This window comes from Archocentrus centrarchus, chromosome 14, assembly GCF_007364275.1.
Source record: "Archocentrus centrarchus isolate MPI-CPG fArcCen1 chromosome 14, fArcCen1, whole genome shotgun sequence".
NCBI classification, from domain to species: domain Eukaryota; kingdom Metazoa; phylum Chordata; class Actinopteri; order Cichliformes; family Cichlidae; genus Archocentrus; species Archocentrus centrarchus.
The window spans coordinates 2272666-2416844 of NC_044359.1; the positions used below are offsets into that span (position 1 = coordinate 2272666).

General features: G+C 42.7%; 7 protein-coding genes across 9 annotated transcripts; 2 read left to right on the plus strand and 5 right to left on the minus strand.

Moving 5' to 3' along the window:
- Window positions 1-9922: 9922 nt before the first annotated feature.
- LOC115791881 (olfactory receptor 2F1-like) lies at window positions 9923-10864 on the minus strand. Its single transcript, XM_030746167.1, has one exon. It carries the CDS (start codon window positions 10862-10864, stop codon window positions 9923-9925), a length of 942 nt encoding a protein of 313 aa, XP_030602027.1.
- Window positions 10865-18146: 7282 nt separating this feature from the next.
- LOC115791882 (olfactory receptor 2F1-like) lies at window positions 18147-19088 on the minus strand. Its single transcript, XM_030746168.1, has one exon. It carries the CDS (start codon window positions 19086-19088, stop codon window positions 18147-18149), a length of 942 nt encoding a protein of 313 aa, XP_030602028.1.
- A 3357-nt stretch (window positions 19089-22445) lies between these two features.
- or70b1 (olfactory receptor, family 70, subfamily B, member 1) lies at window positions 22446-23411 on the minus strand. Its single transcript, XM_030746169.1, has one exon. It carries the CDS (start codon window positions 23406-23408, stop codon window positions 22446-22448), a length of 963 nt encoding a protein of 320 aa, XP_030602029.1. The 5' UTR covers window positions 23409-23411.
- Window positions 23412-36494: 13083 nt separating this feature from the next.
- On the plus strand, window positions 36495-67238 carry slco2b1 (solute carrier organic anion transporter family, member 2B1). 2 transcript variants are annotated; one of them, XM_030746766.1, is made up of 15 exons: window positions 36495-36726; window positions 39711-39807; window positions 41201-41338; window positions 41796-41958; window positions 42434-42649; window positions 45731-45829; window positions 51229-51359; window positions 58077-58173; window positions 58607-58771; window positions 58850-59039; window positions 59384-59531; window positions 61524-61684; window positions 62008-62072; window positions 63035-63155; window positions 63864-67238. In XM_030746766.1, the coding sequence occupies exons 2-15, from the start codon at window positions 39742-39744 to the stop codon at window positions 64021-64023; spliced, it is 1920 nt and encodes a 639-aa protein (XP_030602626.1). In that variant the 5' UTR covers window positions 36495-36726; window positions 39711-39741; the 3' UTR covers window positions 64024-67238. The 2 variants fall into 2 exon arrangements, with proteins under 2 accessions (XP_030602626.1, XP_030602627.1); XM_030746767.1 differs by having other exon boundaries at window positions 36495-36722.
- Window positions 67239-95769: 28531 nt separating this feature from the next.
- Window positions 95770-101901, minus strand: serpinf1 (serpin peptidase inhibitor, clade F (alpha-2 antiplasmin, pigment epithelium derived factor), member 1). Its single transcript, XM_030747206.1, has 8 exons — window positions 101783-101901; window positions 99585-99645; window positions 98680-98875; window positions 98070-98225; window positions 97542-97745; window positions 97111-97250; window positions 96519-96729; window positions 95770-96387 (listed from the first exon to the last, which is right to left on the minus strand). The coding sequence occupies exons 2-8, from the start codon at window positions 99642-99644 to the stop codon at window positions 96140-96142; spliced, it is 1215 nt and encodes a 404-aa protein (XP_030603066.1). The 5' UTR covers window position 99645; window positions 101783-101901; the 3' UTR covers window positions 95770-96139.
- A 3879-nt stretch (window positions 101902-105780) lies between these two features.
- Window positions 105781-112060, minus strand: serpinf2a (serpin peptidase inhibitor, clade F (alpha-2 antiplasmin, pigment epithelium derived factor), member 2a). 2 transcript variants are annotated; one of them, XM_030747199.1, is made up of 9 exons: window positions 111946-112041; window positions 110403-110468; window positions 110079-110316; window positions 109786-109929; window positions 109650-109692; window positions 108755-108900; window positions 107857-107999; window positions 107475-107670; window positions 105781-106528 (listed from the first exon to the last, which is right to left on the minus strand). In XM_030747199.1, the coding sequence occupies exons 2-9, from the start codon at window positions 110451-110453 to the stop codon at window positions 106119-106121; spliced, it is 1371 nt and encodes a 456-aa protein (XP_030603059.1). In that variant the 5' UTR covers window positions 110454-110468; window positions 111946-112041; the 3' UTR covers window positions 105781-106118. The 2 variants fall into 2 exon arrangements, with proteins under 2 accessions (XP_030603059.1, XP_030603058.1); XM_030747198.1 differs by having other exon boundaries at window positions 105782-106528; window positions 111941-112060.
- Window positions 112061-139060: 27000 nt separating this feature from the next.
- LOC115792607 (GTPase IMAP family member 9-like) lies at window positions 139061-140731 on the plus strand. Its single transcript, XM_030747207.1, has 2 exons — window positions 139061-139117; window positions 139824-140731. Exons 1-2 carry the CDS (start codon window positions 139093-139095, stop codon window positions 140729-140731), a joined length of 933 nt encoding a protein of 310 aa, XP_030603067.1. The 5' UTR covers window positions 139061-139092.
- The last annotated feature ends 3448 nt before the right edge of the window (window positions 140732-144179 follow it).

The following is a 144179-nucleotide window of genomic DNA, read 5'->3' on the forward strand; positions in this document are numbered from 1 at the left end:
ATCAGTAAGATAAGATCTGAACCAAGTCAGAACCGTGCCTTTAATGCCAATTTCATGTTCTAGGCGGGATAGAAGGATCTCGTGGTCCACAGTGTCAAAGGCAGCTGACAGGTCTAGAAGTACTAAAACTGCAGGACTACCAGAGTCCACAGTTAAAAGCAGATCGTTAAAAACTCTTAAAAGAGCCGTCTCTGTGCTGTGACGCATTCTAAAACCTGACTGAAACTTTTCCCACATTCCATGTTCACTTAAAAATGCTTGAAGTTGCTTAAAAACAACTTTTTCAAGAACCTTGGATAAAAATGGTAATTTAGAAATTGGTCTGTAATTTGAAAGAACATCAGGGTCAAGGTTCTTCTTCTTGATTAGAGGCTGTACAACTGCATGTTTAAAGGCAGCTGGAACACAACCAGATGCAAGTGCACTGTTAATCAGAGCGAGGATAGTTGGTCCCACTGAATCAAAAGCCTCTTTAAAAAGGCGAGAGGGAACACAGTCTGTGGGAGAGTTTACAGGTCTCATATTGTGAATCACCTCCTTTAGTGTGGAGAGTGTGACAGGCTCAAACTGCTCAAAGACAGCTCTGCTGGGAGGAGGTGCAGATGAGTCTGTTTCAGCCTGAGGTGATGAAGGCCTGAGGGCAGAAATTTTTTCCACAAAAAATTTCTTAAAGTTTTCGCACAGTGCAGGACAGACCTTCGCTTGGTTCACATTACAGCGAGGATCAGCGAGTGAATTAAAAACACTAAAAAGAAAATGAGGCCTGTGACTGTTACTTGAAACAATGTTAGAGAAGTAAGCAGACTTTGCATATTTTACTGCTTTCTGGTATTTCAATAAACAGTTACGCAGGATCTCTAAGGAGACATGGAGCTTATCCTTTTTCCACCTTCTCTCAGCGCGTCTGCACTCACGTCTGAGAGCGCGGGTTGTCTCATCCAGCCAGGGCTGGGAGGAAGGTTTGGTGCGTTTGGTTGTAAAAGGGGCAATACAGTCCAGTACAGCAGTGCAAGCAGATATAAAAGAGTTAGTGAAGTCCTCGGTATTCAGGCTCAAGCAAAAATCCAAATTGCTTAAGTCAGAGTTTTTAAAAGCAGCTGCAAAATCAGCAGTGCATGAAGAGTTAACCAAGCGCACACGACGTGTAGAGGATACTCTATTTATCCCAGAGCTGGGGAGCGCTGCTGTAAATAAAACAGGAAAATGGTCCGATATACCACAGTCACGTATCCCTGTGATGCAGACTCTAAGTCCATAAGACAACACCAGATCCAGTGTGTGACCTTTTTCATGAGTGGGACCACACACGAGTTGTGTTAAGTTAAAAGAGTCAATAAGCGAGGCAAATTCTTTAACCAGTGGACCACTCTCACAACACACATGAATATTAAAGTCGCCAACAATTAAAATACGGTCATATTTTAGTATGAGACCCGTCAGCAAGTCAGCAAAGTCACCGATGAAGTCCTTCGTGCACTTCGGTGGTCGGTAAATCACCGCGCAGAGCACCGAGGGGGAAGAGTTTATCTCCAACAGCTGCAGTTCAAAGCTGGTGTACAGGTCTGCCGATACTTGACGACAGCGAAAACTGCATTTAAATATTGAAGCAAGTCCTCCACCTTTTCCAGAGATCCGCGGGGAGCTGAAGAAAGAACAGCCGGGAGGTAAAAGTTCGGAAAAAGGTGCAGACTCACCAGCATGAAGCCACGTCTCAGTCACAAACATAAAATCCAACTGCTGTGCGATGAAAAAGTCATTGAGAAGGAAAGTTTTGTTGGCTAACGATCTAGCATTTAGTAGGGCCATTCGGATGACCAGATGCTTGTTAGCTGAGGCCGGGGCCCGCTTCAACAGGCGAAGGTTAGCATGGTTTACGCCGCCTCCACGATCCCGCATCCTGCGCCAGGACGAGGGACGCCGAGTCTCCAGGATGACAGGTGGGACAATCGGCCTGATCCAGCGACGCCCGAAATCCACAGGCAGCCCAACAGCCTTGAGGCGGCAAAGACCACCATCCAGGGGGTAATGAACAGACAAACCTAGGAGTCTCAGGTAAGTTTTGACCCGCACCGCGATACCTCCCCGCTTTCCGCGTCTCCTCTGGCGTTTGTTGGGGACCGGAGCACTGGGCAGCCGGCGCAAATTCTCAGGTACATCCGATAGGTGTGGAGGAAAAATCGTTGAGTTTTTCTTTACAGTATATGCTGGTACCAAAACAAACTGGAGGTTTAGAAGTGTCAGACGATCGTAGGTGATCAAAAACTCCCTTTTAACAGGAAGAAACCTCCAGCAGAACCAGGCTCAGGGAGGGGGGGTCATCTGCTGCGACCGGTTGGGCTGAGGAGGGGAGAGAAAAGACTTGCTGTGGAAGAGAGCCAGAGATTAATATCAATTAATGATTAAATGCAGAGTGGAGTATAAACAAAGTAAATATTATTGGGCTAAAATCCATCGACTCGCTGTCACACCCTACACTGATGCAGTGGGTCCTGGGTTCCTCCTGGTGCACAACAATGCCCAACTTCATGTGAAGAGGGAATGCAGGCAGTTCCTGGAGGATGAAGGGCTTGATACCAATGACTGGGCCCCATGCACACCTGACCTAAATCCAACAAAACACCTCTGGGACATTATGTTTCCAACCATGCAATGCCGCCAGGTTGCACCTCAGACTGTCAAGGAGCTCCGTGATGCCCTGGTCCAGCTCTGGAAGGAAATCTTCCATCCATTGATGGCACCATCCATCATCTAATTAGGAGCATGCCCCGCCATTGTCAGGAATGTACACGAACATGTGGCGGCACATAGACTAGCCTGCTCCATTATGTTTTTGTACTTATTTATCAGGTGTCTTTGAATTGGGCCCTCTGTAAGTTGATCATTTTTATCTCATCATATAATGTGTCATCCTTCCATTCCTCACACATTAGCCAGTCCATATCAATATAGATATCCAGCATGATTTTTTCCTATCGAGATCTGACCACTCTGCTTGGCAGGATTGGTGGAATTCATTTAAACTGGTTTCCTGGAACAGACCCAGGATAAGTTTATCTATCTTTATCAATAGGCCACATGCCATAGGCCTTTAAGGTGGCAGCAGTTAAACCATTACTTAAAAACCCATCACTGTCTTAGCTAATTATAGGCCAATGTCCAACCTTCCTTTTCTTTCAAAAATTCTTGAAAGATTAGTTGTTAAACAGCCAACTGATCATCTCCTGCTCCTCCTGGGTGTGCGACCCTTTTGTGTGAAGTCTTGTGTGTCTGTCTCCCCATGTTGTGGCTAGTCAGTGTTCTCTGTGTGTGATCTCAAGTGCTTTTGTTTCCCTGTTTTTTCACTTTGCTTTAGTTCCCTGAGTCTCATTAGTGTCATTTTGTTCACCTGTTCTGCCCCAGCTGTTTCCACTCTCTGCTCGTTCCCTCTCTGTATTTATTGTCTCAGTATTGTCTCAGTCTTCCCAGTGTCATTTGTCAGATCCTTGTTGTTATTGTGGCTGTGTTTTTGCTCCTGTGCCCTTGATGCTCCTAGTGGTCCAATTTAGGGTTCCCAGTCTAGGTTTTTCTTTCTTTAATAACGTGCCTTTGTTTTGGTTTCAGCTGCAATAAATTCTTATTTTTGTTACTTTATGACTGCCTGCTCCTGTGTCCTGCATTTGGGTCCTCACCTCCACACACGCCACAGTCTGCTCACACACACATATCTCCAGAGGAATGGTTTGTTTGAAGAGATTGTCAGGTTTCAGAATTCATCACAGTACTCGAACGTCATAAGGAACTATGCAGTAGGTGTGGTTGGACCCAGAATGCAGGACTTGGCAAACAGACGACTGGTGGGGCGCACAGCTGTAGGTAATCATAATGGACAAGACCAGGAAGAAATCTAAACAGAGCACACAGGACAAAGACTGACCAAGTAAGACAGGAAACAAGTAAGCAGGAGCAGAGGCAGGTGCTCCGAAGAACATAAATACAGGTAACAAGACACACACACAAGAACACAGAGGCAGGAACTAAACTACGCATCAAAACTGGGACATGATTAAACATACTAAAATGGAAACAAAGGCAAGAAACCAAAAACCTGGGATCACAAAAGAAAAGAGGGACAAAACCCTCAAAAGTCTACAAAACATTGGCAAAGGCCCAGGACCATGACAAGAAACGGCATTAGTGAAGGTTACAAATGATCATCTTATAGCCTCTAACTGTTCAATTCAATTCAGTTTTATTTATAAAGTGCCAAATCACAGCAGTCGCCTCAAGGCAGACAGTGGACTCATATCTGTGCATGTCGCGCTAGACCTCAGCGAAGCGTTCGATAATGTTAACCATCATATTTTATTACAGATTATAAATACATCGAAGGATGCTTGACCTTCATTTACCTTAAGTGAATGTAGGTGATCAGCCATCAGATGGGAACCGTCATTCATTAGGTGTTTCAACCCTCAACCCCAACACTGCTGCCCCGGCAGCCGTGGCCAAATCACTGCCCGTAACCAGCAAGAGGCTCTTTCTGCTGCCTCCCCCGTCCTGTGAGCTGCTACCTTTCTCTCCCTCCCTGTCACTCTGATGGCTGTGAACAGTCTCCACAGTGACTGGGCGAGGAATACTCTACAGCCAACCTCGACTGGGAACAGCCACACCTGCCATCCTTTCCCCCTGCAGAAGGTCTGGTATTTGGCGCTCTTCCTTTCAAAGGCCTGTTCATACCCCTCTTCCCATGGGACTGTAAGTTGTATGAGGGCGATCTTTTTACCCTCTTCAGACCACAGTACCACATCCAGCCTCAGTGTTGTCTGGACAGCCTCGGGGAACTGCAACCTTCTTCCCAAGTCAACCTTAATTTCCAATGCTTGGACCTTTTGTAGCAGACTGTTCCTTGTTATTGATGCGGTTGGTGACCTTTCCCCCTCCCTTACAAATGGGATTAATGTTGTTTTCTGGAGCGGTTGGTGTTTTTTTTTCTGCTCTCCTGCTCCAAGATGTTAACGAGTGTCATAAGCACCTTGTCATGCCACCACTTGTACCTTCCTTGGGCGAGTGCTGTTTTTCACCCGGACAGGATGTGTGCCATGGTGCCCCTCTCCCGCACAGCTTGCACAATGGCTCTTCTCCCATGTCCCCCTTGTACAAGTTTACTGGAGTCTGTAGTGAGCACTGCTCTCAGCAAGAAGGAGATGCCAAATGGCTTCAGTTTACGTGGGTCCATGCTCTTTGGGAAGCTAACGTCACTGTCCTTGATCTTCTTTCTTCTTTCAAAAAGTTCCATACTTCCTCCTGGATCGTGGCCTTCCCCCATTGTTGGAAATGGGGAGTTCCAAGGTCCTGTCTTCCTGTGCATGATGCTCCAATAATGTCACGTAGCTTCAACATGCTTTAAGCTTGTGCAACAGATAAGTCAGCTGCCCGCTTGCATCCTGATCTTGAGATTAGAGCATGCCATGGCTATTAAAGGTATTGAGCTGCAGTGGTTTCAGTCCTATTTATATAAATGGGGAGTCTTCTTCAAGAATCAAGAATTTAGTGTCATTATACATCAAGACATACAATGAAATTGCGTTCCAGAACACTCATCCAAGAGTGTTCTGGAAGAGCATCATGCTCTGGAGCTGTTTTGCTGACAGTTGTACTGGTACATTTCAAAAAGTAGTTAGAAAAATAAAGAAGTACGCCTTCCTCCAAATTCTTCAACTTCACCTCAAATCAACAGTTGAAATGTGGACATAACTGGGTGTTCCAAAAAGACAATGATCCCAAACGCACATCAGGTGGTTTTGGAATAGATAACATTGACCTGAGTCTGGTTTAAAAGCAGCGTCCGAACCAGGAAACCAAACAATTTAAATGAATTCTGCCAGAGGTCAAATACTCCATCAGAGTTATAACAGAAGCTCGCTGATGGCTAGAAAAAGTGTCTTCTCTAGGTGCAACTTACTAAGGGACATTTGTCCAAATATTAGTGGTGGTGTATGTATACTTTTGACCCTAATTGAATAAGAGAAAATACAACATAACTTGAAATGTGTACACCCAATTCTTGTTTTTTTAAAGTCATTAAAGATGAATGCTGTACAATCCTTCAACCCTGGAACAGGAAAAAAGAAATCATTAAAAGTCCAAAGTTACCAACTTTCATGTCCATGATGAGTGTTTGTGAACGTTTGACCACAACTGTATGTGTGCTTGACCGTCTCTGATCTCAGCTGTCTTTGCCATGTTGGCTGTGCCGACGCTCTCTGGTTCATTTATAATTGATGATATGTGTTTTCCTTAAATTCATACACGTGGCTCTTGCAGAGTAACCATCACATCATCTAAGGAAAGTGTGTGTGTGTGTGTGTGTGTGTGTGTGTGTGTGTGTGTGTGTGTGTGTGTGTGTGTGTGTGTGTGTGTGTGTGTGTGCGTATGTTTATAATACCTTGTGGGGACAATTTTCCTGACATATACTACGTTGTGGGGACCAATTGCTCCTTGTGGGGACTGGAGCCTTGTCCCCACAAGGGGAAACCCTGTTTTTGGGTCAGGGGTCAGAGTTAGGGCTAAGGTATGAATTGAGTTTAGGTTAGGGTTAGGGTTAGGTATGTGATGGTTAGGGTTAGGAAAAGGGTAAAGGTAAGGTTTAGGCTGTAGAAATGAATGGAAGTCAATGGAAATTCCCCACAAAGATAGCAAAACACACTTGTGTGTGTGTGTGTGTGTGTGTGTGTGTGTGTGTGTGTGTGTGTGTGTGTGTGTGTGTGTGTGTGTGTGTGTGTGTGTGTGTGTGTGTGTGTGTGTGTGTCCACCACATCACCCTTAAAAAAAATTACTAAAATTTCTTCACTTCTCTTTTCTGTTTATTTCCAAACTGAATAAAGTTGTTCATACCTGCAAAAGCATTTTGTCAATCACATGTACACTTACACTCCTGTTTCTATCATTGTGCTCTCCTGTAACAGCGCCAGGGGCGGACTGGCATACATTACTACCGGGGATTTCCCCGGTGGGCCGATGGGTTAGTGGGCCGCCGGCTGTTTAACTCAGTCCGTGGAGGAGCCATTGCCGCGCACTGCGGCCCCGGCCCATAGTCACGCTGCTGTTTAACGGTGCCTATTACCTCTCCCCCGCTCCAGTCAGGCAAATCTGCTTAGCGCGCGGCCGCGGAATGAGCCTGTAAACACATGAACGAGCATGCCGGTGTTGTGCCAAAAAGTGATCGTTTGCCAGAAATTGATTTTTGATGTTTCTATGTGCTTTTATGTGTAATGTCTTTGCTTATATTGGTGAATAGAGTGTAGTCAATAGGATTTATGAAGGGCTTAAATATAAAATGAAGAAATGACCTGTTATTCAAGTATGTTTATGACTCTGCATTATTGCACGTACATTATAATAGATCCAGTCCTCTTTGGTCACTTAAAATATCTATATAGAGTGTAATGTCATATTTGTTCTGATTTGCGCTGCCCTCTTGTCCAGATATCTCTTTAAAATCTGGCCAATCACAGTTTTTACCCTGATAAATAAAGAATATATAAAAGTCGCTGCCAAAAACTGATTGCAGCTTCTACCTTGTGACAGAAATGTTGTTTCTTACTCAAAATGACTTGATATCATTCAGGAGAGATATGTTTGACATATTTTTCACAGATTATAGGTCAGCAAGTCATTTACAACAGTTTAAATATGGGCAATCATTTTCTGGCAATCACTTTTTGGCAGACGATCACTTTTTGGCACAACACCGGCCAGCTGATGCGGGCTGACGGCATGCAGCGGAGATCAGAAAAAAAAAAAAAAAAAAACTTGTCCCAGAAAATCCGGGCCGGACTACGAAAACATACAGCAGCTGTGTCACTTATTAATACAAGTAGTCACGAACTGGAAAAGCCTTGTCCATACTAATGCCACATTAATTACATCTCCCTGTTTGTATCCCATGAGTGACAAGTCAAGAGAGAGACGCCAGTTGCACACTGACACTGCTGAGGGGGTCTAACTCATCATGTGATCCCTCCGCGACACTGTTGACACTACTGAAACGTGAAAAAATAAGTCCGCATTGCCATAAAGATGCACTAATACCAGCTACTAATATCATTAATTATTGCTTTTGTATTAGTATTATTACTGGTTGTGTAGTTGTTTTTTAGGCCTATTAATTCAATTAACAATTACTAATTATTTATAGGCTGAAAGTGAATCTGATGATTCTACAGAGAGAGATGTGACTCAAGAGGAAGGCCTAGATGCCCATCAATCAGAGATTGAGTATTTCACCAGACCCAAACCAGAGACATTAGACCTTTTTCCTCTTTCACAACAGCACCCTGATGCTTTCATGCTCATGGCTACTCAGACAGATGTCCTAAAGATGCTGGAGAGTGATAAAATTATAGATGGTGTAGCAGAAAAGAGTCGGTTGCTGCAGAGGTTACTCACTGAGTGAACAAGATAAGATATAAGATAAGATAGTGTTTATTTGTCACATGCACAGTTATACACAGTACAATGCACAGTGAAATGTATTTTGTACCTGCAACCATATATACACACACATATAAATAAGAAGAATAAAAAAAAAAAAAAAAAAAAAAAGTAATTCACACTATACACTATACTCTATATACTATACACTATACACACTTTTTAAATTATAATATTTACATTGTGCAATAATGGTCCAGTTAGGGCTCAGAGTTGAGCAGATGGATGGCTTGTGGGTAAAAACTCTTCTTCAACCAATGTAGGTTTCAGTAGCTTTCCAGTTGTTTTTCCCCTGTATTTTGTCAGGGTCAAGTTGTTAAGTTTGTTAGTTATTTTGTTACGCCATATTATTGTATTATTGTAGTCATATTATTGCTGGAAGTAATATTGTCCATATGACAATAAAAGTCATATACACTACGTGCCATGTATAGATTCATATACAGTATATACACACACACACACACACACACACACACATACAGATATATATATATATATATATATATATATATATATATATATATATATATATATATATATATATATAGTGGGCCAGTCTGTCAGGAACTCCCGGGCCACTTTTTCTCCCCAGTCCGCCCCTGTAACAGCGCTGTGCCCGTATCCTGTTACTACTTCTCCAAATACGTTGGCTACCATAGAGGGATATTCAGGAAAGTATTCCCACTAATCAAATGAGAAACTTTTTGTTATTTATCAGAGAAGCAAAGTTAGTGTTGTGATAAAGTAACTTTATCTAAATGTCTGCTGTATGTTGAATTCAACCTTTCATTTAAATCCAGACTGAACTCACTGTTCACACTGTGATTTACACTCACTTACACTTTTTCACAGCTGCATGAAGCAGGTAATACTTGTTACACAGGTGATAATTTAAGAAAATGTGTTTTGACAAAATAAAAGTGTGCATTAAAACTTTAAGCAAGCTCTTCAGTTTATACGCAGTACAAATACATAAAACCAACTATACTGAAAGGCATTCATATTTTGATATAACATGACAGTGGCGTGAATTTTTGTAAAATAAAGTTCAACTTTATGTTAAAAAAATATGGAAATTTTGGCTTATGTAAAGTGTTCACCCAACTACAGGCAAAGGATAAGAATATGTATTTATCTAACAGACGTCAAACCATAAAAGTACACAGGTAAAGCTGAAGTAGAGTAGCTGATTATTTGGCCATCTGAGGTCTAAGCACCACTAATCATCACAGACACGCATAAATAATTTATAATTCCTCCTCAAAAAAGTCATAAAAGTCAGAATGAGATTTGGGGTTACTTTGGTGCTGGCTGAGACCTCAGAGGGTTTTAACAGGTGTTTCTTACACCGTTGGTTTGAGTACAAATATGTGGCCATCATTTCACTGATGTAATTAAAAACTGTTCAGATATCAATAAAGAGGCGTTCTGTATACATTTTGCTTGATTATCGTTGTAAATGTCCTTTCCTTTGAAACAAAGTCACAATCTTCTGTCTGATCTCTTTAATCTGCAGCCCATAGATGACAGCATTGAGGGCTGGCAGGGCCACCTCACCCACAGTGGTCACCACCTTCCTGTAGTCGGACAGATGAGGGAAACGGTGCAGGATGATGATGATGAAGGCTGAAAACATCAAGATGATGTACAGAGTGAGGTGGGTGGCACAGGTCTGCAGCGCTTTGCTATTCAGTGTCTTGTTTTTGCTTTGCAAACACACCGCAGCGATTTTCAGGTAGGTGAGAGTCACGCTGCCGATGGAGGAGCCCAGCAGGAGTACGCTGTAGCTGAGGCCAAACACGTGGTTGATGATGACGTCCTCACAGGAGAGTTTGAACAGGGACGCGTTGTCACAGTGTGCATTGTCTATGAATCTCCTGCAGCGTGACAGGCGGATTGTGATGCTCAGCATAATAGACACCATGACTAACACCACCACCCACGCTGCCACCGACAGCTTCACCACCATCCCGTTGGTCATGATGACGGTGTAGCGCAGCGGGTTGCAGATGGCCATGTATCGATCGAAAGTCATGGTCATGAGTATAGTGTGACAGGCGCCTCCATAGAGATTAACACAGAAGGCCTGGACAACACAGATGATGTAATGAATGTAGCGCTCCGAGTCTGCCACAAACAGATCTCTGAGGATATGAGGAACCACTATGGTGGCCCCAAACACTTCATTTATACTCATGTTGCAGAAGAGCAAATACATTGGCTGGTGGAGGCTCCTCTTCATGAAGATCAGCACCACCAAGCCAATGTTAGACACCATGATAAAAATGTACATGAGGAGGAGGAGGATGAAGGCAGGGATGGAGGACTGTGGCGTGACCTTTAAGCCCTCCAGGATCAGGATATCTGCATTTAAGGTCTGGTTGTCCATATTTTGTAATAAGTCCTATAATATCCTGTAAGTCCTGTAATAGTCAAAAATAAGCACAGAAAAACAACAGCAGTTTATCCAGCATCAGAGGACATTTGTCACATTTTAAAGTTTTACAGAGACTAGCACATTATGAAGCAGAAGGCTTTTCAAACATCACTCTAACAGTTCAGTGAGGACTCTTCTGAGAGCTGCTGGGACAAAGAAAGGGCACAGATGACATCCATGTTTCTCTCACATGAACCACTCTCCACCCCAAACACGAAGGAAGCTGCAGACGCTTTTATCTGTTTTATCAGTGGTCATCAGCTGCAGCTTCACATGTTGGCAGGTTAACTGTAACTTAGCAACCTGCTTCCCAACATCACATGTGTTGCGATGATGACGATGATGATGATGATGCAATGAATGCTGTGATTTGTGTGTGACACATACTGTTAGGACATTAAGTTTTTCTGCCTCTCTACACATCACAGTGGATTTTAAATTTGGATGATAAAGTGCAGACTTTCAACTTTAATTCAAGGAGTTTAACAAAATATGAACATTGGAACAGGAAATACAAAAAAGTTACAAAAATCATCTTACAGCCTCTGACAGTGGACTCATCTCTGTGCTTGTCCTGTTGGACCTCAGTGCAGCTTTGATAATGTTGACCATAACATTTTATTACAGAGATTAGAGCATACTATAGGTATTAATGGTACTGCACTGCAATGGTTTGAATCATATTTATCTATAGACTCCAGTTTGTTCATGTAAATGGGGAGTATTCATCATAATTAAGGTTAATTATGGGGAACCAGGACGACAGCAAATGGTGAAATTAAACCTCCCTAAAAACAATTGCCACTTTGCCTGCTGGGAGTTAAGCTTCTTTCCTGTTTGTAGGCAATTTAAGTTTTGGTGATCAGTCCGTACAATAAATGGTTGCTCAGTTCCTTCCAGCAGATGTCTCCATTGTTCCAGGGCTAGTTTAATGGCTAGGACTTCTCTTTTACCAACATCATAGTTCTTTTCAGCAGGTATCAAGCATTTAGAGAAGTATGCACAGGGATGCAGCTTACATCCAGGGTCTGACGTGTCTGCCTCAACAACAAACTGGCTGTGTAGGTCAGGGTGGATGAGTACCATGGCCGAGCAGAGATTCTCCGTTAATTTTTAGACTGGTTGGCCTAATTTGTCCATACCAAGGGCCTGGAAGTGGAGGTGAGACATGTTAGCAGAAGACTTGTCTGGCTGTAGTTACAAATAACCCTGCTATAGAAATTGGCAAACCCAAGAAAACATTGTCGTTCCTTCCTAGTCCTGGGATTGGTCCATTCTAACATGGCTTTGATTTTTTTTTGCATGGGTCCACTTTCACCCAACCCCTCTCAGTAATGTAACCAAGAAACAAAGTACTGGCAGAGTGGAACTCACATTTATCAGCTTTGACAAACAGTTTATTTTGAGGAGACGTTGAAGTACCTCAAGGCACCTAGAAAAACACAAATTTAGCTGTTGTGTCCCAACTTCCCCCAGGCTATGCATCTTAGGTGATGTTAGTGAATTAGTCATGGAGTCAAATATATCACACATTGTTCTTACAGCCTTGTGCATCGCTAAGAAAACTATCCTCATGAATTGGAAGTCAAAAAATAAACTATGTATTACTCAATACAGAAATGTATTAATAGATCATTTTAGTTTAGAGAGAATGTCTGCTTCTTCTAAAGATCAATTGGAGGAATTTGACTCTCTTTGGTTCCCATTGATCAGCTCCATTACTTAGTGGGGGTGGTTGGCTGTGGGTTCTGCTCCTGATGTGCTTTGTAGGCGGTCGGGTGAGGACTCTGGGGGCCTGTGTAGCTGGTAGCCTCCTGAGACTGGAGTCCTGGGGCGACCTTCTGATGATGTCTGTGTGCCTGTTCTGGTTGATGGTGGTGGGGCTTTGGATGGTGCTGCCTTACGGTCCTGGGGTGTGGGCCGGGGTGCTTGGGGTGGTGGGTGCCAGCCCTCGGACGGTTGGCTGGTCTTCCCTGTGTGGCTCGGGGGCTGGGGTCTGGGGCCCGGGGCCTGGGGCCGTGCCGGCTCCCGGTGGGTCCCCCCTGGCACTGGGGGGGGTCTCTGTTGTCCCGGGCGCGCCACCAGGTGGGGTGGGTTGACGTGGCCTGCGTCTGGATGTCCGGTCTGCGCTCTTGGGGCCCTGGGGTGCCTGCATTGCTGGGGGGTGGGGTGGGGGCCGCAGTGGGGTGGTTGGTGGGGACAGGGCACCGTATTTCCAAATCAGCCCAGTATGTCCTGTCGCTTGTTTGTATCTATTGTTGAGTGAATGGGCGTCTAGTGTGATTGTGCTACCCTCTGCGATGGGGGCGGTGGCACCAGTCTCAGGTGCTGCAGTGCTCTGGGATGCTGTCACCACGGCCCTGGGTTCAGCCCCCCTGCCCTGGGCTGGGGTGTGGGAGATCGGGGTGCCTATTGAGCCAGTGGACAGCTGGCTCTCTTCTTCCAGGTTTTTTTTTTTTTTTTCCCTTCCTGGCAAGTGGCCACACGTCTCTGCGTGTGGCCACTTGCCTCTCCTTTTTAATTGCACTATAGTCATTATAACACATACACGCATGGCCATCTCACACCCCGATTTCTTACACCTCGCCCGGGGTGGGGGCTGGGTGGTTCCTTGGGGACCGGGCTGGCGGCGTCTTGGGGTCACTGTTGGCCCTGGGGTGGTTTCCACTCACCCCATCTTCAGAGGGTGGGTAGCTATGAATGAATGTGTGTCTTTGTATTTGTCATAGTCTTCATGAGTATGGGTGGGTGAGTGGATGTATATGTATGGTGTATCTATGTTTATATATGTATGAGTGAGTGTGTATGTGCATGTATATGTATTTGTGCATAAATGTGTACATGGGTGTGCTTGTGGGTGTGCGTGGGGTTGTATGTTTGGCTGGACCTGGGTCTGGGCCTGTGCCTTGCCTCCTGGCCGCTCCTTGCTGGTTGCCTCTTCCCCCCTGCCCCCCTGCCCCCCTGGGGTGTGGGTACCTCCGGGTTCCTTGGTGGGGCTGGATGTTCTGGCGTGGGTGGTGACCTGCTCCCCTGGGGGCTGCGGCGCGGGGCTGCATTGGCCTCTTCTGCGTGGGGGGGGCTCTGCGGGGGCTCGGGCGGTCCTCGGGTGCCGGGGCCCTGGGGCCCTGCTGCCGGCCTGTGCGGGGGGCTGGCCGCTGGGGGGGGGGGGGGGGTTCTCGTTGCCTCGGATTCTCTGGTGCCCTTGCTCCTTGACTGGGGGGGCTCCGTCCGAGACCTCCCTCCGCTGTCTGCTGGGGTGGGTGTGCGGTTGTCTTTGGAATGAGTGGCCGCAGGTCTTCGTAGGTCTTGATGGGCTGCTGGCGGCCTCGGCTTCCTGGGGCTCTCTTTGTCTGCCTCTAGCTTCTGATGGGCAGAGCTGCGGCGTTCTGCCCTCATTGTAAGTACATTTCATGACACAAACACAAATACTCACGTAATCATAATACAAAAGGGTTGGTCTGTGTAATCAAGCAATTTTTGTTTTCCCCACACAATTTTTAATTTTGCAAGTATTGTCAGTATCTTTTATGTTTAAAGAGTGACTAATTATTTGGTTTATTCATCCTATTTTTTTTCTCTCTATTCTCTTCTTTCCCTTCTCTCTTACTCTCTCTCTTTCTCTCTCCCTTTTTCTTTTCTTCTTTTCTTTTTCCTAAGCCTGTCAGCTCTGGCAAAATTTTTCCCACAGTATGCTAAAAATAATTCAAATAAAATAAAGGGTCACACGCTAACAAGAGAAGCCTATAGAGAACCTATAGAGCTCACCTTGAAATAGCAAATATGTTTGGCACAACAACGCTTTCAGGTCACAGTTCTGCTTGCAAGATCTGCCAGACATGACAGGCTTAAAAAAAAAAAAAAAAAGAAAAAATCAAAATGTCATCCAGATAAACAAAGACAAAAGCATTCAAAAAATCCTGCAGAACATGATTAATGAGGGCCTAGAAGACTGCTGGTTCATCCATCCATCCATTTTCTTCCACTTATCTGGGGCCAAGTTGCAGGGGCAGCAGCTTAAGCAGAGAAGCCCAGGCGTCCCTCTTCCCTGCCACCTCCACCAGCTCATCCAGGGGGACCCCAAAGTGTTCCCAGGCCAGCCGAGGGATATAATCGCTCCAGTGTGTCCTGGGTCTGCGTGGGGCCTCCTCCCGATATGACATGCGCGGAAAACCTCCTCCACGAGGTGCCCAGGAGGCATTCTATTCAGATGCCCAAACTACCTCAAATGACTCCTTTCGATGTGGAGGAGCAGTTTCTCTACTCTGAGCCCCTCCCGAATGGCTGCACTCCTCACCCTATCTCTAAGGGAGAGGCCAGCCACCCTTCAAAGGAAGCTCATTTCTGCCACTTGTATTCACAATCTCATTCTTTTGGTCACCTAACCATAGGTCAGGGTAGATTGGCTGGTAACTCCACAGCTTTGCTTTCACGCTCAGCTCCATCTTCACCACAAAAGACCAGTGCAGGGTCCACATCACTGCAGACACAGCCCCAATCCATCTGTCAATCTTGTGCTTCCTTCTCCCATCACTCGTGAACTCGTGAACAAAACCCTGACATACTTAAACTCCTCCAACGCCTCCCTGAGCCGGAGTGAGCATTCCACCCTTTTCCAGCTGAGGACCATGGCCTCAGACTTAGAGGTACTAATTATCATGCCAGCTGCTTCACACTCGGCTGTGAACCATTCCACTGCATGTTGGAGGCCATCACCTGATGAAGCCAACCAGACCATATCATCTGCAAAGAGCAGAGCTTATGCAGATGCAACTTCTGAGGCCACCGAGTCGGAAGCCTTCTGCCATTTGGATACGCCTAGAAATTCTGTCCATAAAATTATGAACAGAATCGGTAACAAAGGGCAGCCTTGGCGAAGTCCAACACCCAGAGCAAACAAGTCCGGCTTATTGCCGGCAATATGGACCAAGCTCTCGCTGCGCTTGTACAGGGACTGAATGGCCCGGAATAACAGGCCAGACACCCCATACTCCCACAGCACACCTACAGCATACACCGAGGGATGAACCAGGATGAAAACCGCATTGTTCCTCTTGAATCCGACGTTCAGCTTACTGACGGACCCTCCTTTCCAGCACCCTGGCATAGACCTTACCAGGGAGGCTGAGGAGCATAATCCTCCAATAGTTGGAGCACACCCTCTGGTCTACTCTCTTAAAGATGGGGACCACCACCCTGGTCCAGATCTCCATGCAATGTTGCAGAGCAGTGTCAACCCAGACAGCCCTACAACATCCAGAGCCTTCAGGAACTCAGGGCAAATTTTGTCCACCCCAGGGGCCCTGCCATCAAGGAGTTATTTAACCACCTCAGTGACCTCACCCTCAGTGATGGGCAAGTCATTCCCCTCATCCTCAGACTCTGCTTCCACTACAGAAGGCCACAATAACAAAACACCATTTGGGTTCAGATCAGGTAGGCTATTCCTCCCAATCACGCCCCTCCAGGTCTCACTGTCATTGCCCACCTGAGTGTTGAAATCTCCCAGCAGGACAATGGAGTCACCAGATAGTGCACCCTAAATCACCCCACCCAGTGACTCCAAGAAGGATGAGTATTCTGAACTGGCACATAAGCACAAACAACAGTCAGGACCCATTCCCTGATCAAAGGCGCAGAGAAGAAACCCTCTCGTCTACCGGTGAAAACTCCAACTTACAGGCAGACAGCTGCGTGTATAAAAGAATACCCAGCCCAGATTTCCACCTCTCAACGAGGGCAACTCCAGACTGGAACAGAGTCCAGCCCCTCTCCAGGAGACTGGTTCCAGAGACCAGGCCATGCTATACCTAGCCGGTATCTCTCAACCTCATGAGCAACCTCAGGGAGAGAGGTGACATTTCATGTCCCGATAGCAAGCCTCGATATCCGGATTTCACACTGCCAGGGCCTCTGCCCTTGGTCGCTGCCCAACACACATTGCACCCAACCCCTACGATGCGTCCTGTGGGTGGTAGGCCTACAGGAGCATGAGCCCATGTCTCTTCTTTGGGCTGCGCCCAGCCAGTCAACACAGGTTAATGCCCGGCCACCAGACACTCCCTCCAGCTCCCTCCCCAGGCCTGGATTTAGGGTGGGGACCTGGTAACCCTATCCCGGGCAGGGTAAACAGTGTTTTCCATAAGGGTTTTTGGAATCACTCTTTGTCTGGACCCTCACCCAGGACCATGATAAGATGGCGATTCATGGAAGAGTGTTCTACTGTTACATCTTCTTAAATCTGTGATGTCATTTAGACGTGCCAGCATCATCAACTTCAGAGGGTTAAACCTTTTAACAAGGTCTTCAATTTAACCACCCGGACACTCTCTCTTCTCCCTGCTCCCATCAGGCCGGCGTTCCTGCTGCCTGAGGACTGAGACTGAAAGGCTGAAGAAGAGTTTTTACCCACAAGTCGTCTGTCTGCTCAACTCTGAGGCCTAAACTGGACTATTATACACAATGTAAATTATTATATTGCGTTATTATACTGTTCTATGTATAGTGTATAGTGAATCACTTATTTTTATTCTTCTTATTTATATATTTTTTTACTACTTATTTTTGGCTGCAGGTACAAAATATATTTCACTGTGCATTGTACTGTGTATAACTGTGCATATGATGAATAAACATTATCTTATCTTACTTGGCCCTCCGAGGTCTAAGTACCACTACTCATGACCTTTTAATATGAAAACATGTGATTTTTAAGTTTTGAAAGTTGTTCTCCCAGTGATACACATAAAAATGATAATGAAAGATGATCATTTACTCCAAAAAATGTAATCAAATATAGGATTAGCATGAGCTTTGGGGTTACTTTGGTGATGATTTAGACCTCAGAGGGTTTTAACAGATGTTTATGTGGAAATTTTGGCTTATGTAAAGTGTTCACCCAACTACAGGCAAAGGATAAGAATATCTAACAGACGTCAAACCATAAAAGTACACAGGTAAAGCTGAAGTAGAGTAGCTGATTATTTGGCCATCTGAGGTCTAAGCACCACTAATCATCACAGACACGCATAAATAATTTATAATTCCTCCTCAAAAAAGTCATAAAAGTCAGAATGAGATTTGGGGTTACTTTGGTGCTGGCTGAGACCTCAGAGGGTTTTAACAGGTGTTTCTTACACCGTTGGTTTGAGTACAAATATGTGGCCATCATTTCACTGATGTAATTAAAAACTGTTCAGATATCAATAAAGAGGCGTTCTGTATACATTTTGCTTGATTATCGTTGTAAATGTCCTTTCCTTTGAAACAAAGTCACAATCTTCTGTCTGATCTCTTTAATCTGCAGCCCATAGATGACAGCATTGAGGGCTGGCAGGGCCACCTCACCCACAGTGGTCACCACCTTCCTGTAGTCGGACAGATGAGGGAAACGGTGCAGGATGATGATGATGAAGGCAAACCAAACCAAGATGATGTACAGAGTGAGGTGGGTGGCACAGGTCTGCAGCGCTTTGCTATTCAGTGTCTTGTTTTTGCTTTGCAAACACACCGCAGCGATTTTCAGGTAGGTGAGAGTCACGCTGCCGATGGAGGAGCCCAGCAGGAGCAAGCTGTAGCTGAGGCCAAACACGTGGTTGATGATGACGTCCTCACAGGAGAGTTTGAACAGGGACGCGTTGTCACAGTGTGCATTGTCTATGAATCTCCTGCAGCGTGACAGGCGGATTGTGATGCTCAGCATAATAGACACCATGACTAACACCACCACCCACGCTGCCACCGACAGCTTCACCACCATCCCGTTGGTCATGATGACGGTGTAGCGCAGCGGGTTGCAGATGGCCATGTATCGATCGAAAGTCATGGTCATGAGTATAGTGTGACAGGCGCCTCCATAGAGATTAACACAGAAGGCCTGGACAACACAGACGATGTAATGAATGTAGCGCTCCGAGTCTGCCACAAACAGATCTCTGAGGATATGAGGAACCACTATGGTGGCCCCAAACACTTCATTTATACTCATGTTGCAGAAGAGCAAATACATTGGCTGGTGGAGGCTCCTCTTCATGAAGATCAGCACCACCAAGCCAATGTTAGACACCATGATAAAAATGTACATGAGGAGGAGGAGGATGAAGGCAGGGATGGAGGACTGTGGCGTGACCTTTAAGCCCTCCAGGATCAGGATATCTGCATTTAAGGTCTGGTTGTCCATATTTTGTAATAAGTCCTATAATATCCTGTAAGTCCTGTAATAGTCAAAAACAAGCACAGAAAAACAACAGCAGTTTATCCAGCATCAGAGAACATTTGTCACATTTTAAAGTTTTACAGAGACTAGCACATTATGAAGCAGAAGGCTTTTCAAACATCACTCTAACAGTTCAGTGAGGACTCTTCTGAGAGCTGCTGGGACAAAGAAAGGGCACAGATGACATCCATGTTTCTCTCACATGAACCACCCTCCACCCCAAACACGAAGGAAGCTGCAGACGCTTTTATCTGTTTTATCAGTGGTCATCAGCTGCAGCTTCACATGTTGGCAGGTTAACTGTAACTTAGCAACCTGCTTCCCAACATCACATGCATTGCGATGATGACGATGATGATGATGATGCAATGAATGCTGTGATTTGTGTGTGACACATACTGTTAAGTGCAGACTTTCAGCTTTAATTCACGCCCATTTTTTAAGAGGCTTTTCCTGTGGTTGAAAGTGGCCTCTGTGCGTTGTTGTTCCATAAAATAATCATAAAATTTAACTCCATTTTCCAAATAAACATAATGTATATGCATGATTTTATCAAAAATACATTAGTATAGATTCACTGTTGGAGGGAATGGTCAGCCATCTTCCCAATAAGTTCAGACGTATTTTTGTAAAAATCTGTGTATGCATGTGAGTTTCAGGAAGGTTTTAATCTAAATCGATGATGGTTTGATCCTTTGCTGTTGTTGATTTCAGATATGAAGTTACAATATGCAGTTTTAAGCTGTTTGTATGCACTACCACTAAAACGTTTGGATTCACTTTTTAATTTTTTTTTTTTTTTGTCCAACATATGATAAATTTAAAGAGTAATATAAAAGAGTCGTTAATGGACTGTGTAGTCCTGAGTTGTTATTGAGGACCTATTATACTAATGTTCTAATGTTTATTCTTGGACTCTATTACAGTAGCTTTAATAACGCTTATTTACTTAATGATGGCAAAACAACCCGCCTGAGATCTGCTGCCTGTCAGCGCGCCTTCCCTCAAAACCAACTTTCTTCTGATTGGCTGCCCTTTATTGACGAAAGGTTTGATCAACATGCGTTTGGGGTTTTGTGTTCACAATCAGAGCTATGTGCGTGAGATGATTAAATTAGGAAGCGCCCCTTTCTGTGACATCATACAAGTCAAAGAATAGTTTTTCTCCCATAGAATCATGGGAACAGTTATGTCCAAACCCCACGTCTTTGTAACGTGGGAGGAAACCAAAGTATCTGGAGAAAACCCACAAAAACACGGGGCGAACATACAAGCTCCACACAGAAGGGTCCTGGCCCAATGGTGGATCCAAAGATACATTGGTTTATCTAATGCATGTTAAAGTTAGGGTCAAATGGTCCATGCTAGCACAGTTGCTATTTATTATGCTGATTAAAGAAGCTAAAATTTGCTCAGCAGTGTCTAGAAGATATTGCTGTGACTTCAGTCCTTTTCTAAAAACCTTCATCAAGAAAAGAACATTATTATAAAGCTTAGATCGTTCCTTTTCTAAGAAATAAAGGCTAATGCAAAAAACTGACATAAAAAGAAAGTTTTTACACAATCAGATGTAATACTCCTTTAAAACTGATGCAATCTGGCTCTTCTACTATTTAATGAATCTTGAGGTCTAGTGAGTAGAGACTCTAGGCAGTGGGGGAAATAACTGTCTGATCCTCTGCTGGATTTCTAAGTTTGCTCACTTACAGAGAAATGAACAGGCTTGAATTTTTATGGTGTGGTTTAATTTTAAAGGAGAGAGATATCTCTCTAACCAAAAATCCATAAAAAACACTATATAGTTAAAGTTATAAATGGATTTGGATGGCCTTGAGTGAAATAAGTGGTTGATCCCCAAGCAAAACATGACTTAGTACTTGGTGGAGAAACCGTTGTTGGGAAGCACAGCGGTAAGATGTTTCTTGTCGTTGGTCCCCAGATTTTTACACATCTCAGCGGGGATGTGGCTCGCTCCTCTTTATACAAGCTCTCTTTCAGGTTTCTTGGCTGCTACTTGGCAACTAAAAGCTTCAGCTCCTTCTACAGATTTTTTTGAGGTCTGGAGACCAGCTAGGGTACTCAATAACCTTAATGTGCTTCTTCTTTAGCCATTCCTGTGTTAACTTGACAGTATTTTGGGGTCACTGTCATGCTAGAAGACAATCCACAACAAATCTTCAGTGTTCTGGCCGAGAGAAGAAGGTTCTCGTCCAAGATTTTACAGTTCATGACTACATCTAGCCAGTATCGCTCAACCTTGTGCATTAGCTCAGGCTCCTTTCCCACCACAGAAGTGATGTGCCAGTTGCCAGCCTCCATTGCCGGGAATAGGTGCAACAGGGCCTCTGCCCTCAGCTGCCACACAATGCTCCTCATCCAGGACAAGTTTTCCTCAGGACACCCAACCAGGGAATAAAAGTCCACTGACAACATAGTCCCTGGGACACACAAACCCCTCCACCACAGTAAGGTGGCAATTTGCAAGGAGTGATTCTTATAATAGGTGTGCTTTATACACTTAATGAGTTGAGATCAGGAATATCTGTAAAGGATTGATTGATTGATTGATTGATTGATTGATTGATTGATTGATTGATTGATTGATTGATTGATTGATTGTGATCTGTGTGCAACATGGACACACAGCCAATCTGTGGGATGACTTGAATGCTGTGTACTGTATATGAATGCTATATATATGTGTACATACAACAACAAATGATGATTCTCCTGATTTTATTGCTTTGTTCATCAGTGCAACAGTTTTTGGCACCCGCTCAATGCGGCATGTATGTCTATGGTTAATATCCTTTGAGTTAAAGTATGTTACAGTCACTGCGTTATAACCTAACAACATTGTTGGAGCCTGTTTGCAGCCTCAGATAATATGCTGAAGCGGTCTACCAAAAAGCAGGTTTCTGAGCAGATGAAGGTGTGTATTTTCTGTGATTTTTTTTTAATTGCTATAATGTAGGGGGACCCCCCCCCCCACCCCCCCACCCCCCCACCCCCCCGGACTGCCCCTTTTTTGATTTTTTTTTTCCTCCCATCCTCTCAAGTCTCTTGTAACTCACCAAAGTTAACGTGTCAGTAACACTGAGTTAAGTCTTATATTTTACTAGCTTGCCCTTCTTTTACGAACACATTTTTAAAAAATGCAAAATATCGTTTATTATTATTATCAACAAAATTACAGAAAATATCAGTGGGCCCTAAAAAACTGTAAAAGTTTTATTATTGCAGTAAATCCATTGTGGCAAAAGGAAAATGAGCATAAAGAAAATTAAAATATATATATATATATATTTGAAGAAGCACATTTCATCCTAAATGTTTGCTTGACAATGACGGTAAAACCTTTTTGAAGCGGAACACCGTCAACAGGAATTTTCGTATCTCTTTTGACTGCACACCATAAATGATGGGGTTCAGACTTCCTGGGATGATATGAAACAAAATGGCACACAGTTTCCTGTAGTCGGCGAACTGAGGAAAGCGATGCAGCGTTATGACGAGAACCCCAGAAAATAACATAATCATGTAGACAAAGAGGTGAGTGCTGCAGGTCTTTAAGGCCTTACTGTTCAAAGACTTGTTCTTCCTGCTCGCACAGACCACTGTAATCTGACTATAGGTGAGAACCATGCAGCCTATAGAACCTGTGAACAGGACCACAGTGAAAGCGAGGCCATAGACATTATTAATGTCCACGTTCTCACAGGAGAGCTTAAATAATGAGGCATTGTCACAGAAAGGATTTGTGATCATAGTCCTGCATCTACTCAGCCGTATGGTCAGACCGAGCAGAATCCCGACCAAAACAAAGGCCACCCCCCAGGCAGAAACTGTCAGCTTGATCACCATTGTGTTGGTCATTATGGAAGCATATCGCAGAGGATTACAGATGGCCACATATCTGTCAAAGGCCATAATCATGAGCACAGTGTGGGAAGTGGTGCCATACATATGTGTGGTGAAAGCCTGAACAAGACACTCATAATAACTGATGAGGCGCTCAGAAGTAGGCAGAAGAATATCTGAAAGTAAACGAGGTATCATGATCGAGTTTCCAACAATGTCATTAAAGGGCAGGTTACAGAACAGGAGATACATTGGCTGGTGAAGGCTTTTGTCAATGAAAACCAGGACAATGATGCTGATGTTGGTTGTCATTATCAGTATGTAGGAGAAAAGGAAAGAGAAAAAGACGGGATATTTGGAAACCTCTGTGACCTTCAATCCCTCCAGCTGGAGGGTAAAGCTGTTGAATGTGTGGTTTTCCATCAGTCTGAAACACAACAAAGAAAAACAGTATATTTGTGACATGCATGACTTTTTCCAGAGGAGATAAGACATGTCAAAACTAATAATGCATATAAATGTAAACTAACGTGTGTCAGCTTTAAAGAACTGAAACAAATATTAAAAGCTGAGACCTAGTGGTGTCCTCTGCACAACACACACCCTTTGGGCCTTTTCTGAGATGGGCTCCAGCTCTCCCACGACCCTCAACTAGGTAAATGGTTCAGAAAATTGATCAATGGACTCTGAAAGAGTTGGATGATTAAATAAATATTAAATATTACCTGTTATTTCTCTTGTCCTTTCTCTTCTTCTCATTCAGATACTCACCAACCAGCCATGTGGCAGGGCTGCAACCTCTGTCTCGCTTTTGTAGAGATGTATTCATCTGGGAAGGAAGTGCATAATGTAATATCCAGCTAGTTGCCATAGAAATGGCCAATAGAAATGATTAGGCCACACGGCTCAACTCTGTGGACTTTGTTTTAATATGAAATCAACTAGTATGAACTCAGTTAAGGTCATCTTTGCATAATACAGACATATGCAGCTGTGCATTGCTGAAAAGGTGAACAAAACCTCATTATGTGGATGGCACTTAGGTACATTACATTCACTGAGGGATTCTTCTGCACTAAGAAGGATGTCTGACTCAGTGATTCTGCTTGTATAAACTTTCTGTTTTAATGGCCAATGTGTCAGTGGATTACAACTTCAGAAAGTCTTGAGTTGCCAACAGGTGGTGGACAGAAAATGTGAACAACTAAATGTAAAGATCCAAAGTGTGACTCTTGTCAGGATTGGTAGAGTTCATTTAAATTGGTTGGTTTCACAGACCTGGTTTTAAGCATAGTGTGCAAATTTTCAACAGGATTGGAGTTGGGCTTACGACTGGCCGGATTTACTGGCTCCAAAACTAACTTCTGATTTGAAGTGAGCTTGAAGAGTTTGGAGGTAGCCCTCCTCATTCATTATTCCATCCACTTTGTGAAATGTACCAGTACTCAGCTCCAGAGAATGATGCTAGCACCACCACCATGCTTGACGGTTGCTACAGTGTTCTTAGCTTTGAAAGGCTCACCTCCAGGAGACGTTTTCAGCTTGAGTAAATCCACAATTCTCCTTGTTGGGTCATCACCGAGTTTCTTGGACTTTCCCATTGTTCCGAGTATCGGTCACTCCGGTCAGTGCTGTCAAACAAATCCTTTTTATGCTGGCAAAGACAAACTACCAGTTGTAGTCCATCATGATCACTGACAAGAAGTTAATAGGTCTTGGTTTTGTCGAGACACTGTAGAACCTTTAGCACCACTTATTAAAAGATCTGAGTAAATTTATGGGAATATTTAAGCCTGTGTGTAAAAATTTGACCTCATGTGAATCAGAGAAAATCCAAAATAAACTTAAACTTTTGCACCCAGTTCTTGTTTTTGAAAGTCATTACAGATATTTGCTGTACAATTTTTCCATCCTGGAAAAAGGACAGTTCAAAGAAACCATTAAAACCCCCCAATATTACCACGACGATTATGCCCATAATAAGTGGATGGAAACTATAAGTCACAGTCACTGTCTCCTCTGTGAGTCTCTGCATTTGGGTCCTCGCTCCTCGCACGCCATTTCATGACATAATTTGAAACAAAGTCACCAAAGATTTGAAGTAGCCTTTATCAGATTTGAGTAGTGATTCTGACAGGCTTTCTGTCCTGCTAACAGGTTATTTTGTCGTCCGAGGTTGTTGTAGCGCTCCTTATTGTAGGAGGTCTTTTCAGCAGAACTAACCACCTGAAGGCTGCTGAATGGCAGCTATCTTCACAAGAACTGTAACAGGAAGGGTTTGTGATCAAAGTCCTGCATCAGTTCGGCTACACAGTCATAGTAATCAGACCAAACCACCAAAGCAGAGGTGCCCAGGCCAAAACAGTGGATGTCACCATGTGGTTGGTCACTATGACAGCATAGCACAGAGGACTGCAGATCACCACATATCTGTCAAAGGTCACAATCATGAGAGTGATGCCTGAACAAGGGAGGCAGCAGATGAACTGAAAGTAAACTGTGTAACATGATAGTTTCCAAGAACGTCATTAAAGGTGCTGTGGGTTCATTTTTCCTTCCTTCTGTCTGCCACTAATTTTCTGAGTCAGCAGCTGAACAGAACGATTTCTCATCCAGTCGTGCCTAAAATATCCTTTTGCCATCTATCTGGAATACTCCAATCCTCTTCATTTGGCTGTTACTCTTTTCCAGGCAATTTCAACATCAGCGCTTTGCTGGGACCTTAACACTGATCAGTGCAAGTTCTGCAGATTTACAGGAGACCTTAAAATACAGGGCTGTGTGTTGACTCATATTGTCCTTTCTGAATGGTCAGCAGGCTCATACAGAGATCTGAGGACTGTATGACTCAAAGCTAAGAACTGTTTTGACTGGAAATAAGATTAAAGGCCATAAACCTTTAAACAACAGGTGGGTTAGATTGTGTTATTACCTGCTCATGTACCATGTTACAGAATGAAAACAGAAACTAATTGACTTGAGGCTAATTAAAGATCACAAACAGCAAAGACTTCCAGTGTCTGCATTACACCCATGAGGTCATCTGCTGAGTAATCTAATGTAAATATGACCTCAGTGCTTCATGTGTTTTTGCTGTTGTTGTTACAGCAACAATTTGTTAATTAGTACCATGAGACAGAAAACTCTCCAGAGAGACCCCCCCCCCCCCGCCTCACCAGCTGAACTGAATCATCCTGCTTGTTTGTTGCAGAAAGTTTCTGTTAAACTTCTGATGCAAACTCAAAGCCTCAGTTTCCTCCCAAAGTTTTGGTCAGCCTTGAAACTTTTCTGCCCTCAAACCTTTGTAAGATCTAATAACTTACATATTCTGGGTCTAGTTTGAACAGTATGCACCTCTGGAGTGAATTTGAGCATCTTTGGTCAAATCGATCTCTAGTTCTGGCCAACATTATTGTGCAACAGATGCTGATGCCAAGGCTATGACAACAGCTCAACTTTATTTTTTCCTTCAAAGCTAAAAATGAATAAACAGACTTCCATTCCTGTCATTGGAGCACCTGTAAGTAAACAATGAGCTCATGGAGTGCAGTGAGCAGTAGATGGTCATGTAACAATGCAGCAATGATTTAAAAAAAAAACAAACTTTATTGTTAAACATAATTCCAGTGATTTGCAGGTAAAACGCTGATGAAGAGAATGCACCAGCAAAGACTCACACAGCAAACTTTCTGTTTGTATACGTGACGCTCCAGCTTCAGGTGAGCTGAGCAGAAACAGCAAATATAAATGTGTGACCTCATTTTACCTAAACACGAGCAAACAAAACCACTAATCCTTGTTGAAGACAGCCCCATCAGGACGTGAGGGATTTTCAGGCTAAAGGACACGTGTTTGGATTTTAGGGCTGAATATTCTGTCAGAATAATTCAGATTACAGCACTGGATGAGCTTCATCTTTGTGGTGTTAAAGCTATTCTTTTTTCTATGTTGTAATAAATTTTTGAAGCTGGCTTGTTCCTGCAGTCAGCCTGATTGTCTGCTCTTATCTAGATGTTATTTATGGGGGTGTAATGAGGGGACTGAGACCTCAGAGCTCCCAGCTCGCTCAGTGACCAGCAGGTTAATTTAATTAAAGGCTGCAGGAGGCATTCAGGGAGCAAAGCACCAAAGGTTTCTCTCTGGAGAGCCGGCAGACTGGCCCTTTGTTTTTATGCTCACTTTCTTTGGACCTGAAAGTGAGCATCTGTACATTTGTGACTAGTTCAGCTGCTCAGACTCATCTTTTTAATGAGAATGGCTCCAAGTTTGACATCTGGGGTTCCCCAAGGATCAAGTTTTGGGTCCTACCTTTTCAACTATCAATATGTTAGCCCTTCAGGGAGTCATCAGGAAACATTGTCACCTGTTTCCACACCTGCACAGATGACACTCAGCTTTATGTAGCCATGTCTCATGCTGACTCTGAAAATCAACTGGGATAGAAAATATTTGCTTTTACTGCCTGCTTTAAAGCAATTGTGGCAATTTAGGTATCATTTGTATTTCAGAGGGAAGCAGTTCTCTGACAGTGGATATCTGTGGCTTGCAAAGTGGTTCATAAACACTCCACCAACTGCATTAAGCACCACAAGGAAAAACGTTGCTTGACATTTGGTCTTTAGCTGGTTTTTAAATTTGAGCTTCAGTCATGAAATGATGAGATAATCTATATAAAGAGCTTTAAATCTGTAAATCTCTCATCTTAGCTTTGGCTGTGAATTAAGTGCACCTTTTTTCGCTCGTGGTGCTTTTTCATCCCTCCTTCAATCTCAGTCTCACTTCCTGTTCCTTTCATCTCAAACCAGGATTGCCAAAATACTTTATTTGGTCAACAAGATCTACATCCTGTGAATAACTAAGTACACCTTTACTGCCTTCCATAAGAGTTAAAAGTAAGTAGCAGCTAGATGCTGCTATTCAAATAGCAGCATAGCCCTGTCAGCACGGTGGTGGAGGGCTGAGGATCTGGGCTGCTTGCAGTCACTGAGTGGACCATGAACTCCTCTGTAGACCAAAGTATTCAGAGGCACATGTGAGGCCGTCTGTCCCACAGATGAAGCTGGGACCACACAGTCCGGAGCTCAGCCTGACTGAATGCTGTGGGGGGGGGCCTTCAGAGGGCTGTGCAGGAATGAATGCTGCAACCCTCACTGAGCTGAAGCTACGCTGTGAAGGAGAGTGGACCAAACTCCCCCCACAGTGATGCGGGACACTCATAAAGTTGGGCAGGAAACCACGATCGTAACTTATTGCTCAGTTTCCACAGAGGCCGATGAAAACTTTCTTTTATAAATGGCTTCATGTAAAGAAAGGTCATCAGGTTTTTCGTAGGTCATCCTGGGGAAGAATCATTTACACTTGCAGCTGCCTTTGGCCCTTAGTCTCTCACCTGGTCTGCTTTCAGTGCCATGTGACTAAGGTGCTGTAGACTGAGAGGGCTGCCTGGACCCAGAGTTATCTGACAGTGAAAGCTGGGTGTTATGGTTAAAAACTCTCAGGGCCTCCCTGCACACTAGACTCTGTGTCCGCCACTCCTTCACCTCCTTTTTTAGTTTAAGTTTATTCAAATCACATGTTTAAAAATACACATTTTAAACAGGACATTACAACAAGTGACCAAACTCATTAATATTTCTGATTGTGGTCAAACTTAAGCAGCATGATGATACAGTTCACCAGTGAGTTCTCACTGCTCCCAAACTTCATATTTTAATAATCATTTTTTAGGTCAGTTTGCCTGAGTGCAGTCTACAGGCAGCATGCAGAGGTTGGTTATTAGTCCCTGTAGATCCCGGAGCTTCATTACCTCCTGCTGTAATCAGCGCTGTCCTCTGAGCTCTGTTAGCGGCGCTCTCGGTCTCCCGGAGGACTAATTACAATCTGAAACTGTTTTGTTAGGATGCAGCTCACAGCGGGCCTCGTTAATGATCAGCTTTGTCTCAAAAACACTGGAACTCATTAACTTTGCAGCAACTGGCAGCAAATGCTATGATGAAACACAGCAACCACCAAGGGGCAGCATCGCCCCTCGAGCTCCCGAAGGAAAGAGTGGAGCTCGCCCCCCCCCCCCTCTGAAGAAACACAAAGAGGTCACAAAGTTTTCACATCTCACAGGAAGTTCAACTGTTTCAACTTCTTCAGCTGTGTGAGAAACACAGAGAGCAACAGTTTAAACATGAGGACACTAAAATAAATGATTAAGAAGCAGAAACAACCATTAAAGATGATAATAAAAAGCCAAACATCAGTTCATCAATACATTTAACCCCCTTCAGTCCTCCTGTCAGCTCCTGTCAGGAATGAATGAGGCTCTACGAAGCAGGAGAAATCTGGAGAAACATTTATCTTGTGTTGAAAAGCAGTGAGTGAAGGTGGCTGCAGTAACACTTTATTGAAACCCTTCAAACTAAAGCTGAAAGTCTGAACTTCAATCACATGTTAATTGTCTGATTTACAGTCCGCTGTGGAGCTGCACAGACACAAAACTACACAAGTCGTGTCTTTGTCCCAAACATCATGAAGCGCACTGTAGTTCCTTTATCAGACAATTTACCAGCTTCTGTCTTATTGTGACTTTACCACACAGTCATGTTCCATTACCCATCTTATTCATGTGCTTATTTTTTTATTGTCACAGAAAAAATCGATTTTCAAAAGCTGCAGATTCACTTTGACGTTCGCTGTTCGAACTCGACTGTGGACCGAGCTGAAGCGTCAGTGACAAAAACACAAGTAAAGTCTAAATGTTGTTTAAACAGCATCAGCTGATCAACAAATGCACTGACGAGCTTCGAGATGCATCTGCATCAGCACCAAGGGGACAACAGAAGGAGGAGCTACACCACAAACTGCATTCATCATTACAACACACAACTTTAAAATATTAATATTAAAAAAAAACACTGTTAACCAATTTTATGAAAGAGAAGAATAAGGTTAAAACGATCATGTTTGCAAAAAGCTAGAAGGATATGAAATGAAAAGTTCATCTTCAGATCTGTCAAGGCTCAAACAACCAGGTGGAGGCAGAACAGCTGGCTGAACATCTGAACATCATTTCTGGGAGTTTTGGGTTTTATTCAGCAGATGTGGCAAAACTAGCTCAGCAGTAAAACCTCCAGTTTGGTGTTTTTGGTAGGAAACTCATGACAATGCTACAAACAGAAGAACCACAATCAGAGTTGTTCTTGAACTCCCACGTAAAGGTCTGGTTTCTTTTCAGGGCTCCGTGTTGAACATCGTTGGTGTTTTGGGGGAAGTAAACAGAGGGACACACTAACACAGAAACCCAGTAAATTTTCTGCATCCTCCAACAAAAAGATGTTTCACAGCTTGTCACTCTCACCGCTGCAGAAAGAAGGTTTACACATGTGAGGATCTGACTCGTGTTACAGAGAGAAGCTTTATTCTTCCTGCACCAGTGAAGCAGGACAGTTTCACCTTTTTGATGAAAACCATTACAGTTTGCTCAGATCTGATTTCACAGATATGAAATAAGTGCTTTTCTGCCATATTTAAACTGTTAAACTGCAAAAACAGAAAAATCCTTTTATTATACGCCCACACAGTCCTGAGGTCTGTTAAGGTATACTGTGGAAATATGACGCAGTATCTCCTAAGAATTACCACTGAAGCTTCCTGGAGAGCAGACGTCTCTGCAGTGCTCTGAAAATATGTGCCCTGATTTTTCTTCTTCTTTTTCTTTTTTGGCAGATTTGTCACGTTTCAAATTATCAAATAAATTTTAATATTAGACAAGGATAACCCAAGTAAATGCAAAATGGTGATTTTTTTCCACCTCAAGGCATTTTATATTGTAGGTAAAGACCTGCAACCCAACAGTCAAAATGACCCCCTGTAAGAAAGCACTTGGTAACAGTGAGAAGGACACCCCACCCCACCCCCACCCCCACTCCTGGCAGAACCAGGCTCAGGGAGGGGCAGTCATCTGCTGTGACCGGTTGGGGCTGAGGGGAGAGAGACAGGACAAAAGACATGCTGTGGAAGAGAGACAGAGATTAATAATAACTAATGATTAAATACGGAGGGGGGTATAAACAGAGTGAAAATGAGTCAATGAAAAGAAACACTCAGTGCATCATGGGAACCCCCCAGCGAACAATGGCGGAGGAGAGCAACCAAAAAATTTGAAATATGACTGTTTCTGTGACACAAAATAAAAATTTAAGATGTTTTCATGCAAGAATGTAAATGTGTAAACCTCAAATCTCAGGTTGTTTTATCGCTTAATTTCAAAAAGTGCTCTGCATTGGACGCAGCTCAAGTGACAGCGCCACCGAGGTTCCCATCATCACTGCTGATGATTCTTTGTTTTTTATGAAGAAAGAATTTAGATGTAAAGCTCAAACATGTTTTTGTACCTATAAGCATGAAGCTGGGCATTGTGGAGTCTGCCTCGTGTGGCCAAAGGAGGAACTGCTCGGCTTCACTTTTCAGCCCCAGAAGTTTCTGTTCGGTTAGAGTTTCTCTTTTTGTGCTTGAAGGCTGAAATTAGTTCTTGTAAAACATAATGAAGGAGGGATTGTACTGTTGCATGTCTTTTCACATAATCTGACATGTGAAACCCAAGGCTAAAGGTCAAAGGTCACAAGACAAAAAGGTCAAGGGTCATTCATTTCATCTTTAACATTTTTCACTTATTTTGTCGCGTGTGTTAGAAATACAAAGACATTACTGTGCTCTGAGTCTCTCTAAAGGCCTGTACAAATAATGAACTCATTCAGTGTATATACAGTACTGTACATTACATGATCATATAGCAATGTGAAAATATCCTGTTTGCAGTAGTTTTTGGACTCATTTGAAGCCACATCAACTCTTGAATGATGTCACATGTCATCTGCTGCTGGTCAGATGATTGATTTCCTGGATCTGTTAGATCATAAATCAATATTACCCAGATCGAGTTTGACTGAATATTAATGAAAATTTTGTTTGAAAATTGTGAGTATCAGTTGATGAAAAAAACAAATAAATTTGAATGTTTTTTTTCTGATAATTACTGACTTTGTCCACACGTGTTTTATTATCTTATTTATTTATTATCATGTGCAGTTATTTTATAGTTTCTGTCCAATACTACTGTGGGTTTTATTGGGTTTTATTTTTGATTTATGAACAAAATGATAATGCTTAAGGGTAAACTGCAGGAAACAAGTATTAAATAATAAGTAGTAGCTGAAGCAATAATTAAATCAGACAGAAGTAGCGAGCAGATCGGAGGCCAGCAGTCACCAGGCTGACTTTCACGGCCTTTGAGGAATATGTTTATCTTATTATAATATAATGTGTTTGTTATGTGTTTCTTTGACAGTTTTGCCAAAACATGTAAAGTTAAGTATGTGAAAGGTGGTGAGTCACTGCGCCCTGTCACTAAGCAGGATAAAACTGTGTCATGATCAGGGAAACGTCACGGCTAATAAGTGTTTCCTTTTTCAGGGCGCTCTCATCGCTGATTGGAAGAAGTTTGTGAATAGAATAGAATAGAATAGAATAGAATAGAATAGGCTGGGTCCAGCCACTGGACCAATGAGGGAAGGCCAAGTCTAAACCCTGGCCCCCTCCCCATCTGTGTTGAACCCACAGGGCTTGTAGATAGAGGTGGTCTAAAGTGTTGAGTGGAGCCTAGAAAATCCACTGCTCTCAGGGAGGGGTCACAGCTGACTGCTTTTATGGGCTTTCTGAACCGAGGGAGTCGATGTGCATGTAAAAATCTTATATTAATGTTTTAAATGTGAACTAGAGTGATTTAAATTTCTTCCTTCACAAAAACAAGAAGGCCTAACATTTCGTGTATTTCCTGAATCTTGCTTTGGGACTTTTTCTTCCTTAGAGACTGAAGTTTAATGAAAGTAATCAGTTGTTGAGAAAATGTCAGGAAACATTTCAGTGAAGAAACAAAGGACTCATTGAAGCTCTTTTATTTTTGTGGTGCATTTCGAGGAAGTCTGACAACAATGGCATTCCCACACAAAAACAGGGGGAGAGCATTTCCATCAGAGTTACAGACACTTCAGCTTCTGCATTTAAAAATCTTGTGACAGCTAATTATTATTTCTGTTGGTAGTTATATTTCAAAAAAGTAATGTATTTATTGAAGTTAGCGGTTCTCTGTCTGATAGGCCACATTCAGCAGGGTTATTAAAGCTTTAGAGCTCACTGGAGAGCAGATGTTTCTCCTCAGGGAGGATGCAGGGAGCAGGTTTTACACTTTGTTCCATTTCTTTCATTTAAATCAGTTTAAGTGTATTGAAAGCTTTGAGCAGGTGCTGAGAAGCAGTGATTACATGGAAAAAGCCCCAAAGTGATATTCAGGAACTTTATTGTTGTTGTAAATGAGTTTTTATGAAGTTTCATGAGGCTTGTGGTAATGTTTGTCTTTACTAAATGTACATTTATTTCCCTGAGAAATTTGTCTGGAAAATAACATAACTGATTAAAATACATAAGTACATAATGTTTTAGGTCAGATTGTTCCTGCTCTGTCACCACTGTATCAATAACAGAAGCAAGGATCCTGAGTGGAGCGGTCAACGAGACTAAACATGATAAAGGAACCCTTGGAGGGAGAAGCAGCTGTGGATCCTTTCTCTCTGTCTTGCACATTTGTTGTTTTGAATAATGATGTAACCAAGACTGATAAGCTGTGACTGTGTGAAACTGTAAACTGAATTAGAATCGGCCAGTACTGCATGCCATCTCAGGGACATGGCATGCAGTCTGACCCAGATTCATCTGTAAACTGTTTGAAATGGTTTGATTAAATTTAATAATTGGACTCCTTATTCTGTTGTTTTGGTCTCATTCCTGTTTCATAAACGAACATGCTGGAACCTGGGGGGGGGTAGGCTGGTTTTTCAGGCTCCTTCCTGTGCAGTAAATACACTAAATCTTAGGTGTTCTTTTTTTTGTGAAGGAAGACATTTAAATCACTTTGGTTCACATTTAAACATTAAAATAATATTGTTGTCAGACTTCCTCGAAATGCACCACAAAAATAAAAGAGCTTCAATAAGTCCTTTGTTTCTTCACTGAAATGTTTCCTGACATTTTCTCAACAACTGATTACTTTCATTAAACTTCAGTCTCTAAGGAAGAAAAAGTCCCAAAGCAAGATTCAGGAAATACACGAAATGTTAGGCCTTCTTGTTTTTGTGAAGGAAGAAATTTAAATCACTCTAGTTCACATTTAAAACATTAATATAATATTTTTACATGCACATCGGCTCCCTCCATCCATAAAACCCCTAAAAGCAGTCAGCTGTGACCCCTCCCTGAGAGCAGCGGATTTTCTAGGCTCCACTCAACACTTTAGACCACCTCTATCTACAAGCCCTGTGGGTTCAACACAGATGGGGAGGGGGGGGGTGTGCTTTAGACTTGGCCTTCCCTCATTGGTCCAGTGGCTACATGGTATTTGCCTCTGCCCCTCAGGCTAGGCTAATCCTCCCTGTGCTAATGTGAAGATGGTATCTGGAGCATTTTTCGTGCTCAGCAGGGACGCAGTGTTTGTTTGCTTTTGGGAACTTAAGTAGGATTAAACCTGGAAATGTTAATGATGTTATACTTAACGGGCAAATACAGCTTCTCCAGAACTGTGTCTGTCTGGGGAATTTGGCTCATTAAGTTTAAGTAGTTAAACTGGACTGTCAGTAAACTCTGTTCCTGATGAGTTTGTGGTCCCAGTCACTACTTTCAAGTCTTATAAAACATGTTCATTTTTGAAACTATTGCCCCTTTAATCAAGAAGAACCCTAAACCACATGCTCAGTCAATCAAAAGTTCTCAGCCAATAAGAGTGCGGGGTGGCTCAGTTTCAGACTTGATGTGTTATTAAACACCTCTGACTGCATGCTGATAGGCTTGAAATCTGTTTATGAGCAGCGGCTGTAATTTTAGGTTTCTGTTCCTCACTAACGTCTCCATCAGCAGACTGACAGGAGCCACTTATCACTGAGCTCCATCAGTGACTGCAGACATCTGAACCTGCAGACACTTCTTTTCATCCTAAAGATGTTAGCTGTTGTTTGAATATCTACTCTTTTGTTACTGCTGTAACAAGAATATAAAAGTTTTATGAATATAAGAAGCAGCCTGGACATGACCACTGAAACACAACCTGACGAACAAAAACAGGAAAGAGAAAAATCCACAGCAGCAAATCCAGCAGCTCTTTACTCACAGTCTGTCTCAACACAAAGAAAGAAATCAAAGGTATCAGTGATGAAATGTCAGAAAACTCTGAAACATAATCTCAGAAATATGATTTATCGCCTTCAGAGAATACGTGACACTAAACTGAAATAAGAAAGTCACATATTCAAGGAAAACATTTTTAAAACTTCTGTTGACTCTGAGTTAATATAGAAACTCAAACTTCCTGTTAATGTTTCTTCTCATGCTTTTAATCTTTATTTCAATATTGACTCAGGCTGCCTGTGCAAAGATGAGTGTTTGGACCCCAGGGTTACTTCAAACTCTTTCTGACTGCAAACAAGAAGCTGTTTTTACCTTCAGTGTGGACCGAAGGTAAAACTTAGACACATTTAAATTAAAGATGGTTTCATGAACTTCCTCCTCTGAGAAATTTGTGTTTGTTTCCTCCTTTTTAATCAGACGTGTGATGCTGGACTGCAGAACTTTGTCTTAGTGAGATTTAATAATTAGTCAAGCAGCTACAGCACAATGAGTATATGTCATGTAGAATTATGTGTAATATAATTCAGCTGGAGGAGCCACAGAGTCAGTGTTATATTTATGCTCCCACCACTTTCACAGTTAAACTCCACTCTGGTTGAGCTTAAGAAGTCAAATATTTAATTTGCCAAATGTTGAAAAACCTTATAAATCTTCTTTAGTTTTAATTGAGTTACATCAGGTGTTCATACAGTGGGCCTCAGGCACAGAACCTGGAAAGGTAGGGACAGCATACTCCTTCCAGGTGACATGTTGATGTCATTTCCTGTTTCTGCATGACCCCCAGGAGTGCACAGACACATTAGGACTCCACAAACTGCAGAAAAATGATTTCCACTGTCACTCCCTATGAAGTTCTGAGTGTGTTCAGCTCTGCCAGCTCCACTCTCTTTTTACCAGTGTCACCATCCCCAAACCATACAAAATCAGCTCATATAGTTGCATTAAAAATGCACTAAAAACAGCATTAAAAACAGCACAAACAGTCCAGAGGACAGTTGAGGAACTCCAGTTAGCTGAGGTGAAGCCTTCCGGACAGCTAGCACCTACAGCCGCCTGTGTCACCATCCACCTGTCATTCAAAGAGGCCACACCCCTAATAATGCAGATAATCGAATTTAAACAGCTGTTATGAATGTGGAATTATCCACAGAGACCAAAGCAGTTTCTGTATCATCGATAAACATGTTTGTTTCTGTGGGTCTGTGGGGCTGACTGACTGCTGCAGCCTCTGCTGGACATCAGTGGAACTGCAGCTGTTCAGAGTTCATTTTCAGTCTTGGAGGAAACAGTGAACAACTCCAACCTTCCTTAATCCACAATCCAGTTTTTTGGGTCTTGTTTTGGTTTTAGACTACATTTTCAAGCAGAAGAGAAAGGAAAACAGGAGGGTTCAAATTGCTGTTCTCCTTCCTCCTCCTGTCTCCTCCTTCACAGCAGAGAGTTGGAGGTGTCGGCAGTTTTCCCAGCAGAAAGTCAGAGCTGCAGCAAAGTGAAAGGAGGACAGACAGCAGCTTCACAGTGAGTGAGTGGGTCTTTGTTTTCTCTCTGGGAGGCTTTTTACTGGGACAGATGAGAGACAGAGAGTGTGTGTGTGTGTGTGTGTGTGTGTGTGTGTGTGTGTGTGTGTGTGTGTGTGTGTGTGTGTGTGTGTGTGTGTGTGTGTGTGTGTGTGTGTGTGTGTGTGTGGTGGGGTGGATTATTGAAGCTTCATTCTGCATATCTGAAAAATGCTGCTTTCAAACACTTTGTGCTGTTGAGTTTGGATGAATAAAATGAGGCTCTGAGGTGGATTTCAGGAGTTTTGTGGCTGCTGTTAGTGCTGGAGGGTTACAGCTCAAAGTGCAGTCAGTGTTCTTGACTAACTGAAGCTTTGAGCTCTTCAGTGTGACTCTGGGAAGCAGAACAGGACCACGAGGAGCTAAATGTTAGCAGATGTGCTGCACGATGACAGCTGAGCTGAGCTCAGGGTGATGCTGCAGCCTGACTCAGAGTTTTATATTAATATGAAATTCATATTAGTATGAATTATTAAATATTAATTTTCAGATATTTAAATCTTATTATTAATTTTTATTTGATTTATATTAATGTAAGTCTGATATTGACTTGTATGGCCTCCCATATTTGCAGGTTCAGCTCGTGGCCTGCTCATTCTTGCCGTGAGGAACGTGATAAAGATTTCAGGACCAGCCTGTGCATGTCACACAGAGACACGGCTGTGCCTGATTGTCCCTCATTATGTGATAAGGGTATCCTGGTTACTGATTACTCCGCACTGTTAGTGAACACACCCACAGGTTTCCAACCACAGGAACGTCTCTGATAATCATTTCTGATTTTTGGGAGCAGAAGCTTCGTGGTCTCCTCCTGAAGTCCAACATAGATCAACCAATCCCATTTTAGCAGGCTCTGGTTGGATGAAGGTCTGCACTGGGGAAACCATTGGCTACCTTCTGACAACAGTTTAGCTTTTTGTATAGTTTATAGTGATCAGGGAGCTGGCTGCACCAAAGACCTGAAAAACTGGCTGAAGAAGACAAAAGCAAAGACCGACTGCAGCTTTCTTTCATTGTAAACATTCAGCACGACGCACCAGGAAATGTGAAATGTTGCTAGTCAGAGTGACGTTGATGATGATGTTTGTCTCACGCCGTGTTTGAGCCCGTTGACTGAAGCCTGAGTGGTGATGGTGGTGATGGTGGTTGCTTTTATCTTCAGTCTGCTCGTTCTGTTTGTGGCTCTGAGATTAAGCTGGGATACAGAATCCTGGAGTCTACAGATAAGACGCTGCTTCCTGTCACACTTTGTTTCCTGCTGCTGTCTAACTTTGCTGTTATTTCTGTCTCAAAGTGTTTCAAGCCTGAATGTAGAAATAAAATAAAACAGCTTTTGAGCTTTTGGGTAAAATAAACACTTCTTTATGTTCTGCTCCCCAAACAGACTCCTGATGTTCTCAACCATCACAGCAGCGAGTCCATCGCTTTGGTGCAAATCAAATACTTTAACTACTTCTCTTGAGCACAGAGATGCATGGTACCCAGAGGATGAGTCCTAAGTGTGTTTTATGTTCAGGTACCAATTTATGGGAGCAGAAACTGCAGTTTCTCCACTTAAGACTACCTCCAAAATACTGACAGTGACAGTTTAAGAGTCAGGGTCTCCAGTTCGCTGAGGTGAAGCCTAGCACACAGCTAGCAGCTACAGCTGCCAGGCTCACCATCCACCTGTCAGTCAAAGAGGCCACGCCCCTAATAATGCAAACTTTAACTTTTAATTCAATTTAAGCCGCTGTTATGAAGGAGTAACGAGCCACAGAGACCAAAGCAGTTTTTGTATCAGGCTGTTAACATGTTTGTTTCTGCTGTAAAGTTGCCCTTTTAAAATGGGACTCAACAGGAACTGTCTCACTGCTGGAGCCTCTGCTGGACGGCAGAGGAACCGCAGCTTTATGCCTCACCCGGAGGCTGATGCTTGGTTCTCCTAATGGTTTATGAAGCAGCTGCATGGACAGAGCGAGCTGGAGGCAGCGCACATGACAACCACACAACTGGTGTTAAATTCACTTCAGTATTTGGGCAAAATCACCACAGGGACACAGAGACACACAGACACAGGAACACAGGGACACAGGAACACAGGGACACAGGAACACAGGGACACACAGACACAGGGACACACAGACACAGGGACACAGGAACACAGGGACACACAGACACGGGGACACACAGACACAGGGACACACAGACACAGGGACACAGGAACACAGGGACACACAGACACGGGGACACACAGACACAGGGACACACAGACACGGGGACACAGGGACACAGGGACACAGGGACACACAGACACGGGGACACACAGACACAGGGACACACAGACACAGGGACACAGGAACACAGGGACACACAGACACAGGGACACAGGGACACAGGGACACACAGACATGGGGACACAGGGACACAGGGACACAGGGACACAGGGACACGGGGACACACAGACATGGGCACACAGGGACACACAGACACAGGCACACAGGGACACACAGACACAGGGACACACAGACATGGGCACACGGGGACACACAGACACAGGGACACAGGAAATGGGGAGTGGGCACTGACAGTAACAGATGTTCTCTGTGGCTCTGGTTGGGGATGTAGGACAGAACTCATTTTGGCTTTGAGTAAGATTCCTTCCAACAGCTTTAACTGTTGCATGTCTGTGTGTCCAAACACAGAGCACATGTACACTCCCTCTGTGTGTGTGTGTCTGTGTTTGTGTGCACTCAGCGCTTCTAGAAACTCGTGTTCGTTCAGCGTGAGTGTGATTGAGCTGACCACACTGTGTCCAGGCCTGTTTGTGTTACTGTTACAACACAAGTATTGACAAAGTGTTACAACAGTACGAGCTGGGCAGTCAGAGTCTCTGCTAAATAAATGAGATAGATGCCCTCTGTGCTGCTGCATGTGTGATCAGCAGCTCGTGCATGTTTGTGTTTTACAGGAGTCTACGTGTGACAGTCAACGACTTCAGCATGACCTCTGACCCCACAGGGCTACGAGCGCCTGCTCGATCCCAGAGTCTCTTCAACAGCATCAAGGTAGGAAGGTCGTTTTGACTGTTGGGTTTTCTCTGTATTATTGTAGGGTCTTTACCCACAATACAAAGCGCCTTGAGGCGACAGTTTGTTGTGATTTGGCGCTATATAAATAAAATTGAATTGAATTGAATTGAAAAGGAAAGGGGAAGGCTACAAGGAAAGAAGAAATAAAGGAAGGAAGCATGAATGTGATCAAGGAAAAAAGGAATGAAGGAAAGGAAGGTAGGAGAGAAGGAAATAAATAAAGGATAGTATGAAGGAAAGGAGGGAAGAAGGAATACAAGGAAAGGAGAAAAGTGAAAAGGAAGGGGATGAAAGACGAAGGGGAAGAAGTAGTGAAGGAAAGGAAGAAGAAAAAAAGGTAGAACAATGAAAGGAAAGAGGAGTAATCAAAGGAGGGAAGTAAAGAAATTTAGAAATTTGAAATAAAGAAATGAAAATGTCAGCTTTGTAAATTAAATGCAAACTTAATAATATGTAATTCATTTGAAACTTTTCAAAGCTGAAAAAGTGCAGCTGCTCCATGCTGGGATGTGTCAGAGTGAGGCCTGCAGGGCTGATGCTCAGGTGTTCCAGTAGGTCTGACAAAGACCTTTAAATCACTAATTTTAAAGTGATGCAAGAAGAAAGTTTGTTGATTTTCAGGAATCTTAGCTGTTGTGTGACTGCTTTCATTATCCTGCTGCTCGAGAACATCATAAAAAACAAAAGGAACACAAAGACTTTGTTTGGGGGGGGTCACACGGCTCTGTAACAGCGCCTGTGACAGTTCAGGGGTTCAGGGGTCAGATCCCTTCAAGCGGAGGAGCGCTTTGAAAGCTGGCCTCAGACGTGCTCCTGTCCAAACACTGGAGCCTGTGGGACTCACTGAGGCTTTGTTTTCACAGAAACTCCACATCCTGAAGTTCATCCTGGAATTGTTCTCATCCTCTGACCCTGATGAGCTCAGCATGTTGTAAAATACTTGTGCTTTTGTTTGTACCTTTCACTTTGTGCTGAAATTGCCGTCTGACTCAATGCACTTTAAACACTGAGTGGAAACGGACTCGACTGTCTCATGGCCATAACCGCCGTCAGGCCATCCACTGGTGTCAGACACACTGAAGCCTCAGCATTAGCTGCACTGTGGGTGCCATGTTGGTTTTTGTGGAGCCAGAAGCTGCCACATTTGGATGAGAGGGTCAAATGCTATTGGTAACAAGCCTCATATTTAGTGCCAAATGAATCCAAATAAAATTCCAGAATTTCATCACAAAAACTGGAGATTGGACAGTTTAAATGGGAGTCTATGGGGACCAACTCACTGTTGGAGCCTCATGTGGGCGTAGATGAACCGCTGCTTGTTTTCATCTAATTGTTCTGACTTTTCTTCTTCTTCTTCTTCTCCTTGCAGTTCTTTGTGTTTTGCCACAGTTTGCTGCAGCTGGCACAGCTGTTGGTGTCGGGCTACATGAAGAGCTCCATCTCCACCATCGAGAGGCGCTACGGCCTGTCCAGCCAGAAGTCCGGACTCCTGGCCTCCTTCAATGAGGTCAGTTCAGCTCAGACTCTGGAGCCTTAAATCAACAAATCTATGTGAATCCTCCTCAAGGAGTCCTTCACAAGCACCCACAGGTGCTGAGTTGGGAGTCAAAGATCTGTTGTCTAAATCTGGTCCATCACAGCAAAGAACACCTTCTACTTTACTAGATAGCAGAAAATGAATGAGAATGAGAACAAATGCTATACTTTATGTTTCAGTTGTTTTAGTTGTCGTAAAGAACTTCCTGTCAGAACCAAATAAGGAACCTGAATATGACTGGACAGTAAATCTCTCTGGAAATCATTCAAATATTTTAATATGCTCTTGTTGAAGTTACGTCCATAAACTTATCCAAATTTTCCAAAGTTTAAATATCGATTGCTTGAATGAGTCTGGATGAAACACGTTCTTCATTGTGGTTCTTTTTATTTTACCCCTAAAATAAGATGTGTGTGTGTGTGTCCAGGTGGGAAACACCGTGCTGATCATCTTTGTGAGCTTCTTTGGGAGTCGAGTCCACCGGCCGAGGTACATCGGAGGCGGAGCTCTGCTGGCTTGCCTGGCCTCTCTGCTGATGGGGATAACGCACTTTCTGAGTGAACCGTATGACTTCACCAAGACTGTCATCTGTGAGACACACACACACACACACACACACACACACACACAAAATCATAGGACCTTAAAGCAACCTAAATCTAACCTCCTTCTGAATTTTTTGAAACTTTTTATTAGGATAAGTGGGCGGAGCACTAATCCTGCCTAGCTTGGTCAACATGTTCAATCCACAAATACAGATACTTGTTACTTAGTGCTCAGTACTACCCAAAAGAATCATAGAACTGGATCTCAGCATTGGGCAATCAGCACAATAAACCAAACAGTAGCCATATTACTGGTCAGATCATTAGGCATTATCAGCCGTTAAAAATGTTCCAAAAATCTCCAACAGCACATTCCAGAGGTCCAGTTCAGGGACCCCGGTTAGCTGAGGTATCAGCACAAAAATAGCTTCAAACTCAGACTGAAACTTCTCATCACTTTCAGAATGAAGTCTCTGTTGAATAAGAAAACCTTGAAAGTTTTCCTCTGTTTCCCAAACAGCCTCCAATGAAAACAGCTCTGACCTCTGCCAGCCAGTGACCACCTCATCCAACAATCAGACCTGCCAGCAGCAGGTGACCCCCAACCAGCAGGGCATCTACCCTATGCTGCTCCTGGGTCAGCTGCTGCTGGGCATCGGAGCTGTCCCCATCCAGCCCTTTGGCATCTCATACATCGACGACTATGCCAGCAAAAAGAACTCTCCTCTCTACCTCGGTACGAAGCACTGAGCAATATTTTAACCACACACTTCAGCTCTGATGAGTAAAGTCTTGTGATAGCAGATTAAGTCATTTAGAGGTTAAAAAAACCTGAGATGATGGCGCTCACTCATGTCAAGAGCATGGCTGTAAGACTGATAGAAAAATGTGTACTGTGTATACTAATTTGAGCAGACTAGTGTTGCTGATTGTTGCATGAGCAGCTAGCTGCTGCATATTTTTGCATTTCTCATTGCTGAGCCTCTGACCACACAAAATACTTTATGGTTCCACGCTCGATAGCACAAGTGCACTCAAAATTGGTTATCTAAGTATAGAAATATGCAATTTGAGACACAGCACACGCACACTTGGTGAAAAGGATCAGCAGTCTGTCATCAATCAGGGAACCAGATTTCTCGGGGCTGTGGTGGACTCGTGGTAGAAGGAATTACAGTTTCCTGTAATTCTCTGCAACAGAGGCAGAGAGCAAAGTCAGAATGACCTAAAGAGACCCAACAGTTGTTATTGCTCTTCAGTGGCACGGCATTTCTTACACCACCCGCTGTTATATCACAGCTGTGTAACAAATACTTAAGTTCCTCACAACTCAGCCAGCCATTGGCACGAACTGTCTTTAACAAGTAGAAGACAATCACTTTAGGTTATGTGAGATTTTCTGCTCAGGTGAACTCCCATTACAGAAGTTTAACTGGGCATTATAAAGAGATAAGAGGAGCAGGTAACAAGAGACACTACGCCAGGTCATGTTATGAAAAATCAAAAAGCCTGACTGGCTTATTACAGGACTGATACTCACTGTGACAACAGACATGATTGTAGTGCTGCAGCCTCCGTGCAGGGTAATATTAGCCCGTGGCCCTGCTCGTATAACAAACCTGTTTTAATTGGTTTCCTGAAACCTGAAGCACAAAGGAAGTCTGGAATAATGATGTGAGATCACGGTTCACCTACTGTGGCTGTATTTATGTCCTAACTTCAGCACAGATGCTGCTTTTACTGCACATTTTGTAGAATCTGATTGCTTCTCATGGATTTTCTGTCAGTCATACATTTGCTAGTAGCTACAGCCGAGTTGGATGCTGTAGATAAAGTTGGTATGCACAGATGTTAAAAATGTTTCTTTAAATGTTAGGGACGGATAAATGCTGAGGTATCTGTGGTCTGAAATGAGATGTTCTGCTGATAGAGATGATGTGTAATTATGTGAGGCAGAACAGAAAATGTACTGACAGCCGCCTGTATTGTGTTGCTTCATCTGTTGACAATCAACTTTTTATGCAGCAGCAAACACAACCTCCCAGACACGGTTCAGAGTGCTGTGCTGTTTGCCTTCACTGTAAATCTCCCATTTAAGAATTGCTTACAAGTTCTCAATTGGGTTCATGTCCGGTGAGGAAGGGGGCCATGTCATCAGTTTTTCATCTTTAACGCCTTTACTGGCTCGCCATGCATGAAAATCATTGTGTTTTTGAAAGATGCTGACTTCTTCCTGAACCACTGCTTAAAGAAAGTGTCTTCTAAAACCTGGCAGTAGGCTTGGGAGTTGAGTTTGAGCCCATCTTCAACCCAAAATGGTCCAACCAGCTCATCTTTAATAATACCAGCCCATACCAGTACCTCACCTCCATCTTGCTGGCGTCTGACTTGAAGTGGAGCTCTGTGTTCGTTACTGATCCAGCCATGGGCTCATCCATCTGATTCATGAAGAGTCACTCTCATTCATCAGTCCATAAAACCTCTGAAAAACCTGTCTTCAAATATTTCTTGGACCAGTCTCAATGCTTCAGCTTATGTGTCTTGATCAGTGGGGGTCAGGTTTCAGCCTTCCTTACCTTGGCCATGTCTCTGAGAACTGAACATCTTGTACTTCTAGGTACTCCAGGTAGGTTTCAGTTCTGGAATATGACAGAACTGGAAGATAACTGGTTCCTGGCAGCTTCACACTTGATTTTTCTCGAATCCTTGGAGGTTAATTTGTGTCTTTATTCTGCTTGGAGTTAGAAAATATGCCTAAAAAATGTTAATATGGCCAAAATGCTCACTTGCCTAATAATTGTGCACACAGTGTAGTTTATTGAGAGCTGTTTTTCCAACATCTTCAGTAAGTGTAAAGGAAACTGGTATCACGGTAAGCTGGATGCTGGACTTTAATAAAATAGATGGAAATGTGAGGCAGTGGTCACCTCACAGCAGGCTGGAGCCTTTCAGTGTTTTCCCTGCGTCAGCAGTGAGAACAGTCCGAAGACACACATTTTAGGTTGTATGTGAGCATGAATGGTTGATCTGGCCAGGATGCACCCCAACTTTCACCCAATAACAGACAGGATAGGCTCCAGCCATGCAACCCTAAAGTGGATAGCGAGATAAGAAAATCAATGGAAGGTTTAACAAAATCCAAAAACACAAGGCGAAAGAGGCAGTTCACACATGAGGAGACATAAACAGGACACCTTCATAAAGGTGATAACTAATTGTGAATGCTTTTAATCAACACAAGCTGGAGACTAGAGAAAACACAGTAATCAGACTTCAGTAATTCTACAAGAATCCAAACTCAACGTTTCTCTGGTAATAATGATAGACGCTGAAGCCAAAATTCAGCATTAGAACAAGGAGTGAACTTAATTTATAACAGCACAAGATGGTAAAAAATAAAGCAAAAAAGGTCAGTGTTTAACCCACTGATCTCGTTTTCAAGATCATCATGACCTCTGACCCTGTCCTTCATTTCTTCTTGTGCTAAAATCAGCCACATCCAACTCTTTGTTTAACAGTCCACACAGATCCTGCTGCTGTTCCATACTCATCATATTTCCTGTGGTAGCTTATGCGAAATCATTTGATGTGATGCTGGAGCATTGGGTTTGGTTAACAGTATTAAGTTTCCAATACTGCAAATGTACCATATTAAAATATAGTCATTGTTGAGCTATGGGCTTTGGGTGTTGGACTGAGGCCATAGGAAATAAGGTGTTTGAGGTGAAAGGTCGGGTTCCAGCAGTCTGACCCTCGGGACTTTGGACAGCAGGCATCTGTTTCATGTTCTCAGCTTTGTCTTAATTGTCTCTTTCAGGCATCCTCCTCGCTGTGACCTCGATCGGCCCGGCTTTCGGATTCATCACCGGGTCCCTCATGCTGCGCATCTATGTTGACTTTGACAAGCTATTGCCAGGTGAGGAGACAACGTGCTAATGCTAAACAGCTGGACTGTTTAGAGAACATTTATCTCACTTATTTCAAAAGGAAAGGGAGGACTTCCTGTATGTGACAGAAAGCACTCAGATAAAGTGTGAAAAGAAACAGTGAAAAGTTGATTAATGTAGGTCATTTCGTCTAAAAGCTTCTGCAGAGGATAAACAACCATGATGGCGCTAAATGAATAACATTTAAATGATGCAGCTCAGAAACGATGGCTGTGAGTTCTCTGGTGTAAAGTTATTTAAGCTGATTTATTGGCTGACTGTTCCTTTTGCCCCACATACCAAAGACATTAAACAGCCTCATGATCATCAGGCTGCAGACTGGTTTTCATAATGAACACTTTCCCGTGCTACTTTTTTCCTTTGTGTTATATGGACGTGTTACAGCAACTCTCGATCCTGTTTGCGCAGTTCCAACATCTCCACAAAAGGCGGCACTTTTTTAATCCTGTTTATCCCATAAGAAAACAATGCTGGAAAGAGACTGACGTTAACAGATTTATAAATGGGCTCAGTTTGCCCAGGGCTTTCTTCACAACAAGTTTGCTCTGAGCAGTAGCTAATGGTGGCTACTGTTAGCTAATGTTTGCACACTTCATACAGTTCGTGTTGTGTGGATACCGAAGCTGTCTCTGCTGGAGGTTAACAATTAGCTTGTCTCCTCGCTGTCATCAAATGCTGTTCTTAGAGCCTCACTGGACTCTTGTAGAGTTTTTAGCTTACTGCATAAAGAACCTTTTAAAACTCTGACATCCTACTAATAATTCAAGCTGTGAAGTTTTTCTTTGGCTATCTCAACAACTTTTTATTCTAATTTATCAAACATACACCTAGTTGTCGGTGTATGTCCCCAGATATACACCCACAGTGGGTGGATAAGTTAAGTTCGAGTTCTGATGAATGAGCAGTTTTTACATTTTAGCTGAAAGTTGTTCCCCTTACAGTGACCTGCTCCACTGTGTGTGGAGGCACCAAGTACAGACATATGAAGGCATGTGTATAAACCTGTTTGTCTCTGAGGGACTGACATTTTCCTGTCCCTCAGCTAGACTTCGTTGGAGGCGTATGTTGATATTTTGTTGCTAAAGTAGTAAATTTATTTATTTGCAGTTGTGGTGGTTTGACAGTGAGCATGTAGTTTGAGTCTGAGAAATTTGTTCAGAGAAGACTCTGAAACCTTCTGGATGCTGAGCGTGTAAATCCCAGCATTATTTTCTGCATATCATATTTCAGATTTAGCGTCTGAACACAACCGTGAGAGAGTTTTGACATTCAGTCTGGTGTCGCAGTTTGTTTGACATCTTCAAGATTAACGACAGTTTCTTTCTTCACGTGTTCAAACAAAAACCGTGTTGCCTTCAGTGCCACAGTGGTATTTATAGGTGTGCCCATGGAAGCATGTGGTGATTATTAATGTGTATGTGTCTTTGCTTAAAGTTGTTTACAATTGTGTTTATATATTTAGGAGAGCATGTATAAATTTACATGACTTTTGTGTTTCTGAGGAGATTGTGTGTGTGTGTGTGTGTGTGTGTGTGTGTGTGTGTGTGTGTGTGTGTGTGTGTGTGTGTGTGTGTGTGTGTGTGTGTGTGTGTGTGTGTGTGTGTGTGTAAATCCCATTTTGTGGGGACGCTGACTTGGAAAGTGAGGACATGTGGAATTTTCTAAATTAATACTTAATGAAATTTATGTTTGAGGCTTAATTTGTAGTGTTAAGGTTGGAAATTCATGTTAGATTAGGTATATTAAAGTTTTATGTTTATTTTCTTAAAAAAAAGTTAAGTTGGCACTTGGGTCCTTGTAATTCATATGCTAGCATAGCCCCACATCTATACATGTATAAACACATGTGTGTGAGCCTCTGTGTCTCAGGGCTTTCTTCTAATCACTCAGACATTGTGAATGGGGTGAACAGGTATTGTGTTGCTGAACTAGAAATGTAAAAGCTTTTTGTGTGCTCTGACTCACAGGACAGTTGGCATGTAGTGTTACTGGCTTACACTGAGCCGTTAGGCAGATGTCCCACTTAGCATGAGCTGAAGTATGTTCAGAGGAGAATCTGCGTAACTGAATGAAATGATATTTATTCCTTAAAATTTTACTGCACACACTAAAAATGTTCCCTTTTCTCTGTCATCACCGATGAGAGGTTTAAACTAGCAGTCATGCTCTAAACTGTGAACCAAGCATGAATTCTCATCCATATTATCTTCATAGCTGAAGTTTAAATGTCTAACATGAACATATAAATTGTGTTTTGGTACTTTTGATCATTTTCTTCAGCTTACCCAGTTCAGGATCACAGGAATTATATATGTTTAATATATCCATCCATCCATCCATTCGCTTCCGCACATCCTGTTAAGGGTCGCGGGGGGGCTGGAGCCTATCCCAGCTGTCATAGGGCGAGAGGCAGGGTACACCCTGAACAGGTCGCCAGCCTGTTGCAGGGCCAACACAGAGGGACAGACGACCTTTCACACTCACATTCATGCTCTCATTCACACCTATGGGCAATTTAGATTAGCCAATTAACCTAACCCCAGTAAGTGCATGTCTTTGGAATGTGGAAGGAAACCGGAGTACCCGGAGGAAACCCACGCAAGCACGGGGAGAACATGCAAACTCCACACAGAGAGAGGGAGAGGCCTGGGCCAAGGTGGAATCGAACCCAGGCCTTCCAGATGGTATTCTAACTGTGAGGCAGCAGTGCTAACCACTGCGCCACCGTGCTGCCATGTTTAATATAAAAAAATATATTGGTTAATAAATTTAACATATATGTTTAATATATGTTAAATTTATTAACCAATATATTTTTTTCTATTTGAAATGCTCTTTTCGGTTGCTGTTACATAAAACTTGTCGATAGCTGTGTCAGGAAGGGCAACTGGCATAAAACAAATGAAACACCACAGCTATCTGCTGTGGTGACACCTTGTGCTAAGAGAGAGGTCGAAAGCAGCTCGGAGAAAATTTTGAAAACTCCAACTGAAGGCAGGCAGCAATAAATCTTTTAATTACATAAACAAAGCTGTATTGAAAACACGATGCAGTGAAACCTGTTGGTTGCAGAATGCCTGTGGCAACGCACTGTGCTGTAAAAATGATATAAATACATATAATTCATCCAGTGATGTGGTTTTAGAGCTGAATGTGTGTGTTTAGAACCCAACATTTTGGCCAACAGCAATTATTTGTACATACATGCACCTCATTATGTGAAACTGTGGCCATGTTTGATATGAACATTCACCACTGGATGTGCAGGAGCTAATGACAGGGAGTCCGTCAAAGCAGAGCAGGTCCACATTAATTACTGCACTCACCCATTATGAATATGATGGAACTTAATCATATGTTGTTAAACAGGTGAAGTCCTATTTTAACAGGATCTATTGTTTGATTGTTTGATTTTTAAGCCATGCACATTGTGTAGTGTACAGTAGGTGTCCATGGCATGCTTTTACAGAGGGTTTTGTTGTTTTTGGAGGCATTTATGTCACTCATTCCTGTTTTTCAGTAATTACAGCCTTTCATGCTAACTTTGAAAACCATCCGTCATTATTTGGAGCTCCAACCATGACTGTCTGTCACAATAAGACTTGAAACTCATATGAGTCATCTCAATAGCAGCTGAGGCACCTGCTTTCTCACATGTAATGTGTTCAAACATGTCTTCTTGAGGCAACAGAACCAAAAGCATCAATAAAAACTGTTTTCTGAACAGGAACTTAAGATGGAACTATTACACTGGTTCTCTATTGGGTTCCTACCAATAACAAAGCAGTAATTGGTTTACAAATTAAACAAAAATAGTAATTATACTATAACGTGTAGACGGGCGATGAGAGCAGGTTTTTTCAGATAAACAGCATGTCTTTTGTGCCCAGTTAAATCAGTAGAAACTGCAAATTGTGTTCACAGATTACAGATACTGAGACACAAACAGGGTAGATTTTAAGGCATAGATACAATGATGCCATTCTTGATTCTGCATTTTAGCTGATGTCATGTTGGATTTCAGAGCCAGAAGTGAATATCTAGATTTGGGTGGAGTGCAAAGTTCAGTTGCTGCAATCACATATTACACAAGTGTAATCAATTATACACAGATCAATTATATACTGTTAATTATTGCAAAGTAACATAGAAAAAAAAGTTAAAACTGGGGCTCCGCCTTCTTGGATGGTCTGTTAGTCCAGTGAAGCCACAGCAGCCATATGATTGGTCAGATAGTTGCATTAAAAATCCAAAAGGCTCCAGAGGTCCATTTCAGGGACTCCAGTTAGCTGAGGTGAAGCCGAGCAGACAGCTAGCAGCTACTTCCACCTGTGTCACCATCTACCTGTCAGTCAAATAGGCCACGCCCCTAATCATGCAAACTTTAAGTTTCCATGTAGTTTAAACAAGTGAGTTATAAAAACATTCTCCACCTGTGCAGCTGTTATGAACAGGCAAATTATCCACAGAGACCAAAACAGGAGGTCTGCTGTAAACATGTGTGTTTCTGCTTTAAAGTTTTAACATGGGAGTCTGTGTTGACTGACTCACTGTGGAGCCTCTGGGGGATGTTAGAAGAACCACAGCATCTCACCACTTTGCCCAACGGCAGTCTAAGTGGAGGCTAAAACCGCTCCGACGGTAGTACAAATGTTTGAATGTGAGAGTCGAAGGCCTAAAATTAGAGGACTCCATGTGCTGAAACAATGTACCTGCCAAGTAATATGTGCAGGTGTTCTGGGAAGACCTGGTGCCATTTTAAACCAACATTAGTCAGATTTTGCCTGGAACACTCACACACTGAATGTCTAGTTACACACTGTGAAAACACTAGAACCAAGTCAGTGCAGGTTCTTAGGCTCAAGTTATGGGAAGCTTACTTTACCCTGGTTAAAGAGAGTCATTTGATTTTCATGAAGGACTCGGCCACCCAGAACAATCTCTGACACACTACAAGATTTCAGCTTGTAATTAAAACCATTCAGTTTTAGTTCTTTGTTGGAACAACAGGATGTCAAACCCTGACTATAAATAACAGCATTCTCCAAACAGGGAACTCCACCAGTGTTTGCCTAATCTGGACTTCTGGTTTTTGTGCAAATGCATACATCTTTCAAAGAAAGACGCAATAATGAATGATGCTGTTATGCAGTGCAGTGTACAGTATGTAGGCAGATTAAAGCAGCTTAAATAGTGCATCCTGTGACATTTACTGAGGTGGGTGTGTACTAGGATGAGTTATCAGCTGACATGGGCTGGCAGTGAATGCTCAGTTCTCTGTATTTACATTTTATTGTATGATTTACCAGAATAAACACTACAAACAAAATGCATGTGTTTCAAGACTTGTACTCGCTCTTGTTTCCAGAGGACATCCAGTTGGACCTTAAAGATCTGCGCTGGGTGGGAGCATGGTGGCTCGGCTTCCTGGTTGCCTCCTGCCTCCTCTTCCTCACCGCGCTGCCATACCTCTTCTTCCCCAGAAACATGCCCAAAGAGGTGAGTCAGTCCAATCTAATAAAAAGTCTGGAGGGAATATTGGTGTGGGTATAACTGATGCTCCTTGTTCAGAAAAGCCTCGTTTATGGGTGTTGTCAGCATCCTTTACGGGCCTGATGTCCCAGATCACCTCACTCACCACATTTAATCCAGCATCATTCAGTGGTTAATGTTTGACACACATCACATGCATTTTTAAAAAATTTTTTACCTTTACACACCTACAATCACCTCACCCTAGCTTAGTGATTCATCCAAACAGATCCAAATTGTGCTTGACTAATCAATGGTGTGCATGTTTAGCAGGTTTAACTGCGGATAATTACAGGTGATTCACACTGACTCCTGTTCTCTGACTTGTGTGAACAGAGACTGACATGCTCCTCCACCAGGTTATGTCATGGTCCTAGGTCTGTAGCCTAATGTTTTGTTTTTATGGCACTTAGTTAGTTTTATGATTCATATTCTGTTCTGTTCTATTCTGTTCGCCTGTTCAGCAGTTTCCGCTCTCCCCTTGTTCTCCCTGTATTGTCCCAGTATTCCCCTTGTCTCATGTTGGAGTCTTGTTGTAGTCACTCTTGTATTCCTGTGTTCCCTAGATCCCCCTCCCAGTTTAGCTTTTCTTCAGTTATCTTCCTTGGTTCGTTTTTGCCAGCAGATACTAAAATGCCTACCTTTAAGCCCTGACTCCCTCAGCCTTAACCCTAACCCTAGATGGAGCACAAGCAGCTGATAGATGTTAAAACATTTGATTTTAAGATAAGAAATAGTTGTTATCAATTCAGATGATTGAAATGTAAATCACAAGGCACAACTTTAAATTTACCAGTCCACCTGTGTCGTGAGATCTGGGTAATGACTCAAAGACTAATGCTGTGAATAAAAGCTGCCAAAATGAGTTTCCTCTGTGTACTGGCTGGGCTCAGCTTTAGAGAGGGTGAGGAGATCGGACATCTGGAGCCAGTTGAGCTGGTTCAGCCAACTTGGCCCAACCTACCCCAACTAGGTGCCTCCCTTCAGAGGGTTTGTCCAGCTGGGAGCAGACCCAGAACCAGGTTTTGCTGAGGAGAGGGAAATCTGGAATACCTGTTCAGCAGCTTAGCCTGATGGATGGATGGATGGATGGATGGATGGATGGATGGATGGATGGATGGATGGATGGATGGATGGATGGATGGATGGATGGATGGATGGATGACTTTAGTGGCCTTTATAATTGCTTACTGACCATAACATTTAAAAACAATCATAACTATTCCTAAACTGTAAATGAACTGGTACTTATATAGCACCTTTCCTCTCACTGTAGCACTTTCTGCTACAACTCTTAGGCCTCTTTCCCACCAACAGGGTTCCGGAGCCGGAGCCGTGAATTGAACCGTTAGGCGGGTTTTCCACCGCCGAAACACTCGGTGCTCGGCCGAAAAACGGGTTCAATTCCGGCCCCGCAAACTAGCTGGTCTGGAACCAGGAACGCGTGCCGAAAGCGGCAGAGGGGCGTGACTCTGCCATCTCAACATCAAGTTTTCTACCATATTACATGTGTATTACATGAGAAAAGCGAAGCGATTTTCATGGCTGTGAATTAGGTTGGGCTCTAAGGCTGAACTTGCTGCTTTGTATCAGTTCATATCACAGATAAAAGGACACAAAGTGCGTACTTGTTGTCTTGCTCTAATCGCTGTCTGTGTTTCCCTCTGTGCTGCACACAGATGCTGCAGTAGTTTGGTTTGGACCCTAAAACGTATTTGCAGCACAGAAAGGGGAGCGTGTTCTCCCACGTTTGTGCGCTTCGGCTTCCGTGTCCAGACGAGGACCCGCCCACGCTCATACGTAAAGGAGCAGTTCACAGAAACGCGGTGGGAACGCGGGCCCGTTCTTAAGCGTTTCGCCGGTTCATTGGGATCGGCACGGGAACTTGCTCCGGCTCCAGAACCTCGGCAGTGGGAAAGTAGCATTATTCACCCAGTCACATACACATTCATGCAGTGCTTTTTATCTAACACACACACCAATGGGAGGAGCCAGGGATCTTTCTGCCAGTCTTCTGATGGGTAGATGACCTTCTCTAGTACCTGAACCACAGCTGCCCCCATAACAGGTTATCAGGGCACCAAAGAGCCACTATTTTTGTCTAGATGGTGAATCTAAATCTTAGTTTACATATTCTTGATGTTGCTGTTGTAAATGTGTATAAATCCGCAGAGATGCTTGGATGTGGTTTTAGATGAAATGCTGCAGGTCAAGCATCCACTCACCTAAATATTTATAGCTTCTATAAAGACTGAATCTTCTTCACAACCCCCCCCCCCCCCCCCCCCCCCCCCCCCCCCCCAAGGAAGTTAGGACAGCTGCAGCCTTTTAATGGCAAACTGGAAGGAGTGAAGATTGAAAACGAAGTGACATTTTTTGCTGCAGCATAAATATGTCAGAGCACTTTTTGTGACTCCGTGGAAGCTCTTAAAGGTTTCCTGCTGCATAGTTCCACCGAAGCTCTTAAGGACACCACATAAAGAATGATTATCTTAATTATCCCCACTGATAATGATCAACCTGCAACCCCAAAAAGATTTAATGGCCTTCAGACACCTCAGGGAGGGAGTACAAGACGGGGAGGGTTAATGACTTTGTTGGCAGTCACATTTGACGCTCAGAAATTGCAGGAGGTAAATGAGCCGTTTGGCTAAACAGATTTAAAAATATCTGTAATTGCAATGCAGGCAAAATAGGACTGAGAAAGAAAGCAAATACTGCACAGTGCTGTTTTTTATTTTTTATGACAGAGAGCGTTCCTGCCTCAAAGCCACGAGGACACAAAGTGACAGGAAATGATGATGATGATGGTTTAGATACTGAAGCTGAACTCAGCCTGCCTGAACTTGAATCTATGTCTGTGTGTTTTGGCTCAGTCCCAGATTAAAAGAGAAAGTTCAACTCTGCACATGTTTCATCAATCAAACTATTCAAAGATTGCCCAACAGAGTCTCCTGGAATAAGACTCGAGCGCTTCACCACATGTTTGTCTAAAAGCTTCCCCTCTCATTAAGGATGTTTTAGTCTCACCAGCTCAGAGATTGTGTGCAGAGATGAAAGGGTTTGACTAATTAACAGTGATTTGTTGTTTCAGTTGACAAAAGTAGAGCTGCAGTTTGAAATCTGGGCTGATATAAATGGATTCAGAGCCCTGCGTCATCAATCCTTTGGGGGAATTTTTTTCTTTTTGGCAGGTCACACTCAAAGGGGATTTGTGAGTTATATAAAAGATGTTGAAATCTTTATAATACTGATCCAGTTCTGAAATTTGAGCAGCTCAGTTCCAGTGAAGTCATTAAAACTTAATTAAAATCAGCCGAAACTGAGACATCATGGGAATTTCATGAGAAAAAGAAACAAATCAAACCTTGAAAGTTGATCCAAGGTTTTGCTGATTACTGACAAAAATGGAGGAACAAACTGTGTTACTTCAGTCTCTGATTCAGAACTGCAGAAAGCTCTGTGATCGACTGACAAACTGTCTGTCTATACAAAGGTGAAGGAAGTGGTCAGACTGGTAGATCAGGAGCTCATCCAACAGCAGGAAAATGAAACCTGCTGCAGATGATGAATCCCGGATGACCTGGACTGCCGAAAAGTGCAAAACATTTGTAGGATCATCTGCAACAGTTTTCTTTAAACAAAATCTGCATCCTTTATTTGTCCTGTGTTTTAGATTTACAGACCTTAAACTTCACTATCTGCTTAAAAACTACTTCCTAAAGGACCATCAGTTTTCTACCACTTACCCAGATCTGGGTCACAGGGGCAGCAGTCTAAGCATTCAAAGTCTTTGGTCCTTCCAGGGAGAGCCATCCAGGAGGCATCCTGGTCAGATGCCTGCACCACCTCGACTGTAGCTCTGCAGAGCTGTAGAGCTGCTTATCCCATCTCTGAAGCTTCAGAGGAAGCTGGTTTCAGCCGTTTGTCTCAGCAATGTCTTTCAGTCATGATCCACAGCTTGTGATCACAGGTGAGGAAGGTGGATCCACAGCTTCACCTTCAGGCTCAGTTGTGTCCATCCATATGACTACAGACTCTGCATCAATGTGAGCAAGACGTCGAGACAGGAAGTAATAATTGTGTAAATGTCAGCGGTGCGTTTTTTTTACAGAAATTAGAAAAGAAAATGTAGCAAGTATTAGACACTGATGAAGTTTCTCATGGTTATGCTTCCACCACATTATGTCTATCAAGACCACATGAATTCTGCTTTCTATCAAACAGTTCAAAGATTAACACAACTAAAAATTACCCCACAGCCTCCACGTACTGTAACAGTGAGGGTAATACCCACAAACTGCCAGCTGGTCCCATTGAGGGGACTGCTGCGGTGATTCAGTGCTATATAAATAAAGTTGAATTGAATTGGTGCATGAACCAATCTGGAAAGCCCCAAACATTTATGTGTGTATCTTCGTTATGTAAAAGCATAATGGGTGATCTAAGGTAAGGACCATAAAACAGTCAGAATAGCTTTGACTGCACAGCAATAAACCTCTAACTTTACAGCTGCTTTAAGTAAACCTTAACTTTTAGAGCACACTGCTGTTTCCCATCTTATCCCACAGAAGAACTGTTTTTCCTGCTTTATGTTTAAGGCGGTAATTTAACCTTTAAAAGGTTAAATGATGGCTCTCATTTGAGATTGAGTCTTTTTTACATGTTGTGTTGTTTTACAGTGTTACTCAAACATAACTCTGTAGTGCAGCTCTCCCATGTGAAAGCATTTTAAAGTGGTTCCATAGTTAAATAAACCTTTGGACTGGGTCAGTCTGCACCCAGTGAGCTCTGACAGATAAAACACTGTGTTGAGCAACCGTCTGCAGCTGCAGTCAAACGTTTCCTCCGTGAGCTGAACCTCATTTCTCTGCTCAGTTTGGTGCAGAATTATTGGCTAAACCTGCCGATGACATATTGTCTTTAATTATCCAGCATATTCTTCTGTCACAGTGGCTCCTGTAAAAGTCATAATCAGGAGTTTAATCTTGGCCACCCAAAGTGTTCTCTCCATGTTTGTTTTCAGGCAGGAAGCAGTGAAGTGTGTTTATCTATAGTTATGCTATGGTAGTGCATGAAAGGAGGCTGGGGGAAATGCATGAAAACAGTGTGATGAGTGTCGCTACTAATGCACCTGGTAGGAGTATCGGTCTGATCAGCAGCTTCCAACTGCCTCACCCAAAGTTACCTTCACCTCATTGTGGGAGCTGCAGCTGGAGAGACTCCTCACTGACACAGAGAATGACCCACTCATTCCCACCCACCCAAAGATATTTGTGGACTTGGGAGGAATATTTAAGTTAGCCTGTTTTTATCCAAAACACTGTGGCCAACCTGTGTGACATAAAGAATCAAGAAACAGATTTTAACTTTCACTTGCCTTACAGCCTGCACAGCTGCACAACCACTGCTTCCTGCTGTATATATAGTTACTGAAAATGAACACTAGCTACACAGTGGCTATATTTATCATTGTTCAGGCATAAACACATGCAGTAAGCCTGCAATAATAACACTGCTGCTAACCTACCAACTTGGATGTCATACGTCTGTGAGTCGTGGGGACTGACTGACCTCCCGGGTCGAGAGAGAACTAAGTGATGATACAGGTTTAAATATATGTTTTATTGTTTCTGTATCATTTAGCAACACAAAAGTGGACCTTGATATAAAACTGGCCCACCTTTAGTGAACTTATGAATGTCACATTGTTAAAGTGGCCCCTTCAATTACCACCAAAGAGTCAAAAAAAATGACACTGACCACAGGTGCCTGGGCAGTAATGGTACTTTTAAATCACGAGGACAGTGTGGCGCTCTCGTCTCGGTGGCTTAAAGATAGCAAAGCATTTAGCAGCTGAAGAGCTCAATATTTCCTCAGGAGCCGATGGAAACCAAAACCAGAGTAAAGTTATAGATCACGTTCATATCAGCCATGAGGTGATATGTCCATATTTTCCTGACAGCTTGTTACTGTTGTTCTTGTCAGCACGCCTCAAAAAACTTATTTTTGTCACTTACCACTTTATAGAGAACTGGTCACAGTTTGTGGCAGTGGCGCTCGCCTTGCAGCCTTAAGGTTGCAGGTTCGAGCCCCTGTCCCTGCGTTGTGTCCTTGGGCAAGACACTTAAACCACATTGCCTAACGGTAGCGCCGGTCTCTGGCTGCATGACCGCAGATGTTCGTCTCTGGATGAGTGATCTGGAACCATCATTTCGTTGTGTGCCTTGTGCGCACAATGACAATGAGTTGAATCTAATCTAATATAATTAGTTTATGTGCACAAATAATGGGCTCATACAGGAACAGGAGACAAGAAAACAACCCTAAGAAAGTTCCCATCATGCTGCTGTTTTTCTGCCAGCCAGTCCGGGCTTGTGCTTAGAGCAGGAATGCAGATTGAGAGATTTATCTCAGACCCTTTCTTTAACTAGCACAGGTTAAAATCTTTTCCATAAACAATAAAAATCCTCATCATTCTTCCCTTAAACAGCTTTGGCATTTGTGAAGATTTCAGATTAACCAATTCTGTGAGTGGCTCACTTTCCCAGAAACCAACCAACACCAACCAGGACACGTTTATCTGAAGTCTCTCACTGAGTCACGTAAACTTTCACTGACTGGTTTCAGATCTGTCAGTGGAAAAACAACGTCACATGTGATGTTCTTTCCATATTTGTGCAGGACGGTGCAGACGATGTCGAGTCTATACCAGACAGTAAGCAGCAGGAACAACAGACAGACACACTGCAGGAACTCTCCCTGCTTAAGTTCCTCAAAAGTAAGAGTCCTCTTTTCCACTTCTGTTTCCTGCTATCAGCATATTTAAATGGAGCCAACAGCAAGTGTTTCATCATGAGTGCTGAGCCCAGCACCACGTCTCCATCCGGCATTTTAGCCTGTTTAGTCCATTAGTCCCTTTTCTTCAGTTGGAAACTGAAAAATGATGAAACAGTTTTTTCATGCTAAGATTTGAACTTTAATAGAACCAAACCCAAAGTACAGCTTTGACTGACAGGACTGTTATTACCCCTACAGGTATCTGATTTTAAACCAAAGTATTGGCCACATGATGAAATCAGAGGATTAAAGTTTTAACATTTCAAACCTAAATGTCCACGAGCTGGACGGATGAAACCAAAACTGTCGGTGTTTCTCATGAGCAGATGATTGGTTTTGGTGAACTGACCTCTTAAAGAAATTCTGTCCCTCAGAATTTCCTGAAATTGCTCTGCGGATGCTGCGAAATCCCATGTACATGCTGGTGGTTCTGGCTCTGGTGAACTTGGCAGCTCTCCTGTCCGGCCTCGCCACCTTCATGGCCAAGTTCATTGAGAAGCAGTTCAGCCAGCCTGTTTCCTTCTCCACCATGATGATAGGTGAGAGGACCTGAAAGCAGTTACAGCAGAATCAAACTCTGGACAATAAGGACCAAACTGAAGCTTTCTTTCTTACAGGAGGAGTTGGGATCCCGATGGGGGTGCTGGGGACCGTCCTGGGTGGAGTACTGATGCGACGGTTCAGTCTTTCAGTCACCGGTGCCAGCAAGTTGTGCACAACAGCCATCTTTCTCTGCATGTTGTCTGCCCTACCACTGCTGTTCATTGGCTGCCCCACACAGAACGTTGCCGGGGTCTCTACCATCAGGTACCTACACCTTTAGTATGCAGAGGGTTCAGAGGTGGCTAACTCAGTGGTTTGTATGTGTCAGTGCAAAGGAAGAGAACTAAATTCAGAATAAATGAAGCATGGCAAGTTTACCATAGGCTCTTAATGGTCTCCAGTGAGTGGGTTGCTTGCTCCTGTTGGTGATGAGGCCTTTGGCACCTCACATAAACCTCGTGGGCACAAATATGTGTAGTTAAATATTCTTATAATATTTCAGTATTCTCTGCACTGAGTGAATATTGTTTGGGATCTACAGCTACCTTTTCCACCTGCTTCATAAAATGTTAATAAACATGCTTAAACGTGTGTGTTTGTGTTTTCAGCCCTAATGTGTCGCAGTGCAGTTCTGCCTGTCGCTGCTCTGAGGAGGCGTTTAACCCGGTCTGCGGCTCAGACGGCATGGAGTTCAGGTCTCCGTGCCACGCCGGCTGTCGTTCTCTGGAAAAAGACCCCAACACCACCAAAGTCACAGTAAGAAGGAATTTCTCCTTTTCCTCGAATTTTGTTCTATGAAGCAATCTGTGATCTCACATCGTGACTAACAGCTGCTCGAATTGAAATTCAGGAGCTGTGCAGTGGCAACAAAGCAGCGTCCTCTCTCTGCCGTTTGCTGCCAGTTCCTGTTTCATTTACTTGCACTCTTGGGAAACTGCTGACATCACATTCAGACCAGCTTTTCATTATCACACACGCACACACACACACACACACACGCACACACACACACACACACACAAGTGTGTTTTGCTATCTTTGTGGGGAATTTCCATTGACTTCCATTCATTTCTACAGCCTAAACCTTACCTTTACCCTTTTCCTAACCCTAACCATCACATACCTAACCCTAACCCTAACCTAAACTCAATTCATACCTTAGCCCTAACTCTGACCCCTGACCCAAAAACAGGGTTTCCCCTTGTGGGGACAAGGTTCCAGTCCCCACAAGGAGCAATTGGTCCCCACAACGTAGTATATGTCAGGAAAATTGGCCCCACAAGGTATTATAAACATACGCACACACACACACACACACACACACACACACACACACACACACACACACACACACACACACACACAGAGACACTTGTGTTGATAATATTTAAAAATAAATTCTGTGGGAAAGGTCCTGAAATTATTAAAATGCTGGTTAATAAGCTGCCAGTTAATAAATATATTTATTAATTTCAGCCTCTAAATAATTATTTAGAGGCTGAAGTCTTAAATAGCTCAACAGTTTGAAGTTCTTTATTATCCTCATCGTTAGCGCTGTCAGGCTTCGATTCCCTCCGTGCTGCAGAAAGCATTAGAGGCCCACTCAGGGTGAGCTCTGAGGGAGCCACAAATGTTTGTTACTGTGACGTATGAGTGGCCCACTTTTCATTTGAGCAATAAATCTATGAACCTGAAAGTGAAACTGCTGGTTTTAAAGAATCTGAACTGGGACTCTGAGTAATCGGCCACATGTGCAGGAAATTCTACATCCAGATGTTTCAGAGCTCTCCCAAACCTCTCCCTCTGATGGAGCATTTTTCAGCCTGATAACCTTCTTTAGCTTCCCATGACTTTCTAAGAAATGTAATTTATTCACTGACAAAGTTCAAAATCAATCAATTTCTAATCCAAGCATCACTTCTGACCTGCTGGCACTTTCAGATCCAGGTCTGCAGGCGTGAGCGTCACACAGTGCTGAAAGCTCTACAGTGAAACTCATTAAACCTAAAGGGAGCGAGGGACCTGCTCAGCTGCAGGTTTTTCACCTGCTAGACAGAAAATAGTTTTTACGTTTTGTATTTCTGTCATGTATGCGATTACATTTTAAGACACGTTGTACCTGTCCTGAGAAAAGAAGCTTCTGCTTCAATTTTAGTGCAAGAGCTTAAAGTGAAAATAAAGAGGAGCTGCTGGTAGTTTCATTATCACTGAGGTGCTGGCGTAATCATCAGGTCAGTTTTTCAAATGTGAAAATGAAGTGTAGAAGTCAGCTAAAGGAATCTGAGTAAGTGAGCAGATGTTTCAGATCCATCAGAGGTAACATCTGTACTCCTGTTGTTGTTTTAAGGGGATCAGCTCAGTTCCTGCTCCAGTTTTTTTTTATTCTAGGACTTTATTAGATACAATTATCCTTATTTACATGAACTGTAGTTTATTGAACTCTGTCTTTTAGCCAGATTTCTTCTGATTGGTCACCTCTCACAAAGGTTTGAAAAGCAAATGGGAGGGGCTTCTGTGCCTTCCATGACCATATTAGGAACATCTCTGTGACATCATACAGAGCCAAGAGTAGAAAACTGTGTGAAGCTGACCTTTTCGAGCAGCCTGAAGCCTGAAGGATTACTTGTACAAACATTTTTCTTGATTTTAATTTGAGCATCTTCCACTGAAACAGGAGATAAAACAGTTAAAAATAACCGATATGACCATCATGTTTTCTGCATCCTCACATCGTGTGTGTTTCTGTAGAACTACACTGAGTGTCGGTGTGTCGGCGGTCTCCACTTCGCCCGCCCTGGGACCTGCGGCAGTGGCTGTCAGCACCTCCTCCTCCCCTTCATGGTCCTGCTGGGTCTCACTGCCTTCATCGCCTCCTTTTCCCAGACGCCATCATGTGTAATGATACTCAGGTATCAATAAAATTACAAGTCACCTGTAATCTATCTTCTAATGAAACCGCAAAGCAGCCAATCAGGTTACAGCAGTCGGTGTTTTCATTTGCTCATATTTTAACTAACATTTAGGAAGGAAACCAAAGCAAATGGAAGATTTATGGGAAAAAGAAAAGCTTGGAAAACTCATCCACCACATAGTGAGATTTTCTCATTCCAGAGAATTTCTTTTTCTAACACAGTAGCACTCCGACTCTAGACAAGTGAAGAAGTTTGTGATTAATCACTAGAGTTAGCATCGTGCTTCCTTATCATGAATGTGACGTCCGTGTCTGCTGCAGGGAGGTGCCCCCGGAGGATAAGTCTTTCGCAGTGGGAGTTCAGTACATGCTGTTCAGAGTGCTCGGTAAGTCATCACATATTTCCTCAGATCAGAGGAGGTCTGTGTTTAAAGGGTCAGCCCGTGTTTTCTTTGCACATGTTTTATGTAATTTTAAAGGAAGGACGCTTATAGAAATATAGATCAGCTCGGTGTTATTTGGAGATGTTATTCCAATAAAATCGAGCGCATGGTGATTGGAAACTGTTGGGAATCAGATAAATATTGTGCTCCTTAGTTTTATTTTCATTGATATTCTTTCTTTATTCAGCTTTTTATTGTCTCTGTTTTGTGTCTGGAGTTTTCCTTCCCTCCTTTCTTTGCACCCCATGTTTTATTTTGGTAATTGCTCTGCCTTGTATGTGACGTGTGTCTTGACTGCCTGTATTTCTTTTCTCTTGTTCTTGTTTTCACCTGTGCCTCCATCTGTCCTGCCCTCACTGCTTTCACCTGTGTCTAATGAGCATATAATCCTGCCCTTCCTCTTCTCAGAGTGTCAGATCTGTTTGGTCTTCATTGCTCTCACTCTTTGTGTTTTTTTTTTAATTTGTGCTTTAATTTACTTTTTTGGACTTTATGTAACTGCTTTTTGTGAACAGCCATTAAAGCTTCATTTTTTTTTTTATTTGTTTATTTCATCTGTCTCCACAACCTGCATTTCAGTTCTCTTTTCTGCTATATATATCACAGGAAATGTAAGGTCTTAATGGTAAATGTCAAATCCAGTAAAAGATGGCACTGTCACTCATTGTTTCTATTTTCATTTTGAAGTGTCAGTGTTAGCATCTTGGTTGCTGCTGGGTCAGTCAAAGAGGCCATACTCCTAGCGTGCCTTAAAGAAATCCAAATTAATGAATTTGGAAAAACAAAAATAAAAATTTTGTCCCAGCCTCATGTGGCCATTTGAGAACCTGCAGCTTTTGCTCCATCTGCAGAACAAAGTTTCCCTCAAAACATAACTTTGAGCATAAATCTCTGTCTCTTTGCAGCGTTCATGCCCGGCCCGGTGCTGTACGGCAGTGTCATCGACACCACCTGCATCCTGTGGGGCAAGAAATGTGGCAAGGAGACTTCCTGTCACTACTACGACCTGAACCGCTTTAGAAACAGGTACAAAAACACCTCCTGCTGAGAAAAAGTTTGGACACCAGACCAAAATCTTTCTGGACAGTCTTTTAATTTAGGAGCTATATGGAAAGTGATAACTTACTGATACTAACAAACTACAAAGAAGTAGTCTTTCTTTCTCATAGTAGGAAATATTAAATGATCATTTATTTAGATGTTGTGATGCAGTTTTGAGTCAGGCAGTTAACTTTCTAACACCAAGCGTATCACTGCTGAGATGTCAGATCAAATGTACTTTTTAATTACCGTAATTACCCGACCGTTTTTCTTATCTGAAAAATTCAAACAGTTTCGGAAAGCTGAGGAATTGCGCTTCACACCCAGTGAAGGATTATTACAGTAATTCTTGCCGGAAGTCCGCCAACAGCAGCACTTTTGAAATACGCTCTGTTGCCAGCAACGTGTTTGGTATTAGAGGATTACAAAAAAACAAAAAGATACAATTTCATAATCCTTATCAGATAAAAACACCAGCTGAATGAAATTAAGTATATTTAATTGTTAGAAAATGCACCTTTTGTGCAGCTATGAAGACCTGTCAGCATAGAAACATACTTTAACTATACACAGCAGAGATTTGTCGCTTTATAAAGTCCTGTATTATCACCAGACTTCATCCCGGATCAACCCCCAAACATCAAAACAGCCACAAAATTGCCCATAACCACCTGTTTGTGTTTATATCTGCAGGTTTCTGGGACTGCAAGTGGTGTTTGTGTGCGGAGCGTTGCTCTGTTACCTGCTGACAGTCGTTGTCCTGCGAAAGAGGGACAAAAATCAAGAAGAATACCAGATGGTGAACAACTTGAACAGACCAGAGCACACAAAAGAAAAAGAACTGTTAACCTGAAGAGGAAACAATGAGCTTTTTTTTTTTTAAACTGGTTAAAAGGAAGCTGCTACAAAGCAACAAATTACTCGGTGTGGTGGATGCTTTTCATATAAAGGGCCCATCTGCCTGTATTGGGAAGCAATGATATTTTTTTATATTGTTTTGTTTGTTCATCAAGCATGCATAGCTAACATTTTAAATGGAATCTCGTTTTTACGATGAACGTCTTACTGTGACTGACAGTATATAGTTATATAAAAGCATTATCTACAAGTTTAACATTCAGGACTTAGGTTATAGTCATCATGTAATATATTGGTCCCAAACACCAAAATCCAGTGAACCAAACATTTGCCTGGCTTATAAATACATAGGAAAATTTAGCTTTACATGAGCTTTACATGAAGCCACATGAAGGTGCTATCAGCAACACATGTTTGGTACCATACCATAGGGCACCAGTGTACTGAACTTCACTTCCTCTACATCGTCTTCCTCTACATATTTGATGTTTTGATGACTATATACGTACTCCCATATAACTTATGTGGAAGAACTGTGCTGCAGCATTAAAACTCAGTGTTTTTGTCCAAATGCTTCTGTAATTACAGAGTCAACCAGACTCAAGTAGCTATTAGAGGAAGTGAAATGAAGCCAACACTGAAGTGCCAAAAACTGGGCTTCATTCAACAGTGTTTTCATTTTCCAGCTTGTAGCTTGGTCTAAACAAGAAACAAAGTGAACAGTTCTCAGCATAGTGATGCTTGGACTACAAATCTGAGATGAGCTCATGCCATTTAAATGCAAACACAGATATTCATGTAAATGCGCATTTCACAACCAACAAGGTCTGTGCAAAAGAAAAAAATGCTACCCATTGAGAAATCAGTAAGACAGCTTATCTAATCAAGGCCATAAATGTTTACCAGTATGTCAAAGCACTCCCGGTTTCAGGCAGAAATTTTCCATGTTAACATAAAGGCAGATAAGAAGCTGTTCAGTCCCAAGCTGAACTGTCCAAGGCTGCATTGTGGAATGAAGATAATTTGGATTTTGTCTGTTTCCTTTCACTGAGTGAAGCTTTTGCACAGTTTGTGGTTTCTTATTTGAGGAATTGAGCCTAAATGACTGGCTGCACCTTTATGTTATTAAAGTTTCAGTTACACAGGCCTAGAGATTTATTGGTGACCCCTGGCAACCTTTGGGCTCTAGAGAAAAATGTGTATTCCCTGATCACTGAGCAGTTGCTGGAGGACACTAGGTGAAATTAGTCACCAACAAGGTGCTGTACCAAAGCCCTTACTGTTTACCAAAGTAATTACAAGAAGGGCTTTGGTGCAGCACCGTGTTGATGACTAATTAACCAACAGGGTGCTGCACCAGGGTCACTGTTCGTAGTTTGGATGAAACTTGAAAAAGTGTGACACAAACTAAAAATGGAGACTGATTGCCTTCAAAGTAAAAGTTGCCCCTTTTACTTTGAAGGAGAACATTCTCCGTTTCTGCTTGTATTGTACTTTTCTGTGTGTTGCAACTGCTTACCGAGTAGCTGGTAAGGGCTTGCAGATAAGTCGGCGCCTTCCATACAAACTATGGTGGACTGTGACAACTTATTAGCAACCAAAATATTCAAGCTACAGCACTTTTTCACTAATTTCACTGCAACTGCCAGCAACCTCCACCTCCAGCTCAATTTGAACCCGTTAGGGAAAAGACGTATTTACCTAGCAACCGGTGCTTGCCAACTGGTCTCTAGGCCTATGTGACAGAAACATGAATATGTTACTGACATTTTAACAGCTGCAGTTTCCCACCAGGTGCTGCTCAAAGAAGCTCGCACTGTAAAAGTGGACCTATGCAGCTTAAATGCGACAGTTTGGGTTGCAATGGCAGCCTGCAAAAGGGGATAAAAAGAAAAATCAAATGTTGAAAGAACAGTAGGGAACTTTCAAAAATATTTTAATAGACTCGTTGGTAAAATGGTGCCTCTGGTGGTGAAAGCTTTTGTTAGATTTTGTTAGAAGTCTCTAATAATGAGAACAGTGTGTATGAGTCAGAATGTGAGGCTGCAGAATGCTGTAAACACTCAGTTTATCACAGTTTTTTCTACTCTTGGCTCCATATGATATCATGGAGATCTCAGACACTGAAGCTCCACCTACCGTCTGTTTATGAGGGACAGTTGAAGTTGTTTTAAAGCGGGAGGAGCTAAAACAGCTCAGTGAACTAAGGGGCTGTACTAAGAACCATTATGTCATTAATAAAGTTTATTTTGAACTGTGAATCCTGCACACAACATGAATACAGTTATTACCTCTGACAGCTATCAATCAGCAGGATTACTGAATGTCGTAAAGGTGATGCATCTACAAAAGCATCACTGTAGGAAGAAATACGTGGATATTACATCTTTTCCAGCACACCTGTTAAATTACTTTACTTCTGCATGTTCACTTTCATTTTCACATTTAAATATGCAGAATCACTGCCAAAGTATTCTTATTTCAAGGTCACAGGAATGAAGAAGCTTTCCAGTGTACCGTCACTTTTGCTGGCAATGAAAGAGGAATTTCACTCTGTATTTCGAATTGATTTATTAACTCTTGAAGAGCGAGGTGCTTGTTTCAGATCATTTTGAACTGTGAATCATGCAAAGCTACTTTAGCAGAGCCCAAGAATAAAAATGTGGAGCAATAAATGAGCAGAATTGGTTCTCCTGATGGGGGAATTCCAACTTTGCTGATACACTGTGATCAGGGTGGGAATACTGGGATTACTGGGATTACTGGGTGCAGAGACGAAAAATGACCTCACAGAGGGAAAACACAGAGGGAGGGCAAACAAAGAGAAAACTACAACACTGCAACACTGTCTTTGTAAAGTGTTTGTAAGGATTGTTTTAAGGTGGATTTATGAACCAATCCTATTTTTGAGTTTTGGTGAAACGTCTTTAATGTTTTCTGATGCTGATGTTTCTGAAAGGTTTTTGGTTTTGGTCAGATTATCACAAACTAGAACGTGTATAAAAGTGTTTAAGAATATATAAAAACATATTTTTGAGGTTACAGCAGTATAACTCTTATCCAAGTCATATTATTGTGAAAAAACTGTTTTTAAATCAAATATTCACGTGAACAATTTCCTGTAACGTTAATATCTTTATTTTACCACATGATCTGTGTGATGTATGTTCTTTATATGAACAGCTTTTTTTTATTAAAAAATAATAAATTGGCACATAAAATCAACTGAGCGTTTGCTTTTTTTTCAGGAAAATGGCTTTTTTCTGTTTATTTGGTTTGTGAGGTGTTTTTATTTTTTAAGTTCTTAGTAAGCATCACATATTTCCTCTGGTCAGAGTCTGTTTAAAGTGTCTGACGGTGTTTTCTTTGTTTGCATGTTGTATGTTGTATTAAAGGAAGCTGATGGAAAACATTCAACACCAGTCAGTAACACCCCCCCCCACACACACACACACACGCACACACACACAGAAGCATCTGGGATCTGTTAGAGTGTGACTGCCTGAAGCATAAACAGGCAGAAAATTCTTTCTCACTCAGATTTTTCTCTTTCAGCTCGTAAGTTTTCAGAAAACGTTCCAGTTCTGAGCGCTCACAAGTTCAGGCAGAAACTTTAAGATGTCATTGGTTAAAAGTCTCACGGTTGGAGCGCTGATGGTGCGTCTGCTGCAGGCTCAAACATGTAGACTGCTCCTACTTCCACAACACAACACAACAACATGCAAAGGCATGGGGCCATGAAGAGCCACACTACAGTGCAGCAACTCACAGATCAAACATTCCAAAGAGACACAAACAGTAACAGGCGCATGAAAAATGATGATGATGATGATACTTTATTGATCCCACAGTGGGGAAATTACAGTTAACAATGACTGAAACAATAAAAATAGCTTTAAATTGATTTAGCAATAAAACCAAGAAAAGAGACAAAAATATCCAAAAAGTAACAAAGAGATGCAAACAGCCAACACTGCAGCACAAAAGTTTATCTAAACATCAGCAACAGCCGGGCCTCATTTTGTTTTTCAGTTTGGCCTAAAAATGGTTGGTGGGTCAGTCAACTGACCACAAAGAGAACAAAGACACAAACCAACCAAGAAAAAGACACAAAGTCAACAAAAAAGATGCAAAATTGTTAAACAACAACTAAAAAACTGAGTAAGAGAAAAAATTAGGAAAAAAGTAACTAAAATAAAAACGTGTCCCAAATGAAAGAAAACAAACATGCCTGAGCAAGCAAACCAAAATAACAGACAATCAGATAACAAGAGAGACACAGTCTGGAAGCAGCCCTCCTTCTTTGTGTCTCCACTCTGCAGGAACCACAAACGATCAGAAAACATATTCTGGGTCTTTTTTTTTAGTTTCTTCTTCGGAGCAGATCGAGCACAGGAGGAAAACTTGATGGAAGCATCACAAACGTTTAGCTCCAACGTGTCAACAGACTGACAAAAAGGTGTCAAACACACGAAATGTTACAAAAATATGCAGAGAGATGTGAAGCAATCAGAAAGAGACAGAAAACAATGACAGTGATGCAAAATGACTTAAAACAACAGCAAAAAGAAGTGAAACAAAGGAAGATGAGTGTCGTGGTCCTGGGCCGTCTGCCCAGCGTTTTGTGTTTAGTTTTATTTTCCGTGAGTTTTGTTATTTCCCAGTTTGTTTTGATGCTCTTGTTCCCGTCGTCCCTGTCTCCCCTGCTTCCATGGTCTTGTGTCTGTTTTGCCATTTTGTCTTGACCTTGACCTCCTGTGTTTTCATATTGAGTTTTATTCCTAGGGTTGTGATTAGTCTGCGTCTCTGTCCCGTGTCTGTGTGCCAGTCTCCCGTGTGTAGTCTGCGTGTACCTTGTTTAGTCACTTCCTGTTTTATTTTGCCAGGCTTGTGTTCCCTGTGCTTTGTGTTTAGTTTTGCTTCCCCTGTTATTAGTCTCATTTGCTTCACCTGCTGTGTCCTGCTGTTTCCTCTTGCCCTGATTACCTATTGTGTATTTAAGCCCTCCGTTTTCATCTGTTCTTTGTCACGTTGTCATCATTGCTCTCTAGTCTGAGTGTCTCCATGTTCCTCCTCAGTTTTTGTCTAGTGCTCATCCCAGTGTAGGTTTGTTTTTGTCTTTTGTTCCATCTTCCAAATAAACCACCTTAAGTTCACCCTCTGCTGAGTCCTGCATTTTGGGTCTAACCCCTCCAGCCACACAGCCCAACATGACAGATGAGATGAAAAAAATTAAGAGAAATGTAAATAAAGGGACCAAAACCGACAGAAAAGAGTCCTAAAGAGAATCAGAAAGACTCCGGGAAGCTTTTACAGTCCTCTGTTTGTGTCCACACTGTCAGGACCCTTTGTGGGACTCACACCAGCAACTTCCTTCAAAGGTTCATGTAAACTTCAGCACCAGTTAACAGACCACAGAGACACAAACAGACAGAGGAAAAGGTGCTAAATAAAAATAAATCCATCGCCTTCAAGAAAAGCAACACGAAAATTCAAAAGCACCTCAGAGAACAAAGAATTTCAAAACCCAACAAAACTCAGAGAATATCCTTTTTATAGTTCTTCGAACTCTCTTTCTTGGTGTTTACGGACTATCAGAGTTTGTGGGACCCAGTTTTGGGGTCTTTCTAGAGTTTCAGTGCACATACTTTCCAGGACAGGAGAAACCTTTGAAAAATGATTAAAGTAAAGTTTAAAAAGCTTCTTCTTTCTGTGAAAACTTTGAGTCTTTCATCAAATCTGGACCTGCACCTCACCACATGTTCTAAACTGGCAGGAGGAGACGACAAACTTCAGAACAATGTGATTTATGACCCGCAAACATCCATCTTCTCTTACATATCAAATATGTCTACAGTAACTGAGTCACACATTTTTGAACACATGAACACAAAATGAGTTCAGTCCAGCCACAAAGCCAAGCTCAGTGAATTTACTTGCTAAAAACCCAATGGTAAAAGTACTGTTGATTATGCCATTGTGAATCCTAAATTGATGTCCAAAATATATTCTTTTGAAGTTGATATGTACGAGGTAAATCTCTCTGATGTCAACTGCCCAATTAATTTAAGCATCAAAACCAGGTACATATTGAATGAGTTGGATGTTTCTCATTTACCAGTGGAAAGAGATCATACCCCAGAACTTCAATTAAAGACTAACTGGGACCCTAATCTAGCCAATGGATTTAGGACTGCACTCAAAAGTTCATCTGCAGTGATTAGTAAACTAAATGATGGAATATCAAGTTTAGATCTTAATTTGGTTACACGGAATGATATAACTCTTTTAACTCAGGAAATGTGTTCTATTTTTATTGGTACTGCAAAGCAATTGGGCATCAGTAAAGAAGTCAGGATTAAGAATTGTAATAGGCTTAAGTGTAAACCAGATAAGGATTGGTTTGATAATGAGTGTAAATTAATTAGAGATAAATATGTGAAGGAAAAAAATAGGCTTAGAAAACTCAGAACAGTAGAATCCAGATGTGAATTGAAAAACATTTCTAAATCCCATAAAAAGTCCATGAAATCCAAACGTAAAGAGTATTTCATGCAGCTTCACATGGATCTGAGAAATATGAAATCATCCAATCCAAAACAATATTGGGAAATTTTGAATAACGCAAATAGAAGCACTCCAAAATATGGAAATAATAATATTAATATTAATAATAATATTAATATTGATAATAATATTAATAATAATAATAATAATAATAATAATAATAATAATAATAATAATAATAATAATAATAATAATTCGAGTGTCCTTGTATTTTGTTCTCTGCCTTAAAAAATAAGTATTACAATATCATTAATAGTTCATCTCTTCAATTTAGTGCTTGAGACAGGTATTGTACCTGAAGATTGGTGCACTGGTATTATTAAACCCATCTACAAGTACAAAGGGGATATAAGTAGCCCCGACAATTATAGGGGAATTACATTGCTTAGCTGCGTTGGTAAACTGTTTACTGCGGCCATAAATACTAGACTATCTTGGTTTATAGAAAGTTCTGGCATAGGTGAAGAGCAAGCTGGATTCAGAGAGAATTACTCAACACTGGATCATATCTTCCTCCTAAATTCTATTATTGAACTATATCTGTCTAACAGGAAACTCTTATTTTGTGCTTTTATTGATTATAAAAAAGCCTTTGATTAATGGACAGATCTTGACTGTGGAAGAAATTGATTGGGCATGGGATTAATGGCAAAATTTTTAACATTATATATAATTTGTACAACAATGCCAAATCTTGTATTAAAGTTGGGTCTAAACTGTCAGATTTCTTTAGATGTAATGTGGGGGTAAGGCAAGGTGAAAATCTCTAACCATTACTTTTTGCCATTTATTTAAATGACTTTGTAAGATTGACTCAAATAATTCTCAAAGGTTTAAATAGATGCAAGGCTAAGTTCTGAGTTTCTTAATAGTGAGGAGGCAGAAGTGTATATTAGGTTATATGTACTTCTTTATGCGGATGATACTATTGTTATGGCAGAATCTGAGGATGAGTTACAGCTTGCTCTTAACTGTGTTTATAAGTATTGCAATGAAAGGAAACTCACTGTAAATACATCAAAAACCAAAATTATTGCATTCTCCAGGAGCAAAATCTGGAATCTTCCTATTTTCCATTTTGGCCCTAATAAGATTGAAGCTTGTAGTGATTATAGAATAGAATAGAATAGAATGCCTTTATTGTCATTATACAGGATGTACAATGAGATTGGAGGGCCACTCCTGTTCAGTGCCATGTAACAGAAAGTCAAACTCTCTAAAATAAAAATATTATAAAAATATTATAATCTAGTATGATCAATATAATCAAGAGATATACAGAAATAAACAATGTGTGAAATATACAAAAAATAGAATGTATAAAAATATATACGTACATTGGTGCATCTGTACATTGTAAGAAAAGTAAATATGTGTATACATATAATAATGAAGATGATGAATATTGCACTTGGTGAATGAATATTGCACTAGTGAATGAATACTGGATATTACACAATATAGGAATGTCAGATATTGTTCAGTATGAATAATATAATATTGCACAGTTACAGTGGGTGAGTGTGTGAGTTCAGGGTGGTGATTGCTCTGGCGAAGAAACTGTTCCTGAGTCTGTTTGTTCTGGCTTTGATGCACCTGTAGCTCCTGCCAGAGGGCAGCAGGACAAACAGGTCAAAGCCAGGGTGTGAGCTGTCCTTGATGATGTTCCTGGCTCTGCTGATGCAGCGGGAGGTGTAGATGTCCATCAGGGAGGGGAGAGGGCAGCCAACGATTCTTTGTGCTGTCTTGACTACCCTCTGAAGCCTGACCCTGTCTGCCTCAGTGCAGCTGCCGTACCATACTGTGATACAGTACGTCAGCAGGCTCTCAATGGATGAGCGGTAGAAGGTCAGCAGCAGGTTTGAGTCCAAGTTGTTCTTCCTGAGGACCCTCAGGATGTGAAGTCGCTGCTGAGCCTTCTTGATAACAGCTGTGATGTTATCTGACCAAGAGAGATCAGCAGAGATGAGGACACCAAGAAACCTGAAGGTGTGGACCCTCTCCACATGCTCGCCGTTGATGTAGAGGGGAGCTGGGTCAGTCCTGTGCTTCCTGAAGTCAATGATGATCTCTTTGGTTTTCATGGTGTTCAGTACCAGGTTGTTCTCTGAACACCAGGCTGTCAACTTCAGGACCTCCTCTCTGTAAGCTGCTTCATCTCCCTTCGAGATGAGTCCGACCACTGTGGTGTCGTCAGCAAATTTGACGATGAGGTTGTTATTGTGGGCCGGACTGCAGTCATGGGTGTAGAGGCAGTACAGGAGGGGGCTCAGCACACAGCCCTGTGGGGAGCCAGTGCTCAGTGTGCGGGTGGAGGAGAGATGGGGGCCAAGTCTCACAGTCTGGGGCCGGTTGGTTAAGAAGTCCTTGATCCAGGAACATGTGAGAGGGGGGAGGCCCAGGGTGTGCAGTTTGGTGGGGAGAATGTCCGGGATGATTGTGTTGAACGCTGAGCTGTAATCCACAAAGAGCATGCGAGCGTAGCTCTGCTGCTGCTCCAAGTGGCTCAACACAGAGTGGAGAGCTACAGCGATGATATATATATATATGATATATATTATATATATTTAGGTACCACATTTAATTAGGGCCCGAGCACGAACTGTGCGAAGGCCCTATTGTAATTGCTTCGTTTATTAGGGCCCGAGCACGAACTGTGCGAAGGCCCTATTGTAATTGCTTCGTTTATTATTATTATTAGGGCCCGAGCACGAACTGTGCGAAGGCCCTATTGTAATTGCTTCGTTTATTATTATTAGGGCCCGAGCACGAACTGTGCGAAGGCCCTATTGTAATTGCTTCGTTTATTATTATTATTTTTTTTTTATTATTATTATTCAGGCAAATGAATTGGCTTTTTGGGGGCTTTATCATATTCAAAAACTCATGAAACTTTGCACATGCGTCACACCTGGTGAAAATTTAAGTATTTTAATGGGCTCGGGCAAGGGCGCGCCCAAATGGCTCGCTAGCGCCCCCTAAACTGGAGCCCCACCGCTGTGTTTCACGTACATGAATGAAACTTCATACACATGTATATCATGTCCAGGCGCACAAAAAATCCTCTTGGAGCCATGCCCTAAACCCAACAGGAAGTCCGCCATTTTGAATTAATTATGCAAATTTGGCGATTTGCAGCCCTCACACTTTTTCTAATAACTCAGAGGTTTTAGACGTTATCATCTTCATATTTGGTTTGTCTAACCTGCACCCCCAGGGGAATCTAAATCTCGAAAATGGTGAGTTTTTGCCAAGGGGGAGGGGTCCTTATGCCCCTTTGAACTTTGATCATTCGCCATGAAATTTTGATTGCCTCTCATTCATACCTACATGATCCAATGTGCATCAAACTTCTCCAGTAGGATGAGGGTGCCCCCCTGAACACATACATATGACAATATTTAATATCAGTCGCAGCGCCACCTAGTGGGAACAGGAAATGTCATATTTTACACTTGGAGGTCCAGCTCCAAGGTGGTTTAGCAGAACCATCTCAAATTTCACCTGGAAAGCCTTAAGAAGTTGGACTTACTGTGTTTTCAAAACTGTGAGTTTTTGACAAAAGGGCGTGACCCTTATGGGACGGCAAAGTTCGATGATTCGCCATGAACACAAAAATGGCTGTAACTCAAAGCCAACTTGCCCAATCTGGCTCAAACTTCAGTGGTGTGATAAGCATGCTGCCCTGAACACACTCATATGCATAAAGTCCATAAACGTTAGAGCGCCGCCTAGTGGCAGCTCGGAATATCTTAAAATAGCAAGTTTTTTGAGTAGCCCCGGAGCTACGTTTTATCTACATGTATGAAAATGTACATGCTCATGTACCATACTAAGACGTACAAAAAAGTCTCTTGGACCCATACCCCAAACCCTACAGGAAGTCGGCCATCTTCAATTGAAGGTGTCAATTTTTGCGATTTCCACGCCTGCTATTTGAGCGAACTTGTCCTAGGGCATTTCACCCAGTGACACCAAATTGGCTCCAGATCATCTACACAAGTAGCCCATCAAAAGTTATTCAGGGTTTTGTAGAATATTGAACGGTGTTGCCATGGCAACCCTCTGAATTTGGACTTTTTTCAATTTCAAATTCACAGAGATTCTAAACATCAGCCCCTGGGCTGTGCTTTCTCTATGTACCTGAAAATGTGCCTGCTGATGTAAAATGCTAACATCTACAAAAAAGTCTCTTGGACCGATAGCCGAAACACAACAGGAAGTCAGCCACGTTCACTTTAAAGTGTCATTTTTGCAGCATTTTTCGCCTTTTCCAGGCCTTTTTGCCTCAACTCCTCCTAGAGCATTTGACCCAGTGAGACCAAAATGGCTCCAGATCATCCACACAAGTAGCCCATCAAAAGATATTCATGGTTTTGTAGAATATTGAACGGTGTTGCCGTAGCAACCCTCTGAATTTGGACTTTTTTTCCATTTCAGGCCCAGATAGGTTCTAAACATCAGCCCCAGGGCTGTGCTTGGTCTGTGTACCTGAAATCGTGCATGCTGAAGTAACATCCTAAGACGTACAAAAAAGTCTCTTGGACCGATAGCCGAAATCCAACAGGAAGCCTGACATGTTCTAATTAAGGTTTCATTTTTGCAGCATTTCTCACATTTTTCAGGCCTGCTATTTGAATCATCTTCTACTACAGCTTTTCATCCAGTCACACCAAAATGGCTCCAGATCATCTACACAAGTAGCCCATCAAAAGATATTCATGGTTTTGTAGAATATTGAACGCTGTTGCCGTAGCAACCCTCTAAATGTGGGATTTTACTCATATACCACAGTGCACCAAATTGTTACATCTCTGACATACATTGTCCGATGTGCCTCAAACTTCACAGGCTTAATGGGAGGGTAAGGGAGACTGGACACACCCCTCTATCAGCTTTGTTTCACACTCATAACGCCACCTAGTGGCAACAGGAAATCAGTAGGACACTGATACTCATCATCCTATGGTCATTACAGTTTCATTGATGGCTGCAGGCATTACATAGAGCATTGTGACATATTAATTAGTGGGCACTCACCGACGCCACCTAGTGGGAGCGGGAGACGATCGACGCGAAGTACGGCTAGCCTGCTGAGCCGTCAGCAGCCGGGTGAGCCAGCTACTCTCTCGTCTGCGAGAACCTCCGAGCGCGGTTCGGCTGGAGCGTGCCACGGGTCGACGCGCGGCTTGGCTGGAGCGCGCCAGGGGTCGACGCGCGCCGGGTGCGAGGGCCCGCTCATCGCCGCTTGCGGCTTTAATTATTTTTATTATTATTATTTTTATTATTATTCAGGCAAATGAATTGGCTTTTTGGGGGCTTTATCATATTCAAAAACTCATGAAACTTTGCACATGCGTCACACCTGGTGAAAATTTAAGTATTTTAATGGGCTCGGGCAAGGGCGCGCCCAAATGGCTCGCTAGCGCCCCCTAAACTGGAGCCCCACCGCTGTGTTTCACGTACATGAATGAAACTTCATACACATGTATATCATGTCCAGGCGCACAAAAAATCCTCTTGGAGCCATGCCCTAAACCCAACAGGAAGTCCGCCATTTTGAATTAATTATGCAAATTTGGCGATTTGCAGCCCTCACACTTTTTCTAATAACTCAGAGGTTTTAGACGTTATCATCTTCATATTTGGTTTGTCTAACCTACACCCCCAGGGGAATCTAAATCTCGAAAATGGTGAGTTTTTGCCAAGGGGGAGGGGTCCTTATGCCCCTTTGAACTTTGATCATTCGCCATGAAATTTGGATTGCCTCTCATTCATACATACATGATCCAATGTGCATCAAACTTCTCCAGTAGGATGAGGGTGCCCCCCTGAACACATACATATGACAATATTTAATATCAGTCGCAGCGCCACCTAGTGGGAACAGGAAATGTCATATTTTACACTTGGAGGTCCAGCTCCAAGGTGGTTTAGCAGAACCATCTCAAATTTCACCTGGAAAGCCTTAAGAAGTTGGACTTACTGTGTTTTCAAAACTGTGACTTTTTGACAAAAGGGCGTGACCCTTATGGGACGGCAAAGTTCGATGATTCGCCATGAACACAAAAATGGCTGTAACTCCAAGCCAACTTGCCCAATCTGGCTCAAACTTCAGTGGTGTGATAAGCACCCTGTCCTGAACACACTGATACGCATAAAGTCCATAAACGTTAGAGCGCCGCCTAGTGGCAGCCCGGAATATCTTAAAATAGCAACTTTTTTGAGTAGCCCCGGAGCTACGTTTTATCTACATGTATGAAAATGTACATGCTCATGTAACATACTAAGACGTACAAAAAAGTCTCTTGGACCCATACCCCAAACCCTACAGGAAGTCGGCCATCTTCAATTGAAGGTGTCAATTTTTGCGATTTCCACGCCTGCTATTTGAACGAACTTGTCCTAGGGCATTTCACCCAGTGACACCAAATTGGCTCCAGATCATCTACACAAGCAGCCCATCAAAAGTTATTCAGGGTTTTGTAGAATATTGAACGGTGTTGCCATGGCAACCCTCTGAATTTGGACTTTTTTCAATTTCAAATTCACAGAGATTCTAAACATCAGCCCCTGGGCTGTGCTTTCTCTATGTACCTGAAAATGTGCCTGCTGATGTAAGATGCTAACATCTACAAAAAACTCTCTTGGACCGATAGCCCAAACCCAACAGGAAGTCAGCCACGTTTACTTTAAAGTGTCATTTTTGCAGCATTTTTCGCCTTTTTCAGGCCTTTTTGCCTCAACTCCTCCTAGGGCATTTGACCCAGTGAGACCAAAATGGCTCCAGATCATCCACACAAGTAGCCCATCAAAAGATATTCATGGTTTTGTAGAATATTGAACGGTGTTGCCGTAGCAACCCTCTGAATTTGGACTTTTTTTCCATTTCAGGCCCAGATAGGTTCTAAACATCAGCCCCAGGGCAGTGCTTGGTCTGTGTACCTGAAATCGTGCATGCTGAAGTAACATCCTAACACGTACAAAAAAGTCTCTTGGACCGATAGCCGAAATCCAACAGGAAGCCTGACATGTTCTAATTAAGGTGTCATTTTTGCAGCATTTTTCACATTTTTCAGGCCTGCTATTTCAATCATCTTCTACTACAGCTTTTCATCCAGTCACACCAAAATGGCTCCAGATCATCTACACAAGTAGCCCATCAAAAGATATTCATGGTTTTGTAGAATATTGAACGGTGTTGCCGTAGCAACCCTCTAAATGTGGGATTTTACTCATATACCACAGTGCACCAAATTGTTACATCTCTGACATACATTGTCCGATCTGCCTCAAACTTCACAGGCTTAATGGGAGGGTAAGGGAGACCGGACACACCCCTCTATCAGCTTTGTTTCACACTCATAACGCCACCTAGTGGCAACAGGAAATCAGTAGGACACTGATACTCATCATCCTATGGTCATTACAGTTTCATTGATGGCTGCAGGCATTACATAGAGCATTGTGACATATTAATTAGTGGGCACTCAGCAACGCCACCTAGTGGAAGCGGGAGACGATCGACGCGAAGTACGGCTAGCCTGCTGAGCCGTCAGCAGCCGGGTGAGCCAGCTACTCTCTCGTCTGCGAGAACCTCCGAGCGCGGTTCGGCTGGAGCGTGCCACGGGTCGACGCGCGGCTTGGCTGGAGCGCGCCAGGGGTCGACGCGCGCCGGGTGCGAGGGCCCGCTCATCGCCGCTTGCGGCTTTAATTATTATTATTTTTTTATTATTAGGGCCCGAGCACGAACTGTGCGAAGGCCCTATTGTAATTGCTTCGTTTATTATTTTTATTTTTATTTTTATTTTTATTATTATTCAGGCAAATGAATTGGCTTTTTGGGGGCTTTATCATATTCAAAAACTCATGAAACTTTGCACATGCGTCACACCTGGTGAAAATTTAAGTATTTTAATGGGCTCGGGCAAGGGCGCGCCCAAATGGCTCGCTAGCGCCCCCTAAACTGGAGCCCCACCGCTGTGTTTCACGTACATGAATGAAACTTCATACACATGTATATCATGTCCAGGCGCACAAAAAATCCTCTTGGAGCCATGCCCTAAACCCAACAGGAAGTCCGCCATTTTGAATTAATTATGCAAATTTGGCGATTTGCAGCCCTCACACTTTTTCTAATAACTCAGAGGTTTTAGACGTTATCATCTTCATATTTGGTTTGTCTAACCTACACCCCCAGGGGAATCTAAATCTCGAAAATGGTGAGTTTTTGCCAAGGGGGAGGGGTCCTTATGCCCCTTTGAACTTTGATCATTCGCCATGAAATTTTGATTGCCTCTCATTCATACCTACATGATCCAATGTGCATCAAACTTCTCCAGTAGGATGAGGGTGCCCCCCTGAACACATACATATGACAATATTTAATATCAGTCGCAGCGCCACCTAGTGGGAACAGGAAATGTCATATTTTACACTTGGAGGTCCAGCTCCAAGGTGGTTTAGCAGAACCATCTCAAATTTCACCTGGAAAGCCTTAAGAAGTTTGACTTACTGTGTTTTCAAAACTGTGAGTTTTTGGCAAAAGGGCGTGACCCTTATGGGACGGCAAAGTTCGATGATTCGCCATGAACACAAAAATGGCTGTAACTCAAAGCCAACTTGCCCAATCTGGCTCAAACTTCAGTGGTGTGATAAGCATGCTGCCCTGAACACACTCATATGCATAAAGTCCATAAACGTTAGAGCGCCGCCTAGTGGCAGCTCGGAATATCTTAAAATAGCAAGTTTTTTGAGTAGCCCCGGAGCTACGTTTTATCTACATGTATGAAAATGTACATGCTCATGTAACATACTAAGACGTACAAAAAAGTCTCTTGGACCCATACCCTAAACCCTACAGGAAGTCGGCCATCTTCAATTGAAGGTGTCAATTTTTGCGATTTCCACGCCTGCTATTTGAACGAACTTGTCCTAGGGCATTTCACCCAGTGACACCAAATTGGCTCCAGATCATCTACACAAGTAGCCCATCAAAAGTTATTCAGGGTTTTGTAGAATATTGAACGGTGCTGCCATGGCAACCCTCTGAATTTGGACTTTTTTCAATTTCAAATTCACAGAGATTCTAAACATCAGCCCCTGGGCTGTGCTTTCTCTATGTACCTGAAAATGTGCCTGCTGATGTAAGATGCTAACATCTACAAAAAACTCTCTTGGACCGATAGCCCAAACCCAACAGGAAGTCAGCCACGTTTACTTTAAAGTGTCATTTTTGCAGCATTTTTCGCCTTTTTCAGGCCTTTTTGCCTCAACTCCTCCTAGGGCATTTGACCCAGTGAGACCAAAATGGCTCCAGATCATCCACACAAGTAGCCCATCAAAAGATATTCATGGTTTTGTAGAATATTGAACGGTGTTGCCGTAGCAACCCTCTGAATTTGGACTTTTTTTCCATTTCAGGCCCAGATAGGTTCTAAACATCAGCCCCAGGGCAGTGCTTGGTCTGTGTACCTGAAATCGTGCATGCTGAAGTAACATCCTAACACGTACAAAAAAGTCTCTTGGACCGATAGCCGAAATCCAACAGGAAGCCTGACATGTTCTAATTAAGGTGTCATTTTTGCAGCATTTTTCACATTTTTCAGGCCTGCTATTTGAATCATCTTCTACTACAGCTTTTCATCCAGTCACACCAAAATGGCTCCAGATCATCTACACAAGTAGCCCATCAAAAGATATTCATGGTTTTGTAGAATATTGAACGGTGTTGCCGTAGCAACCCTCTAAATGTGGGATTTTACTCATATACCACAGTGCACCAAATTGTTACATCTCTGACATACATTGTCCGATCTGCCTCAAACTTCACAGGCTTAATGGGAGGGTAAGGGAGACCGGACACACCCCTCTATCAGCTTTGTTTCACACTCATAACGCCACCTAGTGGCAACAGGAAATCAGTAGGACACTGATACTCATCATCCTATGGTCATTACAGTTTCATTGATGGCTGCAGGCATTACATAGAGCATTGTGACATATTAATTAGTGGGCACTCACCGACGCCACCTAGTGGAAGCGGGAGACGATCGACGCGAAGTACGGCTAGCCTGCTGAGCCGTCAGCAGCCGGGTGAGCCAGCTACTCTCTCGTCTGTGAGAACCTCCAAGCGCGGTTCGGCTGGAGCGTGCCACGGGTCGACGCGCGGCTTGGCTGGAGCGCGCCAGGGGTCGACGCGCGCCGGGTGCGAGGGCCCGCTCATCGCCGCTTGCGGCTTTAATTTTTATTATTATTCAGGCAAATGAATTGGCTTTTTGGGGGCTTTATCATATTCAAAAACTCATGAAACTTTGCACATGCATCACACCTGGTGAAAATTTAAGTATTTTAATGGGCTCGGGCAAGGGCGCGCCCAAATGGCTCGCTAGCGCCCCCTAAACTGGAGCCCCACCGCTGTGTTTCACGTACATGAATGAAACTTCATACACATGTATATCATGTCCAGGCGCACAAAAAATCCTCTTGGAGCCATGCCCTAAACCCAACAGGAAGTCAGCCATTTTGAATTAATTATGCAAATTTGCCGATTTGCAGCCCTCACACTTTTTCTAATAACTCAGAGGTTTTAGACGTTATCATCTTCATATTTGGTTTGTCTAACCTACACCCCCAGGGGAATCTAAATCTCGAAAATGGTGAGTTTTTGCCAAGGGGGAGGGGTCCTTATGCCCCTTTGAACTTTGATCATTCACCATGAAATTTTGATTGCCTCTCATTCATACCTACATGATCCAATGTGCATCAAACTTCTCCAGTACGATGAGGGTGCCCCCCTGAACACATACATATGACAATATTTAATATCAGTCGCAGCGCCACCTAGTGGGAACAGGAAATGTCATATTTTACACTTGGAGGTCCAGCTCCAAGGTGGTTTAGCAGAACCATCTCAAATTTCACCTGGAAAGCCTTAAGAACTTGGACTTACTGTGTTTTCAAAACTGTGAGTTTTTGACAAAAGGGCGTGACCCTTATAGGACGGCAAAGTTCGATGATTCGCCATGAACACAAAAATGGCTGTAACTCAAAGCCAACTTGCCCAATCTGGCTCAAACTTCAGTGGTGTGATAAGCACCCTGTCCTGAACACACTCATATGCATAAAGTCCATAAACGTTAGAGCGCCGCCTAGTGGCAGCTCGGAATATCTTAAAATAGCAAGTTTTTTGAGTAGCCCCGGAGCTACGTTTTATCTACATGTATGAAAATGTAGAGGCTCATGTAACATACGAAGACGTACAAAAAAGTCTCTTGGACCCATACCCCAAACCCTACAGGAAGTCGGCCATCTTCAATTGAAGGTGTCAATTTTTGCGATTTCCACGCCTGCTATTTGAACGAACTTGTCCTAGGGCATTTCACCCAGTGACACCAAATTGGCTCCAGATCATCTACACAAGTAGCCCATCAAAAGTTATTCAGGGTTTTGTAGAATATTGAACGGTGTTGCCATGGCAACCCTCTGAATTTGGACTTTTTCCAATTTCAAATTCACAGAGATTCTAAACATCAGCCCCTGGGCTGTGCTTTCTCTATGTACCTGAAAATGTGCCTGCTGATGTAAGATGCTAACATCTACAAAAAACTCTCTTGGACCGATAGCCGAAACCCAACAGGAGGTCAGCCACGTTCACTTTAAAGTGTCATTTTTGCAGCATTTTTCCCCTTTTTCAGGCCTTTTTGCCTCAACTCCTCCTACGGCATTTGACCCAGTGAGACCAAAATGGCTCCAGATCATCCACACAAGTAGCCCATCAAAAGATATTCATGGTTTTGTAGAATATTGAACGGTGTTGCCGTAGCAACCCTCTGAATTTGGACTTTTTTTCCATTTCAGGCCCAGATAGGTTCTAAACATCAGCCCCAGGGCAGTGCTTGGTCTGTGTACCTGAAATCGTGCATGCTGAAGTAACATCCTAAGACGTACAAAAAAGTCTCTTGGACCGATAGCCGAAATCCAACAGGAAGCCTGACATGTTCTAATTAAGGTGTCATTTTTGCAGCATTTTTCACATTTTTCAGGCCTGCTATTTCAATCATCTTCTACTACAGCTTTTCATCCAGTCACACCAAAATGGCTCCAGATCATCTACACAAGTAGCCCATCAAAAGATATTCATGGTTTTGTAGAATATTGAACGGTGTTGCCGTAGCAACCCTCTAAATGCGGGATTTTACTCATATACCACAGTGCACCAAATTGTTACATCTCTGACATACATTGTCCGATGTGCCTCAAACTTCACAGGCTTAATGGGAGGGTAAGGGAGACTGGACACACCCCTCTATCAGCTTTGTTTCACACTCATAACGCCACCTAGTGGCAACAGGAAATCAGTAGGACACTGATACTCATCATCCTATGGTCATTACAGTTTCATTGATGGCTGCAGGCATTACATAGAGCATTGTGACATATTAATTAGTGGGCACTCACCGACGCCACCTAGTGGAAGCGGGAGACGATCGACGCGAAGTACGGCTAGCCTGCTGAGCTGTCAGCAGCCGGGTGAGCCAGCTACTCTCTCTTCTGCGAGAACCTCCGAGCGCGGTTCGGCTGGAGCGTGCCACGGGTCGACGCGCGGCTTGGCTGGAGCGCGCCAGGGGTCGACGCGCGCCAGGTGCGAGGGCCCGCTCATCGCCGCTTGCGGCTTTAATTTTTTTTATTATTATTATTCAGGCAAATGAATTGGCTTTTTGGGGGCTTTATCATATTCAAAAACTCATGAAACTTTGCACATGCGTCACACCTGGTGAAAATTTAAGTATTTTAATGGGCTCGGGCAAGGGCGCGCCCAAATGGCTCGCTAGCGCCCCCTAAACTGGAGCCCCACCGCTGTGTTTCACGTACATGAATGAAACTTCATACACATGTATATCATGTCCGCGCGCACAAAAAATCCTCTTGGAGCCATGCCCTAAACCCAACAGGAAGTCCGCCATTTTGAATTAATTATGCAAATTTGGCGATTTGCAGCCCTCACACTTTTTCTAATAACTCAGAGGTTTTACACGTTATCATCTTCATATTTGGTTTGTCTAACCTACACCCCCAGGGGAATCTAAATCTCGAAAATGGTGAGTTTTTGCCAAGGGGGAGGGGTCCTTATGCCCCTTTGAACTTTGATCATTCGCCATGAAATTTTGATTGCCTCTCATTCATACCTACATGATCCAATGTGCATCAAACTTCTCCAGTAGGATGAGGGTGCCTCCCTGAATACATACATATGACAATATTTAATATCAGTCGCAGCGCCACCTAGTGGGAACAGGAAATGTCATATTTTACACTTGGAGGTCCAGCTCCAAGGTGGTTTAGCAGAACCATCTCAAATTTCACCTGGAAAGCCTTAAGAAGTTGGACTTACTGTGTTTTCAAAACTGTGAGTTTTTGACAAAAGGGCGTGACCCTTATGGGACGGCAAAGTTCGATGATTCGCCATGAACACAAAAATGGCTGTAACTCAAAGCCAACTTGCCCAATCTGGCTCAAACTTCAGTGGTGTGATAAGCATGCTGCCCTGAACACACTCATATGCATAAAGTCCATAAACGGTAGAGCGCCGCCTAGTGGCAGCTCGGAATATCTTAAAATAGCAAGTTTTTTGAGTAGCCCCGGAGCTACGTTTTATCTACATGTATGAAAATGTACAGGCTCATGTAACATCCTAAGACGTACAAAAAAGTCTCTTGGACCCATACCCCAAACCCTACAGGAAGTCGGCCATCTTCAATTGAAGGTGTCAATTTTTGCCATTTCCACGCCTGCTATTTGAACGAACTTGTCCTAGGGCATTTCACCCACTGACACCAAATTTGCTCCACATCATCTAGACAAGGAGCCCATCAAATATTGTGGAAATCTTTACAAAATATTAAATGGCCTTATCACACCAGGCCATAGAAGTTGGCCTTCGTTTTTCTCCCTCACCACCAAAATTGTTTGTGCACTTGTTCGCACATGCTTTGTCTGATCAGGCTGAAAATTTAATCACTCATGTACACACCCAGGCTGAATCCATAACTACAGATTCAAGACTGTAGGCGCAATAGCGCCCCCTACAGAAGCAAATGAAAATTTGTATGACGTCCACATAATTAGTTTTGCTCTGAAATGCATGAAACTATCTTTCACCATTCCTTACGAAATCCTCATCAATTTGATAAGCCTCCTGCCCTGAACACATTGATATGCATAAAGTCCATAAATGTTACAGCGCCACCTACTGGCAGCTTGAAATATCATAAAATAGCATGTTTTTTAGCTAGCCCCAGAGCTACATTATATCTACAGCTCTGAAATTCTGCACACTCATGTAACATCCTAAGACGTACAAAAAAGTCTCTTGGAGCCATACTGGAAACCCTACAGGAAGTCCAGCATCTTCAACTGAAAGTGTCAATTTTTGTCAATTTTTGCCATTTTCAGGCCTGCTATTTGAATGAACTCCTCCTAGGGCATTTCAGCCAGTGAGACCAAATTGGCTCCAGATCATCTAGACAAACAGCCCATCAAATATTGTGGAAATCTTGACAAAATATTAAACGGTGTTGTCACACCAGGCCATTGAAGTTGGCTTTCATTTTTCTCAATGGCGACCAAAATTGTTTGGGCACGTGTTCGTACATGCTTTGCCCGATCTGCCTGAAAATGTAATCACTCATGTACACAGCCACTCTGAACCCATAACTATGGATTCAAGGCTATACGTAGCTGCAAGAGCGCCCCCTACAGAAGCAAATGAAATTTTGTATAGCATCCACAAACTTAGTTTCTCGGAAATGTATGAAAATGTGTTTCAACATTCTTGACATCATCCTGATCAAAACAGTCTATCAGACCCATGCCCTATTTTGCATGCTGGAGCCGTGACCCCACCCCCAAATATTCCATTGCGTCTATGCCGAGAGCAAAAGATATCTTTTCCTATAAAAGAATTCAACTTTCTACAGACCTTCTGTACACCATCACGATCACAAGACCTCCGAGTGCGGCACGGGTCGACGAGCGGCACGGGTCGACGAGCGCCACGGGTCGACGTGCAGGGAGTGCGAGGGCCCGATATCACCGCTTGCGGTTTTAATTATAATGGTAATTTTACTAAAGCTATTGATAAACAAATTAATCAAGCCAGACATGCACTGTATAGTCTGAAAATTAAAGCACTTAAGTTAAATCTCCCTATCGATATCCAGTGTGAACTCTTTAACAGAATGATCGTAGCCATCTTGTTATATGGATCTGAAGTATGGGGTTTTAACAAATTAGACCAAGTTATTATGTTCCAAAAGAAATTTTTAAAAACTTTACTTGGAGTTAATAAAAGGACAGCAAATTGTATGGCATTTGGAGAATTGGGTCAACTTAGCATGGAAGCACTAGTGTACAAAAGAATAATACATTTTTTGGGCTCTCTTACTAATGGTAAAGAAAAAAAGTTCTCCAATGCCATGTTCAGACTACTTAAAGATATGTTTGATAAGGATGTCTTTAAATCAAGATGGATTTCAAAAGTTAGAGATTATAAATAATTGTGGATTTTCTTATGTGTGGCCAAATATTGGATTAATTGATGCTGATTGGCTTAGGAATACCATTAGTCAGAGAATTAAGCAAAATTGGTATGGTGAAATCCAGAGTAATAGGTTATGTTCGAACTATTGTCACTTTAAATTTGAAAATTCTTTGGAAAGTTATCTTGTCTCTAACCTGAATCATCATGATCGTATACTTCTTGCTAAATTTTGCTGTGGAAACCATCGACTCCCTATTACAGAAGGTCATTTTTTAAATGATATAACTCAGGCTAAATGTAATCTTTGTAATATGAAGGCTATCGGTGATGAATATCATTATATATGGGTTTGTCCATTTTTTTAAAACCCAACGTGAAAAGTACCTGAGACAAAAATTCTTCCTTTGTCCAAATATATGCAAGTTTTCTGTTCTGTTCCAAACTAAGAATGAAACAAAATTGTCTAATTTAGTTTTATTAAAATAATTCTATATTATTTTAAATAATTTCCTGTAAATTCTGTGTTAAATCAGGAATGCTTTCTTTTTATACATTCTGACTTCAGATTTATTGTTCACAGACTTTAGTTTGGTTTGTTTAATTGTTCATATTTTTATGCTTGTTGTTTTTTGTTTAACTACTTTTAAACCTTTGCTGTAAACACGAGGCATGCTGTTATGGTTACTTAAAAATTTTTTAATGGTACTCTCATAGAGTAAATAAAACTGATTGATTGAATTGATTGAGTGAATCCCAGCTGATAACTTTCTATAACTCTGCAATATTTAGGCTGCTGCACATCTGAAAGCCACAACCCACCTGCCCCCCAACTCCTCCTTTCATGCTGCTTCTGAGCTAATCAAACATCAGCATTATTGGCCAGTTTTGTTAGCAGGTAACCTTTCCCCTAACCCTTGTTTGACCCTCGTTTTGACCCCTGCCTACCCAGGTTTGGACACTAAGTTGCAGAGCCACCACAGACAGTAGGGATTACTCTTTTATGTCAATAGCAGAAGAAACTTGTTTGTTCTGTGAACTAATTGGTGCTCGTTCAGATGTAGAATCTCAGCTCCAAAACAAGCACTCGGTCTGTCACTGATATTTCTGCATGAGAAGAAAAACCAAACCAAGGCCATCAGTGGTAAAAAGGAAATACTCTGAAAAAAGAGCCTGGTCAGGTCTGTGTGTGTGTGTGTGTGTGTGTGGGGGGGGGGGGGGGGGGGGGGGGGGTGTAAATCTGACTCAGTGCAGATGGAAATCATCTCTCTGTGACCACAGTGGGTCAGAGTGAAGAATTCCAGTTTCTGTATGAGTGTGACCTCATCCTGATTTAACTCTGATTTAACGTGATGTCATCCTGTAAAAATGAAGCCTCATACAAACAGGAAGCAGCCTTTCAAACTGAAGCTCTATTTCACCATGAACACATGACACATATGAGGGAGTGAGCATTCTCCTACAGATGTAGTTTCAGAGCCAGATCATCACCACAAGGCCAAAAACTACACCAACAGCAGCTCCAAAAGCTCCATGTTCAAGATTAAGATTAAGATAAGATTAAGATAGTGTTTATTTGTCACATGCACAGTTATACACAGTACAATGCACAGTGAAATGTATTTTGTACCTGCAACCATATATACACACACATATAAATAAGAAGAATAAAAATAAAAAAAAGTAATTCACACTATACACTATACTCTATATACTATACACTATACACACTTTTATAAATTATAATATTTACATTGTGCAATAATGGTCCAGTTAGGGCTCAGAGTTGAGCAGACGGATGGCTTGTGGGTAAAAACTCTTCTTCAACCTTTCAGTCTTAGCCCTCAGGCAGCGGTAACGCCGGCCTGATGGGAGCAGGGAGAAGAGAGAGTGTCCGGGGTGGCTGGGCTGTTTTAGGATCTTCATGGCCCTCAGCCTGCACTGCTTGGTGTAAATGTCCTGCAGGGTGGGGAGGGTGGTTCTGATGGTCCGTTCAGCTGAACGAACCACCCTTTTTAGGGCCATGAAGTCCTGCTTGGTGCAGTTTCCCATCCAGGTGGTGATGCTCCCACGCATGATGCTCTCGATGGTGCAGGTGTAAAAGTTCCTGAGCACCTTGAGTGGGAGCTTGAAGTCTCTCAGCCGCCTGAGGAGGTAGAGACGCTGTCTGGCCTTCTTCACAGTGATGTTTATGTGATGAGTCCAGGACAGGTCCTGTGAGATGGTCACTCCCAGGTATTTGAAAGTGTCCACTCTTTCCACCTCAGCACCACTGATGACAAGTGGATGGTAGTCCCTCTGCTGCTTCCTGCTGAAGTCCACGATCAGTTCCTTTGTTTTGCTGACGTTGAGCAGGAGGTGGTTCTCCTGGCACCAGTTCTCCAGGCGGGAGACCTCTCTCCTGTAGGCTGTCTCCTCATTGTGAGAGATTAGTCCCACAACAGCAGTGTCGTCAGCAAACTTGATGATGACGTTGGACTCTGACGTGGCCTCGCAGTCATGGGTGTACAGTGAGTACAGCAGAGGGCTGAGCACACAGCCTTGGGGGGATCCAGTGTTGAGGGTGAGGGAGGATGAGGTGAGGTGACCCACTCGTACCACCTGTGGTCTGCTGGTCAGGAAGCTGTGAACCCACCAGCACAGGGATGGGCCCAGGCCCAGGTCCAGCAGCTTAGAGACCAGCCTGGAGGGAACTATGGTGTTGAATGCTGAGCTGTAATCTACAAACAGCACTCTCACATAGTTCCCCTTACCAGTGTCTATGTGTGAAAGGGTCTTGTGGAGGAGGAAGGATATGGCGTCATCTGTGGATCTGTCTGGCCGGTATGCAAACTGTAGTGGGTCGAGGGTGGTGGGCAGTGAGGAGGTGATGAATGTCTTGATGAGTCTCTCAAAACACTTCATCACCACAGAGGTGAGCGCTATGGGCCTGAAGTCATTGGGGCTGCTGGGGTGTGGTTTCTTTGGGACAGGGACTATGATGGACTTTTTAAAGCAGGTGGGAATCACACACAGTTTCAGTGAGAGGTTGAATATCAGTGTAAACACAGGTGCCAGCTGGTCAGCGCAGGTCTTAAGGACACGTCCACTAATACCGTCTGGTCCAGCCGCTTTCCTGGTGTTTACACGTCTAAACGCCCTCCTCACGTCGCGCTCCGTCACAGTGAGTGTCTCCGCCCCTCCGGCCGGGAGCGCAGCGGGCTGTCGGCTTCCCGACTCAAAGCGCGCAAAGAAGATGTTGAGTTCATCAGCCAGAGAAGCGTCGGCACTCACCGGGTGTGTGTGTGGTGCTTTGTAGTCCGTGATGGTGCGTAGTCCCTGCCACAGTCCCCTGGGGTCAGACTGTTGTAGTTGCTGTTCCAGTCTGCGGCCGTAGCGATGTTTTGCCTCTTTCACCGCTCTGCGGACGTTGTATGATGCAACCTTGTAGTCCTCCATGTTCCCAGAGGCGAGGCCGGAGTTGTAGGCAACGGTGCGGGACCTCAGGGCATCGCGGACAGATTTATCCACCCACGGCTTCTGGTTGGGAAAAGTCCTGATGGTCCTCCTAAGTGAAGTGTCTTCAACAACTTTCCCAATAAATCCCACAACAGTTTCCGTAAACTCCTCGATGTCTCCGCCCGCGCTGCTGCGAAACATGTCCCAGTCGGTTGAATCCAACGCACCCTGCAGAGCGGCCTCTGTTTGATCAGACCACCGTGTCACTTCTCTCACAGCAGGGGGTTCCTGCCTGAGCCGTTGTTTGTATTTCGGCATGAGAAGGACAGCGGTGTGGTCAGACTTCCCAAAAGGCGGAAGAGGCTTTGCTTTGTAGCCATCTTTGAATGTAGAGTAGCAGTGGTCTAGGGTCCTCTCTCCTGTGGTGTGGCAGTCGATGTGTTGAATCAATTCCGGTATCAGCTTTTTCAAGTTTGCACTGTTAAAGTCCCCGGCTACGATGAGAGCCGCATCACGCTGGTTAGCCTGATAGGTGGAAATAGCCTCATGTAGCTCGGATAGTGCAGTGTTTGTGTTCACCTGATGTCTGCTGGTTTTTGGGACTAAGCACACAATAACCTGAAGCACACATTCATGGAGGCCCAGCAGGACATCTTCAGCTCATGATAAACATGGATTATTAAACTGTTAGCAGACATAAAATAAAACACAAGTTCTTTTCACTAGCAAATGAATCTGGCTGCTTTGGTTTTGTTGCTCTTGTGATTATTTTTGTAGTTTTTACCCATGTTTTCAGTTCCCATTGTTTGTGTTTTAGTTGTTCCCTTTTTTATTTTGGTAGTCCCTCTCCTTGTGTTGTGTTACTCCCTTATAGTTGAGAATTCCCACTTTATGGAATCATAAGATAGCCTTGAATAAACTGAGTCTTATGAAGCAGTTGTCAAAAAATATAAATTTCCATCCATCTATTTTCTTCTGCTTTTCCTGTTCAGGGTTCCAGGGGTGCTGTAGCCTATCCCAGCCTGACAGACAACCGTTCACACTCATATACACAGACTCACAGTTAACCTCCCACAGACATGCTAAATATGAATCTTGTTTGGTAAATACAGGTGCTGGTCATACAATTAGAATATCATGAAACAGTTGATTTATTTCAGTAATTCCATTCAAAAAGTGAAACTTGTATATTATAATCATTCATTACACACAGACTGATATATTTCAAATGTTTATTTCTTTTAATTTTGATGATTATAACTGACAACTAATGAAAACCCCAAATTCAGTATCTCAGAAAATTAGAATATTGTGAAAAGGTTCAATATTGAAGACACCTGGTGCCACACTCTAATCAGCTAATTAACTCAAACACCTGCAAAGGCCTTTAAATGGTCTCTCAGTCTAGTTCTGTAGGCTACACAATCATGGGGAAGACTGCTGACTTGACAGTTGTCCAAAAGACGACCTTTGACACCTCGCACAAGGAGGGCGAGACAACAAAGGTCATTGCTAAAGAGGCTGCTGTTCACAGAGCTCTGTGTCCAAGCACACTAATAGAGAGGCGAAGGGAAGGAAAAGATGTGGTAGAAAAAAGTGTCCAACAACAGGGATAACTGCACCCTGGAGAGGATTGTGAAACAAAAGCCATTCAAACATGTGGGGAGATTCACAAAGAGTGGACTACAGCTGGAGTCAGAACTTCAAGAACCACCACACACAGACGTATGCAGACATGGTTCAGCTGTCACAGTCCTCGTGTCGAGACACTCTTGAACAGAGACGGCGTCAGAAGCGTCTCGCCTGGACTAAAGACAAAAAGGACTGGACTGCTGCTGAGTGCTCCAAAGTTATGTCCTCTGATCAAAGTCAATGTTGCATTTCCTTTGGAAATCAAGGTCCCAGAGTCTGGAGGAAGAGAGGAGAGGCACAGAATCCACGCTGGCTGAGGTCCAGTGTAAAGTTTCCACAGTCAGTGATGGTTTGGGGTGCTGTGTCATCTGCTGGTGTTGGTCCACTGTGTTTTCTGAGGTCAAAGGTCAATGCGGCCATCTACCAGGAAGTTTTAGAGCACTTCATGCTTCCTGCTGCTGACCAACTTTATGGAGATGCAGATTTCATTTTCCAACAGGACTTGGCACCTGCACACAGTGCCAAAGCTACCAGTACCTGCTTTAAGGACCATGGTATCCCTGTTCTTCATTGGCCAGCAAACTCACCTGACCTTTAACCCCATAGAAAATCTATGGGCTATTGTGAAGAGGAAGATGTGATACACCAGACCCAACAATTCAGAAGAGCTGAAGGCCACTATCAGAGCAACCTGGGCTCTCATAACACCTGAGCAGTGCCACAGACTGATCGACTCCATGCCACGCCGCATTACTGCAGTAATCCAGGCAAAAGGAGCCCCAACTAAGTACTGAGTGCAGTACATGCTCATACTTTTCATGCTCATACTTTTCAGTTGGCCAACATCTCTAAAAATCCTGTTTTTCTGTTGGTCTTAAGTACTATTCTAATTTTCTGAGATACTGAATTTGGGGTTTTCATTAGTTGTCAGTTATAATCATCAAAATTAAAAGAAACAAACATTTGAAATATATCAGTTTGTGTGCAATGAATGAATATAATATACAAGTTTGACTTTTTGAATGGAATTACTGAAATAAATCAACTTTTTCATGATATACTAATTTTATGACCAGCACCTGTATATTGTTGTGTTTTTATCATGTTTTTTAAAAAAGGGTTTGAGGAAACAAATGTAGCTTCATTTTCTTCTTCTGTGGTTGTTTGTACAGGTTGTGACTGTGAGGATCAGGAGTGCTTCAGCAGCAGCTTCATGATCAGAACAACAAACAATATCTGAACTCTTGTTCAGATCAGATATAGTGTGGTTAAAGGAGAAATCTCTCCTTTGACACTGCAGATTTCAACAGATGTGACCTCTGACCTCCCTCCTCCTGCTGATGTCAGCAGGTTTCCTGGCAGCCGTCTTTTTTTTCACTCAGGCATCGTTTCCTCCTAAATTCTTGCACAATTTCCATGAGCTGCGTTTCAGACCCAGGAAGTGACAGCCTTAAAGGCTGCGACGGCTCCTGAGGGCAGAAACTGATTTTGTGGTGGGACTGAAGTGTCGGGGGGGCTCGGTGTGTTCACTTCACCGCCTCATTAAAGAAAAATCTGGCAACTCTGCATCCAGATCCTGTTTCATATTATCAGATATTTCTATCAGTTGCTCTTGCCACCTGAGCCCTCATCTTCCCATCAGCTCGTGAGAACCTCCACCTGCTGCTCCTGTTCTGTTCTCACGCTGATGTTGCAACCATCAAGTACACAGACCGAGACATCTGATCTGCTCAAACCTTTTAGAGGTTTTCATGAGGGGGTCTGCTCTCCTCGGCCTCCTGCTGGAAAAAATGCTGAATTTGAACTTTTATTTTTACACAAAACAACATTATTAAATTAAATCAGCTCTGACATCATCACAGGCAGAATTATGATGTCACTGTTGCCGTGATACAAAATGATTCATGAGATTCAGAGAAAAACTGCTGCTCTGTTCCCCTTTCTGATCTGATCTAAGATCAGCTTCACTGGTAGATGATGGCTCTCTGACAACCATCAGCAGTTTTACTGAGTTACTGTTAAAGGTCAAAGGTCAGTAACTGTGAAGCAGTTACTATGACTGAAGTGAAGAAACGCAGATTTCCAAGTCTTTGAATCTAAAGTTTTATCGGTAAATGAAACATGTTGGACAGAGTTCAGCATCATTTTGGAAGGATGAGATGTTCTTAATAAGGAATTCAGACTGTGGATAAACTAAACCGCTATGAATGGATCCAAGTACGGATCATTCGTGGGGGCTCAGGTGGAATAAACAGACTGAAGGTGAACGGGATCCACTGAGACCGATTTATGTGAGAACACGTCGATGTTCCAACTCTGAACCTTTAAAATGTTGCTTTAATGACTGAACCTCAGTCTGTGAACACATTTCAACATGAAATGTAATCAGATTACAATCAGACTGTCTGCAGCTACACGTTCTTTAAAAGACATTTAGTCCAGTTTTTTCAGCCTCATCTTCACTAAAACATTCACATCATCTCCAGGATCCACCGTGACACACGTTTCTCCATCAGTACACGACCGACCACTGAGGACGAGAATCAGGGTCACTGAGCTGGTTCAGGTGCAGCGGGAGGGGAGGAGTCAGAGAGAAACTCTGTTACCATGGGAACTGACTCCAAGATTCCTCATCTCTCACACTGAGACACAAAACAGCCTCAAACTGACACACAAATGTTTCGGAGAGACACCAGTGGACAAAAACTGACCCACAAAACGGCCTGAATGATACACAAAGCAAAGCGATGCAAAATAAAGACACAGAATGGTCTCAGATGCAGACAAAGAAGCAAAGTTTGTTGTGTTTGTGCTCGCTGTCATGCGCTGTGTGCGCTGCTCTGACGGGTTGTTGCTGAGTGTTTGTCGCCCTCTGATGGAGACTCGGAGGTGTGTCTGCATGCAGAGTTATTATTAAAGTGCAGACACACTCTCTCTCACTGCTGCATTTAAAATGTTGTAAATTAAATGATTAAATAATTAAAGCATTAATAAATTAATTCAATCTTCTCAGGATTCTGCAGCTTTAAGAAACTTTGATCCAGAACAAGGAAGATTTCTGATTTTTGTTCAACTTTTAATTATTCTCTTGATTCGATATCTTGCTTTAAGTTGCTCAAGTCTGCAGCTGAAGGTGTTTTTATCACATGGAAGTCAATCATGTGATATGGAGGAGTTATGCAATACACCTTTTAGTATTAAAATAAAGTGTGACCCCTGCTGGCTGCACACTTAATTACACTCTGAGAACCAGAACCACTGATTGATACTGATGCAGTTATAAAAGTTAAACCTTCATAACAGCTGTACAGTGGTGGATTTTTATGTATAACTCGCCTATTTAAATCATATGGTAGCGGTCTAAGCCTAACTGGAGCCCCTCCAGTTGGCTCGTGGGGTTTGTTCATGTTGACGTTGTGTTGTAACACTTATGGCAGTTATGTTGTGTTGGTCCCCTGTTGTTGTTATGATGTGAACTCCGGTGTTTTCTTGTGTGCGGGTGGTGTTAAGTTTGGTCAGTGATGGGTCACCATGACTGAGACTGCTGTGGCAGTGACTGAGCTCTGGCCACCGCTCCTGTTCATGTGTATTAATACTAACAATGCTGGAGCTCAGTGATGTCTGGAAGAAGCCACAGAGCTGCGACCAGGAAAACCTTTACAGATGCAAAGAAAGCAAGACTGTGCTGGCTCCAGTCATTGTGGCTTATCACCCCCTAGTGGCAGGGAGTACAAGTGAAACTCTGCTGCAAGCAACAGATGCTGAGACAGTGCCTCACAGTGTAGCTTCTCCTGCCAATGAGCCACCTCCACTGACCCCATGCTCAGCCCAGGGCAGTGTGCAATGACACCCAAAACACCAACTAAGCTGCACACAGCTAGAGCCCAACCTCTCACAAGCTGGACCAGTGAAGAAGCTGCCTTACACCTGGCCCTGCCACTGCAGGTGCTTCTCACCTCTGAGTCCTGACTGCAGCTCTGGAGAGGCAGTCTGGGCAGCAGCTTTCCACCAACCAAAGCAGGGAGCAGCTAGCCAAACTCAACACCACCCTCAGACAACCCCCATCACCCCCACCACAACCCACCCCCCACAGGGACCAGCAGAAGATAACTCCAACATCACATGAGCATGAACACTAACATGAAACTTTGCACTAGTGTATTAATACCACCGTATTAAGGCTTTAAGTTTACATTATTAGGGGAGTGGCCTCTTTGACTGTCAGATGGATGGAGACACAGGCGGCTGTAAGAAAACACGCTCCAACCCTTCAAATGTGTGGCCTCTTTCAGTAATTAGCTTTGGGCTAACATCAGTGATGTTCACAAAACAGCAAACAGGGGAAAAAAGTGTGTTTTTGTAGCGCTTATGAACATCAGAGAACGCAGCTCTATGGTGTGAAAAGTGCTTCAAACAATCTCTCAAGCAGCCAGCAGGGGGCGTCTCATCTGGCTGCATTAGAGAATAGAAGTCTACAAGTAAACTGCTCTCTGAGCTCAGCTCTGCGGTCTCGGTGAAGATGATTTCGGGCTGCGGTGGGATTGAGTCAGAACAAAGGAGACGTGCTCGGTTTCATTGTCGTGTTTACTTCTTTTTAACACAAATGACAATATTTGATTTTATAAAAAACAATCCTTTGAGTTGGTTGGGTGTGTTTGTGTATCCTCTGAGATTAGCATGATCACGTTTCAACATGAAAAATAATAATCAAATCATAATCAAATGTCTGCCAAACACCTGAAATCCCTCCTAGGACCTGCTAAGAGTGTGTGTGTGTGTGTGTGTGTATACACTGATGAAAATCGAGGACATTTTCAGACGGCTGTGTGAGAGTTACGTCTTAGTTTTAGGGTGAAGGCCTGAAATAGTCTGCTGATGAGGGTCCCAATGGAGACATGAGTACAAACGTGTGTGTGTGTGTGTGTGTGTGTGTGATTTATATTGTCAGGCTTTTGGGGTTGACCACTCTGCCGATGAAGAGCAGCGCCCCCGATGTTTCGTCCCGGATCAGGTAGAGGAAGGGGCGGTCCACTCGGTAAGTCAGGTGACTCGGTGCCGTTTCACTCGGGTACTGATTCCCCTCTGGTGCCGTCTCCATGGTGACCTTGTGATGGGCACTGGTGAGTTTGGCGGCCTGTGCCGAGATCTTCTCCAGCTCCGGGTTGTCTAGCCATTCAGAGAGACCTGGAGAGAGGGAGGGGGGGAAGAATACACAATTTTGGCTTCATTACATCGGATGCATGTTTTGAATGGACATCACCATTACGTAGTAGTATAGCAGCATATTAAGAGTATTTTCTGCTGATCAGACTGACCCAGGTCACCGAGCAGCGGCAGCAAGTCTGTGGAGTAGCTGAGTCTCAGGACGGGCAGAGTGAGGGACACCTTGGCAGGAAGCAGTGTCATGGAGAGGTCCTGGACAAACTCAGCGGACAGACTCTCCTCCAGAAGGGTCGTGTTGGAGGTCACATCATCTGGCAGGAAGATGAACATGCTCACTGCATCCTGCATCTGGATCTGAGCGATCTGGACGAGGAGAAAACCGACAATAACCAAGAAAGAAATGTGTGGTAGCTTACTGCAGTCCTACACTCCTGCAGTTACTGTTTGGAAACAGGGAGGGAGTGATACGAGCGTCGGCTCACTTCAGATAAATATCTCCTTAAACCTACTTTTTAAAAAGGGGTTTTTGTCACAAAGCATAAAAAATGACTTTACCCATTTACCTCCATTCACTGATCTTCATTGAATATTATGTGATAAGTGTGTTTGTGACACTGGGTCCTGACCTGCATGTAGAGATCCCCACTGTGGTCCTAATGTCTCTAATTAACTATCAGAAGTCTGCGTGACGTCAGGAGAGCCTGCAGGGTTTAACAGACAGATGTTAAAATTCATCACACTCACCGTGCAGCTCAAGTCTGAGTCCACCCCCATCTTCACAGGGTAGTTATCCTGCTGCATCATGGGAACACGGACAGGTGCGGCGCCGTCCACCTGGAAGTTCTCCAGCCCTCCGCTCTGACCGAACCGAGTCTCCCACTTCCCTGTTCGGACAGGAAGCTGAGCCATTATTAACGTTCATGTTCGAAACTCGCTTCGATGCTCAGTAACTTCTGTGACATTTACAAGAGAACCTCCATTCATGGTTTACATGGACATGCATACAGTACCATGTAATTATAACCATACCAAGCTTTTCAGAACGGATAAAAACTGCAGCTGGTGACTGATCCAGGCTCTCATTGTGCGGTAACACGGCTCAGTGAATGGATTTTACTTTAACGTTAAGCAGCACTGATGAGCAAGCATCTGTGTCTGTGGAGCCGCAGACGTACCTTTAAAGTAGGCGGCACTCACGGCGTTCACGCCGGCAGCTCGAGGAAGGGCTTGAGTCAGAAACTGCTGAACCTTCCTGCCCGTCTGCTGGGACACCCAATCGTTGATTTCTTTCATATCTTTGGCTCCTCCCATCAGCGCCTTGGGGCGAACTCCATACTGCTGCTCCACGAGACCAAAGAATTCCTGCTTCAAACGAAGTCCTGACAGCATGAAAGAAATAAAGATTAAAACTCGGTGATGGTGAACCAGCCTTTACTCTGGGAACAATCACACCATCATAAACACATCAGAGTCGATCATAAACAGCATAAACGCTGGAATTAGCCTCCAGGTCTCCCTAATGTGCCCAAAACTGCTGTATTTTTAACGGCCACCAGGTGGCGCCTCCTGGACTCCCAGTCCTCTTGACATCTATGGGTAAGAAAGGCCCTTGGTTCCTTTACTGTGTCACCTCAAACACTGTCCTGATTAAGTCCTCTCAAAGAGGAGACCCAGAATGTCTCCCAACCCCCACACAAACTCACGTCTTGCCAGGTACAAGCGTGCAGCGGTGCTCAGGCCTTTCCCTGCCGTCCTGACTGAGGCCAGCATGTCCTTCAGGGTGTTATGGAGCTGAGGGTCCTGCAGGGTGTGGTACCTCAGGGCCCTGTGCAGCTGCGCCTGAGCACGTACAGATGCTCCTGGGGGGATAAAAGGGTTTGCATTAACTGATGGCACATTCTTCCAAGCCTGAAGCACCTCTCCATGAGCACGATGGTTGTTTCAGTCGTCCTCACCGTGTTTCCACTCAGACAGCAAAACTAGTGCAAAGCCTCAAACCTTAAATGTTGCATTTAAAAAGTTACATGTTGGATAAACAGATCCAGACCTGCTGTGATATCAGGTAACGTCTCTGTTTTTAGATTAACTCAGTTCTATCTGCTCCCCTCCTCCTGCACATGGACTGTCAGATAATCTTAGTTTAAACCGAGAAGTTAAACTGAACCGAGGACAATAAAGAGACTAAATCATTCACACTGCACAGGAAACCTGCGCTGTGACAGCGACGGTGCTTTTAGCAGCAAACACAAATGAGATTGAACCAGTTGGTCCACTGAGCCCAGCACCAGTTAGGCTTTGTGTTTGTGTCTTCACCCATGGACAGCTGAGTCAGCGCCTCCGACACACTGATGGGGGACAGGAAGATGTTGGTGGAGGCGTCACGGCTCGCCAGCGCGCGGAAAAGGTTGTAACCAAAGTCGGAGGTGGCAGCGCCCATCTTTGTGGTCGGAGTTGTGAAGAGCTCCACGTGTTCCTCCTCTGCAGCCGCATCATCGCCTCCCGTCTCAGACTGCAACGGACCAACGAGGCAAAAGATTTCATCAGTAAAAAAGCTTTTCAAGCCTGTAATGAACAAAGACACGCATGAAATGTTGAAACATAATAATTAGAGCTTTTCAGGGCGGGTCTTACAGTCCTGTGGAGAACAGTGATCTGCAGGTATTTACGTTCTAAAAGGAATCATTTGGTTTAATGGCAGCAACATGTTTGAATACAGCTGCTACAGCAGCTCTTCATTTAACAGTGTTTGGGAAAACTTTCTGCTCACAGAGCCACGCAGCCGGATCGTTCATCCACAGTGTGGTTCAGCATTAACATTCACTAATTAACCTCATTAGTGCTGAGTCAGCACGTGCAAACACTTTTAAAGCAGCTTCTAGGTCTGAAAAGTGAAGCCAACCCCTTTAACCTGCATTCTTTCTAAAGGCCACCAGGGGGCGACACTTGCATTTGCAATAAGACCGTTCTGTCCCTTTCTCGATGGACACTTTATGGGCTCATCGCTCATTTCGGTCTGACTTGTGGTTGAGAAGTTGTTAAACAGTCAGCGAGTGTTTTCACAGATGATGGGAAACGTTCATCTGCAGGCTTCAAACAGGCGTTCAGAGGGCGAGGAGACGCTGGCTGCTTCACTCTTTTATTAACTTTTTGGCACTGGGGTTGTAAATGACATAATTTAGGAAACAGAATAAATGTGTGCAGATGGGTGGAGCTGATACCTGAGCGTCACAGAAGCTCAGCACGACTCCAAACAGCAGCAGGAAAGTTGTTCGCTTCATCCTGAAATCCAAACACAGGGAGACAAAGTTTCCTGTGAGTTCTCGGATGAAGGAGGCTCGCAGCTCAGTTTCAGCTTGAGAAGAAGAAGAAAAGAAGAAGAATTTGTTCTTCTTCTGAGTCTTTGAGCTGCTTTGAAATGAGTCCTAAAACTTCAGATCCATGTTGCTGCTGTTTGGAGGCCAAGAAAAGGCTGCAGACATGAAAGGATTCCAAAGAAAAACAAAGAAAATGATTTAAAGACAAAGATTACAGTCAGTCTCTGAGCAGTGGAAACAAAATTATAACCAGCTGAGCCCACAGAATACAAACTTGAAGCTGCCTCCTCATCATGACAGTAAATTATGAGCTCAGGTCTGAGCACAGCTGCATATCTTCTGGTGCCGCTGCTCTGACGCTGCGTCTAGCTTCATGGAAAGAAACACACAAAGTGTGAAACATCTCACACACACACACACACACACACACACACAGTGCTGCCTTTGTCCCGCACACATCTGGACCTGCTTCTTGTGGTTTTACAAAAACAGAAGTCTGTCATTTGAACCTCAGACCACAGCCCAGATGGAAAACCCAGATTTTTTCTTCTTCTTCTTCTTCTGTTCTTACTGCTGAACCTTCTGATGCTCGCAGAGTCTCAGCTTTTCTTTCCAACACTTTCATAAACCCAAAAATATTTGAATAAAGGAAGCTTTTGTTTCTCCTGACATAGGTGAGGTGTATGTTTATATAAAAGCCTCAGAGTGCTTTATAGCTGCTCAGTTAGAGGAAACTCTGACAGACCACAGTGAGGAGGTCACACCTGAAGCTTGTCCACGTTATGAAACGAGCTGCAGGCGTCTCCTCGCTGTCGTCATTCCTTCACAGCAGCATCGAGAGGTCTCGTTTCTTCAAGTATTAAACCTTCATTTTAAATCTTTGTATTTGGTGGCTACGTTCATCTTTTGGCTGCTTTTTTGCACGTGTTCACGCTGCAGCATCAGCACATGAGGCCATCACTCCTGCTTCAGCTAAGAACAAGAACCTGAGGCTCGGTTAGAACAGGCTCACCAAAACCGGACAGCAGAACATTTTCTGCTCCTTCTCCATTTCTGCTGCAACGTTCAGACGGTCGGGTCAGAATTTGGTGTGAACAGCATGGAAGCACGGATCCATCCTCCTATCAGCAGGTCGGGCCGTGACGCTGTCAACGTGGACCAAAAGCTTTGAGGAACGTTTCCAGCAGTTTGTTGAATCTGTGCCACGAAGAACTAAAGCAGCTGTGAAGGAGAAAGAGGGTCCAACCCAGCACTAGTAAGGTGTACCTAATAAAGAGTCCAGTGAGCCTGTGAGCCTGAGGTCAGGGGTCAGGGATGATGAAGCCTCAGACTTCCACACAGACAACCTCTGAAAGCTGTGTGAGCTGCAACTTTAAGGCTTCCTGTCTTTAACACACAGACACACTGAACACACTGAATGCGTGCACACACACACTGATGCATTATTTATGCACACAGTGTTTCAAATAAACTGCCCGAGCATCAGTTCCCTCTCTGCAGAGTCCTGCAGACAAACCGCTGACACAGCAGAGTCCCGAGTCCTGCACAAACGTGTCTCCGGACCGCGCTGGAAAGTTTTCTCATTGGCTGATCCTGAACTCTGATATCACATCAGGATTTTTAGAGTCCAGGTCACTAACCTGTTTTTCTTGGCACAAAACTCTTTGCATCCCCAAATAACCTACAGTGCAAACTTATTCAAAAACCTCTCTGAATAATTAGAATCTGTTTACAGACTCAATCTAATGATTAACGTCTCAGTAAATCTGACCCGCTGCTGCTGTTCTGCTCAACTATTATATAAGCTCAGCGGAAAAGCTGGCTGCGGTCTGTCGATGGAAAGGCTGAACGAGAGGAAAAACGCAGAGCTCAAACTGACCTGATATTTTTATTAAATATTGAATCTCCGGATTCTGCAGCCATGAAAACTTTTCTTTGTGCTTCATGTCTGATCTGCGCTGCGCCCCGACATCAAGCGCTACTCAAACGTCTCAATTTTACACTTTTTCGAACTGAGATCGCAGAAAAAACACGAAGCAAACGTTTCAAATTCGTGCGTAAAAGCGCAAAAATGTGTGCGAAGCGCATTAAAGCGCACTCACCTCTCTGCTCTCTGCTCCCGGACGGTCCACGTCGATCAGGGTCACTCTGGCTGCTGATGGATTGAGTCTTCCTCCCCACTGACACCTCCTGTCTCTGCACCCTCAGCAGCGCGCATCCAGCTGCTGCCAGCAGAGCACCGGGGACGCGCATCAGTCCAGAAGAATGAAACTTTAAAGTTGCTTTTTCAAAAACTGTGTTTTTAAAAAGAGAGTAAACTAAAGTTAACTAAAGAAAATGAAATAAAGTTATCAGAAATCAGCACTGTGTGTTTCAGAGATATAGGAAGCTGAACTGGAGCTTCACTAAAGTCAGTGTAGCCTCTCAGTTAGCAAAGACTGTAGAGAAAAGATGGATGTAACTACCATGACATCACCCATTTGTTTCTGGACTCCACACAGGTTTGTCCGTAGGTGTTCTTGTGTGTCTTGAGAAACAGTTGTAGTCGTTCCTATATGAAGTATGCATCTATGCTAAAAATACCCAGATGTGTTCTTGCTCCGCCCCTTCTGACAACCAAATTTCCCAGAGTGCAGTGCTGGAGGAAAGACCCCACATGTGTAAGTTATATTATCAGACCGCTGCTGTCTCAGCATTTTCATGTGAGATTTTCAGTGTTTATATTTATCAGAACAAAGCTGAAAATCTGCCCCTGTGTAGTCAAAGATGTGAGGTCCTGCCAGCATGGCTTACAAGCTCCAAAGATGGCAGACGGTCAGCAGTCATACAGCAGCAAGGTTCCCCCCCTATAGCAGTAAATACCTTGTTGAAGTGACAATGTGTAACTGTGGCTGTAACAGTCAAGCAGACCAAATAACTGAATCATCTGAAAGATAAATTTAAGCTAATCTGCGTGTTTACAGCTTTGTGTTTATCTTAGAAAACTAAAGACTCCTGCAGTCGCTTCACTGTGGTAATGCAGGAACTAATGCAGTTTTTCAGAGGGACAGAGACTGTGACTGCTGACACCTGGTGGTGGTAGTGGTGGTGCAGTTTGGTGGAAGCTAAGCTTTGGTGGACGTTCAGCCCTTGGTTAGACCACAGCAGGTGGTGCAGTCAGCACGCCGGCCTCCGCCCCTCCTGCAGAAGCAAGCAGAGGAAGAGGCCCAGGGACAGCCAGGCAGTCCTGGACCTTTGGAAAGGCAGAGCTGGAGGTCAGCCAGAGAAAGCAGAGGTTTCTCTTCCCCTCAGACAAACATCTGGAACATGAAGTGAGCTGTGCCTCTGCTGCACGGCTTCACTGAACGCAGTTAAAAACTAAACAGGCAAATGTTTTCAGTGCCGGCGCGTTCACCAGGAACAAGAAAAACATTTAACAAAGTGCAAATTAGTATTTACACAATGATTTTAGCATTTGGTTAAACTATAACAGTATGAAAAATTTCTACACAAAAACACAGCTGTAAAATTTAAATTTGAACAAGTAAATGCAAGTATTTCACAGTAAACAACTGTAGTTATAACAGTATTTAAATGTAATGATCTTTGTGACCAACAGAGGGCACATGAGATTCAATATGAACACAACTGGGAAGGCAACTTTCTACATGTGTCTCACACACACAGGCAGTCCTGCAGCTCCCTGTGAAGGTCTGCCTTCCTCTGGTCTTTCCTCCTCCTCCTCACCTAGAAGAACATCATGTCACCAGGTGAAGCAGAGGCAACAGACAGAAGCATGAGCTGCTGCAAACATTTAGAACAAGGCCAAAAATATTAACCCCTTAACTGGCAGCAAATAAAATCACCTGAAACAACTACATAACACCCTCTGGTTATTATTGGCTCTGAACAACCCATTTCATAGCCTATTAATCGGCTGCGTCTGGTCCGCGGGCCGAATGAAGTGCATTTATATGGCAGGCTAGACCCGCCCATTTTGACTGACACCTCATTCGGCCAATAATGTTAAGAAATGGGTTTCCCAGAGCCAATAATACTCAGAGGGCGTCACGTAGCTTTGTCAGGTGATTTGGTGCAGCCAGTTACATGATTGGCCGAATGACGTGTCAATAAAAATGGGAGGGTCTAGCCTGCCATATAAAAGAGACTACAAACGGCCCGTCACCGGGCCCTTGCCAGTTAAGGGGCTAATAATACTGTGATGAGCTCATAAACGTTTTATTCACAGCAGAACATAGAAAACATGTCAAATGAAGAAAATGAGACATTTTACTATTTCATGAAAAATATGGTCTCATTGTGAGTTTGATGGCAGCATCACGTCTCTAAAGCTGACACAGGTCCGTGTTTCCAGCTGTGCAGCATCCTCTGCTTTAACATCAGTCCATAAACACCTGGAACTGAGGAAAGCAGCTGCTGGAATTTGGGAATGTTGATCCATTCTCTCTGATAGAGGATTCCAGCTGCTCAGCGGACCCAGGGCTGCTGAGCAGCTGGAATCCTCTATCAGCAGTCCAGGGTGTGCATCGTCCTGTTTTGGGGTTCGTGATGCTCCAGATGTTCTCAGCTGGTCAAAGGACAGGACTGCAGGCCAGTTCAGCACCTGGACTCTTCTACTATGAAGCTGTGCTGATGCAGGATGCCATTTAACATCGTCCTGCTGGAAAATGAAGGCCTTCCCTGAAGATGACGGAGTCTGGATGGGAGCACACGTTGCTCTGAAACCTGGATCTACCTTTCAGCACTGATGGAGCCTTTCCAGATGTGCCAGCTGCCAGTTCCTCCAATCCATCCCCCATACCATCAGAGATGCTGAACAGTCCTCTGTAGTCCAGTGGATGCAGTGGCCATGTTTTCCAAGGAATTAGTCTGACCTCAGAACAGTTTCCACTGTGCCTCAGTCAGTTTTAAATGAGCGTCGGCTCAGAGACAGCTGGAGCTTTAATCTGTGGATGGGATTTCTGTTCCTGAGCCCATGCAGTGGTTTCTATCGTGGTCTCTGACACAGTGCTTTGTGTTTTGGATTTTCTGCTTTGATTCTGTTTTTCTATTGTGTTTATTTTAGTGTCTGAGTTTCCTGGTTTATTGTTTGGTGCTTCCTGTCTTACTGTCTGTGTATTTAACTTTACTTCCTGTGACTGCGTTGATCGTGTGAGTCTTGTTTCCTCCCAGTTTTGCTGACTTCACCTAATTGCCCTCATCTGATATCCTCCCTGCTGGTTTATGCTTTATGGATTTAGGTTGTCATTTTGTAGTATTTCTATATTTGAACTCCCTCATCAGCCTTTTTTAAATTCCCCTGGCTGTGAGTGTGCATCAGGGACCTGAGCTGTAATGTGACAGTCATGCTTGTTTTTGCTGCAGCGCTGCCCGAGGGCCTGAAGATCACAGGTTTCTGATGGTTTGTCTGTGCGCGGAGACTCTCTGAGACCTTTGATGATGTTGTTCTGTGGATGATGAGATTTATACTTTGAGGAACGTCATTTGTGAAACTGTAATTTGCAGATGCTGAGATGCTCCTGTTCAGGCTGCAGGTACACTCAGCTCTGAGTGTGTTTCTCACTGTGAGTCTGCACGGCTGATCTCGGCTCACCTTCTGTCCGTTAATATTTCCTTCTCTTTCATCTCTGCACTTGTGTTCATATTTTCCTGTTTCTGTTGTCAGTCTCTGAAGGACTGAAAGCTTCACTTTAAAGCAGCTCATTAACTGCAGGGAAAACAGCTGAGATGGTTCTGAAAGCGTGTCTACACTCATTCAGGTCTGTGTGGGCAAAACTACCAACACTGAAACTGGCTGTTAGAAATAGCAGAGGCATACAGGGGAAGTAAAATATCTGCAGTAAAACTGGAAAAATGCATTCTGGGAGCCAGTGGGACAAACATTGTTTAAACTGGATAATTCAGGGAACGTTTCCTTTTTTCCGGGTCTAAGACCTGAAACCTTATTTCCCGTTTCTGAAAACAAGTTTACGTAACCATCACAGCTCCTCCTGTTCATCAACACACTGCCGATCAAACTTCTATAAGAAAAACAGACTCGTGATGCACAGTTTTGTGGAAAATGTTTCTTTTTTTTTTTGTATGAACCAGTTTGCATGAATTTGTATGAAGAGCTCTGAAATGCATCTACAGGCAATGAAAACTTCATTTTAACATTTTCACATCACAAACTTAAAATATTAAAGTTTTTTTTGTCAGAACTTTATTAAAAAACTTTGCGGTAGACCTGATTACTGCATTTGCAGCGCGTCTGGATACTTTGTTAAACTATGATAACTTCTGTGCTGTAAGACTGAAAACTGACACTTTGAGAGACGAACTCATTCTGTCTCACAGAGAGTGAGTGAAGATTAAACCTGCCATCAAGTGTATATTGATGTATGTTACATGCATCGACTTCCGGTCCTGTTTCTTTTCCCAAACGGACACATTTTTCCTTTAGCTTGAAAGAAATTCAGGGAAGTCAATAGTGCCATTGCCATTGCCCTCTCCCGGCTTGCTGCTCTGCTCAGTTTGAGATCCGTGTCTCTTTTTGTGACAGTCACCGGGGGTGCTCTTGATGCTGTTGCTATGGGGATCGTCATTCGGCATGGAGTTGTCAGGGGCGGGGTTTGTGACAATGCCCATGAAGAGGGGGGCCAGGGAGGCATCGTCGACGAGGGCAAAAAGAAAAGGGGAGTTTACAGAGAAAAAGGAGACTGAGCGCATGGAGGTTACAACGGTCGTGGCGGATGCCTCAACGCCTTCTTCGCTGAGTTCTATGGTGCTGGCGTGGCGGACGCCGGTCACCGTCAGGGGCTGGTCCGATATCCCAGAAAGGTCAGGACCAGAAAACAGAGAGCCAAGGCCTGACAGAGAGAGAGAGATAACGATCACATTAACACAGTACACCTGTTACCTGCCTTTAATGGTTTGTCCTATTGGAAAAATTCAAACAACTTCTGAAAGCTGAGAAATTGCACTTCATACCCAGTACAGGGTTATTACGGTAATTGCTGCTGGAAGTCTGCAAACGACAGGACATTTGAAATATGTTGTGTTGGTGAAGACATATTCGGTGTTAAGTGGTCACAGCCCAATGAGCGTCTCCCTGAAGGACGACCACTCATGGAGGTTCTTGAGAACAACATATTTTCATGAGTTTTGTTTCTGTTTTCATTAATGCTAAACTGGAGTAATAACCAGCTGGTGGTTGGGAGGGGTCAAATGTCCTCAGTTACCCTACAATTTACTGGGAGAATGGGGTGGGGGGGTAATAACCTTGCCAATAGTGAAAAATGGCCACTACAACAACCCCTCAAATTTCATAATGAATGAAAACTGTTATCAACTGTTTATAAATTAGATGAAGTGGTTAACTTGCTCTATTCAGTGTAGCTGGCAAACAAAGAAAAGCATTTAACCACCACCCCCCCCTAATCAGCTGTGAGACTTGGTTGCAGCCAACCTATCTTCTTAACCATACAGCAGTGACTGCAGGTGCCAGCAAAGGTGAGTGTGTACAGAATGAAAAGAGGAACGTAAAAGACCAACCAACAATATTAAGTTCGATTCCACCTTAGTCCGGGCCTCTCTGTGTGCAGTTTGCATGTTCTCCCCGTGCTTCTGTGGGTTTCCTCCCACAGTCCAATGACATGCAGCTACTGGGGTTAATTGGTGAAACATGGAGGGTGTGGTTCAAACACTGGCAGCATAGCTCATTAAAACACCCAGACCCTCGTTCTTAGACTTAAACTCAAATACCAGAGTATCCTCAAATTCAACATTGCTTCACTGACTCATTCAGTTTCTCACCCATGTTTGTGAGCGCCGCCTGGAGCTCCTGATGGTACTGCAACTTCACTTTGGGCAAGTTCACCTGCATTGGTTTCTCCTGAGGTAGAGATCTGTAGAGGTCGGAGATGTTCAGTTTGGGAAGCACTGACGACAGGTTTCCTCTGGGCAGGATGATTAAGAAGCTGGTGTTTCCCTTGAAGGGAAAACTGGCAACCTGGACAACAGAAAATGACTTCCTGCTAATTTTGTTTAAGTTTTTTATCTTCAGCTTAATCTCAACATATAAACTACAAGCTGAAAGAAACAGGAAGGAAACAGGCCTTTCTTTCTGGTCAACGCTTAGCTGAGGTTTGTAACTTTGGACAGAGAACTGAGAAATCACATTGGTTCTTGGTGTTACCTGTGCCTCCAGTTTGGCATCATACATCAGGCGTAAAGGGTACTGGGCAGATTTCATCATGTCCACTGACACAAAGTTCTGACTGTCCAGGTAAAACTCTCCCTTAGAGGTCGCTTGGGGGTCAAACTGTGTTTGCCACTGACCTGACAAAAGGTGGAAAATAAGATGGAATCATCATTAATTCAATCCTGTGTTTATACTTGTGTAAAGTGGTTCACTCTAATTTTACTGCATCTCCTCTTTTCTTTGCAGTGCTCATTAACAGGATAAGAAGCTTCCTTTGCAGACTATGCTGTCCAGTCATATTAGAGAGGTACTGGTGGTCGATAATGATGTGCTGTCTGGCCAGGACAGATTATAATAGGACAGAAAGGCAACTTTTTTTTTTCAATTTTCACAATACTGAGACCGTTTTTCTCCCTTCACGAAGTTTAGACTGGTTAGTCCTGCTGATGGGCGTATGGTGTACAGTTTTAGGTGGTTTTAGGCAGTATCAGAGTCTTAGATAAAAGAACTGTGTGGCTTGTTAAAGGAGCATTCAGCTCTACAGTCCTATACCAACCCTCAGCTACGGTCATTGAGTTTCATTTTTCAAATAATACATGGGAACTTGGTCAGTGTGTCTTCATGAGCCCATTCAGTTCTGAGATAGATCTCAGAGCTCAGATAGATAAAACTGAAATGTTCGTACCAGTCAAGATTATTGTGTTCTTCATATTAGAAATAAACCAACTAATCAACCCGAGATGCAGACAGCAGATTTCACTGAAGTAAACTCAGCGTCCCCTGAATCTTTTAAACTGATTCAAATCTCATTTGGTAGAAAAGCCTTTTTTCCCCATTTTTTTGCTGACTGTCAAACACCATGTGAAGAGTTTTGTTTTGTAGCATGGTTCACCTTTGAAGTATACAGCATTCATGAGCATGAGCACCACGTCATGTGGAATACTTTCTAAGAAGTTGGGGATGTGTCCATTGGTAACGTTCTCAACCCATTGGTTGACCTCCTCCACAGAGACCAAAGGAACGGGCTGTGATTGGTACCTGGAAAAATAAAATCGTATCAACATGGTGCAGATCAGATGGTCTAAGAAAAATATCCATTCTTACTTATTTTACCCTTTGCATATATAAACTCCCAATATTTTAGCATGACCTGATCGTGTATGGTCATGCTCTCAAGCCCTCTGTAACTTAATTCTTAACTAAAACTTTTGTTTTATCAACACTGAATCTTTGTTATATCCTCATACTCGCTGTAGCCGAGTAAAATGTCTTATTTATTGGATATGGATATACCATAACTGAACACTGGAAAGCACTGTGGTTTTGGAAGTCCTGTTCAGTCCAGTTTAACACTGCTTGAAGTGAAGGTGTCCTGTTTCACATTGATTGGGTGGGTACCGATCTGCAGCTGCCAAACATTTTTCTGAATTTGGATCTGTGTTCATTCGGGAAGACGAGCAAATTTTCAGCATGGACCCAAATGTGTGCTGACTGTTTAAATTGAAAACATAAATGCATTCAACACATTAATAAAGCATTGTCCCAATTTCTGGAGGTTTATTTTGTGGCTGCCAGTTACTGTAGTTTTAACAAAACTGCATAAATCACTGGGTCTAAAACCACTGGTGCCATGCAGTAGAATCCATTCACAGGTGCTCAGTGGGACAGCACCACCTAGCAAATTGAGATACTATAAAACTGCAACCAAAAGCAATTATGGTTTCACAGGTTTATTCCACCAAAACACTGCGTTCTGCCATTCATACTTTCCCAAAGGAAAATCATACCTGGCCAGAGAGTCTTCAACAAATGATGACTTCACTTTAAATCCTGAAAACATGAGCGAAAACAGAAAAACCTGAGTCCAGATTTATAGCAGTCTTATGATAAATCACCACCTGTGTAACATTCATCATCTCACACCTGGCCTCAGGTACATGCGTGCTGCTACCTCCAATGATGTGTGGCTGAAATGAGGTACCAGGCTTCCGAGTGCATGATGGTAACACGCTAGACCACGAGCATGAAGGGTCTTTAGTAGCAGCTTCTCTGTCTCATTGCGAGCACCTGAGAGAAAAATCTGACTATGTTATAAAATCAATAGTGATTTGTACTGTTTGGTCCTTTGCATTTGCACTACCACAGAAAAGAGCAGACGGGGACAACGAACATCTTTGAGGGAGCACTGAAAATACAACCGCGCACCTGAGACTAACCTAAGGTGAGTTGACCAAGGGCAAAAGCGATGCTGAGTGGTGAGAGGATGATGTTGGGCTGTTGTGGACTGACAGGAAGATTTTCCAGGAGCTGTAAACCCAGTTGCTCAGTGGCCTCTCCTATTGCCCTGTGCGCCTCAGGGCTGAATGTTTCTCCACAGCTGTCAGCCTCTGTCTCCATCTGCTCGTTGTCTTCTGCAATACTGGAGAAATAAGTAGGTGCTGGGCTGGGCTCCTCCTGAACACAAGAGGATAGACGGGGTTATTGCCTAATGAGGACAGTTACATAAAAACTATTTTCCCTTAGTTAGAGGTTCTTCTTACAGTCACTCCCAGGCGGCAGAGACAAAGCAAGAGAAGAAGATAGAGCTTCATTTTTGAACAGTCAACCTGAAAAACAGAAGGAAGACCACGAGTAAAACTCTTTATCACAGCTTTTCCTTCCCACTGTCACCAACTGCTTGCTCATAGCGGGGGGTCATTCTGACTGTTGGGTTTTCTCTGTAATTATTGGAGGGTTTTTACTTTACAAAACACCTTGAGGCGACTGTTGTGATTTGGCGCTATATAAATATCACTGAATTTAATTTGGATTTTGGACTTTTGGCCAGATAAAAGGAATTAAGGTTATCCAGGTTTTCCTTGAGTGTACAGCTAGCCCCACCGGAGTCAAAGAATATTGTTTTTGTTTTGTTTGTTTGTTTTTGTACGATGTTTTAAAACATAAACTACAGCTGTTATGTTAGCTAATGCATTAAATTAACCTCCTGCTGTTGTTTACCATCTTTACACATAAAAAAATCAGCGACTAAGTAACAAAGATTTTAGTGGAGCAATGTGAAACTGTCAACTTTAAAAGCTAATTTACAAAATTTACGTTATCATAATATGTAAATATGTAATGTGATTTTTCTGCCTTTTGGTAAACACACCATCTGCAACTTTACTACCTTAACATTTTCAGTTACTATGTTAAACACTAATCATATTCTACAGTCATTTTTCTATTTATTAAACCGAGTGGATTTAGCCACAATGACGTCACTCGTTGTTTTGAAACTGGACGTGAGGAGCGACGGGCGGATCAGACCGTTAACATCACACAAAATTAACTAATTAAAATGTTTTTTGTCAATATCAAATACATCAATCTTAATGCAAGCATAAGATTCCCCAGCTGGAGAGTTTCAGGGATGCAGCGGTTCTGTCCAATAACGGCCGTATTTTTACCCACGTGAGGACATCCTACCATATCGGCATTAACTTCCAGCACACCCGAGGCTCATGGGAACTGGTTTAAAAGTATTCTGTGATGGACTTAAATACTGAACAAGCAGATTTTATGTCCTCAGGGAACCGAGAAGATTGCAGTTGGTTTTCATCATCTAGAAACCAAGAAGGTCAAAGACAAATGTAAATACGGTGTCTCCAGTATTAGTTCGGATATCTTAGTTTGGACCAGAACAACAAGGAGTGTGAGGCCAATGTCTGTGCATCTCCGAAGTATGAAACCTTTTAGAGTTACTGATATGTAAATATTCCTTTGCACTCACTGGGTTCAGAGTCACTTGACGTTTCAGATGTGACTGCTGTGTTTACCGGGAGACTAAAGGTTACTGTTTCAGAACCTTTTTTGGCAACAATACGCTGAACACACAGAACAGAGAATACACAGAACTTCATAAATCCATCGTTGCTATATGCAAGGCTCAGCTTCATATGCATAAATCTGTCAGAGTGCACTTCAAACTCAGCAACTTAAACAGGGTTTTAGTTGTGTTGAAAGTTACTGCCTGCAAATTTCTCTCTAGAGACGAAACGGAAGAAAGTTTTGGTAAATGAAAAGCTGCCCTTGAACTCACCTGACCTTGGTGTGATGTGGAGACAGATGATGGGGAGCAAAAGGGATTAAAAGGTGAGATAAAATAAAAGTTAAGACAGATAAGCCAACCTTCTCCAGGGTGGACAGCGTAGTGCACCGACACAACAGCTACCACCCCTCAGCGGGCAGGTTAATAATCAACCCCGTGCCTGTTAGTGAATGTTAGCACTACGCAATGTAAAAAACATGAAACCGTCGGCCTGCACGAAGACCACTGACATTATTTGGCCTCAGTGAACTGAGCTAAATGTATTCATTCTGTCTCAAAGTGATACTTTGATGCAGTATTTTGAATTTAAAACTAACTTTTTACTTTTTGAAGTCAATGTAATCACAGTGACACATCACAGTTCAGGCAGAATATTATTTATGTGATAAACACTGAGTGTGTATAATGGTTATAAATACTGCAAGTCTAAAGTCATGAAACTAGCAGAGACTGAGCTCTCAGAATTTCCTATAAATTTTTTATTTTATTGCTACATTGTAAACATCTGTTGATCATTTATTGATTTTTTTTCAATAAATGTTTACTTCATACAATATAAATGAAAATTAATTTTATTGAATTAACTCATTTTAACATTTTAAAATGGAACTATTTAATTTTATTACCCAATTTATCATCATTTATATTTTACGCTGTTTATTAAGCAGCGGTTCAAGAAATATTTTTCTGTATTGTACAACAACAAATAACCAACTAAAAGAAGAAAAAGTTAAACGCGACACAAAGCTCACGTAGCTGAAACTGCACAGCTAAGCTAGAATAACTAAACTGTACCCAGTGAGACTCAACAAAGGTCAAATAAACGTAAAGCTTATTAAATAATTAATGTAACAATAAATCTAGGCTAAAGTAAAAAACAAATCTAAATCAAGTCTAACAAAGTTAGACCACAGTAAATCTGAGCTAAACTAAAGCCAAAGTTAAAGATAACTCGACTACAGTCAGATCGTGTTTGTCTGCACTGAAAATGTGCCGTCGTCCTCCATTTTGGAGCCTTCGTGTGGCCGTGCACATACATCAGCAGAGAGTGGGCGAGTGTTTGTCTAACGCCCCCACAGGGCAGCTCCGAGGCAAACACTGGCCTCCCTCTGCCAACACTTTGACCCTCGACCCCACAGAACAGATTACATCCACGTCCACCTAACGAGTTAAATACCGACCACGAAAGCTTATCGCTACTGGGCTGATCGTTTACATGAACAATTTGTCAGCTTAATAAATAAATGAAAAAATAAACAATAACTTCCTCCAACATATCCAGCTTCCACGCAGAAGGGAATATTTTTGCTGACCGTTCACACATACAATCCTACACGTGACCTCTGAACTCCGTATGTCAGTGTAGACAGAGCGCTGAGAGGTTACGACTTTCAGCTTTCATTTTGGAAAACATCTCCATCCACATAAAGATGCAAAAACCAGTTCAAGCACTGTTAGAGCAGGTGGTGTATAACCCTAACCTTATAGGAATATTAGCCTATCAGAAACCTGCAAACAATAACACAGCACACAGTCCACTGCCACAAAAAGAGCTAAAGCTGAAAACTTCTGATGTTACAAAACAAAGTCATCACTGACCCTGGTACAGTACAGGCCTCTGTACGTCTTCCTTCTGTGGCTGTCGAACAGAGTTTCTATTGTTGCATTCTGTTTGTAAAAGAAAATAATTAAACAAGTCAAACACTCAAAAACAAAAACATACTCTTTGTGTCAGTGAAAGAATGGTAGAGTCATCCACCGTGTTTGGACAGTTCAGCATCCTCGTCTTCAGTCCTTTTATTGCTTCAATATTTCCACAGTGTTGGGTATACAGTCTTCAACACTGCATGTGGTTGGCAGGAGGTTCTGGTTGATGTGCCTGGGGTTACACTTCAGTCATCATATTTTTTAAAATACCAGTTGGTAATTTGGTAATTGCTGTGCTTGCAGCTTGTAAAATGCTGTATTAAATCAAAGTGAAGCATACCACAGTTGAATGTAAACAAAATGTGTGTAAAGTGTAACTTTGGGCTGACATGTAAAACATGGGCATGACATTCAACAGATCCTCAACAAGGGAATTGTGCAACACTGCGACAGCAAAGTCGGTAGTTCAACTACAACTTTGAGGGGAAAAGGCTTTTTAAATAATATTTTGGGGCACAGTCTGCAAGCCTTTTAAGTCTTTTCATAGTATAGAATATACAACTGCTGGTCTCTATTTTGCTGCCGAAAGATTAGTGGAATGACTAAATATAATGTCACTACTGGTAATTTGTATTTCAGACACAGGGCAATGTTTTTTAAAAGTATATTATTTCCCAAAGGGGTTAGATGAACTCCATCATGCAAAAACTGGCCAGTATTTAATAGCTGTATCTGTGCATAATGGACAGTACCTTCAGAAACAGACAAAACAAAAGTAGCCATCACACTGTCTCCAAAGTGGCGAGCCGTGTCCACTTTCTTTGGATGGGCAGACTCCCTCTGGGATTGTTGGGTGATGCAGAGAAAATCATTTTGATCGGAGGGAACCGCCGGTGAAGCTTGTGAAAGTTCTGCTTGAATCTGGTCACAAGCTTTACTCTCTTGATGTTGATGATCTGGCACAGCTCTGCCTCCAAGTCACTGATTAAGAAAAGGGATGAGGTTTCTCCGTCAATCACTGGATCTGCGCATCAAGACCAACGTTGGTCCCAGTGGATGCACTCATTCGTGTTTCCCCAGTGATGTCACTTTTTTAGCCAGTTGATTGTAAAGTGAAAAGTAAACCATTTCCTATGAAATAATGTGCTGGTTTGTTAATAAATGTAATTTACACAATATTTCTTTGTATTTTACAAAACTGTAGTGTACTTTATTATACATGTAGCTTAGACTTAAAAAATTTAGTTTCATTATTTAGTGATAAAGTGATGCACAGAAATAAGATTACCAGACATTTGAATTCCAGATACAACCATGATATTTTACTTGATTTGCTTTACTGAGGAATACTGTTATTTTTTTCTATACCTTTGAATTTTTTGCCTAACAAGGGAACAGTAACAATCCACTGAAGCATGTTCACTATACCTCAGGAAAGCAGGGGTGTAGCATTTCTGTCTTTTGCCAGCATATAGAGACATGACAGGTGCTTACCCTGCTAAAGACTGTATGAGCTATACTGATAATCTAGCCGAGTTGTGGTATGCATTTTTAATGGCAAAAATGAAATATAGCTAGGAAATATAGCATATTTAGATGTATGAATTTCATGTAAAAGAAAGCTGTTGTAATTTATTTATTTGAATGAGTCATTGTCTTCAGTAAACCCAAAGCACCCAAAGTACCCAAAGCACACTCCCTGCTGAATTACTTGCAAAGTATATTCCCATGATTCATTTTGTGTTTTTAGGGATTCGCTAACTTAGAATAGCTACTAGTTTAGCGCTTAGCTGATAGTCGAATGTCTTCCAGGGGCCAGAGAAGGCTACATTCGAAGAAATTTGAAACTGCTGGCTATGGCTAAACATAAATTTAGTAATATAATAATTCATGTCAGCAGTAATGACTGTGGTTACGCCAATCAGAGGTCACTAAAGTTAATGCTGTATCGGTGTGTAACTTTGCAAAAATAATGTCAGACTCTGTAGTTCTCGATAGTTACTTTCTGTGAGCCTTCAACATATCTATTAGACCCCATTTCTACAAGATTGCTCAAAGAAGTCCATTAATTGATGTTTCGATCTTAAATATGATCAATCTATATTTGAAGAGTTCATATGCAAAAGCCACTAAATGCCACCTCAGTCAAAAATGAGATAACAATATTTACAGAATCCTTTCCACATGTACTTTACACCAATCAAATCATTTTGCATCATAACCTGCTAAATAATGTCTCTGCCTAGCCTGAATCATCTGTGTGTTGTCAAAAGCCTCTAAATGCCATTTCCCATTGCCCACAAAAGCCTCTACATCCCTAAAACCAATCAGAACCCAGGATCGAATCGTGTGACTTGAAGGACTTTCTGTACTGTGCTGCACCGAGCAGCCTAGCATTATTTTGTGTGTAGAAAAAATGTTTGGGGATCAAACTTGACTACATAAAGGAAGTTAAAAATCGTAACAATATTTCCATCGGTGAACCTGCGGAAGGATTGTTACTGACTGTGTACTCGCTGGCCCGTTTCCTTCACTGCTGAGGGTCTCTCACACGGTCCGCTTGCATAGTAATCGGGCCATGGAACAAGCCAGGTGGCTCAGCAGCTCGGCGTGTACCTGCATGCAGTCACACCCCCCATTCGTGTCCCTCTTTGTCATGACTATTGTGGCGTAACATCTACTTTTATGTTATTGTTAAAACAAATATGCTGCCATTCAGTGCTACTGCACTTGTACTGTCTAGGTAGAAATGTTTTTATGATAGTCTTATATTTGTGCCTTTTGCCTTAATTCACATTGGGCAGAGGACTGGCTGAAGAGAATGATCACGTGTCTTATCCAAAAATGTAGGTATGGTATGGATATGTATGGATATGGATGAACCGACCCACCTCCTTGATACCCAGAAACGCTAAATTGCTTATTTATTCTGTTCTCCTTCCAGTTAAATCAAAGGTGATTTTGTCACTCTTAACTGTGTATATGTGTAAGAAGCGGATGTCGAGGTTTTTGCAAAATAAAGAACCCCAGGACGTGGTTTTGCCACAAAAAAAAAAATAAAAATTCAATAATTATGTTTTGAACAAAAAAATTTAAGAGTAATTTGTAAATCCCTATCAAGTGAACACTTGTTCTATTACATGTACATCCCTCCTGCTGAGACATGATGTTGTCCATGGCTCAGTGATGTAGTGTATCTGAATAGTTGTCTGCCTTTTGTCATTCACAGATGCCTTTGTCAGTTTGTCTTGCACCATTTCTGTGCCACATTTGTTGCTGTGTTTGGGGTGATGTTTTTTGCATGTCCCTTAAAATGACAATGGTGTGTGACTTCTCCGGTTTTTAATGCTAGGACATGTTCGTCCTGTTGTGCTGCATTTTTAGCTTCTCCTTCAGCCTTGTGCTCTGCACATTTGCATATTGTTAACTTACTAGGTAACTGAAAAGCATCCAATAATGATAAAATCAGGCTTTTGTAATTTATGTCTTTGCCTGTGGATGTTACCATTCCTTTATTTTCCCATTGTTGTGCAAATACATGGACAGTTGATATATCACAGCAGTTTTCCCTTTTGCTAATTTCCATGCTTCTGTTAATGTTCCCAACTCTGCTGCTTGTCCAGAGTAATGTTTGGGTAATGCTTTGGCCATGAGCACCATTTTCTGTTACTACAGCAAATCCTGTGGCATTTGTACTGTCTGAGTTTTTCTTGTAACTGTACCTTTTTGTTTTATAGGTAAATACAAACCAAAATTATCTTTGAGAATAAGAATAACTTAATTAATCCCAGGGGGGAAATCATATGTCTAACATAGCTCACCTGCTATTTGTATGAGGTTTGAAAAGCCTGATGGCTGTGGGGACCTGTCCATTATACAATGGAGTCACAGGAATCTTCCTGTACTGATGTTTTTTTGTTCCATAAAGAGGTTATAAAGTGGGTGATCAGAGTTGTTCAGAATAGCTTCTAACACCTTCAGCGTGCTTTTCTTTACCACCTCCCCGAGCGTGCCCATTCTGGCTCCAATTACAAAGCTAGCTTTCATCCAGTCAGCTGGGAGGAGACAGAAACATGATTGAAGTCTCCTGAGATTATGAAGCGTGCCTCTGGATGTTTAGTTTGTATCCTACAGACTAAAAATCCAGCAACAGTTTGATGGAGAACTTTACACGGAACTTCGGTTGTTGCCTTGGGTAGAATGGTCCATGTACTTTTTTGATCACTCGTTTTTTGTTTTCAGTACTTTGTTTGTGGCATCAGAGAAACTTTCCCATTGACCATTATAAAGTTACTGCAAGATGGTGCAGTGCCTTGTTTTCTGGACAATAAGCATTTGTCTCTTAGGGTTTTGACACCTCGACCTGCAGCTGCAGTCCACTGAAGCCATTTTCTGTGCAAAATCTCCCGATGCTCCTCGGGGAGAACCGCCTTTCTTCTCCATAACAATGCAAAATAGCAGAGATTGCTGTAGAAGATAGTCCCCCCTTCTTGCTATGTCAACGACTGTTTCACAATGTGATTCTGAAGCCATCCTAACAGCTCTGAAAACCATAAACTAACAAAAGCAAGCATCAAATAAAAGTGAGCACTTTGTATTTATGTGCCTTGATGATGGTGTTAAACTTCCAGTTTGAGAAAAATAAAAAGACAGGCCATTTTATCAATAAATATTTTGTAAATATTGCTTTACCCTCCAATTAAGAGGAGTTACCGAAATGTCAAAAAATTAACTTAAAGGGCCAAATTGTCTTATATTTTTGACATCAAATTGTGGGCCGGAAGTAGGGGGCGGGGCCGGAAGCGTAAATGTTTTATAATGTTGTGGAGTGATAATTTCACACAGCTTGTTTATTTAAGAAAAAATCCATAAAATTATTGAATGAAGGGATATTTTTGTATTATACTTTCTGAACTCTCTACCTGAAAAAAGTTTTAATTTGTTCTTGAGTGATCATTTTGTACACTTTAAGAAAAAAATCCAGACATCACAATGTATGGGGAATATTGTTTTGTTATTGTTCTGTTTCAGAACAAGAAGTTTTGGTTTGATAAAGTATTTTTTATTTACCTGTAAACTTTGCCCAATTCTGTACTGCTTTTAACTAATTAATGATCCAAAGTAAAAAAAAAATCACAAAACACTTAAACTTCATGAAAATTCTTCATAATTATTAAAAAGTGTCAGTATCGATGATACTGGCTCTGTGTTTACTTGGTAATCGGATCGATACCAAATCTTGCAGTATTGCACAAGCTTGTTTCCTCCACTAATAAAAAAAAAATAAATAAATAATCACCATCTGTAACTCAAAATTTTGAGAAAATAACCCAAAATTATGAGTTAATAGGTCAAAATTTTGAGTTATACATCTCAAATTTCCATGTTAATAACTCAAAATTTCCACGAGCCGTACATTATTTCCTTGTTGAAAGCTGTGGGGCTGCTGCAGCTGAGCTTCAGAAAAGGAGAAACAAGGTCAGTTGGGGTGGAAAAAAACAGACTTGAGTTTGCAACAGTTTTGTTCTGAGGCCCTGAGATATGTATACCACTAGAAATGAAACAAGCTAGCATCAACTTGAAGCAAGCTTCTGTCTTTTAAAGCCAGCATCTCAATCAGCCCAATAGCCCACAGGTGAGTAACATGGATCGGGGACTGCAGGTGCGTAACTGCGTGGGTGGGACCCACTACTCGAAGCTGCCTCTGGAGGCACAGCCACAGAGCCTGAGCACATATACACGTAGAGAAGGGAGGAGAAGGAGCTGGGAGGCAGGGAGGCGACAACATGGATTTGGAGTATGAAATGAAAATAGAAAATAAAAATTTTTAATATCCATTTTGAAAATGAAAAAACGAATGACCAAAAAGTACACAGACCTAGAATATGCACAAGCATTATGATCTGACTGAATTCTCTTGGTACATAATATGGTCGTACACTAATTGCCAATAATTCAACATCAGGACAATACATCTTAACAGTGATATGTGCAGGATTACACCAGACTGACCTCCACCTTTTTTCTTGCCACTGGCTTTAACATCTCTGCCTGACCGTATGAGGGTGAAACTAGGTAAATCAATACGAGCATCTGAGATGTTGTGATTCAACCATGTTTCAGTAAAACACATGAGACTGCACTCGCAGTATACTCTGAGTCGTCACAATATCTCCAGCTCATCACTTTTGGTGGGCAGAGAGTTGACATTTCCCATGATGACTGTTGAAAGGGCTTATATCTCCACTTCCAAGCCTTCACCTGTGCTCCAGCACGGCAACCACAAAAACACCTCTGTATTTCAGCTGGAATAGGGTGGAATCTTCCAGATTTGCTCCATTTCACTAAAAAAAGCTCTTGTCTTGAGTGACCTCTTCTCCCCACCAAAGTATCCATCAGTAGTTCACAAAAAACATTGATAAAAAAATACAACAAAAATAAAGTGGAATAAAGATCAGAGCCATCAGATTTTGCTACCAGTTGAAGCGAATGTACGAGAATATGTATTTATGAACTGGAATGGAGAAAAATGCAATACTAATATTGCAGACAGTGAAATATTTATTTTCAGGTTTTAATTCATTTGAATGTGTGTGGCCTGTTGGTGCTCTCTTCATCCAGTAGAGGGGGCCACTTTCTTAACAACAAATAGTGCATATTACATGGAGAGTTTCTGCAGCTTGAAAAAAGGGCGACTGGACTTCTTTTTGTTTCTTGAAGACCCTCTTAGAGGGAACTCTTTCTGCCCGGTGTTGTAGGGTCATGAACACCGGGCAGAAAGTGTTCCCTCTGAGGCAGAAGGGAAACTAAAGCAACACACACATATTAAGAAAGCCCTCAAAACATGAGGTTACCCCAACTGGACTTTCGTCAAATCAGCCAAGATGCACAGGAATGAAGGCCAAACACAAACTACAGAGAATAAGAAGGACAAGAGGAACAACATTGTCGTCCCTTCTGTGGCAGCTTGTCAGAGAAACTCAGAAGAATTTTCTCCAAGCATGACATCCCAGAATACTTCAAACCAACTCAACCCCTAAAAACTGGTTCATCCCAAGGACAAACACAAGATCAGCAACATAGTGTCTGCTGTCCAGTGCAGTGAAGAGTGCTCGGACCTCTACACTGGAGAAACCAAACAGCCTCTTCACAAACACACAACATAGAAGGTGTACATCTGCATCTGAAGGTCAAAGGTCACTCTTTTGAGGAAGCCAGTGTTCACATTTTGGGCAGGGAAGACAGATGGTTTGAAAGAGGAGTAAAAGAAGCATCTATGTCCACTGTGAACAACCATCATTGAACAGAGGAGGTGGATTACATCACCAATTTTCCCCCCTTACAGTGCTGTCCTGAGCTCCCTCCCCAGGTGCCTCAACCCCATTCACACCTTTGTTCAGGTGACCTCAATAGGTCACATGATACAATGGAGCAAAGTCCAATATTGGTTTCACCTTAAACCACTGATTGTGATGACCCACTTTCACACCTTGGCACATGTGATTACGCACATGATCAATAGAGGGTCATAACCACCTTCAGGGGACCACGCCCACAGGGGTTTAAATACCTGGGTCTCTCCACCATTTGGGCTGAGAACTGAAGAAGGCTTTGGGATGTGAGGAGCAACGTCTTCAAGAAACTAAAAGAAGTCCAGTCGCCTTTTTTCAAGCTCCAGAGACACTCTGACCTGGATGACTGAGAATCTACACAGACATTACAAGGAGAGTCAGGACACTTAATTATGACCCCTGCTTTGATATGATCATTAATAATTGGTTCTCTTCCTACTCCAGCTTCATGTTTACATGGATAATGTCTTTGATGTGGTCTAAAGGATGATTTTGGTGTTATGGAAATAGGTTCTACTCCCTTAATTAATCCCAATTATCTGCTGTCCCTTGTGACCACAATTTGGATGGAAATGTTTAACAGTTGCTCCTTTTCTTCCGTCAATACATCTGTTTCTCACAATGTTTTTGTTTCTGAATGAGTCAAATGAAGATTGGGTTTAGCATTTGTCACCCAATTTAGCTTTGGGCTGTGTGCGTCCAGACTGGAGGAATACTGAATCTCTTTTCCTTCATCTCTCCAATCTGTGATCGCCTCATATTTTGTTTGTTTGAGCCTGAAGTATGTTTGTAATACATGGTACAATGCAACTCTGCTGGTTTCTTCAAATCAGCTGTGGGGCTCACATACTTCCCTCTCTCAATCAGGGGATGTGTAACTGAGGATGGTCCTGTATCTACCATATCTAAGCTGTACCAATAATGTGTTGTCTTCATATCCTGTGAGACTAGTGCATTCACAGGTTTACTTATAAGTGGTGCTATTATTCCAGCATCACATGGTACTACAGCTGTACCTAGTTCTGCCAGTAAATTTCTTCCTAAAGGTTTACTGGACAGATGTGGGACAGGACTATTTTTGTCTGAGTTTGTCTGTTTCTGGATCAACAATTGGTGACTCATGATACAATTTCCATTTGCTGATTTTACACAGATGACGTCTGAAGACTTGGCTACATCTGGTATGTAATCAGGGTGAGGCTCCGATGTCACTCAGAAATGCTACTTAATTTTTCCCTGCTAACACTTATTTCTGGTGTCATTTACTTCATCATTTTTCTCTGTGTATTCTATGTTTGTGAGTGCAGTAGTCACGCTGTCCTATCGTCATCATGTCTTCTCCCATGCCATCCATCTTTTCTATCTCTGCAGTCTAGCTTAGTGCCCTCGCTTAGTACATATGTAACAGGCATCTCTGTCACCATGTAGTGGGCCTCCTCCTCTTCCCCGGCCACACCTCCTGCCCCTCTCTGCTTGAAATACACGGTCCCTTCCTCTCCCTCAGTCTGCACAAAAATTGTTTTCTTCTGCTTTTTCCTTGTTTTTAAAGTGATCCTCCACATGTCTACAGTGCTCTAACACACTGCTTAAATTTCAATAATTTCGATTTTGATAATCAATCATGTTTCATAATGAAACCTCTGATTGGAGAATGCACTCCTCGTGTTTTCAGGAGGAGTAACTCCACCGTGTCTTTTTTTTTTTCTTTTAACCTGTCATGTCTGCCAGTTTTTGCATTCAGAATTAGGATCTGAATGCACTGTTGTACCAAACATATTTGCTTTTACAAGAAGAGTTCTATAAGTTTTCTGTAGGCTACTCTTGTTAATATTTTTATTTTTATTTTATTTCTTCATGCCAGGTCTGACAGGCAGGAAGGCAGGGGTAAGACGAAGAGAGAGAGAGGGAGAAAACAGAAAAAATTATAGGAGAGTGATAGATACACATACATACACATATATATATATATACATGCATATACATATACACACTAGGAATAACGATACTGATACTTTACATTTGGATATCTGCCGATACCGATCCGATCTTTAAAAAAAAAAAAAAAGAACAATTGATTTCAAATGCCTGGATACATTTTACATACGTCAACAGTCTCGCACACAACAAAATCAGAATCTTTTAGTGTCCCACGTACAAGACTAAGAACCAGGGAGGGGCAGAGCTTTTCAGGCAGTGGTGCCAAAGCTCTGGAACTGTTTACCACTCCAGCTCCATTTAGCTGACTCTGTGGAGTCTTAAAAAACAGTTGAAACTTTTTCTGTTTAACCAGACTTTCTGTTGACTTTATTTTTATTCTTTTTCTTTTAATATGGTAATGTTAATATGTTTTTAACATGGTGTTTTATCTGGGCTTTTTGATATTGTGTTTTAATTATTGTACAGCGCTTTGTGACTTTTTGTCTGTGAAAAGCACTAAATAAATAAACTTTACTTACAACAATCGCTCCATCACCTGAATCCTGTTGCTCTTATGTGAGAAGGTGATGCTTTGGCTTATGGTATGTTGCAAATTTCAGTAGGGCTGCAACTAACGCTTAATTTAGTAATTGAGTATTCAATCAATTATACCATCAATTATCCGAGTAACTGGATAAGAAATACTGTTTTCATATTAACAGTTCATCTGCATATTTTAACTTCCGTACTGCGGTTTTTCCCTGTGTGAAACAAACAGGGTGGATGGAGCAGCTACAAAGTTCTCTTTTCTTCACTTACTGATCAGGTGTTTGATGAAGGACCTCCAGCTGTTTCCCAGTAAAGGTTTAATGGAGGTTACAGGGACGAAAACTTTCTTCTGCTCCATCTGAGCTCACCGGCTCCACCTCTGTGCAGACAGGCTGCACGTAAATCAGCTGACTGCTGTTGTTGCATCATCAGTGTTTATGTTGGGGGGCTGTGTGAGCGTAATCTTGTAATGCTTTATATTCACAAGCATTCTCCTAAATACGTTTCTACTGCAGGTCTATATTTAGTCACTAATCAGGGCTTAAAGTATAAAAAATATGTTGATGGGGAAAGAGTACTTCCGGTACTGGACGGTCACCAGTGCTAATAGCTGCGCTCGCTAGCAGTATGTCCAGGAGCTGAAGTAGAGAAAAAATAACAGCTGATTCTCAGCACAGCGAGCACAACACACAAACACGCAGAGAGCGGTGGAGGCGGAAAAACATGTCAGCGATGATCAACTTAGTGTCAAAGGGAATCCGTCGCAGCGACAGAGAACTGAGGGGGTTGTTTCCTGATCCCCACTCCATTACTGTAGGTGGCAGTAATGCAGCTCTAAGCTGGTTTGGTCAACCGCAAACCCACAAGAAGAAGACGGCGACGGAGAACTGTAATACAGTTAGTCTCTGGAGCTTGAAAAAGGCGACTGGACTTCTTTTTGTTTCTTGAAGACGTTTCACCTCTCATCCGAAAGGCTTCTTCAGTTCTCAACCAAATGGTGGAGAGACCCAGGTATTTAAACCCCTGTGGGCGTAGTCCCCTGGAGGTGGTTATGACCCTCTATTGATCATGTGCTCGAACACATGTGCCCAGGTGTGAAGGGGGCGTGGGTCATATTTAATCAGTGGTTTCAGTTGAAACCAATTTAGGACTCCGCTCCATTGTTTCCTGTGGCCTATTGAGGTCACTGGAACAAAGGTGTGAATGGGGGTTGAGACGTCTGGGAAGGGAGCTCAGGACAGCACTGTAAGCGGGGGAAAGTTGGTGACGTAATCCACCTCCTCTGTTCAATGATGGTTGTTCACAGTGGACATAGATGGCTTCTTTCACTCCTCTTTCAAACATATACAGTTAATGTGGGTCGGATCGGATTGCATTTTTTATTTCTTTCCAATATCCAATCCAGTAATTTAGGCCAGGATTGGACCGATACCGATACTGAATATCCGCTCGGTGCATCCCTAATACACACATACACAGAATCTTGCTGTAGTTTGTAGAAATGTGTGTGTGTGTTCCTCTGTCATGCAACATACTTAATAATAAGGGCAAGAAGCTGCAACCATGGATCCCGAAGCAAACAGGGAAAGACCCAGGGAACCCGGGTCATCCACGGCCCACCAGGAGCTCAGAAGACCAAGGCCACACATTCTGATGGCAACCATGTGCACACCCCAGTAGAGGAAGGAGAGAGACCCCAGACGGAGCCCCCAGGGTCAAAGGGCAACAGCCCAGAGAGCCAGAGGCAATGAGCTGATGTGTTGGGTGTATGTGAGTGTATGTAGTGGGAAGGATGTGTATGACTGTGTGAAAGCTACAGTGCTATTAAAATTGGAGGGACAGATGTAACATGAGCACTGAGCAACACCCCCCCCCCCTCCCCCCAAGGCCCTGAATGTCTAAGATGTAAATAAAATTGAGGAGCATGCAGCACTGAGAAGATAAGTGGGGCCCACTCAGCAGCTCCACCCACAAACCACTGTGTGACACACCTTCCCCCCAAGGCCCTATATGTACTATGACATGGTGTGGTGGGTGCCGTATGATGTAATTAAAACGAGGGGTGGGACATCATGCAGCACAGCGAGCAGAGCCAAGGGAGCGGCCCTACTCACTGCAGCACTGTATGTCCGTGTGGCAAACATGTTGGGTGGAGAAAGATAAAAGGAGTGCAAAGTGAAAGAGAAATGAAACGGTGCAAACACCAAAGAGCTGTTACAAAGTGACATAAAAAAACAACAACATGATAACAGAACAGCAATACACTACACTGATTGAACCGGCATTAATTGTTATATACAGACACGTCTAATGAACCTGTAGAAAAAGGCAATGATGAAGAATCAGAAAAAAGCATTGTTGTGTACACAGATCACCTGTTTGTTAGATCAGTACAGCCATGGTGTGGTTTTCTGGTCATGGTACAGCTGTCCGTTCATGTAAAGTTTATCCACCACGATGACAGCTTGGGAGCCTCCTTGGATGTATTTTTTCCAGATCGGGAACAGGACCCTGCATCACTCCAGGATCTCTTTGGGAAACTGGTTGTTAATACTAAAGTCCGTTCCTCTCAGCCGCGGCTTTTCACCAGCTCTCTTTGTTTGAAGCTTTCGAATTTGGCCACGATCCCTCTGGGTCTGTGTCCTCCGGGTCGCTTGGCTCCTATGCAGTGAACACAATCAAAGGTGATGATTCTTCACTGTGTCTTCCACGAGCTTCAGGTGAGTTTGAATAAATTCCTTCTTCAGCCCTCTCTGGTATTCCTGGAAACATGAGGTTATCCCTCATACTGCATTTTTTATTTTCTTCCAAGAACTGGGTCATTCCCTTCATCTACGGACTCATGGAGAGCCTAAAACTCCTTGTGGAGAATTTCCAGAATGGAAAGGCGAGTGTTGAAACTGGACAGTTTCTTGTTTATAGACTCCAAAATGTCTACCATATCGCTGGTATGTGGAGAAGCGGACTCTGGGGAAACTTCAGGGAGATTCCTCTTGGTGGATGTAGTAGTGATGGGAATTCTGGCTCTTTTCAGAGAGCCGGCGCTTTAGGCTCGGCTCCCATAGAAGAGTCGGCTCTTTCGGCTCCCAAATGGCTCCTCATATTTTACTTTTTTAAAAAAAAGTGTAAAATGAATTACTAATGTAAAAACATACATAATATCAAATGTTTCTTTATACACTCAACATAGAATAGAGTGCTCCAAATACAAATGATAAATCAACAGACTGACACTGTACTGTCTTTCCTTTACACTGTTCAGAAGAAGAACTGGCAGCCAGGTTCAACACCTTTCCTCCATTAAGACTGGAGATATTTGCTCTCTGTCCACAGGTTTAATAATGTAGAAAGTGTGAAACTGAAACAAAAATATAACACAATTACAATTGTAAAGTACAATCTTTAAATTACATCTTCTATATAGACTGTATCCACAACATAGGATAAACTAAATCAACATTATGCAGCTCACTGATCGCAAAAGTAAGCATAACTAACCTCTGAACCAGTTCACAAACCAAACTTCACTAATGTTACAGAACTAGAGGTAAGAATCAAATAAACAATAATGCCACAAAGACGAAGGATGGAAGGCTGATGCGTGAAGATTAGTGACAGTCATCGAGGCCATGTGTAAACTTCCATGAACTTCCTGCCTTTTCAACTTCCTGTGATGTCAAAGTATTCACAAAACCACCTAGAAGAAGAAGAAGAAACAGCCTTTATTGTCCCACAGAGGGGAAATTTGGGTGTAACAGCAGCCGCAGTTATTATAAATATAAATAAAGATATAATAATTCACACTATTAAGAAAAGAATATATATAAAATCAACAAACAAGATTAACCTTAATACTACTAATAATAACACTATATACAATGTACATGATGTGCCTGTGTGTTGAACCTTAACAGGCCGGACTATTTACAGTATATTATATATTATCCTACATTGTGTAGGTTATTGTGGTTTTTGTTGGGAGCAGTGATGATTATAAAGTCTTACAGCTGCTGGGAGGAAGGATCTGCGGTAACACTCCTTTGTGCATTTAGGATGCAGCAGTCTGTCACTGAAGGAGCTCTCCAGCTCAGCAACAGTTTCATGCATGGGATGGGAGACCTTGTCCATCAGTGATGTTATTTTGGTCAGAGTCCTTCTGTCTCCCACCACCTGCACTGAGTCGAGAGGACATCCTAGGACAGAGCTGGCTTTCCTGATGAGCTTGTCTATCCTCTTCCTCTCAGCTGTAGACAAGCTGCTGCTCCAACATACTGCTGCATAGAAGATGGCTGATGCCACCACAGAGTCATAGAAGGTCTTCAGGAGTGTCCCCTGCACTCCAAAAGACCTCAGCCTTCTCAGCAGGTAGAGTCTGCTCTGACCCTTCCTGTAGAGCGCATCAGTGTTATGAGTCCAGTCCAGTTTATTGTTTAGGTGAACACCCAGGTACTTATAAGAGTCCACTATCTCAATGTCCACTCCCTGGATGTTCACCGGTGTCCGTGTGGTGGGTCTGCGCCTGCGGAAATCCACCACCAGCTCCTTGGTTTTAGCGGCGTTGATCAGGAGGTGGTTCCGCTGGCACCAGTCCACAAAGTCCTGAGTCCACTGTCTGTACTCTGAGTCATCCTCACCTGTGATGAGGCCAACTATGGCAGAGTCGTCAGAGAACTTCTGCAGATGGCAGCGTGGGGAGTTGATGGAGAAGTCTGCAGTGTAGAGGGTGAAGAGGAACGGTGCCAGCACAGTTCCCTGTGGGGCCCCCGTACTGCAGACCAGCCTGTCAGAGACACAGCCCTGTGTCCTCACGTACTGTGGGCGGTCAGTGAGGTAGTCCAGTATCCACTCGGAGATGTGGTGGTCCACTCCTGACAGTTCCAGCTTGTCTCTCAGAAGTCCTGGCTGGATGGTGTTAAAAGCACTGGAGAAATCAAAGAACATGATCCTCACAGTGCTTCCAGGCTTCTCCAGGTGGGTCAGAGCTACCGGGGGTGCTAATGATACATCTGCAACAATGTCAGCACAGACACTCAGAAATACCAAGGGCCTTTGAGGGGTCGATCCTGTTTCTCCTTCCTGATATGACCTGCCCTGTTTTGTTCTCATAATTGCACTGATTTATGAACAGTTTGTATATGTCTGTGCAGGTTGTTTGTGGAGCCTGTTCCATAAGAAATTTGCCGTCTACACTCTGCCTGTCTATCAGATTAAGATGTGTCCAGTCACTCATTCTCCTCACTGTTCCCATGTGCAGCATCTATATAAAGCACAGCTTCCTCTGCTCTTTCCTGTCTCCAAGTGAACTTTGCAGTAACCGCTCCCTCTCAGACCCTGGTGTTTGTGTACTCACTATGCGGTGTGTCCGTGACCCCTCCCCTCCCGCTCAGTACAGACGCACAGATGCTGCCATGGGTGGCTGTAGCTCAGGAGGTAGAGCAGGTCACATACTAATTGGAAGGTTGGTGGTTCGATTCCTGGCTGCTCCAGGCTGCATGCCAAACCATCCTTGGGCAAGATACTGAAACCCAAGTTGCTCTCTGACGCAAGCGTTGGAGTGTGAATGTTAGACAGTAAGCACTTAGCTTAGATATACGTGGAAGTGCTTGTGTGAATGCAAACATGTTGTATAGACCCTTTTACAGCCTACGTCATCGAAGGATGCACGCATTCTGGCAACGGAAGTGAACTGCTACTCCATCCAAATCAATAAGAACAATGAGACTGCACAGCGGATAAATGGGATTTAAAAGTGATGTCAGCATCAAAATGTCTGCTGTTGCGTGTTTGGCTGTCAGAATTGCTACTCTAACAAAAGCGGACTGAAGTTGTACTGAATTCCCACGGGATCACGGCCGTTTGACAGAAAACGGAGGCGCCTGTGGTTGCAAGCCATCAAATGTGTTGATAAAAATTGGACTGAGGACACGATCAGAAATGCTCGCGTTTGAAGCGCCCATTTTATATCAGGTAAAGTTATTTATATCGAAACCAACCTGACCACAAAGCATACTTCTATACTTTTTTTCATTAACACAGATTTCTACACCATAATGAAACATTTTTGGTCATATCACTCATTTCACAATAGAGCAGGCCGTGCACACAGCCGTGCACACAGCCGTGCACACAGAGTTTTATAGCTCCTGTAATGTACAGGCCCCCCCCACACTTGCGTGTATAAAACATTTGATGTCTCACATTGTTTTGTGATATGTGATGGAATAAATGTTCATAAAGATGGATAGATGGATACACCTTTGTGTACACGATAAAAGCTATAGTTTTTGTTCCAAAAGAAAAGGACTTTTCTGTGATTACTGATCTTTTTTTTTTACCTAAAACTATCAAATATTTTCACCTTTTTGTGTCAGAGAGACATTAAACACATCTGTTCATGTGTTTCTGATTAATTAAAAACTATTACACAGATAAAATCCGTGATGTTCACTATGGATTAAGTTGTGGTTACCAAATAAGTGTACGAGTCCTGTTTTATCACAGCAAAATAATGTGTGAATGTATCTTAATAAATAAATGTTTTAAAATTCTTTCTTCAACTACATAAGCCTGGTATTCCTCTACTTCATTGGACCTATGAAGCCTGCAACCCTCCTGCAACTGCATTATTTTTTTATTTAACTTAATTTCAGAATGCACTTACAACTGATGCAGGATCTGTAAATACGTGGATAATTTACTCAATCACAGCTCATGATGGCTGGTGTGAGAGGAATTAAAACAGCAGTAAATTCATAGACCTTTCATTCCTATAAAGCTTTTGGGTTTAGTGGAGAGAAACATATTCCTTTGGGTATAGTCTGTACTGATGAAAAGTTGCTATAGATCCACTCATGAGCAAAATAAAGCCGTGTGGTTATACTGTATGAGTTAAAAACATATTTTAGCCGCAACAAAATTAAACATCAGGCTGTAGGTTTAAATCAAACGCAGGACTGTTGGTATGGGGTGTTGTGGGAGTAGTACTGGCCTGATGGGGAGAAGTGGTGTTGATGGTCTAGTGGCTGTGATTACATAGTGGGGGGGTGTTACAACAGGTGGACTACTGTAGGTGTTGGTAGGGCTTGGAGATGTGAGGGTAGTTGTTGGTCTGTGTGGATGAGTTATCTCCTCCTCCAGTCTGTGGGATTTTGCATTGCTTAGAGTCCATTTTTGCTTGATCTGTGAACTTTATTGGGACAAACTTGTAAAGTGTGTATAAATGAACCTGCAGCAATAATGTTTTCAGAGCGCTGAATGTTCTGATTTTTGGATCTATAAGCATCACAAGCATGATGATGAGTGATGGTGTTAATTTCATCTCATAGTTTTAAGTAATACAAGTCAATACAATGTTTTTACTCATAAAACAATGATTTTACTCATAAAACAAAGCCTGCTAGTTAATCCTAACTGTTATTCACCCATTTCATAGTAGCTGTGCGCGGTGCAGCGCTGGTTTGAATAAAACTTTGAGCATTCTTTCAAGTGTGCTGTTAGAATATAGTTGATGCTTTTCTCTCTCTTATACAGCTGCTTTAAACTAAAACCAGATATATACAAGATATACAAACTGTGGAGATAAACAAAATACTTTGTGTGTCTACACGTTCACTAGTCCTGCGTGTCCAACATGGAGTTTGTGAAATGTTTGCTGTGATATATGAATATATAAAGTCTTTATGGATCAACCAGCAGATGAATAGGTGGGTAATTATCTTTAAGAATAATGTTGATAACAGCGGTGCTGAAGTACAAAGATGCTTTAACACCTTTAGGATTTATGAGCAGTGTTGTGTGGACTTTTTTCCTTTTAAGCTCAATGACCCGTCTGTAACACAAGCTTGAATCACAAAAAATATATAAACACATTATGTTTTGGTCTTTGTGGCATGGATCATAACTCTACGACCCATCGAGTGTCTGATCAATACTTTGACACATGATAGTGTGCAGATTTGTGTATAAAACTGCAGCTGCCTCTCGCCCTATGACAGCTGGGATGGGCTCCAGCCCCCCCGCGACCCTGAACAGGATGAGCGGAAGCGAATGGATGGATGGACACAGAGGGTAATACAGAAGATTACGGTATCGTAAATGTATCATTCGATGCACACAGTGGTTAAAGTGTATGGTAACACATATGTTTAATGATTAAAGGATCAGTTGTTAGTGTTTTAGGAAAATAGCTCCTGATGTTATTCAGCTCCAGGGTTCTTGTCGAGCTTACATTGATCAGAACAACGGCGGATTATAAAATAGTAGCGTATGAGGTTCTTTTATGAATAAAAACTTTATACGCCTCACATGACAGAGACTTTGAGTTTTTATGTGATTATTAGGATGTCCAACTAGTCAGGTAATACTATTCTAAACCGGTGATGTTTTACTTTATGTTCTGACTTTATTGAGTCAAACTTATAATGCAGTTGAAAAGGATGATGAGAACCTAACACAATAATGCTTTTCACAGTGGTAACAGGTTTATTATGGTTGAATTTAAAAAAAGAGAGAGTATTCAGAAAGTTTTAACTATGGATTTTAAAAACAGAAACTAAAGTAGCTCAGACCCTGTTGGGGATGTTGGTTAAAGTATACATGACTGTGAGGTCACATAATGAACCTCATGTGGGTGCAGACCCCTTTGGTCTCTTTGTGACTGAAAATTAGAGTCAGCTAGTGTAATCATCCGGCAACGTACCTTCAAAAGTCCCTATGTATTAGCTGTGGAAAGGCCTCCATGGTTGATGTGCAGGTTCAAAGGACACTGAAGATGCGGCAGTGATGGCTGCTGTAGAAATGACGATCGGTAGGTCCTTATATCCTGCTGCCCCATAGAAACACAGCCCCCCTGATATTGTGCCAGGTGTGTGTGTGGAGAGGTGCTGATGTTTGACCGCTGGTTAGATATTACATAATAGAGATGATCCAACAGCTGGGGGGGATAGCTGTCAGTCTGCAGGTGGGTGGGTGGGGTAGGGGTGCTAGTTTAGTTTTGAGGGGGGTGTGACTGTATGAAAAATGAGGAAGTGAAAAAGAGGAAGAGGGGTGTGGGGGGGCTATAAAAAGTATATGTTTATACTACTTATATATATATATATATATATATATATATATATATATATATATATATATATATATATATATATATATATATATATATATATTATATATAAATAAAAAATCACCTGTGTCCTCTGACAGCTTTTTCAGTTTGGACTGCGCATGCTGTTGTCGGGACAGCAGACTAACATAATCTGCAAATTCCAGAGCCTCTAACTAAAGGTCCACTGGATGCAGGTGCTATTCCCTGGGGTTGACTCCTGCATAAACCAGTCAATAAGCAACAGGAAGATTGTGGGTGACAGCAAGAATCCTTGTCTCACCTTGGCCTTCACTGTGAAGGGGAGGTCAGCTTTCCATTGTGGATTACTTGGCAGGTGGAGTCTTTGTATAGATATTGGATGATGCTGATGAACTTTGGGGGGATTCCATCATATCAAGAAAAAGAGAAAAGGGTCCGCACACCGGCAAAGCTCCTGAATAATGTTTATTTTAAACACAGCGAGTGACGTTTTGGGCCACAGATTCTGTGGCCCAAAACGTCACTCGCTGCCATCCCCACAGGTCCTTGCCTCTTTTTACAGAGGTCTTTTTCTGCATTTACACTCCGTTTGAGTGTAAATGCAGTTTTCAATAAATTCCCTGCTCTAAAGTTATTTCTTCTTTTAGCACTCGAAGCTCTACTTAGAACCTTCTTAAGACCCAATAGTGCAAAATGCAAATTCTTGCAATTTTTTAACTGGTCTTAAGATTTTGATCAGGAGTGTACCATAAGCCAATGCATCACCTTCTCACATAGGAGCAGCAGGATTCAGGTGATAGAGCGATTGTTGTAAGTAAATAAGTAAGTTAAGTTTATTTATGTCATTGACAAAAAGTCACAAAGGGCTGTACAAAAATTAAAATATTATATCAAAAAAACAAACAGGGAAGACAAGACACAGGAAGACCAGGGTCAAGGAAAACAAAATAAAAAGCAATAAGAAACTGTAAGAAAACTAAGAAACACAACCTGAAGAATACAACAAAAGGGAACTCAAAATACTGGGCCACCGGCCCAGGACCATGACAAATAACAGAGGAACCATCACAGAAACGAGCTGCTGTCTGCTGGCCTCACACATTTCAGGCTCCGGTAGTGTAGGTGGCCTTCTAACGCGAGGATGAGGTGCCAGGCGATGCACATATTAAAACAATTCAGTGCATAAGCTTCACACTTGTGCAGCTAGAGAGTGTAGGGAGCAGGGTTATAATAGTTTTGGATTTTACATTATAGTTTAGTTTTAGTTAGTTTTTACTTTTTTTTTCTCTATTTCAGTTAGTTTTAATTAGTTTTCAGAGTGGTTTTTCTCATTTTTATTAGTTTTTATTTTTGGTTTCATGCTTAGTTTCAGTTTAGTTTCAGTTAGTTTCAGTATTAGTTTTAGTATTTTCATACCTGATCAGGTGCAAGACTCAAGGCGCAAAAGTGACTATTGTGTAATGAAAACTTCACAAAAGATACCGTTTAAAGAAATATATTCAACAACCAACTGTTCACAGACAGCACCACTACATGCTAAATGTGTAATATTAAGGACACACATGAACATCAACAGGGAGAAACAAAGAAAAACATGAACTCCCAAACTCAATAAATTCTACAATAAACTCCACAATAAAGTTCAGCATCAGTGCAGCAGATTAACAACACCTACATGTGGTGTTTGACAAAAACAAACTCTTTGAAGGAGTCAAAGCTCAAATCCAGCTGCATCCTGATGTTCTCACCACCTGATGCTGCTTCTGTTTTGGAGCTAGCTTGGTTAGATGCTTCTAATTAAACTTGCAGGGTCTTTGTACACAACCTACGGAAGTGTCCGACCTCATGTCCACATTTATGCTTGTGTAGCTGGTGTGTGTGTTAATTACCTTGTGGTCGTGTGCAGGTGTTTTATATGCGGTGCATGCTGGGACTTCTTTTTTGGTCCTCGCTCTTTGTGCTCAGTTTTTTGGCTGCAAACATATTTGTCCCTGTTTTTTTTTTCACTTTCTTCATTCCTTCACGTCCATCCTGATAGTTTCAGCAGTCTCCAACCAGGAATTTGCTGACAGTTGTGAGTCCTTATATTGATGCTTTGATTATTATTCCTGATTGTTATTCTCTCACTGATAAAGTAGCCGGAAACGCACAAGGACGCAACAGTTTGAGGTGGACTTTGATGTTGCTGGTTTTTCCTGACTGAGAAATGTTCCGCACATTTTTCATCATCCACAACAAGACTTCAGATTCTATCTGTGCTCTTGTACTCAAAGAACCTCCATACGGGACTCTGCCGCTTTCTCTGCAGACCGCAGCCATTACAGCGCGGTGAGCGCACGCACATGTGCACTCACACAGTTGTCTGTGGCGCTCCCAGCTTAAACTCGGACAGCGGAAAAAATGATTTCATATCAATCCACAAGGCTTAAAAAAGAAAAAAAACAAACAAGTAAATGAAAGTTAGTTTTAGTTAGTTTTGTAAACTCACAATTCAGTTTTAATTAGTTATCGTTTTTTCCTTTTAATTATACTTTTTATTTATTTCAGTTAACGACAATGTTTTTTCAATTTCAGTTTTCGTTATTTCGTTCATTTTCGTTAACTATAATAACCCTGGTAGGGAGCAATGAGAAAAACATTTTGTGCATTCGTATTAATTTCTTGACAAAACCAGAGGTTGAGACCTCCAGGCTGGAGAAGAGGAGAGGGAACAGAGGAGCATGACTGAGTCTTTAAATAAATTAACAACAGGTTATCTACACAAGCACAGCACCAGCAGGGAGAGAAGTACCGCAGGGCTTTAAACACATCACAGTTGATTTGGAAAGTAACACCTGCTGGTTTCTTTATAACATGTGGCTGAAACACAACTGAAGCCCAAACTGATCTCCAGAGTGGTGGAGGTTAAGATGTCAGAGACCAAAAACTCTGTGATTCACACCAGCAAGTTTTTACCTTGATTAAAAAACGAATATATAAAAGTCACTTTGCCAAAAACTGAGTGCAGCTTCTACCTTGTGATAGAAATGCTGTTTCTCACTCAAAATGACCTGATATCATTCATGAGAATTAAGTTTGACACGTTTCACAGATTATAGGTCAACTGGTCATTTACAGCCGTTTAAATACAGGCAGTCATTTTCTGGCAAACACTGAAAATCTGGCAGCACCCCTGCTGCTTCAACATAAAAATGACAACCAGGAAAAGAGGGCGTGTTTAAGGGCAGCATTTCCTCTACTACATACTGTCCAACAGTGCAGAGTTCACAGCTAACCTTGATGATGTCATCTTTAGCTGACACAGACTCACAATAGTTCCTGTATTTCAGTGAGAAAACGCGCCTCTCTCTCCTCCCTCCATCGTTTACTCACTGTGCTGTTATCGTCCTCATGATGAAAACAGGACGCAGTTGTTGCTTAGGTCAGACGTCACTCCTCGAGACACAAGAAGAAAGCTAAAATATCTTTGTACTGAGGAAAATGACAAAAATAGTAACACACAGTGACTTGGATAAATAACTTTAACCCTCCTGTTGTCCTCATTTTCTGTATACACCCCGTGTCCTCCGGGTCAAAATGACCCGTCTTCACTAAATCCCAATATAAGCAGCTTAATTGAATTTTAAACACCAAATTTCATCTTGCATATTGTCATTCACCACAAAATGTGTGAATACCTGAGTTTTCCCTCTTCACTTGAATTTCTATGACCTTTCTAAAGAAGAAAATGTGCAAAAAGGAGTTTTGAAATCATTTTTATTCATCCCAATGACTCAGTTTTTTTTTTTTTTGTCCAGTGAACAATTTAAGACAATGTACAATGAGGGACTGAGGGGTCACATGTCACATAGTGACCCCTCGGTCCCTCTGTCACATCAAGCACAACTCGCATGCCCTGGTTCTTCTCTGGGCATCCACTGGTCAGCTTCCCAGTATAGACTTGCATTTTCCAAGCATAGGTTGATTTGGCATCGCAAACCACCCATGACTTGATCCCACATTTTGCTGGCTTGTCACTTTTATTACAAATATGAAAACAGATTACCTCTAAATGGAACCAGTTGCTCATCCACTGTTACGTCAGGCCCTGGATTGTAGAGGTAGGGCAGCTGCTCCACCCTCTTGTCCCATACCTCTCTTATGGCTGCAAGTTTGTCTGTCACACGTCTTGCTGGTCTTGATTCACGGTCATCAAATTGTAGCAGTCTTGAGTAGGTGTGAAAGAGTTTGAGTGGCATTGTGGCTTGGAAAATTGGCCTTCCACTCTCTACATCCCATAGACTAGCTGCAGCCTCACCTCGGGACCTGTATACACCTGCTAAGATTAGCAGCCCTAAGTAGGCCTGCAGGTCAATCTCATCCATCTTTTTCCAGCTGTCTCCATATTTGCGAAAACCCTCCAGATTTGTCATCTCCAGGATTCTTTTTTCTGTTGCTGGTGTGATAAACAGGTAGAATGTAGAGACAATGTCATGGGCGTGAGAAACGGCATACCTTGTCGGTCCTGGGGTCATCTTTATCACATTTTGTTCTGCATGCCTGCCGTGTTGGTCATATGCTGCGGAGGACCATGTTATTTTGCCATTTTTTGAAAGGAAAGTCTTTCTTTCAGCTTCAGGGTTTTCTTCTTCTTCTGAAGATGATTCATGATGCTCTGGGTTGTATTCCTCCCCATCTTCTTCTTCGGATACATCCTCCACTTCCTCTTCTGAATCAGAGTTGTCTTGCTGGACATCTGAGAAAATCAGCTCTATAGCCTCTTCAACGTTATAACGCACACTCATGGCTTCAGCACAGACAGAATTCGGGGTCCTGTTATCTGCAGCACCTTTATAACCTCTGGAAATAAACAGGTGGTCTTTTGAAGTCTGCGAGAACACCTCCTGATTTGCCTTGTTTACTTCGGCTACTGATTGATCTGAGACACAACTAAACCATTGTAACATTCTGTGGTTTCTAAATAACTCTGTGACCTTGATCTCTATTTGCCTCATGGGTCATTAACCCTAACCCCTAACCCCTAACCCGATTCTGTTCATAATTCTTATGGACAGAATTTCTAGGCGTAGCCAGGTGGCGGAAGGCTTCTTCCTTAGTGGCCTCAGAGTCTCATCTCTGCTTTTTGCAGATGATGCGGTTCTGTTGGCTTCATCAGGGGGGGGCCTCCAGCTCGCAGTGGAATGGTTCGCAGCCGAGTGTGAAGCGGCCGGTATGAGAATCAGCACCTCTAAGTCTGAGGCCATGGTCCTCAGCCAGAAAAAGGTGGAGTACCCTCTCCGGCTCAGGAACGAGTTCTTGCCCCATGTGGAGGAGTTCAAGTATCTCGGGGTCTTGTTCACGAGTTATGGGAGAAGGGAGCAGGAGATCGACAGATGGATCGGGGCTGCTTCTGCAGTGATGCGGATGCCGGATACCACCGGTCTGTCGTGGTGAAGAGAGAGCTTAGTGTAAAAGCGAAGCTCTCGATTTACTGGTCGATCTACGTTCCTACCCTCACCTATGGCCACGAGCTTTGGGTAGTGACCGAAAGAATAAGATCGCGAATACAAGCGGCAGAAATGAGTTTCCTTCGAAGGGTGGCTGGCCTCTCCCTTAGAGATAAGGTGAGGAGTGCGGCCATCCAGGAGGGGCTCAGAGTAGAGCCGCTGCTCCTCCACATCTAAAGGAGCCAGTTGAGGTGGCTCGGGCATCTGATTAGGATGCCTCCTGGCCGCCTCCTGGGTGAGGTGTTCCGGGCACGTCCCACCGGGAAGAGGCCCCGTGGTAGACCCAGGACACGCTGGAGGGATTATATCTCTCGGCGGGCCTGGGAACGCCTTGGGGTCCCTCCGGATGAGCTGGAGGAGGTGGCTGGAGAGAGGGAAGCCTGGGCTTCTTTGCTTAGGCTCCTGCCCCCGCGACCTGGCCCCGGATAAGCAGAAGAGAATGGATGGATGGATGGATGGGTCATTTTGACCCGAAGACCACCTTTGTAACTTTTTTTGTACAGCTTACATGGAAATGTGAATAAAAGCAACATTTCACTTTTTCTACTGTTGGGGCCAATCTAGGAAAAGTCATAAAATTTCAAGTTAAAAAAATAGCATTTAGTGGATTTTTTGGGGGGTTTTAACACAGTGGTGGGTCATTTTGACCCGAGGACAACAGGAGGGTTAATCTGATTAGTGGACTGCAAATAGTAACGTGTTAGATTACTCGTTACTGAGATAAAGTAGTCAGATTAGAGTAACGTGTTACTGACACCACTGCCTGCTTCTGTGACTTATCAGTTCCTCCATCAGATTCCATGCCACACAATTCACATCCTATTTAATGAGGTTATTTCAGTTCACACAGTTTAAGTCAACTTATACAAAGCTTAAAATCATCACATTTTTCTATCAATTGTGTCCACTTTGAATTTCTATTTAAAGTTTTTCATTCTGTTTTTACTGCATTATAGTAACATTGTTTTGTCATGTATTTGTGAGGAAGAACAAGGATGTCACATGTTTGAAGGGCGGGACTAGAAGCAGACTCATACTGAGATGAGGAAATAATCAGCAGCCAGACCTGCGGCACAGTCACACACATCAGGTGCTTCTAGAAAGAGAAACATGGAGAGCAGATACGCTCGGCTAGGTAAGGTATATGTGAACAGATTAATCTCAAACAATTTTAGATGAATATTGCTCACTATCTATCTGTTTTTACCAATTATTTTCTTTTGTTGTTTCTATAGTTGATGTCTTTTTATTCTCCATCCATCCTCTTATCCTGTTCAGGGTTGTGGGGGGGGCTGCAGCCTATCCCAGCAACCATAGGGCGAGAGGCAGGGTACACCTGTACAGGTCGCCAGCCTGTTACAGGGCTAACACAGAGAGACAGACAAACATTCACACTTATGGGCAATTTAGAGTTTCCAATTAACCTAACCCCAGTAAGTGCATGTCTTTGGACTGTGGGAGGAAACCCACACAGACACGGGGAGAACATGAAAAGTCCACACAGAGAGGCCCGAGCCACGGTGGAATCGAACCCAGACCTTCTAGATGTTATTCCAGCTGTGAGCAAGCAGTGCTAACCACCACGCCACGTGCTGTCTGTCGTTTTTGTGTATTTTTTAATTGTTGTTAAAATCTGATCTAAAACATGTGTTCAGTCAACAAATACTGGAACAGTCTATAAAATGTAAACATCAACCACACACCACCGAAGTTCAACAGAAAATAAGAAAAAAAACTGATGAGACATGAGTTTCATCTAAAAAAACATAAATGTTTCAAAGGAAATTGAAGGAAATGTGTCTTTTGATCATCATCATTGTGTTTTTAATATTCTCTGGCAGATGCTGAAGAAGAGGAGGAAGCAGAGCTCAGGATGGTGCTTGTCGGGAAAACTGGAGTTGGGAAGAGTGCAGCAGGAAACACCATCTTAGGAAGAACAGCTTTTAAATCTAAAGCATCTCCTTCCACAGTGACGTCAGAGTGCCAAAAGGAAAGAGGAGAGTTTGGTGGTCAAACACTGGCTGTAGTTGATACTCCAGGTCTGTTTGACACCAGTAAAACTGAAAAGGAGGTGAAAAGAGAGATCGCTAGATCCATCTCGTTTGTTGCTCCTGGTCCTTGTGTGGTCCTGGTTGTGATAGAGACCGGCAGATTCACCAAACAAGAACAAGAAACAGTGAAAATCATTCAGAACATGTTTGGAGAAAAGTCAGCACTTTATACCATGGCCTTGTTCACCCATGGCGACAATCTGGAGGCAGATGGACAAAACATAGAAACATTTATTCATGAAAATGAAGCTCTCAGAGATTTCATCTGTCAGTGTCAGGGAGGATATCATGTCTTTAACAACAGAGGGAAGGATCGCTCTCAGGTGAGAGAGCTGCTGAAGAAGATCAACACAACTGTTCAGAGAAATGGAGGAAAGTGCTACACCAATGACAAGTTCATTGAGGCAGAGAGAGCCATCAGAGAGAAGATGACACAACTTCTGAGAGAAAATCCAGACATGACACGCCAAGAAGCAAGAAGACTGGCAGAGAGAGACAACAGCTTCATTCAGGCTGTTCTGGCTGCTGCTGGAGCTGTTCCGGGGATTGGTCTTGGAGCTGCTGCCGGGTTTGCTATTGAAGTTGCTATTGGAGCAGGTGTTGGAGCTGTAGGTGGTCCATTAGGAGCTGCAATAGGAGCTGCAGTGGGAGCTGCAGCTATGGCAATCATGAAAAACAGGGCGTGTGCTATACAGTGAAATTCAGAGTTCATGATCATTTAGCTGCGGCTCATTAATATCACCCTAACATGAAGATACAGGAGTGCAGTTATTATAATATCAGGTTTTTTACTGTGTTTTCATGTTTACTTGGGTGTTTGTTGCTAATCATTCATTTTGATGAAGTGATTATTGGGATATTCCTGAACTGTTTAATCTGCAATAATCGACATGCTGGATTATATAAAATGTGTTTTAAAGCAGTGTAGTCTCACTGGGTTTGAGTTCTTTAATGATGCATCATGACTCAATCCCACAATTAAGAATTTATTTTCACCTATTCAGATAATAATGTGCTGCTCAAGGAAAAATAGAAATCAGATCTATTATATATATATATATATTTTTTATATATATATATATATATTTTTTTTTTTTTACTTTACTGTTCCCTACGTGTATAAGGTAGAAATTGTGTTTGCACACACTTACCAGAACTGATGACCACCTCCACACATTCTGCCTCTGTCCACAATACAAAACTTCTGGAAAGAAATAATCACCAAACTTGATCAAACCTCAGTCCCCCTGGTAACCACTGTGTTTTGGAGGTAAATGCGCTCTCGTGTAGCGTAAATGAAATCTCAGTGTTTTCGAGCTGTGCTGTGTTGTTGAAATTGAGCAGAATAACATTAAACACAGTTAGTTCATCTTTCGTTGCTTTTAATTGGGATATTTTGCATCGAGCAGACAGACATTAACCTGTTAACTGGACACGCCCTGTCAGTGGGACACATGTAGTGCTTTTTATATGGTAGGCTAGACCCTCCCACTTTGACACCCCATTCAGCCAATCATGTTAAGAAATGAATTTTCCAGAGCCAATTATAACCAGAGGGCGTCACGTAGCTTTTTCAGGTGATTTTGATACAGCCAGTTACATGATTGGCTGAATGAGGTGTGAATCAAAATAGGAGCGTCTAACCTGCCATATAAAATTTACTACATACCTCCCGAGGAGGCAAAAGCCTCGAGCTCCGAGGGGAGAGAACCTAGAAAATTGAGGCTTCAGCACAGCACGAACAGTTCAGAAACAATTTGAAATGAGAAAAAAAGCTATTTATTAACTGATTAAGTCGTGTTTTAGACTGTTTATTGTTAGCGGATCTATTCTGACCCAAAGTGCAGCCGTGACTCGTACCTCAGTACCTCGGTACCTCGTACCGGCGCCGAATCTTTTAGTGGTACGCAGTACCAGAGCGTACCGGCTTACTTTCACTTCTGGCTAATATCCACACAGTGTTACTTTGGTGTAGTGCTAACTCTGAGATTCCCAAACCAGTGGAAGGAGGCTTCATGTAGCTCTGCTTCTTTGTACTCTCTTATGCCTTCCCCCAGCAACATCACCTGCATCTTATACTAACAACATAATTGTTAAGAACGGCCTTAGAATACAGTCTCAAATTATACAACATTTTGGGAGCCAGAAAATAGCTCTTTTATCACCACTAAATTCAAATCCTTTATTTCCACCTTCACTCACTGATAAGACTTTTGCAGTGTGGAAAAGCCATGGCCTTCTTTCTGTCAAAGACTTACTTAGATGGAATTTTTTGCCTCATTTGCTCAACTATCTTTGAATTTTAACTTGCCGGTGCCCACTTTTTTAGATTTCTGCAAGTTTATTCATCACGGCTTCTCTGGTTTCCTGATCATCCCTGCCTCCACTATGGTTGACAGATTGCTAGAAATTAGTCCCACTCCAAAGGGTACAATATCAAAAAGACACATTTTAATTTCTAATTTGACCCGAGGATTTAACCAACTTCGCACTACCTGGTCTGACAATCTGAACGTAGAGATTGATGATGAAGTGGCAAACCATTTTAAAGCGCATTCACTCTTCATCAGTCTGTGTAAACTAGTCTGTAGAGTACACTGAATACACTGAATGTAAAAGGGCTCAAATCTTTCTGAACGTGGATTCACGTTGTGTGAACTGTGGCTTGGGCCCAGCCGCTCTCTCTCATAAGTTTTGGACCTGTGCCTCTCTATCCCAATTTTAGGATTTGTTTTTGATTCACTTTTGTCATCACCTTGACCACAGTGCAGCCCTCTCCAATCACTGCTCTATTCGAGGTCCTCCCCAAAAATCAATTACTGTCACTTATCTTATCAACTGTAGTAGCACAGAATATATTAAGTCCTTTAGAGGCCCCATTTTATTTGTTTCCTGTTTAATTTAGTAATTTTTTTCTTATTTACTTACAAAAACTTTTTCCTTTTTTTTTGTACCTATTTTTCTATCCACCTACACTGATATAGTAATATTTGCTGGGGGAAGGGGGGGGGGTTATTTACTGTTTTGTGTTTATTATTTTAGTTACTCTTTCATGACATTACTGGAACTTCTGTCTGTTTTGATGTTCATTGTCGTGTGAAAAATCAGAAATAAATCATACTTAGAAACTTTAACAGATTCTCTGAAAACCTTCTGCTTCACATGCACAGCAGAAGTTGATTGATGTGAAAACCCTCAGTGGCTCCTGCTTGTTTTGGTTCCTCATGTTTCTCCACACTGGAAACGTTTCAGAATAACAGCATGAAACGTGCTGAAAGCAGCAATGATGCTGGCTGTTTCTCCCCTGAGTAAAAATGAAAATGAGAGCTGGTTTCTGTGAGCAGCTTTAAGGAAGTGATGGATCCTCTGTGATTTCCTACAGTCCTGCAGAGCTCAGTGTTACAGCCTCACTGCGTGCCACGATGGATCCTACAGCTCCTCTGAAAAAGGAAGCGGTCAGTCAGAGCGGTCAGACCGCTTCCCGTAACTCATAAAGACGCCTGAAAGCAGAAAACTGCTGGAGATGAAACAGCGTGTCGCTACTCTAGAAGAATTTCACCTCTCCTGGAAACATATTCCTCTCTTCTCAGTTCTGCTTCGTTCTGCACTCAGTTTGGAAGAAGCTGAATGTCATAAACATGACATTTAATTAACATTTTTATCATGTTGGCATTAATTTGGTAAACTGTTCATTTCAGCAGGCTTCAGTTTACAGTCAAACACACTGACACATACAGTGTTATCACTGTAGAGCTTATATTTAGTATTTTCTTTAGTGTGTGTGTGTGTGTGTGTGTGTGTGTGTGTGTGTGTGTGTGTGTGTGTGTGTGTGTGAGAGAGAGAGACAGAGAGGCTTTCTGATAATTTTGTTTGATACACAAACATAAATAAATATGTCACAATCTGCAGAAAATGTGTGAGACCTGCTGTGAGAATAAGATACTAATGTAATGTGAATATATTTAAAAGATTGTATAACAGGTATGTTGGTATTTTGTTGGTTCTTTATAGTATTTTGCATCTAAAGTTGGAGCTAAAACTTCATTACACACGGCTCAAAAAAATGAAAGGAACACTTTTTAATCAGAGCATCGAGTCAGTTCAACCTGTGGGGTATCAATATGCTGAGTAACAGAAGGAGTTGTT

Excerpts from the sequence above, each read along its gene's own strand:
- LOC115791881 (XM_030746167.1), bottom strand. The coding sequence starts at position 10,864 with ATGGACAACCAGACCTTAAATGCAGATATCCTGATCCTGGAGGGCTTA.
- LOC115791882 (XM_030746168.1), bottom strand. The coding sequence starts at position 19,088 with ATGGACAACCAGACCTTAAATGCAGATATCCTGATCCTGGAGGGCTTA.
- or70b1 (XM_030746169.1), bottom strand. The coding sequence starts at position 23,408 with ATGGAAAACCACACATTCAACAGCTTTACCCTCCAGCTGGAGGGATTG.
- slco2b1 (XM_030746766.1), top strand. The coding sequence starts at position 39,742 with ATGACCTCTGACCCCACAGGGCTACGAGCGCCTGCTCGATCCCAGAGT. Across the intron at positions 42,650-45,730 it reads GAACTCTCCTCTCTACCTCG|GCATCCTCCTCGCTGTGACC; the intron begins GTACGAAGCACT and ends TGTCTCTTTCAG. Across the intron at positions 58,772-58,849 it reads CTTCTCCACCATGATGATAG|GAGGAGTTGGGATCCCGATG; the intron begins GTGAGAGGACCT and ends TCTTTCTTACAG.
- serpinf1 (XM_030747206.1), bottom strand. The coding sequence starts at position 99,644 with ATGAAGCGAACAACTTTCCTGCTGCTGTTTGGAGTCGTGCTGAGCTTC. Across the intron at positions 97,251-97,541 it reads GAGTGCCGCCTACTTTAAAG|GGAAGTGGGAGACTCGGTTC; the intron begins GTACGTCTGCGG and ends CTGTCCGAACAG. Across the intron at positions 96,388-96,518 it reads GCCGCTGCTCGGTGACCTGG|GTCTCTCTGAATGGCTAGAC; the intron begins GTCAGTCTGATC and ends CCCTCTCTCCAG.
- serpinf2a (XM_030747199.1), bottom strand. The coding sequence starts at position 110,453 with ATGAAGCTCTATCTTCTTCTCTTGCTTTGTCTCTGCCGCCTGGGAGTG. Across the intron at positions 107,671-107,856 it reads ATGCCAAACTGGAGGCACAG|GTTGCCAGTTTTCCCTTCAA; the intron begins GTAACACCAAGA and ends TCTGTTGTCCAG. Across the intron at positions 106,529-107,474 it reads GGCGGCGCTCACAAACATGG|GCCTTGGCTCTCTGTTTTCT; the intron begins GTGAGAAACTGA and ends TCTCTCTGTCAG.
- LOC115792607 (XM_030747207.1), top strand. The coding sequence starts at position 139,093 with ATGGAGAGCAGATACGCTCGGCTAG. Across the intron at positions 139,118-139,823 it reads GAGCAGATACGCTCGGCTAG|ATGCTGAAGAAGAGGAGGAA; the intron begins GTAAGGTATATG and ends ATTCTCTGGCAG.